This window comes from Myotis myotis, unplaced genomic scaffold (assembly GCF_014108235.1).
Source record: "Myotis myotis isolate mMyoMyo1 unplaced genomic scaffold, mMyoMyo1.p scaffold_m19_p_3, whole genome shotgun sequence".
In the NCBI taxonomy this organism is placed as follows: Eukaryota; Metazoa; Chordata; class Mammalia; order Chiroptera; family Vespertilionidae; genus Myotis; species Myotis myotis.
This window is the reverse complement of record NW_023416335.1, coordinates 210,325,435-210,461,676: the sequence shown is the minus strand read 5'-3', so window position 1 is coordinate 210,461,676 and position 136,242 is coordinate 210,325,435. Positions and strand designations below refer to the sequence as shown.

The following is a 136,242-nucleotide window of genomic DNA, read 5'->3' as shown; positions in this document are numbered from 1 at the left end:
GCTCCCCCGTCCTCGGCTGTGATTGAGAACAAAGCTTCCTTCTTCTTTTTCTTCTTAAAAATATATCTTTATTGGTTTCAGAGAGGAAGGGAGAGGGAGAGGGAGAGAGAAACATGTGCCCTGATGGGAATCGGGCCCTGACCTCCTGGCTCACAGGTCGGTGCTCAACCGCTGAGCCACGCCGGCCAGGCCCCGGCTTCCTTCTTCACGAGGCGCCCGGAGGCGCCGGAGGGCACAGAGGGGCGCAGGGGGCGGCCCGTGGCCTCCTGTCCTGTCCTAACCCCGGCACCCTGGATGCCACCTGTTGGGGGAAGGGGTCTTTGCAGCTGGTGCCTTAAAGATGAGGACTGAGCCGGGTCGCCCAGGTGGGCCATGCACCCAGCGACAGAGACAGGAGGGAGACAGGGACGCGGAGAGGCCGCGTGGGGACAGGCGGAGGCTTGAGGGACCAGGCTATGAGCTCAGGAGCCGAGGGCCCCCAGACACCGCAAGTGGCGGACACCGCTCTCCCCGCCCCCGCGAGGTGAGAGACAGCAGGGCCTGCCCACACCTTGACCTCAGGCGTGGGTCCTGCGATGAGAAAACAGGCGCCTGAGCTGAGCCCCAGACTCCACCCAGGAAGCTGTCCCCGGAGCCGACCAGGTCTGTCCCTGCGCTGGCGCGGTTTTCTGGTTGAGACGTCCGAGCTGTCTGCCTCCTGCCGCCTCTCGGAAGCCCCCGAGGGTGCGGGTCAGCCGAGGAGGGACAGGAGGCGCCGCCTCCGCTGCTGGGGGCCTTGGCTGAGCCCCTTCCCTTCCCTTCCCTGGGCCTCCGTCCCCATCTGAGCATCGGGATCCCTGGCGTTCAGCGCCCAGCCTGGCAGCGCGCGGGTTCGGAGCCCAGGGAGGGCCGGAGGGGGCGCGCCCACTGCGGGGCCGAGCTGGGTGTGGGCCATGCCAGGTGCCAGGTGCCAGGTAGGGAGCCTTTCCCAGCCACTTACACCTGGACGCTGATGCCGATGCCCCCAAGGTGGGAGGCCAGGGGGGTGTGGCCAGGCCCGTGCCCTCTGTCTCCACCAGCCGTCCCTTCTCACTCCCACTTCCTGCCGAGAAAGATGGGGTGGGGGTCACCACGACGACGGGAGCCACGGGATGCCCCACAGCGAACTGCTAACTGCAATACCTCCCGGCGCGGGGCTGAGGGGGAGGCGGGAGGCAGGAGGGGGCGGTGGCAGCGATGTGCCAGGCTGTTTGATGAGGGCCAGGACTTCGGCCTCAGCTGCCAGGCCCATCCAGGGGGCCAGGAGCGTGCCTGGGGCCTGAGGTCACACGGGGATTGGGCTGCGGCCAACTTGGCCCATGAGCAGTTTCTATTCCTGGGCCCCGGGCTCCGGCACCAAATACGGTGCTGCCTGCCTCTGGCACCCTCGGCTATGGCAGGCCTGGCTCCAGGGGCCCAGCCCGCCTCCCCTAAAAGCCCGGTACTTGCCGCACCCTGTGGCAGAACCCCACCCCCCAGGGCCCCGGGCCCCCAAGCAGCCAGGGCCTCGCTCCATCCCTCTGTCTGTGCGCCCACTCCTCAGTATGGTTCCCGCTGGGTTAAGAGGCCTCAGGACCAGAATAGCCTCTCCCTGCGGGGGAAACCGGGGCGGGAGCACGCGGCTCTTGGTTTACATCAGGGCCCTGCCATTCAGGAGCTGGGGGACACGCGGGACCCGGTGGACCGCCCGCGTCTCAGGGCCTGAGCAGAGGAATGACCGGCCACCACGTGCTCTCAGTGTCCCTCTGGCTGCCGAGTGAGTGCGTCAGCGCGTGAGCAAGTGGAGGAGACGGTCCTTTTCCTGTGTGACTGTGCACGGGGCTCAGGGGAGAGGAGGTGTGCAGGCCCGATGGCACTTGGGGCGGTCCATCCGGCCAACTCCCTTCTCGTCCAGCGTCACCTCCCTCTGGCTGCATTTCCGCCATCATCTAGTTTATTATCCTCGTCTCCTTTCCAGTGCTCTCCCTCAGGCTGAGCCGCCCCTCCAGGGCAGGGCCGCGCCAGCCGGCCCCTTCCCCCTGGGGGCCGAGCGAGGGCGAGGTCAGTGAGCATAGCAGCCCAGGCCCCAGAGAGCCCGCGGCCGCCTCCCTCACTCTCTCTCGTCTTTTGCAGATGGATTTGCGGGCACAGAGAGCGGGTGGAAGGGCCGCGTTCGTCTTGGCAGAGGAGGCTGACTGCTGAGCCAGGGCGTGTCTACAGGAGGCTGCCAGCTGCCCGGATCCCCGCCTCGCCGCCATGGGCCGCCCAGGCTGGTCAGTTCCAGCTCTTGATGTTGTCTCGGTTCCCTGCCCCGGGCCCCGGGGGAGGGCCGGCCCACTGCTCGCATCCTAGGCGCCTGGCACCGCTCTCTGGCCACAAGACCCAGCTGTCCTGGGAGGGGTTGTCTCCAGCCCCCTGGGGTCCCCAGACTGTTTGGTCCCTCCACCCCTTTCAGGCCAAGTTTCCAAGCCTCTACAGTAGAAATGATGCAACTGCCCCCTGGGGTTGCTGAGAGCCAGAGGGGAGTGGCTTTGTCTCTGAGCAAATGGTGGCGGGTTCTGCTAACAGTGCGCAGAGTCCAGGCCCATGAGCTTGGTCGCCCCCAGCGCCAGGCACGGCTATGCCTTGGCTGTGCTGACTCGCTCCCAGGCAGGATGGTGCAGTGGTGAGAGCAGCCTCTGGAGCCAAGTGGCCAGGGTTCACACCCACGTCCTGCCACTTGCCGGCTGTGGGATTCTGCGTGAGTTATCAGACTTCTCTGCGCCTCGTTTTCCTCACCGGTAAAGTGGGGGTGATGCTTGCCGGCCGAGAGGGTAGCGTTAGGATTTAACGAGTGAATATCTGCTAAATGCTGAGAAGGTCGCCTGGCATGCGCATGGTAGACAAGCAATATTTATTGAATACTAGTAAGCCCTGCGCACGAATCCATGTGCCAGTAGCTTGCCAGTAGCTTGCTGCCGCCCTCCTGTAGCTCCCCCCTGCCACCCCCATAGCTTGCTGCCCTGCCCGCTCCTGTAGCTCCCCCCCCCCCCCCGCCTGCTTGTAGCTCGCTGCCCCACCCTCCTGCTGACCCGTGATCCAGCCGTCATGCGGTCGGTCGTTACGCTTCATGGCGTGATGACCATTTGCATATCATATCTTTATTATGTAGGATGTGAGTGAATGAATGAATGAATGCATCCACCCCATCAGTGGGTGCTAGTGTTCCTGTCCTGCAGGTGGGAAGGTTGAGGCTCAGACAGCTGAGTGACTTGCCCCAGGTCTCGCCTGCTGCTTCAGACAGACTTGGGGTCACCTGCTTCCCAGGCATTCACAGTCCCACCCTTGGGGATGAAGTCCAAGCCTATCCCGTTCCTCCCAGCCACCTGCAGGGCACCCAGGAATGTGCTGGCTGCCGGCCCAGTGGGCACTACCCAGAGAGTGAGGGCCCAAGGGCAGCGGTGCCAGCAAACTCCCCTGGCCCTTCCTCTCCAGACCTGTGTCCAGGGAAAGCACCGCCCAGGGCCGGGCTGGGGAAGCCAGGGGCCCAGGAGACCCCCGCGTGTCTGAGCCGGGGCCTCGGACCTGGCGAGCATCCCCACGTGCCTACAGTTCACCCGTCCTGCCCGTGAGCGAGCGCGCATGCCAGCGCCGGGCCGGCCGGGCCCAGGCTCCCGCCGCAAGTCCCCGGGGCTACTCGACAGCCTGCCCTCTTGGAGCAGCTCCAGGCCTGCTTTGCGGAGCTGAGGGGCCGGGCAGGGCCGGGCAGAGAGGCCTGTGGCAAAGGCATGACTTCTGACAGCTCCTGCGCCGGCCGGACCCCACCCTGGCCACTGATGGCCACAGGTTGTAGGTGGCACTGGCCCGGTGCTCGGGGAGCTCACTGGTGTGTCACAGAGCGTGAAAGGGACCAGCCCTCAGTCCACGGCCCACTGCGCCCAGGTGAGGAGGGAGAGGGGCAGTGAGCAGCTGGCAGGCCGGTGGGCTCCGGAAGCCGGCGCTGGCCTCGGCGTGGCCGCTGTGTGTAGGAAGCGTATTCTCGGGTCAGGGGTGCCCGCAGCCCGCCCGAACGTGGTGTCATCTCTTGCAGACCAGCCGGTTCCTGCTGGAGGCTCCTGGAGGCACCGGGGAGACCATGCCCAGGCCCCCGGACTGCCTGCTGGGGCTGCTCCGGGGCACCCCGAGCCAGCGGGGCTGCACCCTCTTCCTCATCAGCTTCAACTTCATGTGCTTGGTCTCCGTCATGATCTACTGGCACATCGCGGGGGAGCCCGGGAGCCCAGCACAGCTCTCTAACCTGCCGGTCGACATCCCCTGCCCCCACCGGGAGCCCCCCCGGCGGCCCTCCGGCACCCCACCTCCGGGCAACATCTTCTTCCTGGAGACCTCCGACCGGACCAACCCCAACTTCCTGTTCATGTGCTCGGTGGAGTCGGCCGCCCGGGCGCACCCCGAGCGGCAGGTGACGGTGCTGATGAAGGGGCTGCGCGGCCGCAACGGCTCCCTCCCGCGCCACCTGGGCCTGTCGCTGCTGCGCTGCTTCCCCAACGTGCGGGTGCTGCCGCTGGACCTGCGGGAGCTGTTCCGGGGCACGCCGCTGGCCGCCTGGCACGCGGCCAGGCAGGGGCGCTGGGAGCCCTACCCGCTGCCCGTGCTGTCCGACGCCGCCCGGCTGGCGCTCATGTGGAAGTTCGGGGGCGTCTACCTGGACACGGACTTCATCGTCCTCAAGAACCTGGGGAACCTGACCAACACGCTGGGCACCCAGTCCCGCTACGTCCTCAACGGCGCCTTCCTGGCCTTCGAGCGCCACCATGAGTTCGTGGCGCTGTGCATGCGGGACTTCGTGGCCCACTACAACGGCTGGATCTGGGGCCACCAGGGCCCGCAGCTCCTCACGCGGGTCTTCAAGAAGTGGTGCTCCATCCGCAGCCTGGGCGAGAGCCACGCCTGCCGCGGCGTGCGCGCCCTGCCCTGCGAGGCCTTCTACCCCATCCCCTGGCAGGACTGGAAGAAGTACTTCGAGGAGATCAGCCCGGAGGAGCTGCCCCGGCTGCTCAACGCCACCTACGCCGTCCACGTGTGGAACAAGAAGAGCCAGGGCACGCGCCTCGAGGCCACGTCCCGGGCGCTGCTGGCCCAGCTGCACGCCCGCTACTGCCCCACGACGCACGAGGCCATGAAGATGTACTTGTGAGGGGCCTGCCGGGCTGGAGAAGGGCCCCAGCCTCCCTTCCTGGGGGGAGGGGGCGAGATGAGGGGTGAAGGGTTATTGCAGGACTTGCTGCAAGCCCCGAGGTGTGCTCCCTCCAAGCCAGCGTGGGGCTGGTGGGACACCCCTCGGCCGGAGTGCTGTCTCAGGGTCCAGGCGACAAGTGGTGGGGAAGGGCCCCGGCCAGAATCAGCTGGAGAGAGCAGGGCGGGGGTGAGGGGCACCCCAGGCCTGTTGGATCGCCCATGGGCGCTGTGAACATCACAGCATCTTCCTCCAGGCATCCCAGGGAAGACAGGCCGGTTGGGCCGAGGTGCCGTGAGGGGAGCAGCCTGAGAGGAGTCCAGGGAACGGGGGAGGAAGGCGGCCTGAGGGGAAGGAGAGGCGGCCGTGTGGGAGAGCAGTGTGCAAACCCGGCCTGGCGGGCCAGAACCTGAGCCTGAGCCCGGGCGGCGCTTTGCTCCTTCCTGGTTTTGTGTTTTTGTTTTCAGAGAGGCCGAGGCTGGCAGAGGCCTGGGGAGCATGTGGGGGGAGGCCCTGCCTGCCGCCCATCCTGTATTCTTTCCACAGATGTTGCAAGGGGACAGCTGCCCACTCCAGGGGCACAGCGGGTGGGGTATTTTTGGCTCGGGCACAGCATTTTAAAGGAAACACTCCCACCCTGCTGGTCATAAACACAGGCAAACAATAAATATAACAAAAGTGATCGCCCACAGCTAGTGCTTTGTGGTCGATGAAACACACTCGCTGGAACTGCCCTTCGGCTCCGTTCTGCGGGCGGGCGGGCGGGCGGGAGGAGACTGCCCCGAGGTCATGCAACCTGCCTGGATCGGAGGCCTGCGCCAGAGGGAGATCTGCTCTGGAAGGGCGGAAGGGCGAGGCGGCAGCTGGTGGGTTTTGAGGAAGCTGCTGGGAGCTGGGCGGCCCAGCACAGGCCCCGGCGGGAGGGGGGAGTTGCTGCCGGGAACTGGGGGCTCTGCGCGCTGCTCTTTGCCAGCGGAGGGGGGAGTGTTTCGAGGCCTCTGGGTTCCGCCTGCAGACGCTTGGGCAGGGGGTAAGCTCCCTGGCTGTAGGAGCAGGTGATGTTTTTGATGCAAACAGTGGATTCCATGTCCGTTATTTCCCCAACCACATTTCACCTATCTTAATTTCCTTTAGAATAAGCAGGTTTTACTTTAATAGTACAAATTACACACACACACACACTTAACAAGCGAGATGACCTCGTAGGGCCAAGCATCGTTCAGTTTGCCATTTGGTCGTCATGTAGGGAGTGACTACCTCCTGGGCCCAGCATTCAAGGCTCTCCATGATCTGGCCCCGCCTCCCTCTTGAGCTTTGTCCTCCATCCGGACTAAACTGTGTATTCTGGGGTTTTTTTAACTGGATGTTCTTGACTCCCTTCCCCATCTCATGTCCACATGTTGATACTCTCTGTGCCTTCGCTGCTGCCTGCAGTGCCCTTCTCAACCGTCTTCGTCTTCACCCACAAACGCCTGCTCCTTCCATGAGACTGGGAGGCCTTCCCCGATTGCCCCTCCTCCAGCCCACAGCCCCCGGCACCCTCCATGACCTTTGGGTTCTTGGTCCATTCCTCTAAACTTTTTTTTTTTTTAATGTTTTTATGGATTTCACAGAAAGGAAGGGAGAGGGAGAGAGGAACAGAAACATCAACAATGAGAATCATTAATCCGCTGCCTCCTGCACGTCCCCTACTGGGGATCGAGCCCACAACCTGTGCCCTGACTGGGAATCAAGCCGTGACCTCCTGGTTCATGGGCTGATGCTCAACCACTGAGCCACACCGGCTGGGCCATCCACATCTTGAAGGGCAGAGCCGTGTCAAGGCCCCCTCAGGGCCACTCCTGGGGTGGGACTCGGGCTCCCCGTGGGGGACACCCATGTTGCTTTGCCAGGGCCTCCAGAAGTTCCTATCGGTCCAGGCAGCAGCTCTGGACCCCACTTCCCTGGGGACAGCAGGAAGAGAGCCTTGGGCCCTCAGCTCCCCGGACACTAACCCAGAGGGCGGGCCGGGCCAGGCCAGGCCGGGAGCAGCCTAGCCGGCTCTGCAGGACGCAAGCCCCTGCATGTTTCCAGGCCTTCGCAGGGGACCTGTTCCGGAGACGCGGTCCAGGAGGCAGCCTGGGCCCAGCCTCCTCCCGTCATGCCAGGCGGCCAAGCGGGGAGAACTCAGATGTTCCTGGCGTCTGGTCTCTGTGGGCATGGCCTGCCGCGGAGGTTTGGGGTTGACTTTCCATCCAGCCATCCGTCCATCGGGACAGTGGGGGGCGGGGCGGGGGAGGCGGGGCAGGAGGGGCTGTGCCTAGCTGAGCCAGCCTGTTAATGCAGCAGCTGAACACCTCGCCCAGCTGCCAGGAATAACAGCAGCATCCCGGCCTGGGGCGGGTGTGGGCGGCGTCAGGCCCAGGACCCAAGGCAGGAAGGTGACTTCTGCTGCCCTGGCCAACCAGCCTCTGGAGCCCTTGCCTCCCCCACCCCAGTACTAGGTTCCTACCCTCCTCTGGGCTTGGAGCAACTGTCCTAATGCCCAGGGCAGGGTCTGGGAGCCCAAAGCCCCCTTTCCCTGCCTCCTGGCCTCCTGCCCCAGCCAGAGCTCTGCAGAGATGGATGGTACCTACCTCCTAGCAAGGCTGTGGCCATCACATGAGCCAGCACGGCCCCTGGCGTGGAGCACATTATTACAACACACCTCCACCCTCTGCGTGGGGAACGGGCTCAGCAGGGAGGCCGCAGCGCTGGGGTTAGGACCCGGGGCGTGGCCACCCTGAGGACTAGCTTAGGGCAGGAAGGAGGCCAGCCGGGGGAGCTGGAGAGGGCTCCTCACCTCCCTGTGGGGCGCCCACAGAACAGAGCCCAGAGCCCTCCTCCGGCCCCTCTGCTTGGCTCTGACTCCAGGGAGGCCCTGCGCTTTGTTCCGTCCCATCCCAAACCCAGTGCCCAGTGCCGGGTGCCTGGCAGCCTTAGGCGGCCCCCCGCCCCCCTCCCCCTTGGAGTAGGAGTCAGAGCTCAGTCCTCAGCCTTAGGCGGCCCCCCGCCCCCCTCCCCCTTGGAGTAGGAGTCAGAGTTCAGTCCTCAGCCTTAGGCAGCCCCCCCCCCCCCCCCCAGTAGGAGTCAGAGCTCAGTCCTCAGTTCTCGGAAGGAGCGGGAGGGGCAGGCTGGGGTGGAAGCCTGCCCTGGGGACAGTAATCAGATCCAGGAGCCCCAGGCTGGCTTCCCGCCCAGCGTGCGGCTGCTGTTTTGGTCCGGGGGTTGGGGAAGATGAGGACCCATCCCTTTGTTGGGGGGCTGGAGGGGAGAGGCCCGCTGGGCGAGGCGGGCAAGCTTAGTCAGTCATTTAAGGAACCTTCCCCAGCTGGCGAGCACAGGCAGGTGAGAGGCGGCCTTCCCAGCAGCTCTGGGTAAGGGGCGAAACCCTCGTTGCTGAGTCAATATTCAGCTTCTTGTTAAATATTAAATGCAATGTCCTCCGTCTGAGTGCCCGCGGGAAGCCGGGCTGAGTGAGCAACTCAGGGCTGCGTTCCTGGAAGTGAGGTTTCACAGCTCACTTGTTCCTCAGTCTCTGCTCATCCCAACCAGGGCCAGCTGTGCCAGGCGCTGAGAATCTTGCTGGGCGGCTGGGGGCAGGACTGGACACAGCTTGGGGACCTGACAGCAGGTGGAGGACTCAGGTTTGATCTGGGCTACCGGGTGGGGTGGGGTGGGGTGGGGTGGGGTGGGGGAGCACCCACTCGCCGGGCAGGGACCCAGGTGGGAAGGAACCAGGAATCCAGCAGGAAGGAACCCAGGTGGTGGGTGAGACTGCACCTGGGGGGCGGGGACAGGGCATCTCTAATTGGAAGACATTCCTCACCACCTTCATCCACCATCGCCACCTACATCCACCATCACCACCTTCATCCCCCATCACCTTCATCCACCATCACCACCTTCATCCCCCATCACCTTCATCCACCATCACCACCTTCATCCCCATCACCTTCATCCACCATCACCACCTTCATCCCCCATCACCACCTTCATCCCCCATCACCACCTTCATCCCCCATCACCACCTTCATCCACCATCACCACCTTCATCCCCCATCACCACCTTCATCCCCCATCACCACCTTCATCCACCATCACCACCTTCAACCCCCATCACCTTCATCCACCATCACCACCTTCATCCACCATCACCACCTTCGTCCACCATCACCACCTTCATCCCCCATCACCTTCATCCACCATCACCACCTTCATCCCCATCACCTCATCACCATCACCACCTATCACCTCATCCACCATCACCTTCATCCCACCATCACCACCTTCATCCACCATCACCACCTTCATCCACCATCACCACCTTCATCCCCCCATCACCACCTTCATCCACCATCACCACCTTTCATCCACCATCACCACCTTCGTCCACCATCACCACCTTCATCCACCATCACCACCTTCATCATCACCACCTTCATCCACCATCACCACCTTCATCATCACCACCTTCATTATCACCACCTTCATCCACCATCACCACCTTCATCCACCATCACCACCTTCATCATCACCACCTTCATCCACCATCACCACCTTCATCATCACCACCTTCATTATCACCACCTTCATCCACCATCACCACCTTCATCCACCATCACCACCTTCGTCCACCATCACCACCTTCATCATCACCGCCTTCATTATCACCACCTTCATCCACCATCACCACCTTCGTCCACCATCACCACCTTCATCCACCATCACCTTCATCCACCATCACCACCTTCATCCACCATCACCACCTTCATCCATCATCACCACCTTCATCCACCATCACCACCTTTGTCCACCATCACCTTCATCCACCATCACCACCTTCATCCACCATCACCTTCATCCACCATCACCACCTTCATCCACTATTACCACCTTCATCATCACCACCTTCATCCATCATCACCACCTTTGTCCATCATCACCTTCATCCACCATCACCACTTTCGTCCACCATCACCACCTTTGTCCATCATCACCTTCATCCACCATCACCACCTTGTCCATCATCAACTTCATCCACCATCACCACCTTTGTCCACCATCACCACCTTCATCCACCATCACCACCTTCATCCGCCATCACCACCTTCATCCACCATCACCACCTTCGTCCACCACCGAGAAACACTGGGCCCCAGCCCCAGTCCCCACCAACCTCCAAGGAGAGAAAGGTCAGAGAGGCCGCCAGTGACAGAAACAATTCTGGCGGCTGATGCCGTGGGGACAGTATTATCGGCTAAGGCTCTGGGGAAGCTGCTGTAACAAAAGACTCCAAAATAGAGCCACGTAAACAGGGAGAAGATGTTTCTCTCCCACCACAGCCCCAAGGCCAGTGCTCCAAGACCCATGGGACCGCTCTGCCCTCCCCCACAGGCTTCCCCCGGGCGCCGGCTGCTGCTATTTTCCAGCTCATGACAAGTTTGTTCAAGGTTTTGTTTTATATTTTTATTGATTTTTTATAGAGAGGAAGGGAGAGAGACAGAGAGTCAGAAATATCGATGAGAGAGAAACATCGATCAGCTGCCTCCTGCACATCTCCCACTGGGGATGTGCCCGCAACCCTGGTACATGCCCTTGACCGGAATCGAACCCGGGACCCTTCAGTCCGCAGGCCGACGCTCTATCCACTGAGCCAAACCGGTTTCGGCATGGCAAATGTTTTTAAGGAGATAATCCTAAAGTTGCGAGCCCCACTTCTGCTCACATCCCATTGGTCTGGACTTAGTCACGTGGCCATGCCCCGCTGCCAAGCGTGTTGGGAAGTGTAGTGTGCATCTAGGGACCAATACCCAGCCAGAACTCAGTGTGCTCCGTTACCAAGTGGAGGACTGTTAGCAGTGTCTGCCGCACATAACAGGGACCTGGGGCAGGGGCCTCCAGGGCTGGTTAATTCAGCGCCCGTCAACGTTTCTGTACCCTCAGGGATCCGGTGTGTGGACTGGGCTTATCCTCATGGCCTCAGGGTGGCAGCCACTGCCCCTGCCATCACCCCCACATGCACTAGCGCCCAAAGACAGAAAAGAGAATGTTTCTGCCCTGTGTCTGGGAAAAGTTTATTTCTTTCTTAAAAAAAAAAAAAAAGAAAGAAAGAAACTGGTTTTTACTGAATATCTTCCCTGGTTTCATTACTTTTTTTTTTTTTATTTCAGAGAGGAAGGGAGAGGGAGAGAGAGATGGAAACATCAATGATGAGAGAGAATCATTGAGGTCCTGGGGATCAAGCCCGAAACCTGGGCATGTGCCCTTGACCGGAATTGAACCCAGGACCCTTCAGTCCGCAGGCCGACGCTCTATCCACTGAGCCAGACTGGCTGGGGCTAGGACACGTTTCTGGGAAGCCCCTGGTTCAGCCGACTTCTAACTCACTGGCCCCTTCTTGCTTCAATTACCAGCCACGGGACTGGGATGCGGGACTGGCTTACACCAACTGAGGTTGGTCTGATTCAGGAGCTGCGGAGGCCCCCCTTCCTGGACGGCACACGGCACCGCTCGCCTGAGGGCCGAGGGAAACCAGGCCTCCTTCGCCAGCAGGAAGGAGGGTGGGATGCAGCGGGGAAGGAGCTCCTGTGCGCCCTGGCACTCCCTGCCGCCTGCTCTGCCCCCGCCCAGCGTCCATCTTCCCTGCACACGATTTCATTCCCCCGCCCTGAGACGAGGACGCCGTCTGCCCTTTACACATGAGGACACAGGCTCAGGGCGGCCCGGGCAGGGACCGGCCTAAAGCCACACAGCCAGCACCTGGCAGGTGAGCCGGACTCTCCGACAGGCTCCTTCCCACCGCAGGCGTCCTGTGCGCTTCCTTCCCAGACCGGCAGGAAGAGCCCTGGGAGCTAGCTCACGATGGCGTCGCCGGCTGTCTCTTTGGAGAAACACGAGTGTTCCCCGACATGGAAACTGCTTGCACGGCTCACTGTGCCCTGAGGCTCTTTGCAGAGCCACCCTTTTATATCCGTTTCACTAGACGAGGGTGGTTTCATTGTTTTGGCCTCTGGCTCATCCGGGGCTGGTTGTGCTGCCCCATTTCTGGTGAGGATCACCGGTTGGGATTTATCTCAGCTGCAAAGAGCGATGACGACAACAGCAAACGAAGAGTGGCTTGAGCCAGGCCGGAGTTCATCCCTCGCTTGTGTAGAAGCCGAGAGGTGGGCAGCCGGGGCGGGTGTGGCAGCTCCACAGCGTGGGGACCAGGGTTCCCATTAGCTTGTGGCTGCACCACCCCAGGTCCTGGCGCCCACCTACGGCCCCAGCTGGCTGCCCCAGGGCCAGCGTCACATTTGCATTCCAGCCAGAAGGAAGAAGGCAGGAGGAAGGGGCAGCGCGCCCTGCCGGTTGGCGGGAGCTCCCGAGGGCACCCATAACTGCACTGCACGCCATTTGCAGGAAGTCGGTCAGAGGACCACGTAGCTGCGGAGGCGTCACCCTGACGCGGCCCCTTCCCGGCCCACGGTGGCCTGCAGCCCGCAGGGCCTGTGGAGCTGCTCTGAGTTGCGCAAGGGGCAGGGCCTGTATAGCCCACTGATTAGTCACGGCGCAGGCTGTCCCTGGAAGAAGGCGTGACCTCGGGCAAGGCCGCTCTCGGGCCAGGCGGCCCTGAAGAATGGAGGGCAGCATTCCCAGCGGCCGGGAACACACGCCTCCCCCAGCAGGGAGCCTGGGTTGTGCATCACAGCATCCACCCCACCCACCACCACGTGGTCGGTCTGTGTGCGGTTCGAAGGCAGCACGGGAACGCCCCGTGTTGGAGGTCAGGCCGCGGCTGCCCTGGAAAGGGCCTCCGGCTGTTGTTTCTCCATCTGGTGCTGGACACACAGGGGTGTTGCTTTGTGGATCTCGCTGGTCTTACACTGGGGGTCCGTGTGCTTCAATAACACGTACACAAAACAAGTAAGACAGACCGTGAGGGTGGAGGGACAGGGCTGGGGACGCGGTCAGGGAGCCTGCAGGACTGGACGTCGGGGAGCGGGGGGCACGGGCTTCAGGCCTGGGGTGGGGGGATGAGCAGTTGAGAAGCTCAATTGAGACTGAATGTGAGGGGCCCCTGGAGACACGGCTCGGGGCTCCACGGAGCCTGGACTGAGGCGCTGACGCCAAGGCCGTGGCCAGCGATGCCTCAGGAAGGATGGCCGGCTCTGGGAAGGTGCAGAAGAAGAGAGGGTGCCTGCCCCCAGAGAGTGGGCGCTGGAGAAGCAGCTGGCGGAGGGGGAGAGAGGACCAGGGGCCAGGGGTGTCCGAGAAAGGAGCCAGTGGGGGCAGAGGCCTCACAGGGGCCTTGGGAGGAGAGCCAGAAGCTGGGCCCCCAGAGCCCCCGTCAGCGGCCCAGGCCCTCTCCTTGGGCTCAGGCAGCCAGCAGGCCACACCTGCCTATTTATAGAAGGGGCTGCGGCAATCAGGGGGGCCTGGCAGGGATTCCAGGCGGAAGCAGTGCTGGCGGGGCTGCTAGAGGCTCTGCAGGCTCCTTGCCAGCCCCGTCCTCGCCCTCAGAGGGGAGGACAGGCAGGGGCCACTATGACTGGGCCAGAGGCAGGGCTGGCCTGAAGGCAGTGGCCCAGGCCAAGGGAGCTCTTTTCCTCTCTGGGCCTCCAAGTCCTTACCCCGGGGGTGAAAGAGCCTGCCTGCCCGGCCCCCAGACTCTGAGCTCCTCGGGGGCCTGAGCCCGGACCCGTCTCGGCCCCACCCAGTGCGGGGCCGGGCGGGACATGTGTTTGTCCGGTGCAAGGCTGGGCGGGACATGCGTGTTTGCCCGGTGCGGGGCTGGGCGGGACATGCGTGTTTGCCCGGTGCGGGGCTGGGCGGGACATGCGTGTTTGTCCGGTGCAGGGCTGGAACGGGACATGCGTGTTTGTCTGGTGCAGGGCTGGGCGGGACATGCATGTTTGCCTGGTGCGGGGCTGGGCGGGACATGCGTGTTTGCCCGGTGCGGGGCTGGGCGGGACATGCGTGTTTGCCCGGTGCGGGGCTGGGCGGGACATGCGTGTTTGCCCGGTGCGGGGCTGGGCGGGACATGCGTGTTTGTCCGGTGCAGGGCTGGAACGGGACATGCGTGTTTGTCTGGTGCAGGGCTGGGCGGGACATGCATGTTTGCCTGGTGCGGGGCTGGGCGGGACATGCGTGTTTGCCTGGTGCGGGGCCGGGCGGGACATGCTCACTTGCCGAGAGTTGAGTGACGGAGGAAGCCTTGTCCCCCAAAGGCCCAGGGACCCGGCAGCAGGGGCTGCTCTGCAACCCCCACCAGCCTCAGGTGCCCCCCTGGCTCCTCGGGGCCGGCAGTGTTGCCCGAAAGACCTCAGTGCCCCCACAGAGGGCTGAGGGGTGGGGTGGCCTCCAGCCCAGCCGGGAGGGGAAGGACCACGTCAGGCCCAGGGCCTGGGGCCGTTGGCATAGTCACCTCAATGTTACCTTGGGAAGTCGAGAGTTACTTGGGGGTGTGCAGGTCGTGCTCAGTGGAGACGCTGGAGGGCTGCCCTGCGTGGACTGCAGGAAGGAGTGCTCTAGGGCCCCAGTTCCCCGCGAGACTCCAGCAAATCACATCCGCTCTGAGCCTCAGTTTTTTTCATCTGCAAAATGGGGGCAGTGAACCATGGTGTCTTTAAGCAGCTGCTGGCCCTGACACCCCCAATGAGGGAGGATCTTCGGGGCTGTGGGAGCTAGAGCTGCGAGGTAGCCACGGGTCTGTGTGAGGCCCCCTGAGGCTGCAGGCTCTGCCCCTGCTGCCTCGAGGGGCGGCGGTGGGTGCGTCAGCCCCTGGGCGGCAGCCACAGAGCCATTAGGGTCCCCCCGCTTCCCCCCCCCCGCCCCCCGCCACAAAGGGCCAGGAGACCATACGCCTCCAAGTCACGAGGCAGCGGAGGCCTGAGTGACGTCCCAGCGGCAGGCACAGTGCACGTGTCACCTCACCCAGCCCTCGGGGATGGCTCTCACGAATGTCATTTTGCCAAAGAGGAGATAGGGACCCAGAGAGGGCAGATGTGTTCCCGCGGTCACACAGCCAACTCCTGCCACCAGAACAGCGCAATCTTGAGCACAGAAACGCCCCACCTCTGGCCTGCTCCTTCTGTCCACCGTGGCCCAGGCCCTCCATGCACAGAGCCCTCGGACTCCCCTTGGGCCGGGAGAGCCTCAGGGACCAGGACAGAGGGAGGTCACCTGAGTGAGTGAGTGAGTGAATGAATGAGAGAAAGCAGGACAGAGGGATGGTCACGAGCGTCCATCTGCTCATCTGCACAAGCGCAGGTAGCACCTCCGCTCGCCCAGGAGACATCTGATGCCCGACGTCCGGGCTGGCGGAGGCCGGGCCAGAACGCCTTTCAGATTGTGGGACCTCGAGCCCAGGCCCGGTGCTGCTGCGCCACCCTCCACCTCCTTCCTGGGGGGCTGCAGGGAGGCTCGCAGGACCCCTCCTTCCACCGCCAGGTGCATCCCGGCAGGTAAGCCACAGGGCACTGGGAGCCAGTGGAAAGGGAGGGTCCCGGCAGAGCGAAGCCCCTTCTCAGATGGCAGCCTGGGCCCGCCCCCGGCTCCTCGGAGAGGCCACAGCCGGACTCTGCAGGTGCCAGCACATCTGGATCCCATAAGCCTGCGGGGGGCTGCCTAGCGCTGAGCCGCCCAGACAGCCCCAGAGGACCGCAGGCTGGGCTGACGCGGCTCCCCCAGCTCCAAGGGGTGGAGAGCCCCGAGTCCCCCGACAGGGAGGAGGAAGGAAGCTCACGGCTCCCGTGGCCCTTGGAGGTGTGGCCCCGATTGCCCTCCGCAGCTACCCTGGCTCCTCACTCTGTGTCTGTGAGTACCTCCCCCCTCGGACTGTGAGCTCCTCCAGGGGACAGTCTACCCACGTCTGGTTCATCCTTCTATGAGCCCCCAGCGCCAGCCTGCCTGGGCCCTGTCGCAGCTATTGTCTCGGGTGTCAGGCGACTCTGTGAAATGAGTGAGTGAGTGAGTGAGTGAGTGAATGAATGAGAGAAAGCAGGCAGCGTCTCCATGCACCTCCCAGGCCCAGTCAGGAAAAGAGGAGCCTTACCAGCTGTTTTCTCGTAAAGGATTTTATGCCAGGAGTTGGCTAAAGAGGAACTGGAAAGCCACAAAGGGAGCCCTGAGGTCAGCAGAGACAGCCCTACCCCGCACCCGCCGCCCCGAAGCAGCTACCACAGCTAGCGCTGGGGACCGCGTGGCAAAGGTGGGGCCCCTGGAACCTAGAAGCTTGGAGGAGATGCCCCAGGCCCTGGAAGCCCGCCTCGGCCAGGAGGCTGCCCCGCGGAGGCATGGCCTGCTGCCCCTGGAGCTTGCAGGATGGTCCCTCCGAGCCAGCCAGGCCACTGAGGAGGGGGTGCAGCTTGTTCTGCGTGGGGAGGAGAGTTTGAAGCTGGGACCAAGTGCCACCGCTGCCTGCAGAGCCCAGAAATAAACACTTGCAGTCAATTGATGCTTTTGACAAGGGGGCCAAGACAGTCTGGTGGGGAAAACCATTTTTTCCACATACGGTGGTGGAAAGACAACTGGATATCCAGATGCAAAAGAATGAGATTGGCCCTCCCTCCTCACACCATACACCAGAATCAGTCCAACGAGTATCAGAGAGCTTAATGCAAAATGTATGCAAGAGCGAACACTATAAAACTCTTAGAAGAAAAGATAGGAATTAATTTTTATAATTTTAGGTTAGGTAATGGTTTCTTAAATATGACACCAAAAGCACAAATCAGGCCCTGGCTGGTTTGGCTCAGTGGATAGAGCATCGGCCTGCGGACTGAAAGGTACCGGTTCGATTCCGGTCAAGCCACATGCCCGGGTTGTAGGCTCGATCCCCAGTGGAGGGAATTGAACCGTGACCATCAACCTATAAACCAGGAGGTCACGGTTTGATTCCCGTCAGTGTGAGCTCAATCCCCAGTAGGGGGCGTGCGGGAGGCAGCTGATCAATGATTCTCATCATTGATGTTTCTATCTCTCTCTCCCTCTCCCTTCCTCTCTGAAATCAATAAAAATAAAATAAAACAGTGAGTCACCACTTCATACCCATTAGGATGGCCATCATAAAGAAGACGGGCAATGACAAGTGTCAGGAAAGATGTCAGAAACTCTAAGCCTCACACCTGGCTGGAGGGAATGTAAAACAGTGCAGCCACTGGCCGAAACCGGTTTGGCTCAGTGGATAGAGCGTCGGCCTGCGGACTGAAAGGTCCCAGGTTCGATTCCGGTCAAGGGCGTGTACCTGGGTTGCGGGCACATCCCCAGTAGGAGATGTGCAGAAGGCAGCTGATGGATGTTTCTCTCTCATCGATGTTTCTAACTCTCTATCTCCCTCCCTTCCTCTCTAAAAAATCAACAAAATATATTTTTAAAAAAACACAAAAAACAGTGCAGCCACTTGGGGAGATTGTTTGGCAGTTCCTTAAAAAGCTAAGCATAAAATTACCAAGTGACCCAGAAATTCCCTTCCTAGGTACATACCCAAGAGAACCGAAAACACGTATCCACACAAAAGCATGTACATAAATGTTCATACTATTGTTTAAGAAGCCAATGCCTTATCCATTAGGCCACTGTATACTATCTATAATAATAAAAGCATAATATGCTAATTAGACCAGGCATCCTTCCAGGCGACCTTCCGGAAGAAGCCAGGGCTGTGAGGGAAGACTGGGTCCCGGGTGCCGGAGGGAAGCCGGTGCTGGCAGCTGGCGGAAGGAAGGCCTACTCTTGCACCAATTTTGTGCATCGGGCGTCTAGTTGTTTATAATAGCCAAAAGGTGGAAACGACCCAGGTATCCAACAGCACAACAGCAATGGAATAGTATTCACGAATGAAAAGGAAGGGAGTGCACATACACGTTACCACATGGATGAACCTTGAAAACATGCTCAGTGAGAAAGCCGGACAGAAAAATGCCATGTACTGTATGATTCCGTTGATGTGAAATGTTCTGAATAGACAACTCCATGGGGACAGGAAGTAGGCCTGGTTGCCAAGGCAGTGCTTGCTAGTGGGTACGGAGTTTCCTCTGGGGAAGATGAAGAGGTTCTGAATTTAGTGGCGATGATTGCACAGCTCTGTGAGTACATGGAAAAACCCCTGGGCAGATGTTACGGCATCTCAGTAATGTTATTGTTTTTTAAATATCGTACATGCTGCTCTTTTTTGGCTCAGTGGACGAGGAGCCCAGCGTGGCTAGGAGGCCGGCTCCGGCTCGGCGTTCAGCTCAGTGGAGCCATTGTTCTGGGCACGGTGGACGCCCTTCCCACTTCGAGGTTCGGGAATCGGAAAGAAAAACTCCGTGCGTGGCTGCACAGGGTGTCGTCATGGCTCCTGGCTATGTGCTCTGCTCTGAGGCATGCTGGTCCCTGACTCTGTGCAGACACTGCACCCACCATGGCAGAACCCCATCTTTCCAAGTGTGGCCTCCCACTGAGTCGTCAGGGGGTCCTGCCACTGCTTCTGGGCACCTTTGCGCTCATATAGGCCCACTCTGCCCTGGGAGAGTCCCCGCAGGGCTGTGGGGGAAAGTCCACACTACGTGCCCTCCAGCTGCAGAGCAAAGCCAGGGGCTGGGTATGGGGTGGGGCGTGGGGGCATCAGGTTTGACCCCAGCTTGGTCTAAAGGCCCAAGATGTGACCCTCTCTAAGCTCAATACAGCACGGGGCAAAAGTAGGTGTATAGTGAAACACAGAGCATATTCTTATGTTGTTATTTATTAATTATCCTATTTTCCATACAAGCAACTGTAAGCCTACTTTTGCCCACCCCTGTATTCAGGAAGAGTTCATTCTCCTGGAGTCTGGGAGGAAACAACAGGGGGGAAATGATGATGGTGACGATGATGATGGTGATGACGATGATGAAAATGATGATGATGATGATGGTGATGATGATGGTGGTGATGACGATGATGAAAATGATGATAGTGATGATGGTGATGATGATGGTGGTGATGACGATGATGAAAATGATGATAGTGATGATGATGGTGGTGATGATGATGATGAAAAATGATGATGATGGTGAAGATGATGGTGGTGATAATGATGATGATGGTGATAACGATGATGATGGTGGTGATGACAATGATGAAAAATGATGATGGTGATGGTGATGATGATGGTGGTGATAGTGATGATGGTGGTGACGATGATGATGGTGATGACGATGATGATGATGATGATGGCAGTAGCGACTAATTTTTTGAGCCCTTCCTCTCAGCCCGGCACTACTGTAAGCCCTTTACATATATGTTTAACTCAGTTCCCACACTCACCCTTTGAGGAAGGGGCTTGGTTGACTCTGCAAGATTTTGAAGCAACGTCTCCATCAAGATGATCCCTTTATGGTTAATGTCGTCCTGACATCGGCTTTTTTGTGGTTGTTGTTCATCCTCACCAGAGGAAGCTTTCTCCGCTGATCTTCAGAGAGAGTGGAAAGGAGGGGGAGAGAGAGACAGAGAGAAACATCGATGTGAGAGAGACACATCGATTGTTGCCTCCCACACCTGCCCCGACCGGGGCCAGGGATCGAGTCTGCAACTGAGGTACGTGCCCTTGACCGGAATTGAACCCTGTGCTCTATCCACTGAGCCCAGCTGGCCAGGACTGGCCTTTAACCAATTTCCGCTTTTCCTGTTTGGCCGCTCTGACTCCTGACTCCTCTGCTGAAGCACACTAAGGCGTGTGCCCGGACAACAATGCCCCATCCGAGAGCGGCCCAGGCCTCAAGGCTGTGTCCCTGGAGCCTGCTCCCTGGTCTCGGCCCTCAGACCTCTGTCCTGAGCCGATTCTGACCTGCCACCCGCTCTTCTCCTGCCTCTGCCCGAGCCTCGCCTGGGCCAGGTCAGGCCCATCCCCTGGCAACCCTCCCACATCTCAATTCTGCTTTGTCTCCCCCAGCCTCTGAGGCTCCCCTTCCTGTTCCCTGTCCCTGAGACGTCCCCCCGTGCCCAACGGGTCCCAGAGAAGCCAAATAAACTTGAACATTTTTCCATCAGGAAACGCCACACCCTAGCTATGCCAGGAAAACAAAGCTGCTTAAAAAAAAAAAAAAATCAGAGTCGGGAAAAATACACACAAATGACTCCATGATGCTTTGGTAAAGGCGGAAAAAAAACACCCACACACGCACAAAAAGCATTTCACAAAATGGATTTCTGGCCATTGCAAAATGATCATAAAATGTCCCAATTTCCAGAGCATCCGAAAGGAAAGCTCATCTGCAAACAGCTTCTTACTTTCCATTTGGGTCTGAGCTGCGGCCCCACCCCCAGCTCTGTTACAGAAGGTCAGAGCTGAGGGTGAGGGAAAATAGTCCACGTGAAGAGAGGGAGAAACAGCAGCATTCGGTCCAGAGCCTAGAAACGGCTGGGAGCCCTCCACCCAGCCACCCCTTTCCCGCCACAGAGTCCTGGACTTTCAGGACTGGGAGGGACCCTAGGGACTGGCCCAGCCGCTACGTCCCTGGACAAGCACCCCTCTTCTATTTTAAGATAGCCTGTAAGTTATGGAAAACACTGAAATTAACACTGGCTTAAAGAGGGTAGAAGTTTTGACCAGCAGGTTTGGCTCGGGGGGTAGAGCGTCGGCCTGTGGACTAAAGGGTCCTGGGTTCGATTCCCGTTAAGGGCACATGCCCGGGTTTCAGGTTTGATCCCCAGTAAGGGGTGTGCATGAGGCAGCTGATCAATGATTCTCTCTCATCACTGATGTTTCTATCTTTCTTGCTCTCCCTTTCTCTCTGAAATCAATTTTTTTAAAAAAAAAATTTTTTTAAAGAAGTGCCCTGACTGGTTTGGCTCAGTGGATAGAGCATCAGCTTGCGGACCAAAGGGTCCCGGATTTGATTCCAGTCAAGGGCATGTACCTCAGTTGCAGGCTCCTCCCCAGCCTGGGCCCTGGTTGGGGCTCATGCAGGAGGCAACCAATCAATGTGTTTCTCTCACATCGATATTTCTCTGTCTTTCCCTCTCTCTTTCATTTTCTCTAAAAAACAATAGAAAAAATATCCTCGGGTGAGGAGAAGGAGGAGGAAGAGGAGGAGGGAGAATTTTGCCCAGCCAGCGTGGCTCAGTGGTTGAGCGTGGACCTAGGAACCAGGAGGTCACAGTTCAATTCCTGATCAGGGCACATGCCTGGGTTGTGGGGGCGTGCAGGAGGCAGCTGATCAATGATTCTCTCTCATCATTGATGTTTCAATCTCTCCCTCTCCCTTCCCGCCGAAATAAAAAAATAAATAAATAATAAATATATATATATATATATGTATATATATTTTAAAGGCAGAATTTTATTCCTCCCCTCAGACAAGAGGCAGAGGCAGATAGTCAGGGCTCAGGGATTTAGCTGCTCCCCAAAGTCATCCGAACACCTCAGGCTCCTGCTCCCCTGCTCTGCTCCTCGACACTTTCCATCTCATGGCCCAAAGCAGCCGCTGCAGCTCCTGCCATGGCACCACACGCGGCACCACACGCGGCACCACACGTGGCCAGCAGACCTGGCGCGGAGGCTGCGCTCATCACTTTTGCTATGACCCCACTGGCTAGACCTCACTCCCCTTCGCTGGAAGCGGAGCTGTGAAAAGCAGTCGTTGCTAATATAGGGTGACAGGAAAAGACTTGACTTTTGGTGGTGGGCACACAGCACAATATACAGATCTTATAGAAACCCACCCACACCTGAAATCTATATGTTCATGTTGACCCATGTCACCCCAATCAATTTAATGCATATTAAAAGAAGAGGAAGAGGGAGGAGGAGGAGGAGGAGAAGGAGGAGGAGGAGGAGAAGGAGGAAGAGGAGGAGGAGGGGAGGGAGGAAGATGAGGAGGGGGAAAGTGCTGGCTGGTGTGGAGCATTGACCCATGAACCAGAAGGTTGTGGTCTGATTCCCATCAGAGCACATGCCTGGGTTTGGGGCTGGATCCCCAGTAGGGGGCGTGCAGGAGGCAGATGATCAATGATTCTCACTCCCTCTCCCTTCCTCGCTGAAATCAATAAAAATATATTGAGAAAGAGAAACAATTGTTGGGTGGGGAGTCAGGTACCCAGCTATAAAGTCTGTTGCTGTATGAGCAGAGGTGGATATTGGGGGGAAACCCGCCATGTCCCCACAGAGGGTTCCTGTGGGAAAATGCAGGCCATTCCATGGCAAAATTTCCCAGAACGCACTGTGCCGAATGATGAGGAATGTCGCATTTTGTTTTGTTTGGAACTCGCAAGCATCTTGGGCACGGTGCCACCTCCTTGTTGGTCCAAAACCACGTCCCGAGACAAAAATGTAATGGTTTTTGGATTCCGCCTCTAGTTCCGAGGGTAGACTCTGTAGCCAGAGGGCTCAGGTTTGACTCTGGGCGCCCTTCCTACATACAAGCCACATGGCTTTGGGCGAGTTACCTACCTATTCGTGCCTCCATTTCCTCATCTGTGAAATGGGGATAATAACTCTTCCTGCCTCATATGACTTAGGAGATTGCATGCGAAGGCGCCCAGCACAGTACTGGGCACGTGGGGAAAGCTCCATAGACACTGTTAAGTCTGTTTCCGCTCTGCCCCTGAGCCTGCGGTCCCATCTCTGAGACTCAGTTTCCTCATATGTAAAGTCAGGGGTGTGTGGCTGCGAACGATCCCGCCCCTCTCTGTATACACACGCCACCCTCCTCCCATCAAGGGGTGAAGCTTAGCTCTAACCCCGAGAGCTCGGTCTGCACCGAGGGCAAAGTGGCAGAGAACAGGCAGCTTCCACTTCCTCCCTCTCCGGCCAGCGCCATGTTGTGAGGAAGCCCACGCTGCGGCCTGGACAGGCCCACGTGGAGGACGGGCGAGGCTCCCCGCGCGTGCGTGAGCCATCTGTCTCAGCTGATGCCACGTGGAGCTGAGGGACGATCCTGCCCAGCCCACGAAATTGTGAACTGGGAGCCCCGGCCAGTTTGGCTCAGTGGACAGAGCATCAGCCTGCGGGACTGAAGGGTCCCAGGTTTGGTTCCAGCCAAGGGCACATGCCTAGGGTGCAGGCTCAATCCCCAGCCCTGGTCGGGGCACATGCGGGAGGCACCCATCAATGTGCGTCTCTCACATCGATGTTTCTCTCTGCTCTCCCCTTTCTCCCACTCTCTAAAAAAATCCATGGAAGACTGTCCTCCGGTGAGGATTAACAAACAAAGCAAAAAAAAAAAAGAGAGAGAGAGAGAGACAGAAATTTGGAACCGTGAGCAAGTGCATGGTCTCTGTGTTCAGCTGCCGCATTTGAGGGCGTTTGGCATGCAGAGACGATGCCCACAAGACCATTGGATTTGCAGAAGTGGGGTGCCGGGGACCAAACGCGGCAGACACGTGGCCTGGGCCAGGTCGTCCCGGGCTGGCAGAGCGGTGGGGAGCTTGGTGCGGCTGCGGCGGAAACCGTCACCCAAACCGTCACCCGGTTAGAATGAAGCTGACACTTGTTTTACCCTCACTGGCGAGGAAAGAATCCCACGCTAGGGTCGCGGGAGTGGCCGAAGTATGACACGCAACCCCGGACAGATGTCATGGAAGCAGTTAAGGAGGCCCCTAGACCCAGAGCTCGGGGAGAGAGGACACCGCGGCCACAGGGGCTGCGCTGGGGAGCGGCGTGGGCTGGGGGGCCGGCTGCGGGCCGTGGAGAGGGCGTGGCGCCCCTGGTTCCTTTGGGCGGACGGGATGGGCTTGTCTGGCTGTTCCACGGGCTGGCGGGGAACAGAACCGACACGCGGAGGTAAACAGGGACGGCGCCTTGTCCTGCGATGAGCAGGGCTGGTGAGGGGGGGGGGGGGGCGCCCGGCCACAGGAGCAGAGCTGGCGTCCCTGGGGCGCCCCTGAGGCCGCCTGAGGGCCTCCAGGTTTCACCACAGTCAGGCCGGCCCTCACATGGGGCCGCAACTTTCGTGTCGCCGGGGTGAGCGAGCGAGCGAGGGAGCGAGGGAAGGGTGTGCAGGGCCCGGGAGATCCAGTTACCGCGGTTCCCAAGCACAACGGCAGAAACGCAGGCTGTGCTCAGCTGCCTGCCCCCAAACACAGGGGCGGGAGGCGCTACCGGGACTGCGCAGGCTTGCAGGAGAAGGAAGCGGAAACGTGAAGGAGCGGAGACGCGCTGGCTTCAAACCCAAACTATTATGTGATGTCATGTTTTAAACGATGGGGTCGATTTCTTCTATAATTGATACTGGAATGAAAGCTTTAAACAAATCGTGGTGGCTGGGACAGAGCCTGGCGTGCGACTCTTCTGCATCGATATTTAAACAAGTGCCATCCGACGCCTCTGTCTGCCAGGGCCCTGGGTCAGTTAAGCAGGTTCTTTACCTGCAAATTTTTAAAAATGTATTTTTATTGATTTTAGAGAGAAAGGGAGAGGGAGAGAGAGAAACATCAATGATGAGAGAGAATCATGGATCGCTGCCTCCTGCGCGCCCCCTACTGGAGATCAAGCCCGAAACCCAGGCGTGTGCCCTTGACGGAAATCCAACCTGGGGCCCTTCAGTTCACAGGCTGACGCTCTATCCACTGAGCCAAACTGGCTAGGGCTTTACCTGCAAATTAAGCTCTGTTTCCACAAAGAGCTTAATTAAGCAGAGCGAGTGACCCCAGCAACGACCGGGGCACTGGGGAAGCTGAGGTGACCAAAAGCTACCCCCAGGGTGTTTTCCAGGCACCATTCACTTTTTTCTGGTGCAGCCACAATGCTGTTCCCCAGAGGAAATGGTCTGTGGCATCAAACAGGGGCGCGAGGGCCCGGGGGGTTCTGTGAGCTTCCCCCGGGATGTCACTGGGCACGCGGAAGCGGACGGGTGGATTCCGGCTCCCACGGCCCCGGGCACGTTGTAGGTGTCCTCGCCTACCTTGTTTAATTCGCACAAACACCTTCCTAAGTTGCCATACATATCCCCATTTCAGAGAGGAGGCTACTGAGGCTCAGGGAGGTGGTCACAGTCAAGCTTTGAATTCCTGGCTCTTTGAGGCTAAAATTCACGCTCTTTCAACCACACCAGGGAGTCCCAACCTGTCTCCCTGCAACTACCCAGAGCCCCACCCCCCCAAAAAAAATTCCCTGAGCTCAGATGGGGATGAGCCTGCATGGCAAATGCCATCCTTCGTATATTACGATGCAAAAAACTACAACACTCATCTGTGCCAATGAGCAGGGTGGCATGTGGACACCTCCAGCCCCCACTCTGACCTGCCTCTCTCTCTCCAAAGGGCACCTTTGCAGTGTCATTCGCTGAACTGGAACCATTGCAAGTAGCTGGGCATTAATAATGGAAAAGAAGCAAAGGGAACATCAGCCATCACAGGCATGTCCTTTGGGCAGCGGCACCAGGAAGCTGCAGTCCTGCACTCCCCAGGGAGCCACACAGGGAAGAGAGACACATGCCCAGTCACGCTGGGCTGACATAGGGAAGGCACTTGCTTGTCAGTCACACCTGAGGACAGTAATGGGTGGCCAGAAGGAGCGCGGCCCCTGCAAGCATGCGAACGTTTGGGAATACAGAATCCCCTCAGCAAAGACGTCTGCTCTCTGGGGCTCCTGTTGCGCTTGGCTCATGGCTTTGGGGGTCTCTTGTTTTGCTGCTGCCGGTGTTTCTTCCACAGCCACGAGCCCGGCGGATCCCCCATGCAGTGGACGAATGGATGCAGCGGGACACACAAGCTGAGCTAGCCTGACGCTGGACTGACCTGGCTCCAACATGGAAAGGAAACCCTGCTGTTAGCTCTACCGAAACCCCGGCCACACTGCTTCTATGGCTGGACTAAGGGAAACGGGACTCTGGCAACCACAGAAGTAAGGCTTTCTCCTATATCCTCCACGGGGGGGCACACGGTCTTCACAGACCCCCAATCTGTCTGTGAGTCTCAGAAAACTCCTTTTCTTGGGATACTGCAAGAACTCCATTCCCAGTTCCAAGTCGGGGGAGGTCAGCCCCTCTCCCAACCTGTAACAGAACTCCTGCTTATCGGGGCTACCATGCAACCGTCCCTCACGCAGTGGACTGTGTCCAGAGGGGGGGCCATGGGGCCGGACTGACTCACACTGAGCTGTGTGAAGCTGGTGAGAGAATCATTGGCCTCAGTTTTCTCATCTGTGGAGTGGTGGTAATACAGACATCCACCTTCCAAGTGGACAGAAGGAATGAATGCTTAAAGCATGTACACAGGGCCATAGCAGACACTCTCTGTTCATTATTATTTTTTTTTTAATTTTATTTCTTAAAGTATTACAGAGTATTACACATGTCTCCTTTCCCCACCCCCTTGACATTTCCCCGGCCTCCCCCACCCCCCAGTGTCTGTCCATTGGTTATGCTTATATGCATGCATACAAGTCCTTCGGTTGATCTCCTACCCCACCCCCAACCCTCCCCAGGGTTCCCACTGTAGTTTAACAGTCTGCTCAATGCTGCTCTGCCTCTGTATCCATTTTTGTTCATCAGTTTATAATGGTCCTTATTATCCATAAATGAGTGAGATCATGTGGTATTTTTCTCAGCTTCCCAGGGGCCGTCTCAGTCTCACAGGGGCCATCTCAGCCTCACAGGGGCTGTCCCAGCCTCACAGGGGCCGTCTCAGCCTCACAGGGGCCACCTCAACCTCACAGGGGCCGTTTCAACCTCACCGGGGCCATTGCAACCTCACTAGGGCTGTCTCAGCCTCATTGGGGCCGTGTTCATTATTATTATTATTATTATTATTATTATTTGATGGATGGACTTTTTTTTAATCCTCACCTGAGGAGGATATTTCCCCATTGATTTTTAGAGAAAGTGGAAGAGAGAGGGAAAGACAGAGAGAAATATCGATGTGAGAGAAAGACATCCATTGGTTGCTTCCCGCCTCGGCCGGGGAGGAGCCTGTAATGGAGGCTCGCGCCCTTGACTGGAATCGAACCTGGGACTCTTCAGTCTACAGGCCAACGCTCTATCCACTGAGCTAACCAGCTAGGGCTGGCTGGCTGGATTTAACTGCAAAACTGTGAGGTAGACGGGACAGGCTATACTTAAGCCCATTTTATAGGTACAAGCATGGAAGCTTAGAGGCATTAAAAACGTTGCCAGAGGCAGAGCAGGTTTAACTATTCTCCTTCTACAGACAGGAAACTAAGGCTCCGGGATTTAAGTAACAAGCTCAAGGTCAGAGTCAGTGTCAAAGCCAGGCCCAGGCCCCACCTCGGCCCTCAGGAACATCCCCCTCTTTGGAATTGTGGGAAAGGGTTTCAAGAGGTCACAGGTGGCCTCATCACCACTGCCCAGGAGGACCAGCAGCCTGAGATGGTGTCACTTGCATCCTCCATCCAAACCTGCCTGCCAGGCCTCACCTACTTAGGGCTCACTTGCCAGGCCTCACCTACTTAGGGCTCACCTGCCAGACCTCACCTACGTAGGGCTCACCTGCCCAGGCCTCACCTACTTAGGGCTCACCTGCCAGGCCTCCCTACTTAGGGCTCACCTGCCCAGGCCTCACCTACTTAGGGCTCACCTGCCAGACCTCACCTACTTAGGGCTCACCTGCCCAGGCTCTGCAGGAAGTGCCCTGGGAAATGTTGGTTCAGGAGAGCCCCCCACACTGGGCTCTGCGCCTGAGCCTGACCTGGACGGGTGAGAGGAGACCTGTAGACCCGCAGGCTCACCAGCACCTGGTTGGACAGAGGCCTGGAGCTCTGCCTGAATCCATCCCATCAGGACCGCTGCCTTCGGGCTTAAGGTGCCACTTGGCCTGACCTTCCTCATAACATAAACACGTAACCCTGAGGGGGAATTACTGAGTCCTTAATAGGCAGGTAGAAGACGGCAGGGGAGGGGCTGGGTGTCTCTTGACTTCTAGTGAAAGGAAACCGAGTCTGTCTGGAGGGGGGAGGCGGGAAGGGACGGAGGAATCAGAGTTAAGCTGGAGGGAGTGTCGGGCACCCCCGGAGGGTGGGGGGGGCTGCTAGTTCAGGGTCCAGCACCGTCTCTGTCTCAGGTTCTGTCCTCAGCAGTGACCAGCGCCTCCCCGCACGCCCTGCCGCCCATCCCCGCGCCTCCTCCCACCATCCTATGGAGCCCATGGGGCGCCGGAGAACTGGGGGGCGCGGAGCTAGAAGGGCCGAGTGCGGCGGGGGAGGGAGGAGAAACACCTGGATAAAGGGGTGGCAGGCAGATTGGAGCGAGAGCGCAGAGACTCGGTGCTGCCGCCTGGAGGCTGCGCGGGGCACGGCGATGGCGGGCTGCGCTCTCCCGGGGACGCCCTGCCGCCGGCCCAGGAATCCGAGGGCCCGGGACTGCAGGCCGCCGGGATGGGGGCCCAGGTCTCCGAGGCCTCCCCACCCAGGGCTCCGGTGTCCCCGGCACCCCAGCTCTCCCACCTCCGGGCCTTCGTCCCAGCTGTGCCCTGGGCCAGGCGCGCTCTCACCCAGGACACTGCGCCCGGCCTCCGGGCAGCCTCCGGGCAGCCTCCGGGCAGCCTCCGGGCAGCCTCCGGGCAGCCTCCGGGCAGCCTCCGGGCAGCCTCCGGGCAGCCTCCGGCCGTCCACCCGCCCCTGGACGGGTTTCTGCTCCGCCGCCGGGTTTCCTCGTAGCCGGGGACACAGCTCCGCCCTCGGGGTCCGGCGGCCTCTCCTCCCACCCAGGGGTCTGCGGGGGCGGAGGGGGGCCCCCCCGCGAGCGCAGCGCAGGACTCAGGTGAACCGGCGCCGGGTGAACTGGAACATCTCCTGGAGCCGCGGGGAGCGGGCGGGTGGCTAAGCCCCATCGAGGCGCGCACCCCCGCCCAGGGGTGGGTTCTAGGGATGGAAGGACCAGAGGACCGTGTGCGGCATCAGGGAGCCCTTTCCTGGCTCGAGGGCGCCCCCCTGGAGGCCCAGGCCACCAGCAGGCGCGTACCGGCCCCCACATCTGATCTCAGGGCCAAGGGCGCCTCCTGAGACCCTTAGGCCGGGTCTCTCCTCCCTGCTCCCCCGGCTCCTCCCCAGCTTCGCGGTCTGGGAGGACGGAGTGGGGGTCTGCGAAGACCGTGCGCCTCCTCCATGGGCACCTCCAATTGGGCGGGGTAGGGGGGTGGGCGAGGGGGAGGGAACGAGCATTCCAGGGCCAGCAGCTCTGAATCCGCCACGGACCAGGCCTTTAGGCCCGGACTCCTCCTGTCCGCACGCTGGGTGGCACGCGCACACGGGGGTACACACGCACGTGCCCGCGCACTCAGGCAAACCCTCACTCCCCCTGCACATGCGCCCTCACAAGCCTTCCTGCGGGCGCGCACTGGCCTTTCTGTGAGAGCCACCCTTTTGCCCACGTGCCTCATCTCCAGGATGGCTGGTGCTCCCCCAACATTGGAGAAGGCTGTGTCCCCACCCCAAACCCCTGCTGCTGTTCACTCGGGTTGGCTGCAGGGCACAGGTAATACTCCCCAGCTTCCCAGAACCCAGGCCATGCTCACCCTCTCCACCAGGCCCCTCTGCTCCGCTCCCCCATAGCCCGCTCAGGGCCAGACCTCCCCGCAAGGAGATGGGCGAAGCTGGCGCTGCTCTGAGGGTGCGGTTGGTCCTGGGCCAGGGCGGCCTTCCTTAACCAGGTGCCGGCTGGGGTGGAGTTTGAGGTCACGGGCAGCTGGGGGAGGCTCTCAGCAGGCTCCCTCTCCCAACCCGTTCACCTTCCCCACCCCCTACCCCCAATTTGAAACGCCCCCTTTATACTGAGGCCTATCCCTGGACTCCCAGTCCCCCTGGGGGCGGTTCTGCCTGGGAGAGGAGGATTTTCCTCGGTGGGGTTTGGAGCTCCGCCCTCCCCCCCACCTCCACCCCCCTTCTGTTTCCCTGTGCGGGAGGAAAACTTCCCTAGCCTTTGGTTCCCTGGCTGGCCTGAGGGTTAACGGACAACGCAGATTAACCAGGGAGAGCACACAAAGGTAGTTAACAGTTCGGGAGTCTGCAGAAGAAAAATGAGGACCCAAATAAGCGATGGAGGCCCAAAGCTCATGTACCTTTTGCATAAAGAGCAATGCGTTTGTGGCAGCGGTTCTCAACCTGTGGGTCGAGACCCCTTTGGGGGTTGAACCACCCTTTCACAGGGGTCGCCTAAGACCATCGGAAAACACATATACAATTACATATTGTTTTTGTGATTAATCACTGTGCTTTAATTATGTTCAATGTGTCACAATGAAAATACATCCTGCATATCAGATATTTACATGACGATTCATAACAGTAGCGACATTACAGTTATGAAGTAGCAACGAAAATAATTTTATGGTTGGGGGTCCCCACAACATGAGGAACTGTATGAAAGGGCCGCGGCGTTAGGAAGGTTGAGAACCACTGGTTTATGGGGATGTGACAAGACGAAGGGGCTTGGGCCAGGTAGTGAGCTGTGAGATGATGGACTCGCAAGTATATGGGGGAGCTAATAGGACAGGGTTCTCCCTGCAGTTTGCTGTACAGGCCCATCTTGTCCTGGACACCAGTCCCTGGTGGCGAGAGTGCTCCCCTCCTGGGGCAGGGAGGCCACTTCCTCCAGGGCCTTCAGCTCCGAGTCCTCAGCGTGCCAGAGCAGCGTGTTTGGGGAGACATGTTCTGAACCCCCTCACCAGGAAGGAAGTTCCCTCCACACTTAGGCCTCTGGCCCCAGCCAAGGAGAGAGGCGCACCTGAGTGGTGAGTTGGGATGAGGAACCCGACGTTCAGCCGGTACCCTCCCCGCTGTCCCCAGAGAGCTCTTCCCTTTCCCACATGGGAGGGCGATGGCATTCATGGCTGCGTGTGACTGGATGGAGGAAGTCTGTCTAGCTCTGGGTTCATTATTTTTCTTTTACTATATTTTTACTAGAGGCCCGGTGCACGAATTCATGCATGGCTCGGGTCCCTAGGCCTGGACAGCAATTGGGGCCGGCAGAGGCAGGAGGGACTGCGGGAGGTTGGCTGGCCGCGGGAGGTTGGCCATGGGAGCACACTGACCACCAGGGGGCAGCTCCTGTGTTGAGTGTCTGCCCCCTGGTGGTCAGTGTGTGTCATAGCAACTGGTCAACCAGTCAGAAGGGAGAGGGAGAGAGAGAAACATCAATGATGAGAGAGAATCATGGATCAGCTGCCTCCTGCACACCCCACACTGGGGATCAAGCCCACAACCTGGGCATGTGCCCTGACCGGGAATGAAACGGTGACCTCCTGGTTCACAGGTTAACACTCAACCACTGAGCCACACTGGCCAGGCTGCTTTTAGTTTTGACAATTTTGAACGTGCAGGGGGGGTTTGGGTTTGTTTTTGTAGTGTGTGTTTTTGTTTGTTTGTCTCTATGTGCAGGGTTTTGTGTGGTAAATGTTTGGGTGAGTATATGGGAAACTATATTTCGCTTTGTGAGAAACTGCCAAACTGTCTTCCGTAGCGGCTGCACTGTTCTGCATTCCCACCAGCACCAGAGTGTCTGTTGCTCCACATCCTCACCAGCATTTGGGATTTTTAAATTTTTTTTTAGTTTTTGGATTCCGGCCGTTTGGATTTAATAGGTGTGTTGTTTTAATGTGCAAGTCCCGCGTGTGCGTGACGTTGGCCATCTTTTCATATACCATTCGCCATCTGGGCAGCATCTCTGGCGAGGTGTCTGTTTAGGTCTTTTGCCCATTTTTAAACTGGGTAGTTTGTTTTCTTAATGTGGAGTCATAAGAGTTCTTGGCGTGTTGTGGATACAGTTCTTCGTCAGCTCTGTGCTGCCAGTATGCTCCTCCTGCCTGTGGCTTGCCTTTTCATTCTCCTGGTGAAGTTCTGCTTTTAGAACTCCACCTCATCCTCTAACTCCGCTGCTATTAGTAATAGGAAGGCTGTGTTGATCTCCATGTCTCCGATTCCCTGTCCTCTCAGTGGGTTTGAACTTGACCGGGTGGACAGGATACACGAATTAAGCCTCTAAAACCCTCATACCTGCCACCTCCAGGGCTGTGATGAAGATCAAACGGGTGAGTGTTTCTAAACCCTTGGAACGGGGCCTGGAACATATTAAGTGCTCAATTACCTCAGATGATTATAATAATAAGCATTCCATCTTTTAGCCGCTTAATGGAGTCCATCCTTCTTCCCCGCTCTTCCTTCTCAGAATTTTCCCAGCTGTGTTCACTTTCTAGATGAGTCATTTCGATTAATTTTTTTCAGTATCCTGTTTGGATTTTATTAAATGCATAAGTAATTTAGAAAAAACAAACATTTTAATGAGGTTGGGTTTCTTATCCAAGAATAAAGCCTGTTTTTTTTTTAATTGAAGAATTCCGTATGCCCCTTAACTTCACATAGAACTTACCAATCCTCGCTAAATGTATTTCCTAACATTTTACTTCCTTTTTCTTTTTTAAAGTGCAATTTATTTTCCATCACCATTTATCCCTCCTACACCCTCTCCCACCTCCTCCCACCACCCTCCCCACCACAATCATCACATTGTTGTGTCCATGAGCTCTCTCTCTCTCTCTCTCTCTCTCTCTCTTTCCTTTGTTGCTCACCCCTATCTCATTCCCCCACTTCTTTTTTCCTAAATGCTATTATGAATGAGGTCTTTTCATCCGAGACATATTTCAACTGATTGCTATATATCTATAGTGTATATATAGGCAATTGATTTTTTTTATATATATTTTATTGATTTTTCACAGAGAGGAAGGGAGAGGGATAGAGAGCCAGAAACATCGATGAGAGAGAAACATCGATCCGCTGCCTCCTGCACACCCGCTACTGGGGATGTGCCCGCAACCAAGGTACATGCCCTTGGCCGGAATTGAACCTGGGACCCTTCAGTCCGCAGGCCAACGCTCTATCCACTGAGCCAAACCAGTTAGGGCAACACTCATTTTTTAAAAATATATATTTTATTGATTTTTTACAGAGAGGACGGGAGAGGGATAGAGAGTAAGAAACATCGATCAGCTGCCTCCTGCACACCTTCTACTGGGGATGTACCCACAACCAAGGTACATGCCCTCGACCCGAATCGAACCTGGGACCTTTCAGTCTGCAGGCCGACGCTCTATCCACTGAGCAAACCGGTTAGAGCAGAGACACTCATTTGATGTTTCTCCTACAATCAGTGCATTTGGTGAGAGGTAGGCTTCTCCACAATTCAGTTATGAGGCTCAGAGAGGGAAGCCACTGGCCCAGGGTCACACAGTGGGCAGGTGACAGAGCTGGGCCTCTTTCCTAGAGGCCACGCTCTCTGTCCCGGCCCCCAATCCTGTCTGCTCGGAACGCTTGTGGCCTGCAGCTCCTGGGGCATCGCGCAGCCCTGGGCCCTTGCCCACAGTCTGCATAGCTCTGTGGCCCCCACGCCCCCATTCTCATGCAGGAGAAACTGGCCCAGCTCAGCAGCCACCCACGGCCCACCGTGAACACAGCCTAAAGCCACAGGACACAGGCCTGGGGTGAGTGGGGGGATTGGGCAGGCCCAGGGTCACAGACCTAGGAGGGCAGAAGAAAAGACATTTTTCTTCCCTTCTCCCAGGCTCCATAACACAGGGAGGGGCACGTGGGTGCCTCCAGGCCGAGGCACGGCTTCTGGGGTGGGTTTGAGGTTGGCACAGAGGCGGCCAGCGGGCATCTGGGCTCCGATGAAGAGCCTCAGGCTTTGATTCAAGTTCATCCTGGCCATGCCAGGTCCCTGCCCGGGCTTTGCTGTGGGGCCTAGACAGGGCCCATGCCTCTGTGTGCTGACGAAGGCACAGAGACCATGAGGAAGCCCCTGGGGGGGTGGGGGGTGGGGGGTGGGCTGGCTCACAAGGCAGGCAGCAAGAGGGGAGCTGGTCTGGTGCCACCTCCAGGCCCTGCCTCCTGGGCCCCCACCTGGAGCACCCAGAGGTGCCTGAGAGTCCTAGGAGGGCATTTATTATTAAGACCCTCCCTAGGCCACACGTTTTCCATGCATTGCCTCATTAAATCTAAATTAACTTACGGTAATTAAATCCTCTTCCGAGTAATCCTGCCTGCAAGAAGACAGGGTCTTCTCGATGTTGAGTGCTCTACACGCCATCTCATTACCCCACTTTACAGATGGGGAGCTTGAGGCCGAGGAAGGGAAGTAACTTTCCCAGGGTTGCTGGGGGGCAGGGGCAGGGGCAGGGACGGGGAGGGATCTCGGGCAGAGCCAGGGTCCCCGGCCTTAGACGGCAGGGTTAGTATTTCAGCCTTCGGCAGATTTTCTGAGACCTGCAAGGTCACCCTGTGGCTTTGGCATCCTGTCACCAGCTGGCCAGGCCAGTGAAAACAAACCGTGGGGCGCGGAGGAGACCTCTACTTAGCTGAGAGCCTCTGGGACTGGACCCCATTTTACATGGAACAAAACTGAGGTCCCAGCAGGTCAGTGGTGGAGGTCAGATTCAGGGGCCGCTGCCTGAGGCTGCTCCAGGGGGTGGCTTCATCCCATCTGGGAAGTAAAGGCCATGTTTTTCAGTGTTTTCACCCATTCTCCAACCATCCACCTGGGGGCGCTGGATAACAAGGCTGTGACTGGAGCTTTGCAGGGAGAACTCTGTATGGCTGGCCTGGGGGTCTCCCCTCAGGGCCCATGGCTCCTCCCCCATGATGCTCACCTGCGCACACCCCCACCCCCACCCCCACCTCCCCGCTCACCAGGAGTCCAGCAGACCCCCAGGTGTCACTTGTGGCTCACTCTCCTCCTGCTTCAGTTCGGGAAGCCTCGCCTGTGCTGATGGAGGTTACAATAGGGCCTAGACCGGCACCTGGGTGGCCTGGCAGCCTCTCACCTGGCCAGTTGGGCCCTCGGCCATGCCCCCTCTCCCCTGCCGTCGCCAGACTCCTCCTTTTCCTTCTCCATCTTCACTCCAGCATCAGAAGCTGCCTGTGTGTCATGGGCTGCTCACAGGTTCACGGGGGACCTGCAGCCATCCCTCCTCCTCAGTGCTCCCCCCCTTTCTCTCTGTAACCACCTGTTTCTGGGCCTAAGACACCCGGACCTTCAGCTCCTTGAAGGCAGTCCCACGGAGGCTGCGGTGCAGTGTGCACAAGCAGCAGGTCCCCGGTGGGCAGCGGGTGTGTCTCGATGAGACGGGGGACAGGGCTCGTGGGGGCCTGTGGTTGGCTCCTTTGCCCCTGGCATTCCCAGCAGGAGTGGACTGTGGGACTTGGCTTTCTGCTAACCAGACTCCGAGAAACCGACCAAGAACCCGGGGTGGCCAGGTGCTAATTCACACAGACGGACACACCTGCGGGTGGCTGCCCAGCGGAGGGCAGTGGGGGGCCTTTAGCCACAAGCCCAGCCCCACGGTGGGAGGCACTTCAGGTTCCCCGAGCAAGGGTCCCACTGGGGCTGGGGTCCTTGGGTCCTTTCGTGCTCCCAGGACGTAGCGTTAACTAAAGAGGACGCCCGTGGCGAGAAGGTTCCTCTCTTCACGGCTCCTCTGGCCTCTGTTCGTTGCTAGGACACCTGCGGCCTCCGCAACCCGGCCGAGTGCTCATTCGCCCAGAACCCAGCAGGCCCTGCGGGTCAGCCTCCATCCGCCAGATAATCTCATTATTTCCATTGTGCGTATCTCTATGGTTACTGTCTATTTCTGGCAAGTGCGACTCATTCTCTGTTTGTGATGACAGAAAGCTTATTTTTTAAGGGAAAAAGTGAATGAATTTAAGGACATAACAGAGTGGGCTCAGAGGAAGCAAGCCTCTGGGGTGCCCTGGGTGCCTGCGGTTTGGGAAATGGAGGAAGTGCTCCTCTGAGCCTGGCAGCCTCCCCCAGGGCCCTGCTGGGGGCTCGTCCCTCGCACAGAGGAGGAAACCGAGGCCCTGAGAAGGGAAGTGACCGTGACCGAGAAGCCCCTTGACTGGGGGGAGCCTGCCACCCCCATGCCACACCTGCGCCCCTTCACTCAGGCCCAGCAGCCTCTCGGCTGGCAGCCTGGGCCTGGGGGGCCGGGATGGTGGAGCCCTTGAGTGGCCGCCTGAGCAGCAGCTCTGTCCCCAATGCACCCACCTCTGGCCCCGCGAGAGACCCCTCAAGGAGGGGGAGCCCAGGCCCCGTGCGGCGTGTGCCGCCCCGGTGCCGTCCCCTCCACGTGCAGACAGAGCCGGACGCCAGCCGAGGTCACACCGACGCTGGAGCCTGTGCTCTTCCCTTTGCCGACTCCAGCTGTGGAGGCTGTGGAGGGTCTGGGTCCCGGGGGCCACGTGGCACGGAGGGTGGGGGCCCCTGGGGAGCAGGTTCTGCCTCTGTCAGCCACGCAGGGACAGGTGCCCCGAGGGTCCCCACCCCTAGTGCCCTCCCCTCCTCACACCAGAACCCCACCCACCCAGAGTTAGGCCCCCTCATCCTTATCCCGGCCCATTCCCGTCCCACACCCTGTCACCAAAACCTCCGGGAAACAAGGAAGTCCCCCTGCAAAGGCTCACGGCACCCCGTCCTCTTCTTTCAGATTCAGGTTGGGACAGGGTGACGTGAGAGAGGCAACCCCCTCCCTCAGGCGCCAAATTGAAGGGGACGCCGAAAAGTGCCAGTCAAGACAAACAGCCCAGTTAACAGCGGCATGTGATCGGAACAGACGTTTCTCCAAAGACACGCGGAGAGCCAAGGAGCACATGAAAAGGTGCCAGACGCCAGTGATCATCCCGGAAATGCAAATCAAACCCACAGCGAGACACCCCTCCCAGTGGGCACTGCCTCCCGGGTGGCAGTCGTCAAAAAGACAGGCCGGACGAGTGCTGGCCAGGATGAGCAGAAACCGGAACCTCACGCACTGCTGGGCGTGGACAGTGGTGCAGCCGCTGTGGAAAGTAGTTTGGCAGTCGCTCTGTAAGTAAACATAGAATGACTGTATGACAGGAATCGAACCCAGGACCCTTTAGTCCGAAGGCTGACGCTCTATCCACTGAGCCACACCGGCTAGGGCCAGACAATGGTTTCTAACACCACTCTCCAATGAAGGGAACCAAGCTCCTTGGAGAAACGGCTGCTCTGGGCCTGGGGCAGGAAAGACACAGAAGGAGCCTGGAACACATGTAATGCCAGAAACCAGCAACCAAGGAAATGCTGAACCACACAATTACCATGTCCAGGGACACGGGCCAAGGGACAGAGCTACCGATGGCCAAAGACGGAACAATGGGAGAGAGGAAGAAAGAACTGGATTATAGCACAAAGTAGGAAAATGTCTAAAATATATGCTCATAAAAATAAAAATATGCCACAAAAATAAAAGCATGCCTGATATAAATGAACGACTGAGTCGGTAAATAGAGTGAGGACACAAATCTCCCCAGCAGAATTCCAAACAACTCGTGTGGACACCCCGGCCTCCAGGAGGGGGAGCAGAATTCCCTGCTCGAGTGTGGCTGTGCGTAGAAACTTCTCCGGAAGGAACGCCCCATTATTAGACCCACTTTACAGATGAGGCCACTAAGCCTCAGAGCGGCCAACCTCTACGCCACACTTTTCAGCCTCCCCCCCCCCCCCCCCCGCCCGCTTCCTGCTTGGCCTGGTCCATGCCCTGTGCATGCCCTAGGACCTCCCAAAGGTGTGTGAGGTATTTAGTGACTAAAATTGTCAAATGAGCGAATCGAGGAAAAAACAGAGGAGAGACAGAAATGGCGCGAGAGAGACGGAATTAGAGATGGGTGCCTCCGGTGCCGCTGCGGTGGGCTGTGTGACTCTGGGCAGGCCCCTGACCTCTCTGAACCCGTCTGGCTTTCCTCATCTAGGAGATGGGATGGTCCTTCCTGCCTCATGGGGTCGACATGAGAATAACATGAGGTCACTCCACACACACAGCTGCGCAGGGAACAGTTTTCTGTTTTCTAAAAGGCAGCTTCAGCCTCTAAGCCCCGCCTCTGCCCAGCCGGCAGGAAAGACGTTTCAGCTCCAGAATCCTAGGAATTTCAGGTGACGACTGGCCCGCGGCCTCCCAGCATCACGGGGCAGCGGCTGACATTGACAGCCTCCTGCTTTCTTCTTATCCCGAAGGGGGCCTGGGAGGCTTTTCTGGGGAGACTGTCAGGGTCCCAGTGACCCACATACCCCGGGAAAGCCCACACGGGAAGCAGTGCAGGCAGAACCATCGGGCCTGTTGTGCAAGGACCGGGCAGAGGTGGGCGCGGCCTCACCGAGCCCTGGAGCCCAGCCTGGGGCAGCTCCCAGAGCCGTGAGGCTGAATGGTAAGAAGCCGGGAAACCTCTGGGCAAGTAGAATGGGAAACTGGGACACTGAACAAACTGGCCAAGCAATTTACAGTCAGAGCCGGAAGGTTCATAGGTTGACACTCAGCCACTGAGCCCCTCCGGCTGGGCCGCTGTCCCCAACTTGAATCAACATATTCTCAAGATCACCTGGGCTTATATTGGGAAATCTTTATTATTTTTTATGTTATTTTTAGATTTCTTTTTGTATTGTGAAATCTTTCTTGTAGGAAATCAAAAACCCACACACCACCAGCTGGCCCTAGGCAGGCCCACTCGGGCCCAGTCCCTGTCTGGTAACTTCGGCACCTTTCTCCAACTCACATAAGACGTCCTATGGGCCTGCAGTAGTGCGGGGGTGGGCGGGGGGGCAGGCCCCTTGGCCCAGGAATCAATGGACCTCCCTTAGGCCCTCTCTTGCCCCAGCCCTGGGTCCCCTCCCTGGTCAGGGCTGGGAGCTCTTCCTCCTGTTTGCGTCCCCAGGGAGCTCTGTCCGTGCTGGGAACCCTCTCCCCATTCCAGACAGGCTGCTGGCTTTCAGCTCCGCCCAGATGGTCCCCTGGGGCGGTGAGCACAGGAAAGGAAGGGGGAAATACAGGGGAAGACGAGAGAAGCCCAGATTATGATCTCTGATCCTAACTCTCCACACAGGCAAGCACCTGGCACAGTGCCGTGTTCTAGGGTTGCGTTCTCTCTTCCGCCTTCGTTTGCATATCATTATGCAGCCTTTTGAGGTCCTCAGAGCACCCTCCCGTCCTCTCCTTGCCCAAGGTCACACAGCAAGTCAAGAATGGAGCCTTCTCCAGCTCTAGGATCCAGTGGTGACCCCCACCAGGAGGCAGCTCCCCCTGAGGTCACAGGGTGCAGTCCCCTTCTCATGGGGACCCTCCTGCACCCACTTCGCACCAGCCCTGTCATCCCAATGGGAGAAACCAATCTCCCCCGACTTGACCCTGCCTCCCTCACCAGAGTGATTAGCTAAGGGGTAGGCACCTGACCCAAACTGGGCCAATGGGAGAGTGCCAGCCCCTTGGCGGCACTGATTGGTCCAAAATCGGACACATAACAAAACAGACCAATCAGAGTTCTTCCCCAGGATTTTTCCTCTCTGATCACCGCTGGTGGATCATGGGCGGCCCACCCAAGTGGGAAGACACCCATCACTGGCAGAGAGAGGCAAAGAGGTGGGGAGGGGAGCCCTGGTCATCCTCCAGCTTTCCCAAGCCACCTCCTTTGATTTGGTGAGTTATTCAAGGGATTTCAGTAAGTTCCTGGTTTCTGCCCCCAGGTGGTAGTGCATCTCCCCCCACAACCTCTCACCCTCCCACCCCACCCCCCACCTAAGCACTTGGACTTTGGAGCCAGCCAGCCTTGGCTTTGCATCCCCTCTGGCACTTACTAGCTGTGCCACCTTCGGCATCTCACTAAATAGCTTGGTGCCTCAGTTTCCCCAGCTGTAACGCACATTGGCTTATTGTGGGGATTGAATGGATTATAACAGCGCCTGGCACACAGGAAGCGCTCAATAGCACCAGCTCTTCAACCAGGAGCATTCTGGATCTTACACCTTCGGGGGCCCTTGGTGCCTCCCCCGTGGTGCCCACAGTCAGCCAGTCTGTCCATCCGAGTAGCCTGGCTGCGGTTTGCTTCCTTCTTGCTGAAAGCTGGACGCCTTAGTGACGAGGCCGCCTGGCCGGCCCTGCCCTCCCCCCTGCTCAGGCTCAGTACTTCCCACGGGTTCTATGCAGGAGGGCGGAGCTCAGAGTCTGGCCTTCCAGAGCAGGCAGCCCAGGCCCCAGCCGGTGTGGTTCAGCGGATAGAGCATCAGCCTTTGGATTGAAGGGTACCAGGTTTGATTCCGGTCAAGGGCATGTACCTCAGTTGTAGGCTCCTTCTTGGCCTGGGCCCTGGTCGGGGCTCATGCAGGAGGCAACCCATCGATGTTTCTCTCACATCGATATTTCTGTCTTTCCCTCTCCTACTCTCTCTAAAAATCAATGGAAAAATATCCCCGGGTGAGGATTAAAAACAAACAAACAAAAACCAGCGTAGGCAGCCCAGGCCCCGGGGTGGCTCAGAGACCAAAGCCAGTGACGGACACCGTGAGATGGACTCCGAATACCTCTTCCCTCCACGGCTAACTTTGTTTTGGGCCCAGCTTACCACACATGGCACCTGGAACAGTGCTGGCAAGTGCTCAGAAAGGGCAGAAATTGTGGTGCCCAGCTCCCGTGCATGTACCTTCCCCCTCCCCCCCAGGCTGGCTCCCCTCCCCGGGGGCTGCTCAGCCCCTGACACAAACACCTGTCAGCCAGGCTTTTGTCAGCCAGGACTGGCCTGCCCAGACCCGCCCAGCTCTGCCTGAGCCCCAGGTGCCCACAGCTTAAACCCACGCTGGGAACACCTTGTCTACCAACAAGTTCCCTTCACCTGGAGCCTCAGGCTGCGACCTGATTGGGAAAGAGGTCTTTGCAGAATCTTAAAGGTTTCAAGATTAAATCATCCGGGATTGAGGATGGGCCCTAAATCCCCAGGTTGGCATCCTTACAGGAGGGGAGAGGACAGAGAGAGGGTGGAGGCGGAGGTTGTCCGTATGTGGCTGCGAGCCGAGAAACACCAAGGCTGGGGGCAGCACCAGGAGCAGGAGAGGCAGCGGAAGGTTTCTCCCTCGGGGCCCCCAGGAGGAACCAACCTGCGTTCCAGGCTTCTGGCCTCCGGACCTGGGAGAGAATAAATGTCTGTTTTCTGAAGCCAGCCAGTTTGTCATGATTTGTTATGATGCTCCTAGAAAATGCCTCTCGCACAGGGTGCCCATTGGCCTTCTGGCTGTATTACCAGGAATCTTTAAACTTTGCTCTCTCTTTGCCCAAGAAATTCCATGTCTAAGCATTTATTTTTTGGAAATAGTTGGGGCAATGCAAATATATACCTGCAAGGGTCTTCCCCACAGTTTTGTCCAAAATGGTGAAAAATTAGGAACAAACTAAATATCTCTCAGTGGAACTTGGTCAGATACATGGTAGCACTCCATGTGCTGGGACACCAGGACCTTACGTGTTGAACGTCAGATGAGATACCAGGACCATTGTGAGTTGTGGGTTCAATCCCCAGTAGGGGGAGTGCAGGAGGCAGCTGCTCAATGATTCTCTTCATTGACTTTTCTATCTCCCTCTCCCTTCCTCTCTCTCTCTCAAATCAATAAAAACATGTTTAAAAAACATATTAATCATAAAAACACTGATCATCTGAACTTCATTAAAATTAAGAACATCCGTTCACCAAAATAAAACATTAAGAGTTTGATTTCAAATGCCAGTTCCCACTAACTGGCTGGGAGACCCCGGGTAAAGGATTTCAATCCCCCGTGCCTCAGTTTCTCATCTGTAAAGTGGGGAGAGTTTCTTCATGAGGCTTTCCCCAGTTAACTATTATTGTGTAACCAACCACTAAAACTTAGTGCTATGAAAAATAACAGTCTGTTCATTTGCTCACGAATGTGAGTTCTGAGCAGGGCTTGTGTGGGGGGTGGGGGGTGGGGGGGTGGCACATCTCTGCTCCCCAGGGTGTCAGGTGGGGTGGCTCCACTGGGGGCCGGAGATGGTGTCCTCACGTGGTTGGCAAAGTTGGTGCTGGCCGTTGGCTGGGGGCTCGGCTCCTTTCCACGCGGGCCTCTCTATGGTCGGCTTGGGCTTCCTCACAACATGGTGGCTGGGTTTTAAGTATAACTATATTCAAGTGCCGTATTTGGGGCACATACCACACAATTATTCATTGTTTACCTGAAATTCGAATGTAATCGGGAACCTTGTGTTTCTATTTGCTAAATCTGACCACCTAGGTCTGCACAGGTAACGGGCGGGGACCAGAGGGCCTGCCAGGGGTCAGGCGGCCCCAACCTGGACCCTGAAACTTTGTGCTCCAATTGGCCCCAAAGCCTCCTTCCCGGTCCATGGGAGGAGCCACTCTGTACTGCCCACTTCTCTCCCCTCTGGCCTCAGTTTCCCTCAGTTTCCTCCGCGCTGTAAGACCGTGATGGTTTCTCTGCCCCGCCTCCCAGCCTCTCCCAGGATCAAACACCTGAGAGCAGGGACAGGACACCTCAGGACAGGACAGGCCCAGGAAGTCCCAGGGCCTGGGGCGGCCACGGGGCCTGGGGCGGCTCTGTTCTTTGGCCGAAGGACCTTGAGGAACCGGACAAAGCTCTTTTGTTTCTCCCAAAGCGCCCTGTAAACCTGTTACACCGCCTCCATGGTAATTGGTTCAGGCACGGACCATTAACGGATGCTAAAAGCATTAACCGATGACATTTTCACACGGTATCAAAGTGAAGTTCCCTTTACAGGAGGGAGGCCTGGCCGGCGCCCACAGCTGCCCACTCATCACCTGGCCTCTGATCCAAGCCTCCAGATTAAAGGGGCCCAAAGGAACCTGCCTAGTAAACGCCACGCCTGGCCTGGGCTTAGAGCCGGACCAGAAAAAACAGCAGCGAGCAGGGCACTATGGGGCCCCCGGGCGAGGAATGAGGCCTGGGATCCGGTGATAGCGCCGTGTCAATGGCACATTTCCTCGGTGTGTCATTGCCCGCGGTGGAACCTCGGCCTTGGTCTCAGGAGCCACGCGGTTCGAGAGGTAAAGGGCCACTCACTGCCGCTACGCTCCCCGGTTCAGCAGACAGATCGATAAAGTGGGGGGGGGGGGGGGGTCACATGATAACAGTTGGAGAATCAGAGTTCCTTGTACTATTTTTGCAAATTCTCTGTACATTGGACATTTCTCAAAATAAAAAGCCTGAGGGGTCTGGCCGGCCTGGCTCAGTGGTTGAGTGTTGACCTGTGAACCAGGAGGTCAGGGTTCGATTCCCGGTCAGGGCACATGCCCAGATTGCGGGTTCGATCCCCAGTGTGGGGCGTGCAGGAGGCAGCCGATCAATGATTCTCTCTCATCATTGATGTTTCTATCTTTCTTTCCCTCTCCCTTCCTCTCTGAAATCAATAAAAAAAATTAATTTTTTTTTAAAGTCTGAGGGAACGTACACCCAGAATAAAATATCAGAAGTAGGAGCGTCTTAAAGACCCCACACCCTCTCTTGGAGGAGGAGGCTGAGAACAGAGGCCGCGGCCTGTGGTCACACAGTGAATGGCAACTGAATCCACCCCACTTGGTCTGAGTCCCCAGAGCAGGAGGAAGCACCGCGCCAACGTCACCCCGGTCTCTCCTGCGCCCCACCCCACACCCCCCGAGGTCACCCTCCTTTCCTACAGGTGAGCAGCCCCGTGGGGTCCGGGAAGAACTCTACCTCCCTCTCCAATCGAGAGACACCTGCCTCCCAAGGTGCAGGCAGGTCACCCAGGGAGACCCGAGAAGAGGGGAAGGAATGCTAACCGTGTCCCTGGAAAGAACAAGTCCTGGGTCCTGGTGGGTCTCACCGGCGATGCCAGCAGGCCCAAACCCCAAGCAGAAACTGGGGAGTCGAGGCCCAGATCAGTAATTGAGCGAAACAAACACCCCCCGGCCAGTCCCTCACCAGCGCTGGGGCAGTTGGAAGAGGACGGGGCCTGGGGCCACGCGGGCTAGAGGGTGCGGCTGCAAGGGGTGTCCAGTGACACTGGAGTCGTGACTGTCCAGAGCTCATAAGCAACTGTCCTGACCACGTGGGGCCACAAGCAGACAAAATCCACCCCCCGTTTTGGCTTCATTTTCAGCCTTTGTCCACTTCTGCGCCAGGTGTGTGACCTCCTCAAGTTCATGTGTGACCGTGGACAGGGTCACACAGCCAAGCAGGAGCCAGGGTAAGGCCAGGGTCAGGCCAGGCCTGGCGGGCAGGTCAGGTTCAAGGGAGGCTTCCAGATAAAACCAGAAGTGAAATCCCCTTTTGGGCTTTGCTCAGTGAAATGTGCCCGTGGTGTAAACACAGGCAGGATTTACTGCAGGGAGAGCAAAATTCCTTAATCATTCATGTTGTGAACAACCTTAAATTTTCTGGACAGAAATAATCATGAGGACATTCACACAGATAGACAAGGGAAGAATAGACAGTTAATATGATCTTAAGAGAGGCTCTCTGGCCGCTGTGGCTCAGTTGGTTGAAGCATTATCCCTTACCCTGAAAGGCTGTGGGTTTGATCCTTGGTTGGGGTGTGAACAGGAGGTAACCCATTGATGTTTCTCTCTCCCTCCCTCTCCCTTCCTCTCTGAAATCGATAAGAACACATCTTGGGGTGAGGATTGAAAAAAAAGAAAAGGAGAGGAAGCCATAGCATACATAACTTTAGGAGGAAAGCGACTTCCTTTTTGAGTCCACAAGTACATATTCAAGGCAGGAAAATGGATTCCATCCTACGCCTGTGTTTGTGGGGTTGTTTGCTGGACCGGCACTATGGCCTCAATCTAAATGGTGTTTAGGTTTTGTCTCTTTAATGCCAGTGAGGTGACGGGTCCTTCCAGGAAAAGCTCCATGTGGGTCTTCATGGCTGCGGAGGGTGATCCAACGGGGCAGCCAGCTCAGTGAGCTCCGAGTGTCACCAGGAGAAGAACCGCCATCAATCCAGGTGCAGTAAGGCACTGAGGAAACTGAGAAGCCACGGGGGGGATGAGAAGGGCGGGTGACCTGCTGCCAGGCCTCCCTGGAGAGGGCACCCATGCGGGGCTGGCCTAGAAAGCACTGGCTCCGGGAGGTTCCTGGCCAGGTGCGCTGAAGTCAAGCTTTGCGATGTGATGACTTCCTTTGACATATTAGAATGTGATCATGAAAACGGAAACAACACCTAAGTGATCTGCTCTCTCATTTTATACCCTTGTGTTCTATGGGAGTCGAACCCTCTCCCTGCCCCGCCTCCAGGCTGTTCCAGTTTTTTCAAAGCCAGCAGTCACGCCCCACCTGCCTAAATCTTCCAGGGCCTCCTGCGTTCCCCCACACCCCAGCTCCCTCCATCCGGGGTCCCACATTGCCTCACTGTGACCTCCCATTACACCACTGTGCTCCCAGCTCTGGCCTCGCTGACCCTATCTGTCCACCCCGTTCCCACTTCCAGGCTCTGCCCAGCTCCCTCTGCCCGGCCAGCGTCACATTGCGAGACACATCACCCAGGAAGGCTGGCTGGTCAGAGTAGCAGGGACTCCTATCCGGTCATTCCAGGAGCGTGAGGCCAGAGAGTGCTTGTGGGGCCAGCGTGGGCCCCCACAGAGGAGGGGTCCACGGTCTGTTACATTCACCCTCTCCACAAGTGTTTATTGAGCAACTACTATATGCAGGGGAGGGATTTCAAGGCAGAGTCCTGCCCCTAGGGAGCCCTGGTCCACTGGGGTGGAAGCCCACAGGTGACTTCAGCTCAGTACTAGGCACCGGGAACCGCAGGGCAGCCTCATGGTGGAGGAGGGGACCCTTTTTTTAAAAAATATATTTTATTGATTTTTTACAGAGAGGAAGGAAGAGGGATAGAGAGTTAGAAACATCCATGAGAGAGAAACATCGATCAGCCGCCTCCTTCACACCCCCCACTGGGGATGTGCCAACAACCAAGGTACATGCCCTTGACCGGAATCGAACCTGGGACCCTTCAGTCCGCAGGCCAACGCTCTATCCACTGAGCCACACCGGCTACGGTAGGAGGGGACCTTTGATGTGATGCCCACACAGTAAGCAAGGGCAGCCGGGGACAGGCAGCTGGGGATCGTGTCCCAGAGGGAGGAGGGGGAGGCAAGTGTGGACAAAAGGGGCCACGCGCTAACCTGACAGCTCAGGGAAGGCCTGCATGGTGTTCTTGCAAAACCCGAGACATAGAGGAACCCCCAAGGATGGTCTGAAATTGAACTCTAACTGCAAACAGGTTAGAGTCGGTGCTCATGTCCTAGGCCAGTATCCCCCTCCCCCGCCCCCCAAAGATCAATTAGATCTTTACAGGGCCATTTGTCTTTTTGCATCTAATTCTGAGATAACGGATCTGCGGGATGTCTGCGGAACCTGTAACTTCCCCTTTTGGTTCCGACCCCTCAGGGCACAACTCATGGCACCAGGACATGCCCTCGTTACTATTGTTTTCAAGTTAATGGCCAGCCGTTCACTGTGCCAACTGCCCGTTGCCCATGGATGGAAGAAGCCCGTGCCCATCACTTCACTGTCATCCAATCCCAGAGGCGCCCGCTTTGCGTCCCCCGCCCCCTCTTCTATCGCCAGCGGATGTCCGTCACCCACTCGTTTGCGTTTTGAAGATAATTTATAAGAACGAGGCCTGAAGCCCGTCCTCCGAGCATCATCTCCACTCGGGGAGGCTGCTTCCCGCACCCGCGGCCGGTGCGGCTCAGATAAACGCACAGCAATTCCTGGTCCAATGGTTTGACGTCAACGGGAGTCAACGGAGCCGAAGGCGGGCGGGCCGAGCCGGCGCCGGGGCCGGGGGGCGGGGCAGCGGGTGGGCGGGGCCGGGGGCGGGGCCTGCGGGCGCTTCCGGGTGTAATTTCAGACCCGCCGAGGGGGCCGCCATCTTCCTCCTGGGCCGGCGCCGGGCCAGCGACATCGCACACGCACCCACTCACACGCACACCCTCGGAGCGGGGAGCGTGGGCCCCCTCCGGCCGCGGCCCCGCCACCCCGAGCCCCCCTCCGCGCACCCCCCACCCCGAGGACCCCGCGGCCTCTCCGCGCACCCCCCATCCCGAGGACCCCGCGGCCCCTCCGCGCACCCCCCACCCCGAGAACCCCGCGGCCCCTCCGCGCACCCCCCACCCCGATCCCCCTCCGCGAACCCCCACCCGAGGACCCCGCGGCCCCTCCGCGCACCCCCCACCCCGATCCCCCCTCCGCGAACCCCGCGGCCCCTCCGCGCACCCCCCAGCCGGATCCCCCCTCCGCGCACCCGGCGGTGGAGGCGGCGCAGGCGCGCGGGCCCGACCAGCCCCCGCCGTGCACCCTCGGGCCGGCCCGCCCTCCTGGGTGACGCGGGGCGGGCGGGGCGGGGCGGGGCGGGCCTGGGCGCGGCGCTGGACTGACTGTGCGGCGGCGGCGGAGCGAGCGGCGGCGGCACCATGGGCGCCCAGCTGAGCACGGTAGGCGCGGGGCGCGGGGGGCGGGGGACAGGGACCGGCAGGCGCGCGGCCTCGGGCGGGGGCGGCGCCCACTGCGACCAGCCCGGGGGCCGGGGGGGGCCGGTGCCGGGTGCGGGTCCCACCTCGCCGCACCCACCCGCCCCGCCCGCCCGCCCAGCCTGGGCGTGCCCGCGGGCGCCCTGACCCACACCCAGGCCTCTGCCCGGGACCAGCCCTGCTGCCCCGATGGGCGACCGCGGGCACCGCCCGCCGCCCTCATCCCCGCGGGGCGGAGGCTTTTATGCGCGAGAGCGAAGGTCTGTGACCTGGAAGGTTTGGTGCGACCGAGGGTGACAGCGCGTGACGTGTGTGACGGTGTGAGTGCGTGTGGCCGAGCAAGTGTGCACGTGTGCATGTGAGTGTGCACACGTGTGAGTGATTGCACGTGGGTCTGAGTGCAGATCGGTGACACGTGGTGGCTGAGTGTGAGTGCAGGTGTGTGAGGGTGTGAGGCTGAGAGAAATGAATGTGTGTGGCTGAGTGGAAGCGAGTGTGAGTGTGAGTGGGGGGTGTGAGTGTATGAGTGAGGGTATGCGTGTGTGTGGGGGTGTGAAGTATGCCTGTGAGTGTGTGGGGTGTGTTTGTGTGAGTGTGTGTGCATGTGTGTGTGAGTGTCTGTGGGGTGTGTGTGTGTGTGTGTGTGTGTGCATGTGTGTATGTGAGTGTGTGTGAGTGTGGGGGGGTGTGAGTGTGTGTATGTGAGTGTGTGTGAGTGTGGGGGGTGTGAGTGTGTGTGTGTGAGTGTGGGGGGGTGTGAGTGTGTGTGTGTGAGTGGGTGTGTGAGTGGGTGTGGGGTATGAGTTTGAGTTTGTGTGAGAGTGTGTGTGCATGTGTGTGTGAGTGTGTGGGGTGTGTGAGTGGGGTGTGTGCGTTGAGTGTGTGTGTGTGAGTGTGTGGGGTGAGTGTGTGTGAGTGTGTGGGGTGTGTGAGTGAGTGAGAGTGTGTGTGTGATGTCGCTGGATGGAAGGGGCTTTATGCATCTTTAGCAACCACCCCCCTCCCTGAGCGGCCTCCACCTCCCCGTCCGCCTCCTCCCTGCGGGGCGGTGCTGTTAGCCATGCAGCAGATGAAGAAATCGGACTCAGACGTGGCCAGCGCTTGTGACTGGCCCTGAATTTGTGGGGCTCCAAAGTCCAGGTGGTGCTGTCCCTTTGGGGTTGTCCCAGAGCTACCCTCCCTCCCTCAGGCCCACCTCCTCTCGGATTTCCCAAAAGCCCTGCACAGAGGGCAGCCCCCAGGCACCCTGCTGGCTTGGGATTGGGGTGGGGGGGCGGGGTGCAGGGGGGAAGTGGGGGGGGGAGGATAGGCCCAGCACCTCTGCCTCCATCTCCACCCCGAGCTCTTGGACTTGGAGGCACCTGCCTCCTCCCTCAGGCGGGGAGGCTCCTCCAGGACCGGCCAGGACTCGGGGGTGTTCAGACCAAGAAGCAGCCTTGCCAGGCACAGCTGTGGGCATCCCCCGCCTCAGTTTAACTCCTGACGATGTTCCCAGAAGTTGCCTTCCCGTCCCGCCCCCCACCCCGCGGGGTTCTCACCTTCTCCCAGCGTTGGTTGGTTGGTTGGTTGGTTTGGTTTGTCGCTGTGTCCCCAGCACGTGACTGTTGCACACGTGGTTTGGACTGCCAGGGCCTCCTGGCAGCTCCCATGTGAGTGAGGGGCAGAGTCCTGTCTTGGGGTCAGGAGACCTGATCCACCAGGGGTTGGTGGGAATTGCCCCTTCCTCGCTGGCCCTGCTGGAGACACCCCCCCCCCCCCCCCCGCCCCGGCCCAGAATACCCACAGCAGACCTAGCTGGGCTGCCCGGTGAGGGGCCTCCCGCAGTCTGAGGGAGGCCAGCCCGAGCTGGGGCGCCAGGCAGCTTATCTGGGATGTGCAGGCTCCAGGCTCCGAGGGAGGCCTCCTCCCCTCTGGGGGGCCCAGCTGAGGGGTTGGCACTTGAGTCTACCAGCCACCTGCGGGGAGCTTGGGGACTGGCTCCCCTGCCCTCAGCCGCTGTAAAGGGCTCAGTGGGCCCAGCCCACGTGTCGCTGGCAGCCCCCTGCCTCAGCTGTGACCCTGGGAAACCGGGTGGTCCCCCTGCAGAAGGCAGCTCTGCAGTCCACCTGCCCCTCCTCCTGGGTTCCCTCTCCTGCACTTGCTGGCTAGGAGCCCCCGCCCCCCGAACTTCCTCCGCTCCCTCCCACTTCCTGCAAGGGGACCAGGAGGGAGGTGGCCGCTCAGATCCCAGGGGGACAGCTGGCAGTCGGGCAGCAGGCAGGTAAGCCTCAGCGCAGGGGCTGGCCCGTGGGGAGGGCCGGGCACATCCCTCCGCCCACCCAGACCTGACCTGGGCAGAGTGGATGCCAGGGTCCCGGTGGGGAATGCCAGGGGTGAGCAGCTGGGCATGGTGCCCTGTGGCGGGGAGCAAGGCAACCCAGCCCCTCAGCTACAGTGGGTGAGACATCCTGGGACTCTGGCACCCCGTTTTCTTCACACACACACACACCCCGTGTTATCAGAGGTGAGGAAAGGCAGGTGGGGGGTTCCCTCATGGGGCAGAGCACAGACCACAGAGCAACAGGTCAAGGCCCTGGAGGCAGCTGTTTCTAGAACCGGGGTGGCTGGGGCGCAGTGGTGCGTGCGTGTGTGTGTGTGTGTGTGTGTGTGCGTGTGTGCGCGCGCCTATGTTTATGGGTACAAGCTGCACAGCTGAGGAGCTGGGGCGAGGCCTTGGCTCCGCCATCTGCCTCCTGTTTACTCTGCCTGCTGCGTGCAGGGGTGGGAGGGGGCTCACAGCCTGCTTCACCCCCGAGTGTGGGAACCGCGTCCCACGTTCTGCAGACACAGCCCTGGCCCTCCACTGCGCCTTTTCTCTGCCGTGTCTGTCTCCCCCGCTGACCTGAGCTCCTCAGGGCGGGGTCCCCTGGCCTGTGACCCCCAAGTCCTGCATAGGCCCTGCAGGTGTGCCCATTGGGGTTTGTGGCCTGAAGGACTGGCCGGCAGTGCGGGCCTGCCCACAGCGGCCTCCCCAGATAGGAATTCAGATTCCTCGTCTGAAATGGGGGTTGTACAGCCCCGCCTCCCAGCTCTACGGAGTCCCCTTTGTTGCGAGTCGGGACTGGAAGGTCCCCCCCCCACACACACACTCCGCCGGCACTTATCAGCCGCCCAGTGCGCCTTCTTCCCGCAGCGGCTCCAATGCAGCCTGACAGGTGAGGGCACAGCAGGAAGCGGGATCCCAGACCCCATCGCTGGTGCTCGGGGAGGGCCGTGGGCTGCAGGATACACAGGATGGGCCGTGCACGCCCCACCCTCGCCGGGGAGGGATCTGGCTTCTTGCCCTTGTTCCTGAAACTTCCAGACACAACGAGTCAGAGAGAGATGGGGGTGGGACTTGTCCCTTCACAAGTTTACCCACAAATATTGATCGAGTGTCCCTGGTCCGAGGGCTGGGGATGCACAGGTGAGCCACACCCCCTGCCCTCCTGGGGCTGGGCTCCGGGCTCCACTGTTTGGTGTTGACTGTGACCAGGGTGGGGAGCTGGCCGGCTGTTTGCCCCCAGGGCTGGCGTCCAGGATCTCGAAGGGCTGTGCCAGGGCTGAGGCCGTGTTCTGGACTTGCCTTCAGGGCTATTGACATATGAGTCTCTCTCATGGCCCCACACTAACCACAGGCGAGCGTTTGTGGGCTTGGGGCTGGAGAGATTCAGGGTGAGGGACAGAAAACCGGGAACCAAAGCCCAGACTCCTCCCTGGGCCTCCCGAGCCTCAGTTTCCCCATTTGTCCAATGAAGAACACAGTTGGCTATCTCCCACCGGCGAGGGTGAGTCACCGAGGAAATGCAAGGGAGGGTGCTTCTCAGGCTGAAGCCAGCTGCACCAGGGTCTTGTGTTGTTGAACTTGGCTGTGCGCTTAAACAGCTGTGCTGGGGGGTTAACTCTGGGAGCGCCAACAGAGCTGCAGTGGCCTCTAAGGCCATTTCGGTTCATTTCCAGGCTCCCAACAATGGCGACTTCCTGCGAATGGAACCCCATCAACTTTCCCCTAAACAGCCTTCCCCAAGGATGTGGCTTTTCTGATTGACAAGAGAGGGGCTTACGGCAGAGGAATCATCTGAATAGTCCTCACCCCCAGGGAGTTCAGGAGGGAGGCCAGGGCTGTGGAAGTCTGCTGAAGGCCTGATTAGCTAGGGAGTGCCAGTCAGATTGGACATTTGAGCTGGGCTCTGAAGGGTGGATAGGAGTTTGCTGGTTGGCTGAGGGAAGAGGAGGGGAGTTCTGGGCAGAAGGGAGAATATGCAAAGGCCTAACCCAGCGGCCGGCAAATGCATTAGTCAGCAGAGCCAAACATCAACAGCACAACGAGTGACATTTCTTTTGAGAGCCACATTTTTTAAACAAACTATATAGGTAGGTACATTGTTTTTTTGTTTTTTTAAAATATATTTTATTGATTTTTTTTTACAGAGAGGAAGGGAGAGGGATAGAGAGTTAGAAACATTGATCAGCTGTCTCCTGCACACCCCCCACTGGGGATGTGCCCGCAACCAAGGTACATGCCCCTGACCAGAATCGAACCCGGGACCCCTGAGTCCGCAGGCCGACGCTCTATCCACTGAGCCAAACCGGTCAGGGCAGTACATTGTTATGAACTTAATTAGGGGACTCCTAAGGCTTAGGAAGAGCCACACTCAAGGGGCCAAAGAGCTGCATGTGGCTCGAGAGCCGCAGTTTGCCGACCACTGGCCTAAGGCAAGAAGGGCTTGTGGCTGGTGGTGTGGTCATCAGTGGGGCCTTGAGTGTAGGCAGTGGGGAGCCATGGTGGGTGTTTGAGGAGGGAATGGAGCGGCCTGTTGGTTTGGGCAGCTGGGGCCTCACCGTGGAGAGGGGATATCGGATTGTGGGGGGTCAGTGGGGATCTGGGCTCTGTGACTGGGGCCCAGAGAGGGCACCTGCCCTGGGAGGCGGCTTGGGAAGAGCCATTCTTGGGGCTTGACAGGCCTGGGTTTGGATCCTGGCTCCACCCTGACTTGTCGCGTGACCATGGGCAAGTCACTTAATCTCTCTGAGAAGCAGGGACAACAGTGCCACTTGTCATGAGCGTGGGCCTCCGAGGTTGGCTTTGGTGTGACTTGGGGCAAGTTACTGGTCCTCTCTGGGCCTCAGTTTCCTGCCAGCACCTGAGGCTGAGGGCTGGAGGGAGGATTATCCCAGGGAACTCCGGTCCCGTACCTGAAGCAGTGACAGCCTCTCCTGCCTCATTTCCTCCCCAGCCGTGAAAGGGACCACCCTCATGCACTTGAGAAAGGTGGGGACTCTCTCCTGAAGTCCTGAGCTGGGCCTCGAACCCTGGTCTCTGGACCCGAGTCCAGGGCTGCCAGCCAGGCCTTAAATGAGACCCGGGAGGGGTGAAATGCTCATGTTCCCAGAACACGGTAGGTGCTAGTTAAATGGGCAGGTGGCCCTGGGCAGCGGGGGGTCTGGCCCGGCCCCTGCAGGCCTTCCCTTTAGACCCTTCAGTCACAGGCCAGGGGCCCCGTGGGGCAAGGCCTGCTGCCCCAGCCTGGAGGCCCTGCCTGGGAGACACACAACAAAGGGCTGTAACCCAGCGGCAGCCGGGCAGCTTGAAGCTGCTGCGCCGGTTTGGGAGGCAGGGCCAGGCCTGGTGTGGGATCTGAGAGCCGCTGCCTTTCCTTCGCTTGGGGCTTCCAACTCCCAGGGGTAGTGGCCCCGTGAGGGTGGCAGGAAAAGCTCCTCTGTGTGTACCCACAATTCTCAGGTTATAGACGGCTCCGTGACCTGTGCCACCCTCATCTCATCTCATCTCCCAGATCCCCTAGCAAACTCATTAGTCAGCAGAGCAAATATCAACAGGACAACGATGGAAATTTCTTTTGAGAGCCACATTTTTTAAACTTAAACTATATAGGTAGGTACATTGTTATTAACTTAATTAGGGTACTCCTAAGGCTTAGGAAGAGCCACACTCAAGGGGCCAAAGAGCCGCATGTGGCTCGCGAGCCGCAGTTTGCTGACCACGGCCCTAGGAGGTGGGCAGGGCAATGGCTGTCCTCTTCCTTCTGTAGAAGAGAACGCCGAGGCTCCGAGAGCCTCCCAGGCTGATAGAGAGGCGGGGTGGGGGGAGTTTCCAGGAAGTGGGGGCTTGGCCTTGAGAGGTGAAGGTCATCTCACTGAGCCCTCAGTAGGGCAGGGGCCACTTCTAGGTCTGTGCTCTGCAGAATACAATACCTCGCCCTGGCCGGTGTGCTCAGTGGATAGAGCATCGGCCTGTGGACTGAAGGGTCCCAGGTTCGATTCCAGTCAAGGGCACATGCCCAGATTGTGGGCTCTGTCCGCAGTAGGGGGTGTGCAGGAGGCAGCTGATCCATGATTCTCTCTCATCATTGATATTTCTCTCTCTCCCTGTTCCTTTCTCTCTGAAATCAGTAAAAATATATTTTAAAAAATAATATGACACCTCAGGAGTCCCACAAAGGAGGCAGAGAGGCCCCCATGGAAGCAAGGAACTTGGGTCTAAGCTTCCTGGCAGCCAAGGCAAAAAGGGGAACCAGTAGTATTATAAGAACACACAGTCATTTGCTGAGAGAACTGAAGTCAGGGAGGTTTCCTAGGTAGAGTGCGTGAACCAGCTGTGAAACAACTTTTTTTCTAACTTTTATTTAGAGACTAGAGGCCCAGGGCACGAATCTGTGCACCAGTGGGGTCCCTCGGCCTGGCCTGTGGGATGGGCTGAAACCGGCTCTCGGACATCCCCCGAGGGGTCCTGGATTGTGAGAGGGCGCAGGCCAGGCTAAGGGACCCCACCAGTACAATCGGCCAGGGAGGGATGCGGGAGGTTGGCCAGCCAGGGAGGGACCGCTGGAAGCTCCAGGGTCTGGCCCATCTCGCTCAGTCCCCAGTCGGCTGGACCCCAGCAGCAAGCTGACCTACCAGTCGGAGCACCTGCCCCCTGGTGGTGAGTGTACGCCATAGCTAGCAGTTGAGCGGCCTTAGCATATCATTAGCATATTACGCTTGGTTGGTTGAATGGACGACCGGATACTTAGCATATTAGGCTTTTATTTTTATTTATTTTTTATATATATTTTTATTGATTTCAGAGAGGAAGGGAGAGAGAGTTAGAAACATCGATGAGAGAGAATCATTGACCTGCTGCCTCCTGCATGCCTCCCACTGGGGATTGAGCCCACAGCCCGGGCATGTGCCCTTGACCAGAACCGAACCTGGGACCCTTAAGTCTGCAGGCCGACACTCTATCCACTGGGCCAAACAGACTAGGGCAAGGCTTTTATTATATAACAGCGGTTCTCAACCTTGGGGTTGCGACCCCTTTGGGGGTCAAAAGACCTTTTCACAGGGGTCACCTAAGACTATCCTGCATATCAGATATTTACATTACGATTCATAACAGTAGCAACATTACAGTTATGAAGTAGCAACGAAAATAATGTTATGGTTGGGTCACAACATGAGGACCTGTATTTAAAGGGCCAGAAGGGTGAGAACCGCTGTTATATAGGATTGCTTTGAGAGAAACATCGATTTGTTGTTCCACTTATTTATGCATTCATTGGCTGATTCTCACATGTGCCTGACTGAAATCTTGGTGTATCGGGATGATGCTCTACCCAACTGAACTCGCGGCCAGGGCTGACACAGCTTTCTTAAGAGCCAGTGTTTTGTGTGAACTTTTGGGGCTCAGCCTCCCTGTTTGAGCCACCACCGTGGGCTCCCCTACACCATGCCCTGCTTTTTATTTTGGATTAATTTCAAGCTGACAGTAAAGTTGCAAGACTGTCTAAAGGGCACTTGTATACCCTTCCTGCAGATGTACCAAATGTTAGCACTTGCTTTATTGTGTGTGTATATTTTTTAACTACTTGCGTGTCATAGATACGATGCTCCTTTGCCCTAAATACTTCCTCCTCAGAAGAAGGGCGTTCTGTTGCCTGCCGCACGGTGGTGAGCAAACTACGGAAGTAACATGGATACAACGCCATTGTGTGATCCGTGGGCCCGAGTTCACATACCACCGTTGTCTCAGGATTGCCCTTCACGACTATTTTTCCCCCTGGGCCATGATCTAATCCAAGACTGCACATTGCATTCAGTCGTTCTGTCTCTTGGCCTCAGTAGTAGTGTCTAGGGCTGCGTGAAGATTGCTGCAAACTGGGTGCCATGAAACAGCAGAAATGTATTCTCTCACAGTTCTGGGCCGCGGTCTGAAATCGAGTGTGGGAGGGCCGCACTCTGGAGGTCGAGGGGAGCCCTTCCCGCCTCTTCCTGCTTCTCCTCGTGGCTGTTGGCCATCCTCGGTTTCCTTGGCTTGTGGCCCCATCACTTCACATGGCCGTCTCTGCGGCTCCTCTCTCTCATAAGGAAGGTTGTCGTGGGACTTAGGGCCCCTGGGGTGATCCAAGATGATCTCATCTCAAGATCCTCAGTTTAATTACATGGGCCAAGACCCTTTTCCCAGAGCCACATCCCCAGGTTCCGGGTGGACGTCTCTTCTGGGGCCGCACTCAGCCTACCAGAGCCTCCTCTAAGCTGGACCAGCTTCTCAGACGTTCTTTGTTTGGGGCATTGACATTTTGAAGTTGTGGCCACTTATTCTGGAGAATGGCCCTCAGCGTTTCCTTGTGGTTGGAGACGGGGAGCCCACGGGGCAGTGGTGGGCCCTTAAGTGGCGTCAGGAGGCTCCTGACATCCCGCCCCTTTCCTGTGGCCCAGATCGCGGAGGCTGCTCAGGACCCAGCTTCTGGGTGGCCAAGGGGTCGCTGTGGCACAGCGGATGCTCCGTGGGCTCGGGCCTGCCGGGGACCTGGCCCGGGTTAGACACTTTCCATGGCTTATTTCCATCTTCACAGCCTGGGAGTGTGGCTTATGATCCCCATTTCACAGATAGAGAAACTGAGCTCAGAGAGGCTGAGTGATCAGCCAGGGACGAAAACAGCCAGAACGGGCGGGAGGCCTGTTGTCTGTCTTTGCCAAGGCGTCTGTCCTCTCCGGGTAAACTGAGCAATGAGCTATCCTGCCGTGGGTTTTGGGTTTTCTCTGTTTTAAAAAAATCCAAAGCACCCCTTGGTGTCTTTGTGAGACTGAGATGTGGGGGGCAGGAGGAGGCTTCGGGCCACGCAAGGGAGTGTGGGCCTGAGGTTTAAGTGTGTGATTGGGGAAGCAGGTGGACTCAGGTCACGTGGGCGAGTTGCTTCATCTCTCTGAGCTTTCTCCTCACTTGTGAATGGTGGTGATGACAGTCCCGACCTCAGAGGGCTGTCAGCAGCTTACCGCCTGTGCGGGGCCCAGCGTGGTGCTGGGCAGTGACCTCTCAGCTTCCAGAACCCTGCAGGTGGCTGGCCCAGTTCGGCTCAGAGAGGGGAGGGACTTGCCCGGGTCACACAGCCACAAGCACCAGAGCTTCCTAGAGCCAGCTCAGTGCCTTAGCCGCCCCTCACACCTGAAGGCAGAGCCCCAGGGCTCAGGGGTTTGTCCTTGTCTAGATGGAGCTTAAGGACCAGGGAAGGTGACTGAAGGAAGAAAGGGAGGGAGGGAGCAGGATTACTTGGGAACTTGACTCCGAGCTTCCTGGCAGCCAGAGTGAAAAGGGAGGCATGCTCCGTCATGTAGCTTTCTTCATCCCTGTTCCTCGGGGCAAAGGGAGGTTTCCAGTGACTCAGTACTGCCCTGATGGGTTCCAGGAGTCTGGTTTTTGTAACTGCTCCCAGGCGGCACCAGAATGCACGCTGGGGTTCCCTGGGTGCCGAGGTGAGAGGGGGTTCCTGACAGAGGGAACCAGCTGGTGTTGGCGGGAAGGGCAGGTGACAGACCCGCCCCGTGCCTGCACTGACCTCTGGGTCTGTCCCTGTCCTTTCAGTTGGGCCACGTGGTCCTCTCCCCAGTCTGGTTCCTCTACAACCTGCTCATGAAGCTGTTCCAGCGCTCCACCCCGGCCATCACCCTCGAGAGCCCGGACATCAAGTACCCGCTGCGGCTCATTGACAAGGAGGTGAGTGCGGCCCTGCGGGGCCCCAGGGCGTGGGGTCCCAGGGCGTGGGGTCCCAGGGCGCGGGGCCCAGGGCGCCTCTCCCCTTGTCAGCATCAAGCATTTCCCCGGCGCCTGCTCTGTGCTCAGGACACGGCCCCCTCTGAAGCGCAGGTCCTGTTATCTGCCCATGTAACAGGTGGGGAAAGCAAGGTGAGGTCAGTTTCTATGGTTACCAGTAAGTGGCAGAGGGATTTGAACCCAGGTCTGTGGCCACAGAGCACATTCTCTGACCCACCCTCACTGTCCCACAGAAGGTCCGAGGGGGAGGGACCCCTCAGGATTTTCAAGTCCAGGCACCCATTTAACAGATGGGAAAACAGAGGGCGAGAGAGGAGTAAAGGGCATTTAGGGCATGCTGTCAGCTAGGGATAGAGCCAGAACTCAGGCTGTGGCCTCTGGGTGGTCCCAGGTGCTTCCAATCCCAGTGGCTCTTCCTTGAAGACAAGGGCTCCTCCTCCCCCCGCCCCCCACCCCCAGGTCTCTACCCAGGGCTGTTCCCTCTGCACCTCCACCTGCCCCCCCCCCCCCTCCTCCCCACCCTCCGAGACGTTTGCTCTGGCCCTCCTTTGACGTTTCCCTTTTCAACTTCTGCTCCTGACTTAAAGCCATCCTTCCCTCCTTTGCCCTGTGCCCCTTACTCTTCCCCGATCCAAGTCCCTCCGGGTGCTGTGTCTGGTCACGGGGAACGGAGTCACGGAGCACGGACAGTCTGGGATCTCCCGGCACAGGCCGGGCTGCCTGCGCTGGTGGGAGGTGTGGGTGACTGTGCCCGAGTCCATAGGAGAGATTAACCTGAGAGGGGAGGCCACTCCTCCCAGTGAGGCCACACTGTTCTTCCTGCTGTTCCGTACACACTTTCTTCTGACTCAAATGAAATCATAAGGTTTTGAAATCCTTTCTTTTCTTAAACTTCATTTCTTAAAATTCATTTTCCTTGCTTTTTAATTCCAGTAATGTATGGTTTACATGTGCTCACCATAAAAATTCTGTGTGTGAAATGTGAGTGATCCCCCCGACACCCCATATTCGGGCAGTGGGTCCCACTCACCAGCCCCCCCAACCCCACACTGTGCAGTGGGTCCCACTCACCAGCCCCCCCACCCCACACTGTGCAGTGGGTCCCACTCACCAGCCCCCCCAACCCCACACTGAGCAGTGGGTCCCACTCACCAGCCCCCCCACCCCCACACTGTGCAGTGGGTCCCGCTCACCAGCCCCCCCAACCCCACACTGTGCAGTGGGTCCCACTCACCAGCCCCCCCAACCCCACACTGTGCAGTGGGTCCCACTCACCAGCCCCCCCAACCCCACACTGTGCAGTGGGTCCCACTCACCAGCCCCCCCACCCCCACACTGTGCAGTGGGTCCCACTCACCAGCCCCCCCAACCCCACACTGTGCAGTGGGTCCCACTCACCAGCCCCCCCAACCCCATACTGTGCAGTGGGTCCCACTCACCAGCCCCCCCACCCCCACACTGTGCAGTGGGTCCCACTCACCAGCCCCCCCCAACCCCATACTGTGCAGTGGGTCCCGCTCACCAGCCCCCCCACCCCCACACTGTGCAGTGGGTCCCACTCACCAGCCCCCCCAACCCCAGACTGTGCAGTGGGTCCCATTACTGTCAGCCTGAGCCTTCTCGAGCATCACGTCTGGATACACCTGGTGGTGGAGGTCCAGGTGTGCATACACTGAATTTTAATAGCCTTTTTCACCCAGCCATATAGCATGGACACTTTTCCATGTCTATCCCAAAGCTGATTCCTTCTTTTTTTTTTTTTTTTTTTTTTTAAATAGTTTCTCTTTTTTTTAAGATATATTTTTTATTGATTTCTTACAGAGAGGAAGGGAGAGGGATAGAGAGTTAGAAACATCGATTAGCTGCCTCCTGCACAATCCCTATTGGGGATTGTGCCTGCAACCAAGGTACATGCCCTTGACCGGAATCGAACCTGGGACCCTTGAGTCCCCAGGCCGACGCTCTATCCATTGAGCCAAACCAGTTCAGGCTGATTCCTTCTTTTTAAAAATATATTTTTATTGACTTCATAGAGGAAGGGAGAGGGAGAGAAAGAAAGAAACATCAATGATGAGAATCAGTGATCGGCTGCCTCCTGCACGCCCCACACTGGGGACTGAGCCCGCAACCCGGGCCTGTGCCCTGACTGGGAATTGCACCGTGACCTCCTGGTTCATAGGTTGATGCTCGACAACTGAGCCGCACCGGCCGGACTGATTCCTCATTTTTGACGACTATCTAGTATATGGTCATAGGGATGTCACACCGTAGACCTCCAGTCCCCTTCGAAGAGCAGGTGGCAGATGTCCAAGCAGTAGCCTGATGGCTTTGCACGGTCAGCAGGGGTCCTGCTTTTGACACTTCTGCGGTGCTCCCCATGAGCCCGGGGAAGGGCCTGCTGCTGCCCTTCTCTGAACTGGACCTGACAGGTGACCCGAAGGTCTCCGAGGCGCTGGGTCTGCTCTCAGATCACCGCGGGCAGCAGCCTCCTGGTGCCGGCCCCATGCTGAGCCGTGCCCAGATCTGGCCTGACCGCTGGGCCCTGAGAGAGGGTGCTCAGCGCAGTAATTCTCGATGCCTCTCATTTCTGTTCTTCCTCCAAAATTGTCTGGTGTGTGTGTTTCTGGCCGTGAGCCTCAGGACCAGTCGGTAATTCTGGAATCTGCTCCCAGGAGGCCTTGGGGCTGTGTTGCCCAGAGGGCAAATGCTTCTGGGGAGGCAGCTGCAGGCCTGGGCTGCTGGGGTAGAGAGGCACCAGCCACCAGCAGCCCCATGCCCTGAGCGGGGCTGGGAGCCATCTTTCCTGAGACCCAGGCCACCTGCCTGGCTCACACGCTCCAGTGATGGTCAGAGCTGCTCTGTCCCTCTGAAGAGTCTGTGCCCACCCCACCCGGCGAGAACACTGCCTGTGGGTGGACCTGACCATGTCTCCCAGCCTCCTGTGAACACGTGCTGGACACTCAGCTGTCTCTGAGCTGCCGCGTGCCGCGCCACACCATCCTCCTGGCTGCACCAGGTGCAGGGCAGCCCCCACAGTGGCTGCTGGAGCCCCGCTCAGCGGCCAGGGCCCAGGTTCGGTCCCAGCTCTGACCACAGCCTGCCTGGCCTCGTGTAAGACCACTTAGTGGGGCTTCTGAGGTTTTGATCACAGCTCCTTCCCCCTCACCAGCCTCTGCCCCACCTTGGAGGGGAAACGGCTGCCACCTCCGCCGTGGACTGGGGCAGCGAGGCCGCAGCCATGGCCGCCCCGGGTCACGGGTAGTTTCTGGAGCCCATGTGGGGCCTCGTCTCAGCTCTATCCCTAGCTTCCAGCCAGTCCCTGGGTTCTTCCTGCCACCCAGGACCCCGCTCAGGCTGATGGCACAGGTGGGTCCCTCCCTCCTGCCCCTGGAACTTTCTGGGCCATCACAGCCTCCCTTTAGGACCCTGAGTTCCCCTCCCGCTCTGACAGGCTTGCTGGGCCCTGAGCAGTGACTGCCCTTCCCAGGGCCAGCGAGAACAGAGGCTCACCGCGTGTGCCCGACCCTGCGCCCTCACACACGGTCTGCACGTGACATCGGCGTCACTCCCCTCAGTGACTTGGGGACACTGGCGAGGAGGGGGGCTCTGAGGTCTGGCGGCCGCTCTGCCCTGGGCGCCGCCCCACAGCTCGGCCTCTTTGCAGATCATCAACCATGACACCCGGCGGTTCCGCTTTGCCCTGCCGTCACCCCAGCATGTCCTGGGCCTCCCTGTTGGTGAGTGCGGCCCCACCCAGCTCTGACGGAGGCGGGTGCTAGGTCAGAGGGGGGACTTTGCACTTCAGTGAGGGAGGGCTTCAAGGAGGAGGTGACAGCTGCCACGGGCCTTAGAGTAAGTGTCAGAACGAGAGAGGAGTTACCCGGTGGCCCTGGCGGTGGCTTCAGCACAAGCAGAGGCTGGTGGCGGGAAGCTGGGCAGCCCTGAGGTGGCAGTGGGAGCCGAGCCAGGGCCGGTTTGAATGCTGGGTGGGCACCGGGCGGTTGGTTGACCAGGCCCAGTGGCCCTGCAGGGATCGTCCCACCCAGGTCACCGCTGCCCCTCCTGCAGGCCAGCACATCTACCTCTCGGCCCGGATCGATGGAAACCTGGTCATTCGGCCCTACACGCCCGTCTCCAGTGACGACGACAAGGGCTTCGTGGACCTGGTCATCAAGGTGAGGTCTGGGGGCCACACCACGCGGAGACAGGTGTGGGGGTGACCCCATCATAGCCGAGGCCTCCAGGGACCCTTGTCCCCCGAGCCTGGTCTCTGCGGGCCCGGTGCCACTCACGCCGGTGCCCCCTGCGCCTGGTTCTGAGTGCAGAGCAAATGTGCCCGACCAGCAGCGGCCACGCGTGGTGTCTGGGCAGAGGGCAGGGCCGGGCGCGGGTCCTCACACGGGGACAGCTCATCTGCAGAAGAGGGACCAGGCGGGCCGAGCGCTGCCCCAGCTCGCTTTCCCCTGCACTGCGTTCAGCCACACGAGCTCCGTGCCCAGCGGGTCCCTTTCTGGGCACCCTTCCGTAGGAAACTGCGCACACTCGCGGGGTGAGGGCACACGGGCGTGGCCTGGGGAGCGCAGAGTGGGGCAACACAGGGCAGGGGTGGGTGAGAGCCGCTCCTGAGCGGGCAGCAGCGAGTGCGATCTGGTGGCGAGGAGGCAGCGATAGCTGAAGAGGAGAAGGGCCTTCAGGTGCAAAGGTCCTGAGGCCAGGGGGAAGCACAAGGGCTAAGGCCCCAGAGGGCAGTGGATCAGGTCCGATGGGTCAGCGGGGCAGGCGGGGCCTGGGAGGTGCTGGTAAGGTCTGGGGCTTCGTGCAGAAGCAGAGGGAAGGGGTGAGGGTTCGTGCATCTGTCCTCGTGGAATCCACTCCGGAGGTGTGGGGGTTCAAGTAGAGGATAAAAAACTCATGCTGACCAGGCCCCTCCTGGCTGGGGGGCCCAGGATAGAGGTCACAGTCCTGGCCTGGCACACAGCATGCCCTGACCACCCTTCCCTCTCCCTGCACTCCCTGTCCCCCCACATCCCCCACACACCGCCCCTGTGCTGTAGCCATCGGGCTCCTCGCCCTCCCTGAGTGCCAGCCCTGGCAGGCGCCTGGCTGTTGCACTCCCTCCCTCCCCAGCCGCCTTTCTGTCTGCCCATCACTCTGGCTTGCCCTTCAAGGCCCAGGAACAGGCCCGTGCGGCAGGCAAGTGCGCCTGCCTTCGTCTCTATCTGAGGGTTGTGTTGCTTCCTTTTCCCAAAGCTGGAGCCCCAGAGGGCGCAAGGCAGGAAGTTGTCCTGAGGGTGAGGCTTTTATGGCAGCGGAGGATGGGAGAGCTGCACAGCACGGGCGGGTGTGGCCGGCCACCTCCCGCAGCCGCAGCCGCTGGCCTTTACTGAGCTGACAGCCTTGGCGTCTCGTTGGAAGGTCACGGAGAAGTTCTTGGAGGAACGTCAGTACGGCAGATGCAGCCACGGGGTCGGCTGGCTGTGTCCACCAGGCTGACGCTTTGCCTTCCAAGGACACGTTGGGGAGGGCCGGCTCCTGGGGGTCCAGGCACAGCCGGTGCCTTTTGATGGGTGGGTGGGGCGCTCTGAGGGCCACCCCCAGGCTGCAGAGGAGCCCCTCAGAGTCACTTCGCATGAGGCAACCCTGGGAACGGGAGTGAGGCCTGTGGGTGTGTCTTGCAGGTTTACTTCAAAGACACCCACCCCAAGTTCCCCAGCGGAGGGAAGATGTCCCAGTACCTGGAAGGCATGAAGATCGGGGACACCATCGAGTTCCGGGGCCCGAACGGGCTGCTGGTCTACCAGGGCAAAGGTGCGCGGGCTGGACCCCGAGGACCCACAGGCCCGTGGGTGCTGGTGCAGGGCCTGACTGCTGCTTCTGGGTGACTTGTTGGACAAGCTGTCCCCTCTGCGGGGCCTCAGTTTCCCCAGATGTACAGGGGATAGTGGGCCAGCGCAGGGTTGCAGCTGCTGCCCTTGGAGGCCACATCCAGCCCACAGACCAGCCTCGTGTGGCTGAAAACAAGGGGAGGTTGTGCCGGAAGCCTCTGGGCGCCAGCCGCTGTCGCTCCCCACGCCGTCCACACGAGGGAGCCATGCTGGGCTCCTCTGGCATTCGAGTTGGTCCTTGTCCCACCGCCCCTCCCTCCCCCTACCTGGCTGGTGTTGGATGGTGGGTGCCTGCGCCTCGGACCCCCAAGCGGGCGGGTTCTCCAGCCCATCCGAGCCCCAGACACAGCGTGTTGGAGAGCGGGCCTCACCCCTTCTCCTCTCCCCAGGAAAGTTCGCCATCCGTCCGGACAAGAAATCCAACCCAGTCATCAAGACGGTGAAGTCCGTGGGCATGATCGCGGGCGGGACAGGTGTGTGGTCCCGGAGCCCCTCACGGAGTCCCCAGCGCGTGGATGCTGTGCGTGGGGTCAGGGTGTGGGGCGGGGCACAGATGTGAGCAGCTGTGAGCTGCCCGAGGTCCTGGCACCTCCCCTGGCACCCGCGTGGCACCTGGCCTGTGTACAGCAGGGGCTCACCCAGCCTGGGGGGCTGCCGTTTTGCAGGCATCACCCCGATGCTGCAGGTGATTCGCGCCATCATGAAGGACCCGGATGACCACACCGTGTGCCACCTGCTCTTTGCCAACCAGGTCAGTGGGCGTTCCTGAGGTGCAGACCCGGCCCCTGCTGAGAGGGGCGCAGGGCCTGGGGGGACATGGTCTGTGAGGCGCTCAGGCAGCTAACATGAGGGGTGCTCTGAGCGCGTGTGCCCGGCACCCTTTGCAGCAGCGGGTGGGGGTGGGGCTTTTCAGCCCAGAGCCCCGTGTCTGGCCTGACACTTGGGGGTTGGAGAGGCATCAGGCACCTGGAGCACCCCCACCTGAGACTTGCTCCTCCAAACCTCAGAGCTCCCTCCCTGAGCAGAGCTCAGAACCCCCCAGTGAAGTGGGCAGACGCTGGCCGGGCCTGAAGACGGGCCGTGTCATAGGAGAGGTGCCGAGTCCACCTGCACTAGGGCCCTGAGCTGGGGTGTCGGCAGGGTTTGGACCTGGTTTCTCACTCCTGAGTGCATGTCCTCCCCGCGCCCGCTGCCTGCCCACCCTGGCCGCTGTGTGGCCTTGGACAAGTCACTTTCCCTCTCTGTGCTTTCCCTCAGCTGGAATGAGCAAGGTCATCACAAGTCCTTCCTGGTTCAGCGTTTCATGGCTGATGATAGGGGTTTTGTAGTGACGTCCCCTTATGGGGAGGCTGGATGAGACATTCCTTCCCACAGTGTGGAGGCCGTGCCAGGTGCGGGCTGTGTCTGGCCCAGTCTCTGCACCATCCGTCTGAGGAAACTGAGCCCAGGGGGCTGGAGACTGGCCTAAGGTCCTTGGACCCTGCGCAGTTACAGAAAATTGCCCTGTGGCCAACCAGGGTGGCCTTCACGGGGCCCGGGGTGGGTGGAAAGAGCCAGAAATTCCAAGCTGCTGGTGGGGCAGGAGGGCCGGCAGCAGCTGCGCTTGTCCGTGCTGGGTGAGTCTCTGGAGGCCTCCGCCCTCTGTCCCCCCGCGGGGCACCCCGCCCCCGTTAGCCCGATACCTCGACGCTCTGGACATGGAGACCCAGAGCGGGTGTGGCCCATGTGTTACAGGAAGTGGTGGAGCCAGGGTATTTTATGAAAAATCACTGGGACCCAAGCCTATTTAATGGAAAATAGCCGTATTTTTGAGAACGTCGTTTTGTTTTACATCTGGGAAGCCCTTGTAATGTCTGGCTCCAGGCCTGTTTCTGCTCTCGGTGCGGTGGCTCAGGTCACGATGCCCCCAGCCGGTCCCCGGGCCTTCCTCAGGGAACGAGTGGAAAATGCCCATCAAGTCCTCGTATCAGATGAAAATCGTCTGACCTCACAGCCCCCAGGAGGGTCCCCGGGACCCAGGGGCTCACAGGCCATGCCCAGTGGGAATGGCCACTCTGCCCATCCGGGTCTTGCCGCTCCTCCGCTCTGTCCCGAGAGGGAGGACACGGGGCTCTGCGCCCAGCCCCACCTAAGGGAACACGCCTTTCAGAAGGACATTAGCCTGGCCGGTGGGTCAGTGGTTAGAGCGTCAGCCCACGGCCTGAGGGTAGAGGATTCGATTCCTGGTCAGGGCATGTGCCTCAGGTGCAGGCTCGATCCCCAGCTCCAGTCGGGGCACGTGCCGGAGCCGTCATTGTGGCTCTCGCATGGATCTTTCTCTCCCCCACTCCTCCCTCCCCTCCACTCCCTCTAAAAAAATCAGTGGGAAAAATGTCCTCAGGGGAGGGTAAAAACCAAAAGCGGGACATTAGGGAGCGTTAAGAGCAGTGGGGCTGAGACTCTAAAGGCGCCGGTTCCTGACAAAGTAATACTCGTTTCCGGTGGGGATCCCCCTTTCCCATGACAGAGCAGTGCAGGGTGGTCAGGGAGACGGGTACGTGCGCAGCCAAGGGCGTCTGAGAAGGAGGAGGAACAGGAGGGACTTAGCACACGATGTAACGTCGCACTGTAAAGGCGCCTGGCGGAACCGCGGCTCTAGAGCCACACGGGAGACCTGGGCTCACTGGTCCTCCTGCATTTCTGGGAAACACGACCGTCTAGACCAGCGGTTCTCAACCTGTGGGTCGCGACCCCTTTGGCGGTCGAACGACCCTTTCACAGGGGGCGCCTAAGACCATCCTGCATATCAGATATTTACATTACGATTCATAACAGTAGCAACATTACAGTTATGAAGTAGCAACGAAAATAATGTTATGGTTGGGTCACAACATGAGGAACTGTATTTAAAGGGCCAGAAGATTGAGAACCACTGGTCTAGACTGTGCTGGAACATGCTAGAACATGTGGCCATTCACATTTAAATTAATCAAGATCAAAATCTAAAACTTGCTTTTCCAGTCCCACTAGCCATATTTTTTTTAAAATATATTTTATTGATTTTTTACAGAGAGGAAGGGAGAGGGATAGAGAGTTAGAAACATCGATGAGAGAGAAACATCGATCAGCTGCCTCCTGCACATCTCCTACTGGGGATGTGCCCGCAACCCAGGTACATGCCCTTGACTGGAATCGAACCTGGGACCCTTCAGTCCGCAGGCTGACGCTCTGTCCACTGAGCCAAACCGGTTTCGGCCCACTAGCCATATTGCATGGGTTCCGTAGCCACATGTGGCCAGTGGTTACCACATCGGCTGACACAGGCCTAGAACATTCCCATCACGGCAGAAGGTTCTGTAACGTCTGACCTGGAAACAGGCCCAGGTGTCTATGAGACGTTGTATACGATGCAGGGGCATCGCAGCCTGAGGAGAGATGGACATGGGTGTCGGGCCCTGGCCAGTGGGGCTCGGGCTGAGCGGCATCCTGTGGCCAAAAGGTCGCTGGTTGGGTTCCTGGTCAGGGCACAAGCCCGGGTTGTGGGCTCGATCCTCAGTGGGGGGCGTGCAGGAGGCAGCCGATAGATGTTTCTCACGTTGATTTGTTTTTTCTCAAATCAATAAAAACATTTTTTTAATGGGTATTGGATGGCCTAGCTGGTTTGGCTCAGTGGATAGAGTGTCAACCTGTGGACTGAAGGGTCCCAGGTTCGATCCACAGTGTGGGGTGTGCAGGAGGCAGCTGATCAGTGATTCTCGCTCATCATTGATGATTCCATCTCTCTCTCCCTCTCCCTTCTTCTCTGAAATCAATAAAAATATATTTTAAAAAATTAAGAAAAATGAAAATAAAAATGAAAAGCAAGTTTTAGATTTTGATCTTAATTAATTTAAATGTGAATGGCCACATGTTCTAGCATGTTCGACAGCACAGGTACTAAAATTGAAACAATACAGAGAAGATTAGCACGGCCCCTGCACAAGGAGGACACGCAAAAGGGGAAAGTGTGGTTCCGTGGGAGGCTGAGGCGGGGCGCTTTCTGAGGGCAGGGTGACCTTGGCTGTAAAGAATGTCTTTGGGTTGAAACCACGGAAGCTTTGTCCCTGACCCGTGTTCCTGAACCTGAAGCTGCCTTTGTGAGCTTAGGAGTCGGTTCTTGTTAAGTAAACAGTTAACAAATACAAAAGAAGAAAACGAATGCAGGGTTAGTTGCTATGCGTTTGGGAAAAGCGTAGATCCCTCCTTTACCTCACGTAGAATGAAGCTTAGGTCAGAGATGTGCATGTGAAGCAGCAGAACAGCCGCGGGGAGCGTTTTCCCCAGAAGTACTGCTGAGTGAGTGAGTGGCTGAGGACGGCCGGCTAGGCCAGACGGAGAGAGACTCAGCCACAAGGAAAGGCTGGTGGAGTGAGTTCCCTGCTGAAAATTAGAAACGTATCAGTGTAGAACATACTAGTGTAGAAAGATAAAGAACTAAGAAGAACCGTATCACCAATAGACTATCCTTAATATTAAGAGTTTTATAAAGTAATAAAAGCTACAACTAGACCAGTGACAAACTTATTTATTAATTACATCTATAAAAGGCTAAGCAACAGGCCAACCTGCCGGTAGGTATGATGCACACTGACCACCAGGGGGCAGGTGCTTAACGCAGGAGCTGCTGAGCTGCGGTGACTTGGCAGCGGTGGTTCTCGGGTGACGCACTCCTGAACCAGAGAGGAGGGAGCCCAATTTCTAGCCGGGCTGCGAGATTCCCCCAGGCTGCAAGACCCACCTACCGGAGGGACCCTGCTCACTCCGGAGGGACCCTGCTCACTCCGCAGACGCCCTTTGAGCCGTGGCCCCGGCGCCACCCCAGGTGGGGCCGGCTGGGGAGGGGCTGTGGGAGGTTGGCTCTAGCGCGTCTGGCCTGTCTCGCCCAGTCCCGCCCTGCTGGCCATCTTCTAAATCATTTCCTTTCAATGTGCACTAATCCGTGTGCCGGGTCACTAGTAAAATACAAAGCATGAGATTTACCTTCTACCGGTCTGATTGGCAAAGATTGAACAGTTATTACCCAGTGTGGGCAATGGTGTGGGAGCATGGACACTCCCTGTCGTGCCCCTGCGGAGTCTGGGAAGGCTTCCCGGAGGAGAGGGCCATGAGCTGAACTCGGGCTGTGTGGGCTGCAGGCGTCCGATTGCCTGATGGATGGACGTGCACCTGCGATGCCGGACCCTGAGGGCTTGTCCCAGGGCTGCGCGTGGTGACGTCATGCTTTCTCTGAGCCACGCATTGTTCGAAGCCTCACAGTCCCCCCTAGGGGCCGTCACGACCAGGGGGTTGGCCGTTTCCTCCCAGTCTCCCCTCCGTCTGGGCGATGAGCGCTCCACCTGCAGTGCTGGTCCCCACCCTCCGCTCCCACTGTGCCCCGCATCTCCCCACCGCGTTCAAACCCGCCTGCGGCGGGACCCGCCCTGTGCCAGAGGAGGGGCGTGTGTCTAGGAGTCTGGCAGGCTGTGCCAGCGTGTGCCCATGGGTGGGCGACAACGAGCCATTGGGCGATGAGTGTCTCCAGGGCAGTCCCTGCCGCCGCCCTCCTGACCCGGACTTGTCCCCCCCAGACCGAGAAGGACATCTTGCTGCGGCCGGAGCTGGAGGAGCTGAGGAACGAACACTCGGCGCGCTTCAAGCTCTGGTTCACGGTGGACAAAGCCCCTGAGGGTGAGTGGTGGGCGCCCGGGCAGGGCGGGCTGGTGGGGGCGCTGGGCTCCTTGGCGCCTGCTCTCCTCTGCATGCTCTCGCCGTGGCCTGAGAGAGGGACGCCGTGATCCGCGCCTGTCACACAGCTGGAAAACATCAGGGACGGGCTTGAACTCACGGGCTCCTCCCCAGCCCTGGCTGCACTGCCCCCTGCTGGACGAAGGAGGCTGGCCTTCCCCTGGGGCTGGGACTCACTGTGGGCAGGTCTCCAGGGGCCGAGCTGGGGGCTGATGGCTCCCACCCTGTGGTTTGTACCCTGTTAGGCCCATTTTTCTCTCCAGTCGTCAGCCTGGGAGTGGGCTAGACTGACGGACGGTCACCCCTGCCTGTCCAGGTGTTTAAGCTGTTTGCAGGGTCACACAGCTGATTGTGGAGGAGCCAAAACCATGTAGGAGACAGTGAGTGAGGGCTGCCCCCCACCTTGAACAAGGTTGCCCTCTGGGAGCTAAACGACTTCATCTCCTGCCTTCGGTAGATGCGGATGCAAACAGTTATCTTCGTTGCTGTGGGAAAAGCAGCAGGTCAGGCTTCTTGGTAGATAATAGCGGTGATGTTTGCTTGGGGTTAGAGGCAATAGGGAGTGGTGGGGAGTGGGGCGAATTGGAGAGCATCTGCCCCTCAGCTGCATGTCAGTCAGCCACACAGGAATTCCGCCTGCAGACCAGGCCTCTCCACTCCTTAAGGGAGCTGGACCTGCATTTTCATGGGAAATTTCAAATGTTAGAAATAACATTTTCTAAGTAGCCATGTAGGCGCCAGCTTGTAATCTCCTTCGGTTCTGCCAGCCCCCCTTGCTTGGCCTCCAGCTTCTCACCCAGCCCCACAGTTCACTGGGACTCAACCATGTGGGGGGAACACACCGCTCTCTGAGAGAGGGACGCCGTGATCTGCGCCCGTCACACAGCTGGAAAACATGAGGGATGGGCTTGAGCTCACAGGCTCCACCCGAGCCCTGGCTTGGACACTCACGGCACCACTCTACGGGGTCCCGTGCCAGGGGCCAGCAGGAGTCGCCCAAGACCATCCTGCATATCAGATATTTACATTAGATATTTACAGATGGACACCCATGTCCATCTCTCCTCAGGCTGTGATGCCCCTGCATCGTATACAACGTCTCATAGACACGTGGGCCTGTTTCCAAGTCACCCGTCCTGACCAAATCGGGTCCTGGGCCTCCTGGCCGAGAGCCAGACCCGGGCTAGATGGACTGCGGACCTGACGGCTGTGTCCTGAGGCCTCTGGCTGGACTGGCCATCCTGGGCCAGCTCACCTGGGTTACAGGTCCCCTCCCGGTCGGGTCCCCCGCTGTGGGTGCTCATGAAGCCAGCCTGGCCCCGGGGCTGATGTTCCAGTGGGAAGGAAGCAGGTTTATTAGTAAATCACAGCATGGTAGCAGGTGGCCAGTGAGACCCGGGAAGACAGTACCGTTGGTCGGGCAAGGCCTTGAGTGAAGGCCGGGGGGTGGGGGTGGGGTGAGGGCACTGGTTCTGCGAGTCAGAGCTGCTCTTCTAGCAAAGAAAGGAACCTTTCTCTTGCACCCAGGTCTCAACAAAAAAGGGGAGAGTGAGGGGTAGGTAGCTGTGTTCTGGTGCAGGTTCTGGAGTGGTAGGGGAGGCTCACCAGCCACCATGGAACCGCCTTGCCTGTTGCCAATGGACGGCCCGTCCCCTGGAGGAGGGGCCAACACTGACCCCTGCTGGCGGCACACGGCAACGCCAAGACCAAATGCCGCCTCCCAGGGACTGTCGAGCAGGACCAGTTCGGGGCCCAGGGAGGGGCCGTGGGCTTTCTCCTCTCGTTTACATTTATGCTTAGCGTCCCCTGACCCCCGTTTCGAGAGCATTAAGGTGTGGCTGTAACGTTAGCAGAAGCTGGGCTTGTAGATGCTGAGAAAGAAATGGCAGCTGAGCAGCACAGCCATCCTGAGCTCAGCGGGGGCACAGGAGAGGGGCCCGCCCATGTGGCAGATGCAGCGGACACGCTCCCCCATAAGCCACCTCCGTGCACGCGTGGAGAAAAGCACAGTCTGTAGAAATGGGGGTGTGCCATAGGCCTGCACATTCCACCCGTGAGCAAATACAGTTCCGTTCCCTGCGGTTTTTTACGAGGTCCTTTCAGATACGTTCCCAGCTATAAAAATGTCACGTGTCTGTGCCCTGACTCATTCCAGAAGGCTGTTAGGCAGCTTAAGAAGACTCCCAGCGTGAGTCAGAGGGGTACAAACAGAGAGCGGGTGAGGAAGACAAGGGCAGGGCGTGCCATAGAATCAGGAACGAGGTTTGTACGAAACCATGGACTGGGATGCACACTTGCTGCAGCTCCTGAGCTTCCCAGCAGCCGAAGGGAAAAGGGGATGTGGTCAGTGCCCATACGATAGAGAATGCTCCATTGCTCAGCACCCCATCACCAAGGCAAGCTGGGACTGTGGCCCCTGGCACGGGACCCCGTAGAGCGGTGCCGTGAGTGTCCATCCAGCCAGGCCCTTGGTCTCCTGCGCTTGCCCTTGGCTTCCAGAGCTGTTTCCGTTGGTGTCCAGGGCTTTAGCGAGGCTTTTCCAGCCTGAAAACAGACCAGCCAGGTAATCGGGGTTCAGGGTGGAGGGACTCGGAGCAGAGCCGTCCCCAGCCTCTGCCAGCCCTGGTGGAGCACTGGGCCCTCTAAGCCAGCGTCCCTCCGTCTCCTCCCCCTCCCATCTGCTGCCCTCCTCCCTCCACCTGCTGCCTGTCCCACCATCCCCGCTGCCCCTGTGCCCCTCCCCCCAGAGCCCAGCTAGAGGATCTGCCTGGGTGACCACCCCACCCATTGGCCAGAGCGCACGGGCCGGCCTGGGCTTGGGCCCTCACGGTGGGATCAGGAGGTGGCCAGTGGGCTCCTTGGAGGGGAGGCAGCCATTCGTTTGTCTCTCGGGCTGAGCTGCTCGGCACAGGGTCATGTGAGAGCCCTCAGTCCCCAAGGAGTGTGTGTCCCGCCCGAACCTGGGAGCCGTGAAGGAAGGTGAGCTTCACACGGGCCCCTCCTCACTCGTCTGAAAGAGGCGGCAATGGTTAGGCAGCACGTTTGAAAGATGGGAGACCCCCTCCCCCCTGGACCGCGTGGCCCCGTGCGGTAGGCAGGATGGCACTGTGAGGACACGTGGACACTGGGGCACAGCGGGGTCGATGCCCAGCAGATGGGAAGCCAGAGCCAGAGAGGGGGCGGCTCCCCTTCCTCTCTTCTGCCCCTGGCGGTGCCCAGCGGTCAGAGCCCCACTCTCCCATCGGACTTCTGCCAGCCTTCGGTCCCCATCGGTCCACTGCACCCCTCTGAGCAGCCCCTACAGCGGGCCGGCCCCTGAGGGTCCAGTTAGACTAGAGCCCTTGCCAGCCTAGGTGCCAGGTTCTCACCAAGGGCACCGTCAGTCACCCGGAGGAATGAAGGGAGGTTCCAGACCTCAGGCGAACCTGGAGACACACTGTGTGCGAGATGGGGTGCGGGCAGGGCCAAGACCGCTGTGTGTGGGTCTTGCTATTTCCAGGCTCATTCACTGCTGGTTTGGGACACATTCCTTCCTTCATTATTAATTGAGCAAGTACTATGTGCGGGCTGTCTGGGCACTGGGAACACAGCGCATGGGCCGGCACCCTGATGGAGGCGGTGTTGGTAGAGACTGTCACCTTGACCAGCCTGGAGCTGGACACTGGCTGGGGGACAGACCCCTGGGACCTGGAGTCCACATCCTAGCTGAGCGGATGCCTCCGTGTGTGACCTTGGGCAGCTCAATTCTGGGTCCTCTGGGCCTCAGTTTCCCCGTCTGTAAAATGGGATCCTTAGTCCTCTCGCTGTCCACACACTGGTGGTTCTGAGGGCCAAATGGAAATGAAAGGTTTTGTGAACCGGAGACCCAGAAGGGCTTGCGTTGTGCCGTGGGCAGGCCAGGCTGGGCGGGCATCAGCGCGAGGGTGGCTTGGATCAACCTCTTCACTCTTCAGTGTTTGTTGGGAGAAGGGAAGCATTCTCGGGCCAGGACCTCATCCGCGTGGGAGGGGTGCTGGGCAGGGGCCATGCTTGGGCTCACCTAGTCCCTACCCCCCCCCCCCCCCCCCCGCAGTTTGGGACTACAGCGAGGGCTTCGTGAACGAGGAGATGATCCGGGACCACCTCCCGCCGCCGGAGGAGGAGCCGCTGGTACTGATGTGCGGGCCGCCGCCCATGATCCAGTACGCCTGCCTGCCCAACCTGGACCGTGTGGGCCACCCCAAGGAGCGCCTCTTCACCTTCTGAGGCCGGGCACTGCTGCGCGCATGCCCGCCCCGCCCCCGCCCCCCGCCACCTTTACCCTCACCCCCACATCCCTCACTGTGGCCCGGGGCTCGGCCTGGCCTGCCCGCGCCCGCCCGGCGGTCACCCTGCTGGGCTGGCCCCCAAGGCGCCCTTTCGGGATCAGGGTTCGGTTACTGTAGACGCCACGGCCGCCTTCAGGACAGGCTCCTGTCTGACCCTCACTGGTTCTTACAGTGATGGCCGCCCGGGCTCAGCCCTCCCTCAGCCCCACCCCGCACACTACTGGGCCCCGGCCGCCAGCACCCAGCTCCACCGCCCTCCCAGAGCCGACCACAGGCGGAAATGACCGGAAATACACGGCAGTCAGAGCTGCGGGTGCCGGGGACTCCCCTGCCACCACCTGGGGACCCCCGCCAGCACCCCTCACTACCTGCCTCGGGGCCAGGCCAGGCGTCAGCACCTGACACTACAGGGCAGGTACCACCCAAAGGTCCCCTTGGCAGGGACTGCTGGGGTGAGAGGCTGCCCCCCAGGGCTGGGAGGAGGGGCCGGCTGAGGGCCCGCCCCCCGGCACATGGTCCTCCCCAATGCACCCAGACTCTGGGCAGCTTTGGGAGTTCCAAGCTGTCGGCTCGGTGGTTAGAGCGACCACTTCAGGGTCCTGGGCCCCAGCCCTGACGGCAGAGGGAGGACAGAGCTACTGGTTATTTCTTCCTCTGCCCCGAACCCGCCTCCTGCTGCCTGCGCCCCGCCCCGCGTGGGGGAGACTTAGCAGAGCCTCTTGTCCGCGCCACATTCTCAGTGGCCGCGTGGTTGCCTTTAGACAGCAGTGGGTTAGCCTCTTGCATATCAGCTTTTTCAGAGTCATTTATGAGCAGAAAGAAGGTTGAAATAAAACTTCGCTAATGGTAACCCTCGTGTGGCTCCCTGAGCTGTGGACCTGTGTCCCTGTGGGGGGGCGGGGGGGACAGGCTGCGCGGGCCTGGCACTTGGAGCAGGAAAGTACACGGGAAAACCCGCCCGAGGCCAGCGCTGGTGACCAGTGACCCCACATGCGCCGCCGAGGGCCCTGCTTTTCCCCGATGCCGGGGGATGGGGGCTCTCCCTGTCCTCACTCACAGGACCCCCGCGGTCGGACAGTCGGCTGTTTCCAGTTGGTGGGTTCTGAGTGACTGGCTGCTTCACCCCTTCCAGGCTGTCTTCTAGGACAGATTCCTGGGGGCAGGAGCCGAGCTGGGGCTGGACCCCGGGAGGCCAGCACTTAAACTCCCCACGTGCCCATCCTGTTCATGTCAAATCCCCGAGGTGAGGCCTGGCGGGACCTCAGGTCTGTCCTGGGCTCTCCGCATGTCCCAGGGGCTTCCTTTTAGTTCTCTCCGCCTGACAGCCCCGAGGGGAGCAGGGCAAAGTCATCAGCCCCACTTCTGCTGCAGAGACAGGCTCAGCAAGCAATGGCTTTGGGGTTGGAGGTGGGGCCTGGTGAGGCCGGTGTCCCGCCCTGTGGAAGGCTCCACGGGGAAAGGCGCTCACTGGTTTCCGCACCCATCTCACCAGCCGTTCCACGTGCTGGGGGCTCTGGCTGCCCCACGCGCCCCTCCCCGCTCCTGGGCAGCTAGCGAGCAAGGCACCAGGCAAGGAAGCGGTGGTGGTAAATGCCAGGGAGGGAAGCCCTGCCAGGAGAGGACCTGCGAGGCTGTGGCGGGAAGGATCCGCCCTGCTGGGGTAGGTGTTGAGGTGGTGGGAACAGCAAGGGAAAGAGCCCTTGTGGTCAGAACAAGCTCATGGAATAGACTTCCAGACAGATCAGAGGAGGCAGGTGGCTGAGGTGATACTGCAGATGAGGTTGGATCGGAGTGACCAGCAAGTGCAAAGGCCCTGGGGCAGGGACCTGCTGGGAGGCACAGGGAACATGGTAAAGGCCAGTGTGGCTGGAGTGGAGGGGGGAAGAGGAGGAGATGGGGTAGTTAACAGGAAAAGGATCGTCCCTTTTTCCTCTCCTCTTACCTTCTATTCTGTCTCCAGTGGTCAGGAGAGGGACTGACCTGGGAACCCCAGGCCCCCATGGCCCTTCACACCCACTGTATGCTGGGCTCTGCTGAGCACTGGATACACAGTCGGTCGTCTCATTCCTGCCTCCATCTGGAGGGTGAGAAAACGGGCCTGAGGGTCAGGGTCTGAACGCACATCTGCCTGAGCCCGCTGGAAGCTGTCTCCTGGAGCAGGGAAGAAGGGCATGAATTGCGTCTGGTCTCCCCTCTCCTGGTCTCAGTTTCCCCACCTGTAAAATGGGTACATGAACTAGGTCAGTGATTCTTCACCCTCTCAGACCTGAGAAGTGAATTCACAGGTAATATCACTAGTCTGTACAGAATTTAAACACACACACACAGCTCTAACTACATTATAAAAGAGCAAGAAAGAAAAGGAATTTATAAAATGGGGTTCGGTCAGGGTTTGCCCAAATGCCAGGCCCCTGAACTGTCTCAGCCCAATTGCAGCCGGGCTCCTGGGCTCCCAGGCGGGCACAATTCTTGCTCAATTTCCAAACAAAGCAGGACCCAGTTCCTCGGCTCCTGCGCAGCTACCTTCCTGGCAAGTCCATGTTTTTGACTCCGGACAAAAGTCCCGCGTGTTCATACAAGAATTGGAGCGAAGCCGGGCTCAGTCGCAACCGGCCTCTCGGCTCCAGGAATGTCGCTGGGGATGGGAGACTGTCCCACCTCCACGTGACCGGATCTCTGTCCTCTGGACAACCAAAAAGGACCCCGCAAAGCTCGGAAATGCCCCTGGGGAGGCACCCCGCTGAGAGTCCCAGAATAAACTGATTTCAGTTGTGCTGGCTTTTAAAAATTATTGAAGTGACTTTTATACCTTTCACTTAAGGCACCACAGGGCTTTAACTCCTGCACCCTCTGGCTGCTTCCTGGTTCTGCACCTGCCCGCCACGGTCCAGCTGGCCCCAGCTGGGGCGGAACCTGGGCCTCCCTTCTGCACCCCTGGGAGGGAGGGGATAATGGCCGCTGTTGGCAGCTGAGAAAAGGAAGGCCAGCCAGCACCCAATCACAGCCGCCCAGGTGGGACCTGGATTCCCCTCTGTCTGGTGCCCACGCCCAGAGCTCTTGCCCAGTTTTTCCATGGAGCTTCTGGTGCCAGATTTGTAATGATTATTTCAGAGAAGAAGGGAGAGAATCATTGATCAGCTGCCTCCTGCATACCCCACACTGGGGATGGAGCTCACAACATCGCATGTGCCCTGACCGAAAATTGAACCGTGACCTCCAGGTTCATAGGTCAGTTGACAATCACTGAGCCACCTCAGTTGGGCCTGATGCCAGATTTTTAATTGTAGTGTGATGTTCTGTCAAGTGCACATAACTCATTAACCAAAGTCACAACTTATTTTTATTTTTTTTAAAGTGGACTTTTTCATACTTTTAAAATACATTTTTTAGTTCAGAGAGGAAGGGAGAGGGAAAGAGATAGAAACATCAATGATGAGTGAGAATCATTGGCTGCCTCCTGCACGCCCCACACTGGGGATAGAGCCTGCCCCCGGGCATATGTCCTTGACTGGAATCAAACCGGGACCTTTCAGTCCGCAGACCTACCCTCTATCCACTGGGCCAAACCGGCCGCTAGGGCCAATGTCACAATTAAAAAAAAAAAAGGGGGGTACATAACTCCACTCGCAGTGTTGGACTAAGAAAATAATTAACAGCTCATAAAGCATTAAGCTATTTACATCTGCAGGGCCAAGTGTGGCTCTGGGACTGAGCCAGGCGGCCCCCCACTCGTCACCCCGGTAACCACTGCCTCTTAACACGCCACAAAGGGAGCGCCCAGTGGGAGCGCCTACTGTGTACCGCCGTTCTCAGGGTGCCCAGTAGACAGACTCCAGCTCCCCAGCTCCCCAGTTCCCCCTCTGGCTTCGCACCAGCCTGTCCTTTAAGCGTGAGGGGGTCGGGCAGATCGCAGCACCCAGGCATCCCGCAAAGTAGGCGGGTCACCTCAGGGGCAACCTTTACCCGCTCAAAAATTCGTCTCACATTAGCAGTGAGGATTCGGGCGTCACCCCGAATCGTTATTTTCCTTACTCATAAGTTTAAGGCATAAAGGAGCCCGTCCGTTCCTCGCTACATGGTGGTTCCGAATCTCATTAGTGCTACGGTGAGTGTAAAAGTTGACCGTTGAACTGAGATCCCCGTCCCTTTAAAGTTGATCTTAATACTAGTTAATATTTTATGTCGTTTTTCGTTTTATTTGTCCGGCGCGGGGAGAGAATAGAGATGATAATGACCTCACACTTCGTATGCAGATAAGCGGCTAGCGCCGCTAAGGCTCACGGGGAGCGCTCCGGCCCTTCCGGTTCTGCCTACTTTGAACTGTCGCGAGAATTCGTCAAGGAAACGCCGGAAACAGCTCCTCAGTAGCGGCTGAAGGGGCGGTCTCGAGGAGTGAGGGAATCCGAGCTGCTCCGTGGTGCAAGATGGCGGACATCTCCCTGGACGAGCTTATCCGGAAACGGGGAGCTGCGGCAAAGGGGCGGTAAGCGGCCTTTCCTCCCTTCGGGGTTTAGGGCCCGTGGCTTAGCGCGGCTCGGGGTGGAGGGGGAGCGGCCCGTGGTGGAGGGGGGAGCGGCCCGGGGCGACGGAGGGCCTCCTGCGCCCGCCCCCTGCCGGAGCCGCGCCGCTATTGGCCCGGCCGCCGCCGCCGCCGCCACAGGCCCGGCCGTCCGGCCGCCCACTGGCTGCAGGCACCGTCGCTTCGCGGGCCAGGGGAGGCTGGCGTGGCCGCTGGCGGCGCGGGGCCGGGGTACGCGGCCTGTGGGAGCGGCCGAGGGGCGCCCTCAGGGGGCGGAGCTGCCCTCCGGGTCCCGAGCGCTTCCCCGGCGCAGCCCCCTCCCGAGAAGACGGGCGCTCGGGCCCCGCTCCCCGCGCCCTCCCCTCGGCCTTCGGGTTAGACGAGTGGACTGCGACGGGGCCGCGACTTGCCCGGACTCTGCGGGGACCGTCCTCCGCCTCCGGCGCTGTTCGCCCCCGTCCCCCCGAGCGCCCGAGGACACTGTCTCGTTGGCATTTTCCCGGCCCGGCCGGCGGGTTGTCCCCATTTTACAGATGCGGACTCGAGGCTGGCAGGGGCAGAGCGCCGGGTCCGAGGCCGCGGCGAGCAGGGCTGCGCTTGAAGTTGCTGCCGGAGGGGCCTCGGCGGGGGCGGAAACCCGGGGGGGGGGGCTTGGCCGTTTCCGGCGGCCGCAGCTCCGGTCCTCGGAGGGGCTGGGGCTGGGCGGGGAGCTGCAGAGGCGACGTGCCGTCCGCGCCCCGGACTTAGGGCCCGCGGGCCGCCCTGTGTCGGGAGCGGGGGCCCGGCCCGGGGTTTCCTGCCCACGTTGCCGTGGCTGGACTGTTTGTAAACAGCCAGGCCGCGAAGGTGTTCCGCACCGTTGTTTTTTAATGCCTCCCGGTGCCTGAAGCTAGAAAATAGCCTCTTTCCCCTGCTGTCTAAAATGAGTCCCACCAAAAAATAAAAATAAATAAAGTCAGTCCCCCCGCCCCCGCCCCGGCTCGGCGGCCCGCACCTCACCGGCTTCTGGCCCACGACCCGCCCTCGGTATTAATTCCCTCGGCTCCTCTCCTGGGTCTCGTCCTCGAGGAACGGGCGTGGCGTTGGCGCTGGGTCCCCTGCCGCTTGTAGACGCGTCCTGGTTTCGCAGGTTTGCCGGGTGGTTGCTGAGCGCCCTCGGTGCCGGCGGCAGGGCTGTGTGTGCGGGGCTGTGCTGTTCGCCTGTGGCTGTGCAGAGCCTCGCGTGGGGCGGTGGGCGGGGCGGCAGGGAAGCCGGCGGTGAATCCGTGGGAAGCCCCGGGGCGGGGTCCGGGGCCTCCCTGGCCAGGTGACTGAGCTGGGCCGCGTCCTCAGTGGTGACGGAGGTTCTGGTAGATCCTGAGGGTGTGAATGTAAGAATATGAGAGGTATGCTTTCAAGTTTGCACCGGGTAGCACGTGCTAGCAAGTGGGGCAATTACCGAGGGCCCTAAAGGCTGGAAGCCAGGCCCCTCCCCTGGCGACATGCTGGGCTGCAGTGGGGCCCAGAGTCAGACAGCAGAGGTCAGCCCCCTGCCTCTCCCACTTGCCATGGGTCTGTGCAGGTTACTTACCATTTCCTTATCGATAAAGTGTGGCAGTCCTGGCTTCATTGGCTATTGCCAGCACCGGTGGATTAATATCTAAAGTGCTTCAGACGTGTCCGATGAGGGCTGAGCGCCCCGTGGACGTTAGCAGTTTCCAGTAGGAGAGGGTTGCTTGGGGGAAATGCAGGCAGAGAGACAGGTGTGGAAGAAACGACTGCCTGCTGTGTTTGAGTTAAATCTGCTGGAAAGTCCGTTTTTATTTATTGAATTAAAACCCACCATTTAATGCAATGCTCAGTAATAAGACACTTACAAAAACATGGATAAATCTTAAACACATCGTGCCGAGTGATAGAGGCCAAACAGCTACGTATTGTCTGAGTCTCCTCCATGATGTTCTGGAGAACCTAAAACAACAGGGACAGGAAATCGGCAGTTGCCAGGGACTTGAAGGGGAGAGGGGAGGAGATTGACTACACCTGGGCATCAGGGAACTGTTGGGGTTAATAAAAGTTTTATATTTTGATTGTGGCAAAGTATATATCTAAAAAGGGTGAATTTTACCACATGTAGATTATATCTCAAAATCTCATTTATCAACAACAAAGCAGAGCACCCTCCCACACCAAGAATAGTTCATGCACAGCCCTCAGACCTCTCCTCCCCTTTAATGGAGAGACGTTGCAGAGGTTGTGAGCATATTGGGCATAACTGCCAGCGCCATGTCATAGGCAGTCATGTGAATGTTCATGACCCCATGTTCACAATCTGCCCCAAATTAATGGCTCTCAGTTTCACTGTCCCGCCGTCTTCTTGGGCTCTTGTGCTTGAATTGGGTGCTTGTATCTTCAGTGCCATGGGTGGGCCTGGGCTTGTGGAACCGGCTGACACGCAGCAGAATGCCCCCTGCAGAACAGATGGGGTTCTGAAGTTTCGAATCTTAAGAGGGGAAAGGCTTTCTTAAAAAAGATACGTTCTTCAAACACAGCACCTTCCCCAGAGCTCCGTCATCCTTTGCTGCGGCCTGTTGTTGTGAAAGACGAAGATCAACCCAAGCAGCTGCAGTCCTGGGCGGCTGACAGCACTGACGGACTGGTCTCGATTCTTATTTAATATATTTTTATTGATTTCAGAAAAGAAGGGAGAGAGAGAGAGAAACATCAATGATGAGAGAGAATCATAGATCAGCTGCTTCCTGCACATCCCCCACTGGAGATTGAGCCCACAACTTGGGCATGTGTCCTTGGTCGGAACTGAACCTGGGACCCTTTAGACCGCAGGCCGATGCTCTATCGACTGAGCCAAACCAGCTAGGTGTCCATTTTTATTTTACTTGCCCAGCCAACAAAGAGAAAAGCTAGATCTGGGAGTCGTGTCAAGAAATGTAAAAGTTCTGAACAGTTAATATAGTCTACATGTTTACTAGGAGATTCCTTCCTGGGAACTTTGGTTTAACATTGCATGGATGTCCCAGGAACTTTTATCTTAATACGTTAGGAAGAACCTGTGGTTATCTCAGAAAATGTCTTTCCTCTTGATGGACATGGACATAGCCTGTGGAGGTGTAAATAGCCTCTTTCCCCACAGGGCATGGAATGTACTAGTACTTAAGAACAGCCTTTCTGTTTTCATGTTCATTGCACCTTGTAAGTCAAGAAAGGGGCCACTATTATTATTATTACCTGGACCCCAATTCACTATCCTTGTTATTACCTGGACTCCAATTAATTTTCGGAGGTTTTCTTGATTAATTTGAAATTATAGAAAGGGAGGGGGTAGTTTTGAGTGCTCCTTCATCCAGGCCATGGTGAGGCACTGTTTTCCCCCACACATAGCACATCTCTAGTGACTTCAGTTGCTCAAGACCCATGGATGAGTCTCCTCAGGACAGCACTGGCACCAGCTGGTCATTTCTTCCTTTAGATGTGAGAGCATCACGATTGAGTGAGTCAAGACAACATCTGGTTTGATTAGTTTAACCCTTGGGATAGCTGTCTGTCCACTGCGTCCATGTGTTAGATGAAGCTGGCAGGCACCTTAGTGGGAAAGTTGGGCCCTGAGTGTGTGGGAGCTGAGCAGCCCTGGGCCACATGCCCTGACTGAGGGTCCTTGGAACCAGGGAGGGTGGGAGTTGGAGAGCTTTTCAGTTGAGGCCAGGGCCCTGGTCTGGGTCCTCAGTGCTTGTTTGTCTGTTGAAATAGGAGAGGGAAATGTATGCCTAAAACAGGAAAATTAGTTACTACATAACTTAGAGGGAAAGAATTAGTATTTAAAATGAAACCTCTGCACAAGACTCTATTGGAAGGTAAGAGGGTAGTGTGTTATTTTTCTTTATGTCTCTACCTAAATTCAGTGCTCGCTTCGGCAACTCACATACTAAAATTGGAATGATACAGAGAAGATTAGCATGGCCCCTGCACAAGGATGACACGCAAATTTGTGAAGTGTTCCATATTCTTAAGAAATAATCAAGTAGCTAATTCAGAATTGACCCAGGGTAATGGAATGAAACTGTGTTTTCTCCCTATAAAGATGACCTCAACACACATGTTCTCTAACCCAGAGATCCCCATGGGTTAAAATCCACTTTATAATAATCCATGCCCCATCATTGGCCTGAATCCTTGGGGCTGGACTTATGTCCAGAGCCAGCTGCCACTCTGCCCTCCACAGATAGAGCCAAGAGAGTGAGGCCTTCCTAGCCCCATACAAACCCTCTTTGGGCATCACACGTATCCTGGCTCCGGTCAGGGTCTGGGAAAAAGAGCTCAGACTCCAGTGGGGCATTTGCCCTCTTAATCCACAGTACTCTTCCCAAGACCAGGGGATGCCTGGCGAGTGGCTGACGCAGTGCGGAGGTGCACTGTGTTGTGGGGGTGACAGGGTGGGGCTGTTAAGAGACTTGCTCAAAATGTCCCTCTCCCCTCTGCAAACATTTACTGAGGCCCGAAGTGCAGGATGTGTTTCCAGAACCTCTGATAGCCTGCATTTGGAGGTGAGGCTGCAGGCCGAAGTTGGGGCAGACCAGGGGCTCCACTGAGGGAAGTTGGGCTTTGTTAGGGAACCTCAACAGTTCTTGGGGCAGGAGGTAACATAACTGACTCTGTTTTAGAGACCTGCTTCTAGCAGGGATGTTCATTTGGAAAATTCCTGATGACTAATGCCTGCTTTATAACCACTACTGCTACCTGCTGGGATGAATAGCTGTCTTTTCATGCAGGAAGAGGAACAGTGATTATAAAAAGCCTGAACACTGAACCCCCTAAAGCCGTTCATGACAGGAGTTGGAAAGAACTGGTGTAGCCCAGGAACTGAAGGCATGGAATTGCAGGAAAGTGGCTTACTCACCACAACTACATCACCTCCCTCCCCCAAATGTACCTTCTGCGCTGTTCAGTGGGTAAAACACTAGCACCAGGCTGGTGTTTCTGGTGGTCTTTCTGGCCTGACAGGCAGCATGGTGTGTGGGTCTCCAGCATGTGGACATCCTCGGTGCACGCTCACCCTCCAGTCGCTAGCGAGAGTGCTTTCTCCCTCGACATGACTGAAGTCCTGAGATTTTCCTTAGCCGGTGACAGTACTACTCACCCTTCCTTAGCTCTTCAAAGTCTGGCCTTTATTTTTGACCCATGCTTAATTTATTAGGACTTCACCTAGATACAGTGAAGTTCAAATCCAGCCTTCACCATTATAGCTCTGTGATTTGGGATTCTCAGTTTTCTCCCCCATAAAATGTGGATAATAGCCTAATTCTCAGAGTTGTGAGGGTTAAAGGAGGTGTGTCAAAGTCTATGGACCTTTAGTAAGTGCTCAGGACTGTTAGTTGAGATCATCTTCTTTATAAAATCTTTCGTACACCCTGATAGCAGTTGCCCCTATGTGGCCATGGCAGACATTGCTTATCAACCATAGCCTCCTGTGAATTCTCAGTAGAGCACTTAAGAGCCATTACTGATCATCAGAGGAAAATTGTTGAGAAATATGAATAAATTAAGGTTATAGAGGCTACTCTCCATAGCCCCTCCTAAGCCAGTTTACTAATCTGCCCCTTCTCCATTCTCTGATCAGGTATATGAAATTTGTTTTCAAGAATCTTGTTCTCTCTGTAGCCACTGATCTGATTACTATTACTGTAGATCAAGCATGTCAAACTCGCAGCCCTCGGGCCGCATGCCTCATTTATTTGGCCCCTGTTAGCCTTTGAGTTTTAGATGTTTGCCTTTTCTAGAACTTCATAGAGACGGAGTCTTTCAGTATGAACTCTTAATGTCTGGCTTCTTTTACTCAGCACATTGTTTTTGAGCTTCATCTGTGTTACTTGGTGTATCAATAGTTCATTCCTTTTTACCACTGAGTAATATTTCATTGTATGAATATATCACAGTGTACATCCATTCACCTGGTGATTGGCATTTGGTGTGTTTTCAGATTTTAGTGATAGTGAATAGAAGCTACTCTGAAAAAAATAAAGAAGCTCATTGTTCCTTTAGTTATTCAAAATAATCATTTTCAGTTGGTTATCTTTTTGCCCCCTGTTTATGGGCATTGTTTTCTTTATTGAAAGTGTGATTGATGGCATGGCGGCTAGATTTGCCCAATTTCATGGTATTGTAAAATCAAGGAGCATCACATGATAAGAGCATCTTCCCTCCCTTAGTTATAAATATCAGGAACCTTTGCTAATGAGGGTGCCCTGGTGATGGGAGGAGGTGGGATGTGGAGAAGGCAGACGAAGATAGGAAATCTTCAGGACAGGCTCGAGTTGGGATTAGGGTGTGTCTGACCCCCACTGGTGGACGTGCTCATCAGTGACATCTCCCACTGTCAGTGTTTTTGCAGCCTGGTTCCATTTGTAATGCCCCTACCTGGCAGGCAAGATCGTTGTGGGTCCCACTTTTAGGGTCAAGCCCTGGGTTACTCTCTGTGCCCTGGCTACATGGGTAGGAGCTGGGAGGAGCAATTAGTAGCCAGGATCACAACAGGGTGTTGGACTGGTCGGTGGAGGCAGTCTTCTCTAGGAGAAGCGCTTTCAGGGACAGCCATCACTTCTCTCTCACCTCCCCTGGGGCTTGAGTAGGAAGTAGGGAAGCTTGGGCCTGTTATAATGGAAAGATTGTGGGCTCTGGAGTCAGGTGGACCTGGTGTCCAGTCCCAACCATGCTACTAGCGCTATGATTTAGTTCTTACAGAGGAGATGAGGTGATGGCAACTAACAGCCATTGTGAGCCTGGAAGGTTAATGATTGATAGGAGCCGCGTAGGGGCCTTGACACTTCCCTGGATCAGGATCTAAAAGCTGTTGGAGCCTTTGTCATTCCCCTGGTGCCAGGATGACACCGGTCAGGAACTGCAGAGTGTGCCCCTGCGAAGCTCTTAGTCCCTCCCAGGAGATGCAGGCTTGTGAACAAATCACTGTGATGCAGCATGGTAGGTGCCTTCATGGAAGCTTTGTCCAGCTGTGGAAGTGATAGGGGGAAGTGAAGGAATGGGAGGTGGGGAGCTTACTGTCTCCTGCTGCCAGCACTGCAAGAGCAAGAAGCCCCTAGCTGGGCCGTAGTGGACATTTCCATAGTCTGCCTAGAATGCCCTTGACTCACTTCTCTTTCCAGACACCCTGGCCTCTAAGCCTGCCCACCACCTGCAGGCATCCACTTGCTTGTGGTGTCCCCGCAGACTTTGGACTTTCCTAGAACAGGAGTCTGGTGGTTATGTGGGTGTCTGTATGCCTCCACCCCCAAGTCAGAGCCCCAGGAGACCTGCTCCTTGCCGTGCCCTTTTGGCGACTTGATTGCTGGGCCCAGGGCCTCTGGCTTCAGAAGGGTTCAGTGCCTGATGAGTGAAGGATTCATCTGGAATGCTTTCTGATAACTTCGGTTTTATCTGTCTGGACCTTACGTATTTATCAAAATATTTTTTCCTTATTTTATGAGTAGACCTTCAGTAATAACTCCTGGTGTGAACTGATAGTCTGTTACTTTTCTGTGATGGGCATCATCAACAGATGTAGGGAGTTGAAATCATTAAATAAAACCAGTGGGGGCTAAAACTCTATCTTCTATAATAATAAAGCGTAATATGCTAATTAGACCAGACAGCTGAACGACCTTCCAGACGAAGCTGGGGCTTCGAGGGCCGAGGCAGCTGCCACGGCTGCGAGGGCTGAGCCCCTTGCACAAATTTCGTGCATCAGGCCTCTAGTATATGTATGATACTTTCCTCCACCTTTGACGTTCTAACTGGGCTAATCAGAGTAACAGAGACAGATTAACAGAAAAAATAAAATTTTAATACATGCACATGAGGAATTCACATAAGCATGAAGATTTTTATTTAAAAAACTTTATTTTATTGATTTCACAGAGGAAGGTAGAGGGAGAGAGAGATAGAAACATTAACGATGAGAGAGAATCACTGATCAGCTGCTCCCCCCCCCGCCAAGGATCAAGCCTGCAACCTGGGCATGTGCCCTGACCGGGGATGGAGCCGAAACCTCCTGGTTCATAGGTTGATGCTCAACTACTGAGCCACGCCGGCTGGGCTTAATATGACAATTTTTCTTTGCAGGCTCAGTGTCAGACCAGGAGTTGGAGGTATCCGATCTTATTTTGGGATCCAGCAGAGCTTCCTCAGCCAGCCAGCACGCACAGCCACCTTCCAGCAGAAGTTTGATGCCCGGCAGAAGATCGGCCTCTCGGATGCCCGGCTCAAGCTGGGAGTCAAGGATGCCCGAGAAAAGCTTCTGCAGAAAGATGCTCGTTTCCGGATCAAAGGGAAAGTGCAGGATGCCAGAGAGATGTTGAACTCCCGCAAGCAGCAGAGCATGGCTCCCCAGAGGCCCCACCAGGTAGCTGATGCCCGGGAGAAGCTCAGCTTGAAGCGGAGTTCCCCTGCTTCCTTCATGAGCCCCCCCATCGGGACGGTGACTCCAGCGCTGAAGCTCACTAAAACCATCCAGGTAGGTATGGCTCTTGTCATAAATCCCAGGAAGCCAGCAACAACTATAGATTCTGGCAGAGAGCAGGGCTCAGGAATGTTTGGGGAACATAACATTCCTGGGTTTGTGTAGTAACCATATGAGGAAGGCAAGGTATTGCCCAGTTTTATATAAAAGCAGGGGAGGTCCAGTGAAATGAGGTGACTTTCCCAGGTGAGCTAGCGGTGGAGGGAAGAGGGGAAGGGACAAAACATGTATGGAGCATGTGCTACCTGGCAGGCACCTGCCATATATGACCTCCCTACTCACTATATTGCTCACTGCAGCCCCGGGGTTATTACCCCAGCTTTATCTAAGAACCTCGGTCCCGGAGATGTGAACTATGCCCAGAGTTACACAGCTCCTCATACAGTGCCCTGGCCACCTGCACAGCCAGCACCCCAAAGGGAACGGGGAGATCATTTCATCTCCACACGCTGTGGTAACAGGAACAGAGGCAGCAGGGAGCAGGCATTGAGCCGGTTCATTGAGCCCCACGCATGCCTTGCCAGGGGATCTCTGGGACGGCGAGACTTCCTGTCACTCTCCTGTTTTGGACTGAGGCACTCTGTAGGGCCTTTTACCAAAGACCAGACTGAGTGCCCCTCATAGTTCAAGTTCAGTGACCGTAGAGAATATGTGGGCCCTGTGTGATGGATTGTGACCAGCGGTGTCTCTAGGTTCCACAGCAGAAGGCAATGACACCGCCTCATGCCCATCCTGCTGGAATGAGGATTAACGTCGTCAACAATCACCAGGGGAGACAGGTAGAGTGTGTGCGCGTGTTCTGGACGTGTGTGTACAAATGTGTTTTGATTGGACCTGCTGGGTGGATTAACTGATGCTACTTTCAGGTTCACAATTTGAAGGATTGGGAGAGATTACATTTGACTGTACTTTATGAGTTTTAAGAAGAAATTTTGAGGAGAGAGGCATAAGAGGCAGGAAGCAAATTGAAAAAAAAAATTTTTTAATTAATATGTGCTTAATACAGAAAATTTACAAACCAGAGAAAGATTAGGAAGAAGTTTCTACACTCCTATTCTCCTAAGCCAACCATTGTAGAAATTCTGCCCTGGTTCCTTCCTGTTTTTTAAATGTCATTATTATTTAGTTATTGCATAGTTGTAGTTGTGGTTATATTTTTAATCCATTTTTGTATCATTCTTTTTTCACTTTATAACAAGCATTTTTCTGTTTTCACATTTATCGTAAACAACATTTTGAACCCTTGGTTTGCCATAAGCATCTATAGAGGCAAGCAGGATGGTTTCCATTTTGGACACGTGTCAGTTAACTGGATAACTGCATAATCCAGGGGTCCTCAAACTACGGCCTGCGGGCCACATGCAAATACAAATATTATATTTGTTCCCGTTTTTTTTTACTTCAAAATAAGATATGTGCAGTGTGCATAGGAAGTTGTTCATAGTTTTTTTTTTTTAACTATAGTCCGGCCCTCCAACGGTCTGAGGGACAGTGAACTGGCCCCCTGTTTAAAAAGTTGAGGACCCCTGGAATAATCCATTGAGTTGACGTTCCAGTTGATTTAAACCATTTTACTGTACTTTTCACTGTTAGAAATTCTCTGAACATCTTTGTGGGTAATGTCCTTTCTAGGGTTTGGGCCAGAGTGCCAGGGCAGGGCTTTCCTAGCCACAGGATATACGCAGACATTTGGGGGCTCTTCCTAGGCATCGTCCACTGGTAGAAAGGATGTACCTGGAAGCTGCAGCACTTCCTCTGCCCTTGTGGGCGGGGAGCCACCTGTGAGGACTTGAGCCTCACTCAGCTCCTCAGGCACCCACACGCCCGCTTCTCCCTCCACCTCCATTGCTCCAGCAGCCCTCGCCCTGCTGTCCTCGCTCCAAATGCTGTTGGCAGCATTTACGCCACATTAGTTTATATTGATTTATTTTCAGAATTTATATGACCTGGATGAAGATGATGACATTGCAGCTCCCATTCCTAGTAAACAGATGAAATTGGCAACCTCCAGCAGCTTTCTCCACCACATGGTAGGGTGTTTCATGTTTTGCCGACACTCGCTGTGTGTGTCTGACTAGTTGGATGGTAGAGGTGGTGGAGAATTGGCCTTTCGACTCCGATATATTTCTTCATTTGGGTCTTAAGATTTTCAGAACTGGAACTAGCCCAGCCCCTCATTTTATCAATACTGAGACCAGAGTGTCTAGTGACTTGTTCAAGGTCCCATAGGTCGTGAGGTGCAGAGCTACAGCTCCCCATTGATTCAGGTTTGAGACGCTTCATGAGAAACGTGATGACCCACAGGAGGAATCCATGTTCTTTCATTTGCCGTAGGACATTCTACATGCTTCCCTTTCCTCCGTTCTTAAATCTGATTCCCTTCGTTAGTGTGTTAGCAAAACAATCTGAACCTTACCCACCAGTGCAGTCTCACAAGAAAAGCTTGATAACTAGGATACTGGGCAGATACAGGCAGAACAGGAAAGAAAGCAGCATCGGGAACATCAAGGACGTCTGCATGTTCCCTGACATTCTGGGAGCTGCTAGGGCGAGGCCTGTTTCTGGTGCCCCTGTAGAGCCAGAACAGGGGCCAGACAACTGGGAGTCTGGGCCTTCTTGAGAGGGGGTTCTTAAGCCCAGCCAGCCTGGAGCCGGTCAATCATTGTGATAGAAGCATATGTGGGAATCCCAAGCTTTTGACCTTCCGACCAGCCCCAAATTGTTGGATTTTTATAAAGTCTAAAGCATGTCAAACTCGCGGCCGGCGGGCCGCATGCCTCATTTAGGTAATCGAGGTCTAAACGGTTTGAGTGAGCCTGTGGATCCTGGTCAGGGCTGCGTGTAAGCTTCTCACCAAGGGCTGCTAACCCTGGAAAGTGGCTTCTGTGAGCACGTGTGCAGGCTGTGTGTTTCTCTCCCCTTCTGCACCCTCCCTGTGGATGTCATTGGCAGCCTTTTGGCTTCAGGCCACTAATGGAATTGGGGGAATGGTGGGGGGCTCAAGGGTGGGGGTTGTCGGTCCCTAACTGGGCATCCAAGTCGCTAGCCTCTCAGGTTCCTGTCTGCCTCTTTGTTTAGGCCGGGCTGAGCAGTTCCAAGCTTTCCATGTCCAAGGCCCCCCCTCTCACCAAAGTGGTTCAGAATGATGCGTACACAGCTCCTGCTCTCCCCTCCTCGGTTCGAACGAAAGCCTTGACCAACATGTCCCGGACACTAGTGAACAAGGAGGATTCCCCCAAAGAGCTGCCGCCTGCTGAGGTGAGGTGAAGGTGAAGGAGAGGAAGTGGAAGTGACCACCCAGTGGAGAGTGGCCTGTGCTGGGTGGGCAGTGTGCTGTAGGTACCCTGCTGCGTCCTCACAGCGCCTCTCTGAGGTACGCGTTGCCACCCCCATTTTACAAATGAGCAAACCAAGACCCAGCGGCCCCTGAGCGCAAAGAGCTCGCAGACGAGTGGGGGGAAACAGAGCCTGTGTCTGGTGATACAGCAGCTGTGCTCAGAGAGCTGCTGGAGCACTGAGGAGAGCGCCCTGAGTCCACTGGGCACAGCTGGGAAGGCTGAGCGGGTGGGTGTTGAAGTAGGAGTGGCATTCCAGGCAGGGGCACAGACGCCTGAGAGGCTCTGCTTATTGGAAGCAAGAGGCTCCATCCCTTAGCATGGGGTGGGGGGCATGATGGGCGCTGAGGTCTCTAATAGGAGGTGGGCCTCCAGGTCACTTGCCCAGAGTGAGTTCTGCTGTTGAGCACAGCTTTTCTCTGCCTTCTGGTAACACTCTTGTCTGTGGCAGCCTGTCCTCAGCCCTTTGGAAGGGACCAAGATGACTGTGAATAACCTACACCCTAGGGTCACCGAGGAGGACATTGTTGTGAGTATTGTGCCCTGCGAGAATTTCCCGTCTCCAGCCACTTCTGTGTCAGTGGAATTGGTCACTCTACATAGAGCTCCAGAGTTTATTCCTAACAGATTCCTGTGCGACATATTAGCCACTGTTGTTATCGGATAAGCCTGCACATTCATCCTCATGGCAGAGTTCTCAGAGAAATTCCATAACTATTATCCTTATTGAGGAAGGAGGTGGGCACCGAGGCGGGGGGACTTTGGGCGTGACTTGTTGAATGTAAGCTCAGGCCCATTTCTCATTGCCTGCGCACAGCTTGTCCCCTCTCCTGGTCCGTGCTGAGGCCTGTGGGTGTCCCCAGAACACCCCCTAGAATGGAGCTTCCCTGAAATCTTGGGCATATTCAGCCGTAGTGCGGCCACCAGTCAACCCAGAGCCCTTGCAATGTGTTGAATGGCAGGCAGGATGATGGCCTGAACTCCTCCCCTAACCCCAGCCCCTCTGCTTGGCAGGAGCTTTTCTGTGTGTGTGGAGCCCTGAAGCGGGCTCGGCTGGTCCATCCGGGGGTAGCAGAGGTGGTTTTTGTGAAGAAGGACGATGCCATCACCGCATACAAGAAATACAACAACCGGTGTCTGGATGGTGAGTCGGAGAAAGCAGCTACTTCCCTCCCACTCCTCACTGCTACTGCCGGGCAGCAGGCCTTCAGCGCATCCTTCCCCTGCAGTGGGGGAGGGCATCCTGTGCAGTCCCCACTGGGGCCTTCTGTGCACCAGGAGCAGGCAGGGAGGGGAGTCTCTGGGTGGTGCTGAGCTGCCAGCTCCTGTCCCACAGCCCTGGGTGTCACCTGGCCTAGCACCTAAGCTAGCTAGCAGGGAACACCTGTTCCACGGGTGGTCCTCCTAGGGAGTCTCGGCAGTGCTCGTGAGCCATAGCCTCCCCAGCCAGCTGTGGGTCTGCTCGGTGCTAGGACACAGGCTCCTGAATGGCCTGGAGCCTCGTCTGACTGTTGACACCCGGTGAGCTCTGCCTCTAGTGAGTAAACCACTGATTTCACTGAATGCAGATTCCCCATTCATCTCAGGGCAGCCTAGGGCGAGGAACGCTGTCTGCACGGTCCTCCTGTCCACCCATTTGCTCTCCGGTGTGTGTGTTGCGTCCCTACTGTGGAGCAAGGCCCTGTGCTTGCAGCGGAGGGGCAGAAACTAAGAAAACACAGTCGCTGGGAGTTCGGTTTGCATTTCCCTAAAAACTAATGATGTTGAGCATCTTTTCATGTGCTTTTTGGCCATTTGTGTATCTTCCTTAGAGAAATGTCTATTCAGAATCTTTGCTCACTGTTTGAATTGTCTTTTATCATTGAGTTGTAAGAGTTCTTTATATATTCTTTTTTTTTACTACTTATCTGTTTTCTCAATATATATATATTTTTTATCCTCACCCAAAGGTATTTTCCATTGATTTTTAGAGAAAGTGGAAGAGAGAGGGAAAGACAGAGAGAAACATCGATGTGACAGAAACATTGATTGGTTGCCTCCTGCACTCGCCCTGGAGCCTGCAACCAAGGCACATGCCCTTGACCGGAATTGAACCCAGAACCCTTCAGTCCACAGGCTGACGCTCTGCTCTGTCCACGAGCCAAACCAGCCAGGGCTCTTTTTTTTTTTTTTTTTTTAAATATATTTTATTGATTTTTCACAGAGAGGAAAGGAGAGAGATAGAGAGCCAGAAACATCGATGAGAGAGAAACATCGATCAGCCGCCTCCTGCACATCTCCCACTGGGGATGCGCCCGCAACCAAGGTACACGCCCCTGACCGGAATCGAACCTGGGACCTTTGAGTCCACACAGCCAGGGCTCTTTATATATAATCTTGATAAAGGTCTCTTAGATAAATGGTTTGTTAATCTTTCCTCCCAATATGTAGTTTGTCTTTTCATTCCTTTTTTAACATATGCATTTAGAGTGATATATTTCTCTCTCAGCACTGCATTAGCCACATTTCATAAGTATTGGTATGTTGTGTCTTTTCATTCATCTCAAAGTATTTTCTAAGTTACCTATGTTTTTCTTCTTGGACCCATTGGTTATATAGGGTTGTTTTGTTTAATTTCCATGTATTTGTGAGTTTTCCAAACTTTCTCCTGGGTACGTGGGGCAATATGTGTTTAGCTGCTATTGGGCAGATGTCTGTTTCTCTGTTCATCTGCCTGGTTCTGTCCATTACTGAACGTGCAGAACCGAAACCTTCAGCTGCTGTTTGTTTACTTCTCCTTTCACTTCTGTCAGCTTTTGCTCCATGTGTTTGAGCCTTTCGTTAGTTCCATAAATGTTTATAATTGTTCTAATTGTTTTCTTTCTAGTGGAGTGACCCTTTTATCAGTTATAAAACATCCCTCTTTATCTCTAGTAACATTTTTCGTTTTAACGTCTATTTTAGCTGATACTCATATAGCCACTCCAGCTTTCTTTTTTTTTTTCTTTTTTTTATTGATTTTTTACAGAGAGGAAGGAAGAGAGATAGAGAGTTAGAAACATCGATGAGAGAGAAGCATTGATCAGCTGCCTCCTGCACACCCCCCACTGGGGATGTGCCCGCAACCAAGGTACATGCCCTTGACCGGGATCGAACCCGGGACCCTTCAGTCCGCAGGCCAACGCTCTATCCACTGAGCCAAACAGGTTTGGCGCCACTCCAGGTTTCTTAGGGTTGCTGTTTGGGTGACATATATCTCTTTTTACTTTCAACCTTTTTGTATCTTTGAATCTAATCTCCAATAGATAGAATATATCAAATCTATTTCAGATTAATACTAACTTCATTCCACTGAGAGATAGAAACGTCACTTCTGTATGGCTTCATTTCCTCATTTTGTGCTGTTTTTTTAATGTTTACATTAAGAAATTTTTTTTTCACGGAAACCAGTTTGGCTCAGTGGATAGAGCATCGGCCTGCGGACTGAAAGGTCCCAAGTTAAATTCCGGTCAAGGGCATGTACCTGGGTTGCGGGCACATCCCCAGTAGGAGATGTGCAGGAGGCAACTGATCGGTGTATCTCTCACATCGATGTTTCTAACTCTCTATCTCTCTCCCTTCCTCTCTGTAAAAAATCAATAAAATATACTTAAAAAAAAAAAAAAAAGAAAGAAAAATTTTTTTTCTTTATCTTACTCTTTTTTGTTATTTTCCCTGTCACATTTTATGTACACTGGGAGTGTAGTACTCGGTACAGTTAATCTTTCATAGACAAAGTGGAAGTCTGTACCTATACTTTTGAATCCTCTGTGCACTTAATTTCATAGCCTAACATTTTCCCTTACTAATTGCTCCACAAGCCAGGTTGGGTGGCCCCACACCGAGCCCTGGCTCTCCCTGACTTCCACGCTCTTCTCCGCTGTGAGGCAGGGCCTGTTGCCACTTTGCTTCTTGGTGCTGTCATTGCCGAGGTTTCATGGACCTCAACACTGGGATTTTCTTAGTCCCTGGGTTTTGCTTCAGAATCCAGCAGCTCCACCCCCAGTGTGAAGCTAGAGCTGCCAGCGGTGGGTGTTTGACCCCCGTGATGCAGGTGTCGGCCTTGTCCTTTTGTGTGGAGAGCTGTGGTCTCGTAGCAGAGCTTTTCTCTTGGTTTTTCAGGGCAACCAATGAAGTGCAACCTTCACATGAATGGGAATGTCATCACCTCCGACCAGCCCATCCTGCTGTAAGTCCCAAAGGCAGCCGTGCTGGGGCGGGTGGGGCTCTCTCCTCGCTGACTCTGCCTGGTCACCTCTATCCTGACGGTACCTGGCCTGCACACAGCTCCACCCCACCTCCTGTGCTCTCTGGCAGGCCGGCAGTCGGGGTGCTCAACTTTGTGCAAAGGGGCTTGTCTCGTCTTTTCCACCGGGGATTGGCCTCACGGGCTAGCATTACAACCTGCTCCCAGCCTATAATCTAGACCAGCCGTGGTCTAGATTAAAACTAAAAAAAAAAAAGACCGTACCCTTTTATGTAATGATGTTTACTTTGAATTTATATTAGTTCACACAAACACTCCGTCCATGCTTTTGTTCTGGCCCTCCGGTCCAGTTTAAGAACCCATTGTGGCCCTCGAGTCAAAAAGTTTGCCCACCCCTGCTCTAGACACACTTGAGGAGAAAGTGGAGAGCAGGCCAGATGTGTCCCTCTTTGCAAAACTGGGTGCATTGTCCAAGGGGACAGGGAACTCCACCTCCTGTGATTGCCTCTGATGGAGACGGTGCTGGCTGCTGCCCTTGTTCTGTGTCACACGTCTGGGTGTACGTGCCGGGTGTGGGACTGCAGTGCCTAATGTGTAGGCTGTCCTCTTATAGACAAGGAGGCAGAGACCTGGGGAGGATGTTAGCCTTGCCAAGGCGGGTGGGGTAGTGCGAGGCAGGCCTGAAGTAGACTTCAAAATTCAAAAAGACCAGAATGTGAACCCTGGATATTGAATTGTGTGATTTGGACTAGTTTCTTAAACTGTATTCCAGGACTAAGTTGTATTCTGAAAAGTGTGGGTCCTATGTCCTAATAAGTTTGAGAACCATTGGGCTAAGCAGAGTTAAATTTATTTCTTCAAGACTTCTCAGAATATATAACATGCTGATGTGTGTGACCATCCCTGAGGGATGTGCATTGTTCTCTAAACTTAACACCCCAGCTGACAGCAGGCTGCACCTCATCCGCAAGCAAGCAGGGGGCAGGTTTGCTGCAGAGGAAGTGAGATGCAGGCTACAGAGAGCACTACATTGGGGGCCTAGCTTGTAACGGATCAATAAACGGTGGCCCCTCTGCGTCTAAGGGAAACTGACAAGGATCTTGACTCTTCTCTGCTCACAGACGGCTGAGTGACAGCCCCTCGGTGAGAAAGGAGAGTGAGCTGCCTCGCAGGGCGAACTCTGCCGCCTCGTCCAACCCTCCAGCTGAGGTGGACCCCGACACCATCCTGAAGGCGCTCTTCAAGTCCTCGGGGGTCTCTGTGGCCACACAGCCCACAGAATTCAAAATCAAACTTTGAGCGGGGGAGCAAGGCAGCCAGAAGGGGGCAGAGGAGGGTGGCTCTGTTTCCCGAAGCAAAGCTTGTGACCAATGGGCCGTTGGACTGGAGGCCCCAGGTGGGGGTAAGAGCTCCTCACTGGACAGACCCGCCTTCCTGTGATGTGTTCTACCCTGTGCTCTGTACGTTAACATTTCCTCTAGTGTTTCTTCTCCCTCCACCTTCTCTCCAAGGTAGGTTTGTGTTGTTCAGATTGTCTCTCCCCTTAAACTCAGCTCCAAACCAAGTTCTTTCCTGGAAATGGTGTCCTGAATTCTCTGTGTGTTTTCTTGTGGCTCCATGGGATACAGAGTGGGGCTGTTTGGAGGATACTGTTTTTTTCCAGGGGTGAGGGGCTTCCTCCCGTTTTATTTTTTGAAGTTTTTGAACAAAGTGGAGAAGAGAAGTTTCGCCATCCTAATGGGAGCCGGGTCAGCTCCAGAGCTGTGCCACTCTCCGGCCTGGTCAGTGGAGGGGCCTGGGTGGGCATCAGGCCACAGGCTCTTGTCCTCTCCCCACAATTGTCTCCATACCAGTGTGGTCTGGAGGGCCCTGTTGGCAAGGGCAGGGTGAGGCTGCTGCTCTGCCAGGAAGTGTGCACTCCAGCTCTTGCCTGTAGGGCCTGTGCTGTTTCGGGCAGCTCAGAGTTAATCCTGAGGTCACAGGTCCCTTTCCCATGGGTTAGGCCCAGTGCTCCACCCCAGTTCCCTTGGCCTCCGGTTATTACTGCTGGGAGGGCTTGCTGGTTCCTCAAGTTTTCACTAGCCCAGAGCTCATCACACCCTGGTTCTGGTGTTAATGCCAGCTCTCCCCTAGTTTTGTGACACTGTGGGTTTGGAGGATTATTAAAAGGGGAGATATTGGCTTGCTCCTGGCTCTTTTTTTTCTGGCCTCAGATGTCTACAGGACAATAGTCAGGATTCTTGGGAGCACATATGCAGCTACCACCTTGGTAAGTGGCCCATCGGTCCATGAGCAGAGGGATCTTTTCCTGCCTTGGCAATGGGGGAGGGGAGTGGTGGTAAGAAGGGAGTAGAGAGAGCAAAGCAGCCCGTCCAGGCAAACACTAGGTTCCTCTCTTAGAATGGTTCCAGGGAGTTGGGGCAAAACTTTAGCACTCAGGGCAGCCCCTGAATGCCCAGTCAGCATGGCTCCAGAATCACCATCCGTGCCCCGCCAGCTGGCTGGGGCTGTAAAGGGAGTCCAGGTGGCAGAGCTGGAGAGAGTTGGGGAGCAGGATTCTGGGAGCCCCACAGGATCAGTAGCAAGTGCTGTGAAAGGCACAGGCCAAGAAAGGAAAGGGGCTGAGACACTAAGCCTCTCATGACCTGCTTGGGGCCAGCACAGCGAAGACAAACCTTTAAACACGTTTCCTCAGAGTTAAATCTGTCAAGCAGGAAGGCCTGGGGTTTGAACCCAGCTCCATCCTCCAGCTCCGAGGTTGCGCAGGCCCAGCAAGTCCAAGGGATGTGCTTGGTGGTGCTCCCTTTATGGTTCCGTAAAGAATGCAGTTCTTGTTCCCTTTTCCCCCTTTAAATGGGTGCAAATGTAGTTCTCAGCAGCTGAAAGACATTCCTCCTACACTTTCCCAAAACTCCTGGCCCAAGGGAGCATCCAAGGCGTAGGGCCTCGTTCTGGGGCCCGGAGCACAGGCAGCCACGCTCAGACTCTGCCCCGAGCAGAGGTGGTAAACATCCTGCCTGCATGGTGTTGCCCTCCCCCCTTCCAGTCCCAGGCCAGGCCACTCTGGTAGCAGAGTGTTGTTGAGGTAGTTGCAGCCACCTGGTCACCTGGACCCGGTCCTGGACAGCCATGTGGTACATTGTGGGGTGAAGCCCGTTTGTCTCCCCTAGTCTACAGGATGGCATCGAAGAGAAGGTGGTGGGCCAATCCTCGTGTCCCTCTTAACTTCCCGCTTCCCTACGTTCCCCATCTGTGTCTCTTTTGTTCAAAAGAAGAGGAAGAGGCATTAAGGGATGGAAGAGACTCTGTTACTTATACATTTCTGAATAAATGTTTGTTATTCCTACCTCTGAGCTGTCATTTCTTAAAAGCTTTACTAAGTGGCCTTAATAACCAGAGGCAGGCATTTGCCTTGGCTTTCCTACTCCCAACTCCGGCCTTGGGTCAGAGTTCCTCACAGCACTCACCGAACCTGATTCTCCACGGCTGAGAGGATGTGAGCAGGGTGTCTGTGGGAGCACCTGGCACAGTGACTACCTCCTGGACCTGAAGTGCCGCACTGGGTATGAAGCATGGTCAGCCTGACTGATGGAATGAATACACTACATTTTACTGACTTTACCATTCCTTTGTGGTGGTTAATCCTCACCCGAGGACACCCTTTATTTTTATTGATTTGATAGAGGAAGAGAGAGAGAGAGACATCAGTAAGAGAATCAGCTGCTTCCTGCACACCCCACGGGATCGAGCCTGCAACACCGAGCATCCGTGACCTCCTGGTTCATAGGTCAACACTCAACCGCTGAGCCACACCAGCTGGACTTCCATTGATTTTTAGAGAGTGAAAAGGAGAAGAGACAAGAGAGAACAACTCTCACATTGATTGGTTGCCTCCCGCACACACCCCGACCAGGGCCAGGGATCAGTCCTGCAATTCAGGTATGTGCCCTTGACCAGAACTGAACCCAGGACCCTTCAGTCCACGGGCCAATGCTCTATCTGCTGAGCCAAATCAGCTAGGGCTGACTTAACCATTCTTAAGTGTACATTTCATTGGTATTAAATACATGCACATTGTGCAACCAATAACTCCCCATTCTTCCTCCCCCAGCCCCTGGCAACCCACCACTATACTCCCCAGAAATGGCAAGAGCTGTAAAGCTGCAGATTCGAGAATCTCACAGGACCTCAAGAGAAACACAAAGAGAGTCACACCAGGACCCTGCATAGTCGAGGATGCTTAGGAAACTAAAAATAATCCTGAAAGCAGCAAGAGAAATGATGCCTGTAGGGGAAAAAAAATTGAGTGACACTTCTCATCAGAAACCATGAGGTCAGAGGAATGGTAATTTACCAAGGAGCAAAAGAAAATTACTGTCAACAAAGAATCTATACCCAGCAAAAAATATCCTTCAGGAATTGGGGAGAATTTAGGCATTCTCAGATGAAGAAAAAGTAGGAGAATTTGTTGCCAGTAGACCTATCCTGAAAAGATGGTTGAAGTTCTCTAAACATAAAGAAAAAATTTTTAAAAAGGAAACTTAGAATATCACAAAAGAAGAAGGAACAACAGAAATAGCAAAACAAAACCTTGGTAAATAAAATACTTGCCTTCTCCAGTTTTCTAAATTATGGTTGATTGTTAAAGCAAATGTTATAACATCGATGTGGTTTTCAACATAGGAAATATTTAAAGCAATTGCTTTATAAATGGGAGAGAGCAAAGGGATCTAAATGGGAGATTTCAACAATTCTCTCAAATTGGTAAAATTTGGACAAAGTATATTGTAATGTATAACGTAATTATTGGACTGACAACTAAAATGATAAGCAGTGCACCCAAAAACACTAGAGAAGTCAAAATGGAATTCTAAAAATAATTTTCAAGCAATCTACTGGAAGTCAGGAAAAACAAAACAAAAAACAAAACAAAAAAAAAGTGAGACGTAAGCCCTAGAATACCACAAAGTACATTAAGTATAAATGGTCTAAATACATCTGTCAGTTGAAAGAAATTGGCAAAGTGGATGAAAAAAACGTGACCTAACTATGCTATCCACAAGAAACTCACTTCAAATATAACAGTATAAGTAGGTTGAAAGTAAAAGGATGGGAAAATGGTAAATATGCAAACAGTACTCAAAAAAGAAGAGGCAAAATAAAGTAACTACAGTAGGTCCTCGGGTTATGTCAGAGATCTGTTACCACGGCGCTTTTCGCTGTAAGTCAGCCCACCTACATAAGTACCTACGTCACTCACATGGAGCACGTACACAGCAGTAATGAAGTGAAACAGTAAAAAAGTTTAAAAGGTAATTCCTGACCTTTACTCATGGTAAATAAATAATAAAAACATAAAGCACATATGTACATACATTGAAATGATAGAATTTAATATAAATAAGTGGGAGATGGCCACGAAACGACATTCGTCGAGTCTGACGTAACCTGAGGACTGTCTGTATATTTGATATCAGGTACATTAGACTTAAGAGCAAAGAAAGTTACCAAGCACTTTGCTGTCCAACTGAATATAATTTTTAAAAAAAATTACCAGGTACAGCCCTAGCCGGTTTGGCTCAGTGGATAGAGCATCCACCTGTGGACTGAAGGGTCCCAGGTTTGATTCTGGTCAAGGGCACATGCCCAGGTTGTGGACTCAATCCCCAATAGGTGGCGTGCAGGAGGCAGCCGATAAATGAATCTCTTTCATTACTGATGTTTCCATCTCTCCCTTTCCCTTCCTCTCTGAAATCAATAGAAATATATTTTTTAAAAAATCAGGTACAGAGGACATTACATAATGAAAAAAGGTTCATTGCAACAAGAAGACATAATCCTAAACATGTACTCACCAAACAACAGAGCTACAAAACGATGCAAAACGTAGTAGAATGGAAGGAACAGAAAATCCACATTTTTACTTGGAGACTCCAACACCTCTTAACAACTGGTAGAACAATTAGAAGAAAATCAGCAAGGATGTAGAACTTAACACCATCAACCAACAGGATCCAATCAGAATACTCCCCAACAACAGGATACACACTCTTCAAATGCCCATGGAACATACGTAAAGACAGATCATACCCGGGGCCATACAACAAATCTCAACAAATGTAAAAGAACTGAAATTATAGTATGTTCTTTGGTAACCGTGGAATGAATCCCTGTGTTAAAGATGTAAAAGTCTCCTTCTTAAGATCAGAGACAAAGATGTCTGTTTTTATCACTTCTATTTAACATTGTACAAGAGGTTCTAGCCAGGACAATTAGGGTGAAAGGAAAAGCATCCAGATTGGAAAGAAAGAAGTAAAAGTATTTGTAGATGATATGGTCTGGTATACAGAAAATGCTAAGTAATCCTCTAAGAGATTACTAGAGCCAAATAAACAGCAAGGTTACTGGGTACAAAATCCGTTGGTGATAATTGAAATGAACAATCTAAAAATCAAGTTAAAACGATTAAACCCCCTGAACCTGTCCCCAAGGCCCCCTTTTCTCTGACTTCTTAGTGAGCCAAAGCAGCCCAGCCTAGGCTCATTTCCTTGTTTCACTGTCCCCAGCTTTAATAAACATCCTCTAAAATTAAAAAAAAAATTCCACTTAGCATAGTGTCAAAAAGAGTAAAATACTTATACATAAATTTAGCAAGATAGCCCTAGCCGGTTTGGCTCGGTGTATAGAGCGTTGGCCTGAGGACTGAAGGGTCCTGGGTTCCATTCAGTCGAGGGCACATGTCTGGGGTTGCGGGCTTGATCCCCAGTAGGGGACATGCCGGAGGCAACCCATCAATGATTCTCTCTCATCATTGATGTTTCTATCTCCCTCTCCCTTCCTCTCTGAAATCAATAAAAAAATATTTTTAGAAAGGTTTTAGCAAAATAAATGCAAAACTTATATTTTGAAAACTGCAAGACATTGTTGAAAGAAACCAAGTAACCAAAACAGTCTTGAAGAGAGTTGAAGGACTCACACTGCTGAGTTCGAACCTTAACCACAAAGGTACAGTAATCAAGACAGTGTGGTATTAGGGTAAGGATAGAAATATAGGTCAGCCCTGGCCAGGTGGCTCAGTTGGTCCAAGTGTCATCCCGATCTGCCCAGGTTTCGGGTTTAATCCCGGTCAGGGCACATACAGGAATCAGCCAGTGAGTGCACGGATAGGTGGAACAACGAATCGTTTTTTCTCTCCCTCTAAAAGGTCAATTTTAAAATTTCAAAAAAATATATAGATAGATCAATGGGATAGAATGGAAAGTCCAGAAATAATGCCTCATCTATCTGGTCATTTAATTGTCAACAAGAGTGCCAAGACATTTCAGTGCAGGAAAGAATCATCTTTTCAATAAATGGTTCAGCCCTGGCTGGTGTGATTTAGTTGGATGAATGTCACATTGAAAAGTTGCTGGTTTGATTCCCAGTCAGGGCACATACCCAGGTTGTGGGTTCAATCCCTGGTTGGGGTGCATGCGGAAGGCAACAGATTGATGTTTCTCTTTCATATTGATATTTCTCTCCCTTCTCCAAAATCAATTTTAAATTTTTTTTAAAAAAGTTCATATTCCTTAAAATATTTCAAAGACAACTGGGTATCCACAAAAAATTCATCAAAATTAAAAACGGTACTTTTTAAAAAATATTTTTTTATTGATTTCAGAGAGGAAGGGAGAGGGAGAGAGAAATACATCAATGATTGCCGGGAGCCGGTCCATGCTTGCTGTTTCAAGGGACCTGGCATATATGGCATACTGTTCTTAATATGTTTGCTCACCTTCTTGGCACTATGTGTTTTAACCAAGGTCTCTGAGAAAGGTTGTTTCCCCAGGTAGGGATTTTCCCCTGAAGTTAGGGAGGGAATAAAACCTCTTAACTAGTGCCAGGTGGGTAATTAATCACTTTAACTATTAACAATCATGCTTAAGCTACATAATCTTTACCCCCTGGAATGGAGATAAGAAACGCCCTAACCTTTGTAATAGAGATTGGTAGGATTGAATCAACTGGTATAAATACAGATGTAGTAAGACAGAAAGAGACAGAACTTAGAATACGGAACCAAGAGAGACGGAACCTAGGCACAGAACCTACACAGAACGTTCTCTAGAGACAGAAGAACTTCGCTGGAGAGAACATGGCAAAAGTTCCTGGACAGAAACTGGCCTCAGAACCTAGAGACAGAACCTAGCGAGAGAACATGGCAAAAGATCCTGCACTGAACCTGACTACAGAAATGGGCAAGAGAACCTGACTAGAACCTGGTGACTGAATCTGGCTGGAGAACCTGGACTGAACCTGGCTGGAAACCTAGCAAGAGAACATGGACACAGAACCTGGCTGGAGATCTGAAGCAGAACTTGGCTGGAGATCCAGACCAGAACTTGGCTGGAGATCCTGGCTAGAGATCCTGGCGAGGCTGCTGATCAACTGAACGCTGTCTCCATGTCATCTCTTCTTCGCCGACTCCGTCCACACCTTTGGGGACCCCTGGACCTGCTGGGGCTGGACCCCGGCAAATGATGAGAGAGATCACGCCCCGGTTGAACGACCCGGCCACGCCCTCATTTACTCCCACATTTACGTCCTGACTTTATTCTGCGCAAGGAAGGAAGTGGCCCAAGAAAGGGTGGGAACCCGACGCGGCGCCGTTGTCATGGAAACACGTAGCTCCCAGCTCGCAACTACAACTCCCAGCGGCCCGCGCGGTTTCCGGCCGGCAAGATGGTGGCGCGCAGGAGGAAGCGTGCGGCGCGGGACGCCGAAGAGGGGATTCCGAGCCCCCCTGGCTACTCAGGTGAGGGGCCGCGCGACTGGCGGGAGGCCGCGGGACAGGTGCGGGGCCGGGTACAGCCAGGCTTCGCCCAGAGGCGGCTCGGGGGCGGCGTGGCCCGGCAGGGCGTGAGGCCCACGCGGCTCCCTGCATCGCCTCTCCCGGGACGAGCCCACTTTGGCCAGCACCTCCCTTGGCGAACCCGCCGCTGTCCACACTCTCCCCGGGCCGGGCCCCACACCTGCCCCTCTCGGGGAGCACGTCCACTCCCCGCTGCCTCTGCGATTCCGAGTCCGGCCCCGGCAGCTCTCACCTGGGCGGGTCCGTGCCCAAACCCCTCCCTTTGGGCGGCCACCAGTCTGTTCTCTGCATCTAGAAGTCTGTTTTTCTCTTTGTTTTTAAAATATCTTTATTGATTTTTAGAGCGAGGGGGAGGGAGAGAGAGAAACGTCGATGTGCTGTTTCTCGCACGCTCCCTACGCGGGATCGGCCTGCAGCCCGCCGCCCCCGCACGCGCCCTTGACCGGGAGTCGGACCGCAACCTCCCGGTGCCGGGGAGGAAGCCCCACCAGCTGAGCCCCCCCGGCCGGGGCTAAAGTCAGATGTAAATCAGATTTTGCCTCACACTCCTACCGCACCCCCAAATCTCTCCGGTGGCTACAGTTAGCGCCTAAAGTAAAACCCCGACTTGCTACCATGGGCCCCGTGGCCCCACGTGTTCTGGCGGGTGCAGACCTTCATTAGGTCCAGCTCTCTGTTCCGCTGAGGCAGCAAGCTCTTTACTCTTCAGGGATTTTGCACTTGGTGTGGCCCCTTCTCAGAGTTCCGCCACCCGCGGTGCCCTTCCGCCAGGAGGCCTTCGGGATGGTTACCTAAGGCCTCGCCACCGCCACCCTGTGCTGCCTCCCCGTTTCTTTCGTACCTGGTTCAGCCTCGTTTTATGCTCGCTCCCTGTCTCCCTCCGCCACGCAGCTGCTGAGTGCGGGGCTGCAGCTGCGTCCCCTGTGCTCTGAAGAAGGTGGTGGGAGGAACAGAAGACAGCCCCTACTTTTATGAGGATTAAAATGTATGGGAATATGAGCGATTTCCCAAATAATCCTCCAAATACAGACGTAGGACCATAAGAGAACTTGCGAAGGCACAGAGCAGGCGGGTCTCACCTGGCAGCTAGGACTCCCCGAGGAAGTGACGTGAGAACTTGAAGGACAGGTGGAGAGGAGAGGGCTGCTCTTTCCGCGAAGGGTGCAGGTGTGTGAGGCCCGCGAGTTGGAGGAACAGAGAAGGCAGAGTGGCCTGCCAGCTGGTGGCGGGAGGAGGGGTGAGAAAAGGCCATGGGGCGGGGGTGGGGGTGCTGTCAGCACCAGCTGGGCTCCGGCCAAGGCCACGGGGAGGGTTTCGGTGTTCACCTTAAACTTTCCTCGTTTCACTCCCTCCTGTAATCATTGCCGCCTCTGTTAGCTCGGGGCCCCTCGTGGGCAGATTCTTGGCTCAAATACTGTCATAGACTGAAGAGCACCCTGCACAGGTCTTGCCCAGAGGAAGGGCCCAGGGAGGGGTGGGTGGGTGGACAGACAGATAGGACTAGAAGGGGCAGCCTGACCTGACGTTCACCCCATCCTTTCCTGCCCCGTTTTCCTTCCAGCCGTTCCCATTAAGTTCTCTGAGGAGCAGAAGGCTTCCCATTACCTGTACATGAGAGAGCACAGAGTTCGAGACGGCGCCAAGTCTTCCTGGCCTCAGAAGAGGACGCTCTTTGTCCTCAATGTGCCCCCTTACTGCACAGAGGTGAGCTGGTGCCCGGGAGGCAGCCGCGGGCGCGGGTGGGGCTCTGGGCAGAGCCGTGCTTCCACTGCCCCCACCAGGGCCTGAGCCCTGAGTGAGATGGAGGCGGCTACCTGAGCCCCAAGGGCGGGCATCCAGAGGGCAGCCTCTCTCCTGAGATGTGTTTTTGAATAGTTTTTTACAGATTTCAGAGCAGAAGGGAGAGGGAGAGCGGGAGAGAAACATCAGTGATGAGAGAGAATCATTGGTCGGCTGCCTCCTGCACACCCCACACGGGGAGTCTGCAACCCGGGCATGTGCCCTCACCGGGATGAGCTATGACCTCCTGGTTTATGGGTCGATGCTCAACCACTGAGCCACACCGGCCGGGCTAAAGGTGTGTTTTTAAAAATATTAATGTTGAGGAGCCCAAAGTTTTTTATTACCTAGAATTATTTCAACTGCATGCTGTTTTCCCCTGTCCATAGTAAAAGATAGGAAAACTGTAAGAAAATAAAATTATTTCTAAATCTATCTAGACATGCCTATTTTTTTCTCTAAAAAGTTGGTAAATTTAGTATTATGTAACTTTACAGAAGAGAAACTACTTTTGTTTTTTCAAAAAAGGAATAAATTTCTAAACTATTACAGTTTTAAAAATATATTTTTTAAATTGATTTTAGAGATGAGGGAAGAGGGAGAAATAGAAACATCAATGATGGGAGAGAATCATCTACCGGTTGCCTCATGCACACTCCATGCTGGGAATCGATCCTACAACCCCAGCATGTGCCCTGGGAATGAAACCATGACCTCCTGGTTCATAGGTCAATGCTCAACCACTGAGCCATGCTGGCCGGGCTGAATGCTTACAATTACAGAGAAAAAACCATTAAGAGGAGAGGGTGCCATTTTTAGCCTTTACTGAAGGCCTGGCCAGATGTGTGCAGCCCACAGGAGTTCACAAACAGAAGCATCACCACCTGCACCCAGAGATCCCTCGTCTCTCGCCCCCCCTCCGTTTCCAGCAGCACAGGTTTCACTGTTTTTAATTTTTTTTATATATATATTTTATTCATTTTCCACAGAGAGGAGGGGAGAGGGACAGAGAGTTAGAAACATCGATGAGAGAAAAACATCGATCAGCTGCCTCCTGCACACCCCCCACTGGGGATGTGCCCACAACCAAGGCACATGCCCCTGACCGGAATCGAACCCGGGACCCTTGAGTCCGCAGGCCGATGCTCTATCCGCTGAGCCAAACCGGTCAGGGCAGGTTTCACTGTTTTTAAAAGGCAGAGTCAGGTGGTAAAACTTTCTTGGTTGGCTCATAAAATCAGAATACTTCGAATAACACCAAAAATGTCCCCACCTATTCTTGCAATAATTTTCTTTTTACATTTAAAACGTTTGTTTATAGGTTTATTTAGAACCTAATCCCTCTTTCGGTATCATTACCCAGAGAAATTGATAGGAAAGACTGATCTTTCAGCAAGATGTACTTTCCAATGAGAAATCCCTTCACTTCGGTGAGAAAGCCAGTGCGTTCTGGGCATGTGCTCCCGCAGGATCCTGTCACAAAGCCAGAACTTAGGCCTGAATTCCGTCTCCCCCACTTCCTGAGGCCCTGCCAGTGGAGGGGTGGCCTCTTACCCCCGTTTTTAACGTGTAAATTGACAAGGTTCTGTCCCGGGCCCTGGGAGGAGAGGATTTTAACCCCTGCTGAGGCCGTGGCTTGCCCAGCCCTCCCTGCGTGTCCCCGGTTGGGGCACAGACGTGGGATCCCGGATCTCCAGGGGCGGAGGGAGGCTCCTGGAAGGGCCTGCAGCCCTCACACTGCTCCCTCCGCCTCGGCAGGAGTGCCTGGCCCGCCTCCTCTCCCCCTGTGGCCCCGTCCAGTCAGTGGAATTGCAGGGGAAGCCCGAGCTCACCGAGAGCCCCAAGGAGCCAAAGTCGAAGTTTTTTCACCCCAAGCCTGTTGCGGTAAGCCTCCATTCCTGGGGTCTGCCAGCATGGGGCACAGGGGCTAGGGCAGGGACCCCGTGAGGGGACGGTGATGCTGGGTGGCAGTGGGACTTTCAGGGCCTGCCAGACATGTGGTCCAGGAGGGCTGGCAGGTAAACCCCTCCATTCCTTACCCCAGACTTGCCACTACCTTTAGCTTCCTGTCGCCTCTCTCCAGTGTCCTGAAAGCTCTGGGTCCATCTCTTCCCCACCCCCACCCCGAGGGCCTCCTTGAGCCCCACTGTCATTCCCTGTAGCCTGGAGCTCACGCCTCCTGCTGCAGTGGAATTGGAACTAGTCTGCGCCCTGTGTGTCCATCCATTCCTGGCCAGGGCTCAGCACGCTGTTCCCCGAGTCCCTCCCATAACGGAAGAAAGGCCTGGTGGGAACGGGCACAGTGGGTAACTAGGGGCACAGTGGGTAACTAGGGGCACAGTGGGCAACCAGGGGCACAGTGGGTAACTAGGGGCACAGGTGGGTAACCAGGGGCATAGGTGGGTAACCAGGGGCACAGTGGGTAACCAGGGGCACAGTGGGTAATCAGGGGCTCAAGTGGGTAACCAGGGGCACAGTGGGTAACTAGGGGCTCAGGTGGGTAACCAGGGGCACAGGTGGGTAACCACGGGCTCAGGTGGGTAACCAGGAGCACAGTGGGTAACCAGGGACACGGTAACTAGGGGCACAGTGGGTAACTAGGGGCACAGGTTGGTAACTAGGCAGGGGCACAGTGGGTAACTAGGGGCACAGGTTGGTAACTAGGGGTTCAGATGGGTAACTGGGGACACAGTGAGTAACTAGGTGCTCAGGCGGGTAACTAGGGGCTCAGGCGGGTAACTAGGGGCTCAGGCGGGTAACCAGGGGCTCAGGCGGGTAACCAGGGGCTCAGGCGGGTAACTAGGGGCTCAGGCGGGTCACCAGGGGCTCAGGCGGGTAACCAGGGGCACAGGTTGGTAACCAGGGGCTCAGGCGGGTAACCAAGGGCACAGGCGGGTAACCAGGGGCACAGGCGGGTAACTAGGGGCTCAGGCGGGTAACTAGGGGCTCAGGCGGGTAACCAGGGGCACAGGTTGATAAGTAGGGGCTCAGGCGGGTAACCAGGGGCTCAGGCGGGTAACCAGGGGCACAGTGGGTAACCAGGGGCACAGTGGGTAATCAGGGGCTCAAGTGGGTAACCAGGGGCACAGTGGGTAACTAGGGGCTCAGGTGGGTAACCACGGGCTCAGGTGGGTAACCAGGAGCACAGTGGGTAACCAGGGACACAGTGGGTAACTAGGGGCACAGTGGGTAACTAGGGGCACAGGTTGGTAACTAGGCAGGGGCACAGTGGGTAACTAGGGGCACAGGTTGGTAACTAGGGGTTCAGATGGGTAACTGGGGACACAGTGAGTAACTAGGTGCTCAGGCGGGTAACTAGGGGCTCAGGCGGGTAACCAGGGGCACAGGTTGGTAACCAGGGGCACAGGTTGGTAACCAGGGGCTCAGGCGGGTAACCAGGGGCTCAGGCGGGTAACCAGGGGCTCAGGCAGGTAACCAGGGGCTCAGGCGGGTAACTAGGGGCTCAGGCGGGTAACCAAGGGCACAGGCGGGTAACCAGGGGCTCAGGCGGGTAACTAGGGGCTCAGGCGGGTAACCAGGGGCACAGGCGGGTAACTAGGGGCTCAGGCGGGTAACCAGGGGCACAGGTTGATAACTAGGGGCTCAGGCGGGTAACTAGGGGCTCAGGCGGGTAACCAGGGCACAGGTTGATAACTAGGGGCTCAGGCGGGTAACTAGGGGCTCAGGCGGGTAACTAGGGGCACAGGCAGGTAACTAGGGGCTCAGGCGGGTAACTAGGGCTAGGCGGGTAACTAGGGGCTCAGGCGGGTAACTAGGGGCTCAGGCGGGTAACTAGGGGCACAGGCAGGTAACTAGGGGCTCAGGCGGGTAACTAGGGGCTCAGGCGGGTAACTAGGGGCTCAGGTGTGTAACCAGGGGCACAGGTGGGTAACTAGGGGCTCAGGCGGGTAACTAGGGGCTCAGGCGGGTAACCAGGGGCTCAGGCGGGTAACCAGGGGCTCAGGTGGGTAACTGGCACACACCCATCCTGCCTGTGGATTAGGGACAACCTCCTGGTTATCTTCATGTTCAAGGACAGCCCTGCACATCTCGCTGGTCCAGTGACAGTCAGGCTGCAGGCAGGGGCAGCCCTCGTGCCGGCGTGAGTGGCTGGGGGACGGGAGGCCCGGCGCTGTGACCTCTCTCTCCCCAGGGCTTCCAGGTGGCCTATGTGGTGTTCCAGAAGCCGAAAGGGGTGCCGGCTGCCTTAGCCCTGAAGGGCCCTTTGCTGGTCTCGACAGAGAGTCACCCCGTGAAGAGCGGCGTTCACAGTCAGTGCTGCCGGGTGGGGGGGGTGGGGGGGGGTACCTCCTTCCCGGGCCCTGGGTGAGTGGGCGGGGTCCTTGTGGGGCAGCATCGCCATGTTCACTTGCTCTGAGAGCAGCGTGTGGGAGGCCTGAGCCTGGCACTGGGTGGCATAGGTGGGGCCCAGCTTGCCACCACTAGAACCTCCCTTACCGAACCCTGGCCAGTCTCCATGCTGTGGCCTGTGTGCGATAAAGCCAGCTGGCCCGGCGGGTCCTGGGGTGGCCCGCACGTCACCTGAGGAGGCCTGTGTCCGTCGCTCCCTCCCTCAGAGTGGATCAGTGACTACACAGACTCCGTGCTGGACCCGGAGGCCCTGCGAGTGGAAGTGGACACATTCATGGAGGCGTACGACAGGAAGATGGCCGAGGTAGGGCTTCGCGGGGGGCTGCACATCATTGTCGCTGTGGGGAAGGCGGTGCCACGGGTGTGGGGTGGCTCCTGAGGGGGCGGGGGAGGCAGCTGACCTGGTCACCATGCAGTCTAGACACCCCTTTCCCTGCTGAGTCCCGGTCACCTGAGCTGGTGGCGTCTACTCACTAGGTCTGTAGAGGAGGAGCGGCCCGAGGCTGGAGGAGGCACCTTCACTGCTGGGGGTGGAGCGGGCAGCAGGTGCCCCTGGGTGCCCAGGTTCTTCCCAGCAGGCTCCCGAGGCTGCAGGCGGGTCCCGGGCCATCACAGGGTCATGTACTTGCAGGAGGAAGCGAAGGCCAAGGAGGAGGAAGGGGTCCCGGACGAGGAGGGCTGGGTGAAGGTGACACGCCGTGGCCGGCGGCCCGTGCTGCCCCGGACAGAGGCAGCCAGCCTGCGGGTGCTGGAGAGGGAGAAGCGGAAGCGCGCCCGCAAGGAGCTGCTCAACTTCTACGCCTGGCAGCACCGGGAGACCAAGATGGAGCGTAAGGACGCGCCCCCAGCCCGTCGGCCAGCCCCACTAGTCTTGAGCCCCAGCTGCCTGGGCAAGGCCTGTGGCCAAAGCACAGAGCCCCAGAGGCAGGCGCTGGACCTGGGTTCTGGGCCAGGCAGGGTGTCCTTAGGCCCAGATTTCCCAACAGGCTTTGGGTTTGGGATCCCAGCCCGGCAGCACCTGTGTGCTGGTCCCACTGTTGCTCCCTAGAGGTCGCTGTGGGGTCCTCTGGGATACTTAGGGCTGTAGAGGCACCTGGAATGTAGTTGTGCTGGGGCCAGACTGCAGGAGGCGTGTGTGTGTGTGGCCTCAGGTGCTGGCTGTGGTGCAGAGGCTGCTATGGAGAGGGTGTGTGGCCCGGCAGACTCATGGGGGCAATGGGGCGCAGCTCCCACAGGCACGTTGTCTGATCCTGGCCGTTCCCCTTTCCCCTCACGCCCCAGATCTAGCGCAGCTGCGCAAGAAGTTCGAGGAGGACAAGCAGAGGATTGAGCTGATGCGGGCCCAACGCAAATTCCGTCCCTACTGAGCCGCACGGACAGGGTGGTGGGGATGGCCAGCAAGGACACGAAGGCCTAGATGCTCTCAGACTGCCCCGGCCCGGAAGCTGCCACGTCAAACAGCACCAAGAATCAGCCCACAGGCGGCGGGTAAAGGACAGTGCCACCCTCAGACCTTGTCTTCAGCAGCCCGAGCCCGGAGCTGGTGAGCCTGCCCAGCATGAGGACTTGGTTCTCAGGAGCCACCGGCCCAGGAAGGGGTTCCTGCTGCTCCTGTCTCCTCCCAGTCTGTCTGGATCTCCCGCTAAAAGCTAAGTGTCCGCCATGTTCTCCCCTTAACCCTCAGTGGCCAAGCCCCGCAGCTGTGAAAGCCCCAAAGGCAGTGAGAGAGAAAAGAACAATTTATTCATCCAGGCGGACACAGGAAAGGCGCAAGAGCTGCTGGCTGCAAGCCGGGCGGCCTGTCCAGTCCTCCTGCACTCCCAGCTCACTGCCGGTTTCCAGCCACAACACAGACCCCGAATCCAGACACAATCTCCCCTGCGAACTCACAAATGTTGGAGACAGAAGTCACACCCCACACGTCTGCTCTGCCAGCTCCTGCTGCTCAAGACCAGTGAGGCCTGGCCCCGTCGTGCCTGGCCTGGCTGGGGCCCCGGGAGCTGGGCGTCCGGTGGTGTGTGGTGAGCACAGGTCTCAGTGGCCCCAGGCCCAGGGCTACAGCTGGCCTGGGATCCTGTTCCTGCTCTGTAAGAAGGAGCCAATGATACTGGCCACGTGATCGGGTTGGTTCATGTGGACGTAGTGGTTGCCTGGAATTTCCACAAACTGGAACCGCTGGGGAAGGAGGGGACAGGTGGTGAGTGGTGGCTCCAGGGGCCCCTCTGGTGGGGCTTTCCTGGGGTCTGCTGCCTCCCTGTGGTTGTTCATGGCGTCCCTGGGTGATTCAGGCCTGGCTCTGAGTTCATGAGAAAGGCCTCTGGGAGGGAAGTGTGCCCGCCCTGGGGGCCTGGGCATGCTGAGCGGTGAGCTTGGGGAAGTAGGCTGGGCGGAGCAAGTGGCGGTGCTGCTGCTCTATCCGACCCGCCCGGGAGGGAGCCAACGGACAGGACGGGAGGGCACCGCCGATGGCCACGCAGCCACACGGGCTTCCCGTTTCCGGGGCCAGGTGCTCCCCAGGGACAGTCAAGCACAAGTCCCAGCCCTCCTGCTTGGGGCCCACCCCCACCTGCAGCCAGCACCCAGTGAGGGGACTGGCCATCTGTTCCCATTTGGGACCCTAGGAAACTGGGATGGCCGCTGGCTGAGTCGGGGCTGGCCCCCTGGGTGTGAGGACAATAAAGTCGGGAGAGTCTGCCAATGAACAGTCTACTCTGTGCCAGTTTACGTTGCCCACAGCTGGGAGTGAGGCCTGGTAGCTCCGGGGGCACCTGGTAGACCTGGGGCTGAGCCAGACCAGGAGTCTTTGTGGTTAGAGCACCGGCCTGTGGACTAAAGAGACCCAGGTTCGATTCTGGTCAAGGGCACATGCCCGGGTTACGGGCTTGATCCCCAGTAGGGGGGTGTGCAGGAGGCAGCCAATCAATGATTCTCATCATTGATGCTTCTATCCCTCTCCCTTCCTCTCTGAAATCAATGAAAATATATTTTAAAAAAGAAGAGGTAGCATAGTGGAGCCCCGAAGGGCATGATGCCCCTCCATACCCAGCCACCCTGAGCCCCACACCCACCTCTCCTAGGGCAGATTTCAGCTGGTCAGTCATGAACAGTATGAGCCCCTTGTCAGCATCATATTCTCTCCTCACGTCAAAAAATCCTTCAGTTGCTCTGGAAAGCAAGAAACCAGGGTTCATCTCAGGTCCGCCTCCAGCAGTGCCCTGCATCCTGGCCTGAGCTACCCCCCCTCGTCCACAGCTGGGTTCAGCCACTCGGTACCCACCCACACCTGAAGTCCCAGTTTGCCCTGGTCACAGCCAGTGAATGTAGAGCCAGAGAATGGTTTGAGTCTGTACTTTTTCTTTCCTTTTTAAAAAGTATTTTTATTGGTTTTTATAGAGAGAGAAGCATCAATTGGCTGCCTCTTGCATGCTTGCTACTGCGGACCTAGCCCTAGGCATGTGCTCTGACTGGGAATTGAACTGGCAAACATTGGTACATGGGTTGATGCTCAACCACTGAACTACACTGGCTGGAATTTCTTTTTTTTTTTTTTAAATAGCTTTACTGAGATACTTTCACCCATTTCAAGTGTATAATTCCTTGGTTTTAAATATATTCAGTTGTGCAACCACCAGTAGTCAATTTTAGAGCATTTTCATCTCAAAAAAAAAATCCCAAACCTATGTCCTCTCCCACACACAACTGCAGGCCTAGCTGACGTTCTGTGCAGTCCCTCCCTGGGCTTGCATGGGAGGGGAGCCCCATGGTGGACTCCGCGCTGGCTTCCTCCACGGAGCCGAATGCTTCAGGGTCCGTCCATGCTCTGGCAAGGGTCAGTGCTTCCTTTTTAGGACGGAAACAGTCCGTGGTGGACGGATGTTGGGGTTGCCCCACCTGGTGGTGGTTGTGAGGAATGCTCTGGACCATCCTGCACTGCCCAGCCAGAGGGCCATGTGGTAACTGCTTGAGAGACACAGATTGTTTGCCACTGTGGTCGCACCGCTGGACAGTCCCATCGCTCTGAGGACTGGGGCTCCGGCCATCTGCCAGCCACACTGCGCTCAGGTGAGAGTAGCCACGCTGCGGGTGTGCAGCAGTTTGGATGTGCGTGTCTCGAGTGCATACTCTGTAGACCCTGTGCTCGGCACCAGAGACAGAAGTGTCCCTGGAGGTCACAGATATTGCCTTGGGCATGGACGGCGCAGGGCTGCAGTGCAGGGGGGTGGCATCTCGGCCACAGTAAAGGGTGTTCACTGCTGTGAGACCCTGAGGTGTTGGCCTGGGGGAGAAAGGCAGGCAGGAGCAGCAGCATAGGGTGGGGTGCCCTCCACAGTCGCCTGTTGAAAGGTGTGCTGCCCAACCAGCCGCCAAGGGCTTCCCAAGCGAGTGGCACTGGGAGGGCTGGGGCCTCACGCCTGGGTGGCCTGCAGATCCCTGGTGCTCACGGTGGCTGCTGGGCTTAGACTTACTTGATGAGCAGCGTGTGGGCCTGCAGCTTCTTGATGGCGTGTGCACACAGCTCCTTGCTGATGAAATCGAAGGTGTGCTCTGGCTGCAGAGGCAAGAACCACAGTGAATCATTTCTCATCCTCACCTGAGGATCTGTTTTCTTTTTTAAAATATATTTTTATTGATTTCCGAGAGGAAGGGAGAGAGAGAAACATCAATGATGAAAGGATCATTGATCAGCTGCCTCCCTCACGCCCCCAACTGGGGACTGTGAGCCAGCAACCCAGGCATGCGCCCTGATGGGGAATCAAACTGACCTATTTCAATTGCTGGCCGGGCTCAACCATTGATCCACACTGGCGGGCATTTTTAAAAAAATATTTATTGCCCTAGCTAGCCGGTTTGGCTCAGTGGGCAGAGCGTCGGCCTGGGGACAAGGGTCCCTGGTTTGATTCTGGTCAAGGGCACAAGCCCGGGTTGCTGGCTTGATCTCCAGTGTAGGGTATGCAGGAGGCAGCCAATAAATGATTCTCATCATTGATGTTTCTGTCTCTCTCTCCCTCTCCCTTCTCTGAAATCAATAAAAAAAAATTTAAAAAAATATATTTTATTTATTTGAGAGAGAAACATCAGTGTGTGAGAGAAACATCAATGGGTTGCCTCCCATACACACCCCAACCAGGGATCAATTCTGTGACCTGGGTATGTGCCCTGACCAGGAATCTAACTAGTGACCCCTCAGTGCATGGGACAACGCTCCAACCAACTGACCCACACTGGCCAGGAACCGGGCACTGCTGTGGGTGAGACCTGTCTCTTGGCCCTGGGGAGCCTGGTGGGGCACCTCACCCACCTACCCCAGGATGGAGCCCGGGCCCAACCACACCCCCTTCCCAATGGGCCTCTCACTGCCACGGGCCGGAGGCCCTTTCCCCCTAAATCTTTCTGGGCTTGCAGCTGCCCATCCAGACGGTGTTTCCCAGACTCTTACAGCCAGGCGAGGCCGTGTGACTGAAAGCAGAGGGGTCCGGGCGACTTCTGGGCCTAGATTTCAGGTCTCAGGTGTGGCCCCTTCCCACTCCCTTTCCTGGTCCACAGGCTGCCCTGCCAGCCTGGCCCTGGGCTCTGCCAGTGCAGCCACCTGCCTGCTCGGACAGGTGCCATGAGACAGTGCAGGGTGATGCCCACAGCCCTGCTGGCCTCCGACAGCCCTGACCACCGTCTGACCATTCTGATGGCTAGGCCTGTGCCGCCGGGGACTGTGGTGCTGGAAGGGGAGCTGGGCCACACTGGCATGGGCTGCCGTGTAAACCGCACACTGGACTTTGAAGACTTGATAAGAAAAAAGTCAACGATCTTAATGTTCTATATTGATTACATGCTCAAGAGACAACATCTTGGATGCCCTGAGTTAAAAGTATTGAACATGACTTCACCTGTTTCTCTTTACTCTTTTTTTAAAATATATTTTATTGATTTTTTACAGAGAGGAAGGGAGAAAGATAGTCAGAAACATCGATCAGCTGCCTCCTGCACATCTCCTACTGGGGATGTGCCCGCAACCCAGGTACATGCGCTTGACCGGAATCGAACCTGGGACCTTTTCAGTCCGCAGGCCGATGCTCTATTCACTGAGCCAAACCGGTTTCGGCTCTCTCTACTCTTTTAATATGGCTACTGGGGAGGTGAACTTAAGGAGGCTCACATACTTGTCGCGCTGGGTGCTCTAGTCTGAGCCCTCTGAGGGCACCGGGTCTCCTGTGTCCGAGCTCAGCGGGCAGCTGACGGGATCAGGGTGTACTCGGTGGGTTAATTCACAAAGGCTCCCGGAAGGACCGACTAAGCTACTGTGTGCATGGGGGTGAAGACACGATTCCTATGAACACATGCTGGCCACAGCCCACAGGCTCTGCCTGCTCTGCCTGGACCCCTCCCAGCCATTTCCTACTCTTCAGACTAAGATAACCTTGGGTGCTTTCCCGCAGGCAGGTTCCTGTGCCCCCCACGGATGAACGGAGTAGCCGTGCAGTGGCTGTTCTCCGGCCATAAAGGAATGCATTCTGACACAAGATACAGCACGGGTGAACCTGGAGGACGTTCTCTAAGCGAAATAAGCCGGACACACAAGGCCACACCCGGCATGATTCCACTTACATGAGGTCCCTGGAGCTGTCAGATTCAGAGAACAGAACGTGGTCGCCAGGGGCCGGGGGGTGGGGGTGATGGGGCGGGGAGTCCATGGTTATGGGTAAGGAGTTTATACTGGGGAGGTGTGACATGTTGGGGTGGTGATGGTTGCATGGCATCATGAATATGTTTTATGCCACTGAACTGTGTACTTACAAATGGATGAAAAGGATAAATACTCTGCTATGTACATTTCTCCACAAGAGAGGCCGACAGGCACGTGAAGGGAGGAGGGCGGTGGCACTCACCCAGGCGATCCTCCGGTCTCTGTTCAGCACCAGGCCTGGGAGGGAAGCACAGACGGTGTGGGTGAGGGCGAGGCCTCGCCTCAGCTGCCCTGGGAGCCTGGCCCTTCAGCCTGGACCTGCAGGCACCATCCCTGACATGCCCTGGGGGTTCAGCTGGGGCAGAGCTTGTCCGCCACCACCTGGCCATAAGCCATGTGGCCACCCCGGTGCCTCCCCGGCCACCCCAGAGGGCAGCGCAGAAGGATGGACGTAGGAACGGCCCCTCCTGGCCTCAGAGTCTCTGAGAACCTTAAATGACCCTGCGGGTCTTCAAACACCATAAGGTACCCAACACTGAGGCATCACATCGCCACTCGTCAGAGAAATCGAGCAAAAAGAAAGGTTGGAGGGTCGAAAGGTTGGTGAGTGCTCCCGGCTCCAGGCCGAGCCTGGGTTCGCGGCCGCAATAGCGATGGTGGACAGCTCGGCCTCACCAGGGAGGGCAGTTGCCATGCTAAACCCACACCTGGCAATGTCCCCTCAAGAAGTGGCTGCCGCCGAAACCGGTTTGGATCAGTGGATAGAGCGTCGGTCTGCGGACTGAAGGGTCCCAGGTTCGATTCCGGTCAAGGGCGTGTACCTGGGTTGCGGGCATATCCCCAGTAGGAGATGTGCAGGAGGCAGCTGATCGATGTTTCTCGCTCATCGATGTTTCTAGCTCTCTGTCTCTCTCCTTTCCTCTCTGTAAAAAATCAATAAAATATATTAAAAAAAAAAAAGAAGTGGCTGCCGGGAGGGCCGGGTAGCTCAGCTGGGTAGAGGGTGTCAGGTTTCGCCAAGGCTGCGGGTTCGATCCCGGTCAGGGCACAAACAAGGATCAACCAATGAATGCATAAATGGAACAACAAATCAATGTTTGTTTCTCTTCCCCTCTCTCTAAAATTAATCTAAAAAAAAACGAAAAAATCAATCAATTCATCAATGCATCTGTCCATTAATACCCACTGCGTTGTAGAACTTCCTTTGGTTTGGAAAAGCCACAAAACTGTTAACTCTCAGTGACAAAGTGCTAGGAGCATCTTTTGTCGTGATATTTGGTCTCTGAGCCCAGGTCCTGACACAGCCAGGACCCCTTGCCATTTCCTGACAGGATGGGAGGGGTCCCCTGGAAGATGGAGCCGGGCCCCGGGGAGTGGGGGGGCTGGGATCAAGTCCATCAGCCAGGCCTGTGTGATGAGGCCTCCAAGCAGTCCTTGGAGCACAGGAGCTGACCTGAGAGGCAGGCCGGGAGCAGCGGTGCGGGGAGGAGGCAGCCTGCGAGCCCACCCTGCCCTGCGCCTGCTCCGTGCAGCTGCCGCCTGGCTGGGCCTGAGCGGTGTCCTGTACAATGACCCGGGGGTGAGCAGATGTTTTCCTGAGCTCTGTGAGCCACTCGAGGAAATGACTGAACCCGAGGGTGTGGGGACGCCAGTACAGCCAGTGGGTCAGAGCACAGGTGACAGCCTAGTGTGGGCATCTGCAAGCGAAGGGGCCCTGAGCCCTGCGGGTCCTGCTGCAGCCCTGGGCGGGGACAGGAGGCAGCGTGGCCGCTGGGAGCGGGGAGGACCAGGGGCCGAGGAGGTTGCCACCCCAGCCAGCAGGCCCCAGCGGAGGCTTTCGGACTCAGGAGGCCCAAGTTCAAAGGTAAGAGAATAAACCTCAGGAAGCCTTTCCACGCTCCCTCCCTCTTCCATGCGGGGCCAAGGTCACAGACTCCAGCCAGCAGTGCCAGTCCTGGCCGTGGGCCGTGCCAGCAGCTGCTGCTCATGGGAAACAGAATGTTGCCAGGCCTTCCCATTTTTCAACAGAAACTGGGAATTCTGTTTTATATATGAACAACCTGTTCAAAATCCCCTCCAGGCCAAATGTTGGGGTTTAAACTACACAAGTGAAACCAATCCTGCCCGCTACCCCAGGGCCACGCAGCCTGTGGGGAGGGCTCGGTCCCCGCGGTGGCAGGTGGCAGGGGCTGGGCACTGCAGTCATTAGGGAACCAGAGCTGGGTTCTCCCCTCAGGCCAATCCCTCCAGCTGTTCCCAGAAGCCTAGGCCCATCAGAGGCAGCACGCAAATAAGAAGGCAGCCAGGGACCCGCCCCTCTCCACTCTGCTCACAGCCCCCTGATTCTCCCACAGGCCTTGGCCGGCACCGTTCTTCCCCCAGGCCACCTCCCTCCTGGATTCCCTGTGACCACGCCCTCACCTGCACCACTTTGCTCTGCTCAAAAGTCACCTCCTCCAGGAGGCCAACCCAGCCCCTTCTACCTGAATGTCACACTGCAAGCTCCGCCCACCTCCTGCGCCCTGTTCTGCATCCTGCTAGCTCCGGCCTCCCCCAAGGGAGCGTGCACACAGCCAAGGGCCACCAGGAGCTCGGACAGAGGCATCGCAGAGTCTGTCACAGCCCTGCCTGCACCTGACCTTGGGTTTCTGGCCTCCAGAACGGAGAGGTAAGCCCCGGGTTGTGGGATTTATAACGGCAGCCCTAGGAAGCGAACACAGAGTTCAGAGGGGTCAGGTCCAGTGATGGAGGTGTCCCAGTCCCCTGCCCTGCACCAGGACGGATGGGGGCTGTCAGGGTCTCTGGGGGGAGGGGGTGCGGGAGGGCAGCTCCCCCAATGTCACCGCCCTGTTCCCATGGCGTCTGGGAACCCGCCTGGTCTTCCTTTAGGTTAACCCAGGGCCCAAAGGGCCATGACCACTGCAGAGGGGCTGGTCCCCACACACTGATCCAGGCAACTGCCACTCCGCCGCCTCCTCTCCCACCCCCTAGTCATCGGGTTCAGTGTCTGTGCTCATCTCTGCACGTGACCCTGGCCTGGCCTAATCAGCTTCCGTGCCTCCCGATTAGCCCACTTCTGCTCCAGGGGCCGCCTGGGTGCGCATCTGTGTGGGCACGTGGGGAGCCTGGCCCAGGCGCTCTGCCCTCTGTCCATGAGGATCTGCAGGGAGGGGCAGGCAGAGGCTCAAATGATAACTGACAATCCCCCACAACAGGTCAGACTGGCGGCCGAGGTAAAACAGTGCCGGGTCCTGTCCAGTCCCTTTGACCTCTGGCTTCTGCAATTTCTGGAAAACAATACAAGAGAGCAGGCCTCTGGTTTCTCTTGAGCAACTGGAAATTCTGACCAGACTAGGCCCGAGTTCCTACCATAAGAAGGACAGGCTGGGCCAGTTCCACAGTCCCCACCACTCCCTACCGCTCACTCCCAGCAGCCGGTTAACTCTGCAACTTGCCCAGCGCCCACAGGCTTTGGGTTCTGATCCCGCCTCCTGGGTACTTTATAAACTGGAGTCACAGTCAGCCGGGCTGGGGGCGGGCACAGAGCTCTCTCCATAAAGGTGTCCTGCCGGGCTGACCAGCAACCCCTGAAGGACGGATGAACAGGTGACAGCTTCGCTGTCGAGAGAGGGCTAAGGGACCACCTGGCTGATAGCAGCCAGGCAGCCTCGATTGCCTGCCTCACTAGCCTTTTATTGTAGCAGCAGCTGGAGATAAAGTTTATCTTTTAGACACAATCAGTGGGGTAAGTAATCTTGGGAGGACACAGGTGTTTACACTATCCTCTAGGCAAGGGCATCCGGGGATTAAGCGTAAGGATTCCAGTAAACACCCGGGGTCTGCACGAGCACAGACTTGTTTGGAAAGGTCAAGGGATAATTAGGGGCGCTCCCCTAAGTCTCCCCTAAGTCAGAATACCCATAAACAGGGCAGGCGGCCTTCCGCACACTCCCCCTCTCAGACTGTCCTTACAACTTTCCAGCCGAGTCTCCTGTGGTCCCCAACAGTTTCCTGAGTGAATGTAACGGGAAGCGAAGCAGACAACACGGGCCGGCACTCCATCAGTTCCACTTCTCCCGTTCAAAGCCACTCGGCCTCTCAGGACACCCTCAAAGCCCAGCCTCGGACACGGCCCCCACCGCAAGGACCCGCACAGCGAGCGGCCTCCGGGGTGTGCAGCACCGTCTGACGGCACAAGTCACTTGGCCTTGCCGAGCCTCAGCTCCAAACGGGCTGAGCAGAGGGCAGTGGAGGATTAAATGAGATGCGACTTGCAAAGCACATAGGATCACGCCTGGCCCAAGACAAGCTTGGTTATTATGGCTCCTCACCAAGAACCCTGCCGGGAGGTGAGCGCCTTACCTGCGGGCACCTGGGTGGCTCCCCGCTGCAGCAGCAGCTCCCCGCACTCCTCGCCGACGTGGCTGTTATTCTTCAGGAGCCTGGGGAGACGGAGGGCGCTGGGTGCCGTGGGTCAGGAGGGGCCAGTGGGCAGGGAAAGGGAGGCCACCCCGCCAGGGCGCAGGCGGGGGGAGGGGCTGTCACATCCGTGGGGGCGGGGTGTTTCCACGGAGCCCTGCCCACCAGGCACGGACAGGTGCTGGAGGCCCAGGTGTGACAGCCAGCGTGCTCACCCCGACCTGCGGTTCCCCACAGCCAGGGGGTCGGGACAGGCCTCAGAGGAAGTGCCACCTGGCTGAGGCCCAGAGGAGGGCGGTGAGCCAGGGCCCGGGACAGGCCTGGGGAGGGGCCCAGAGGGAGCAAAGGTGCTGACGGAGAGAGTGTGCCAGGGGAGAGCAGGGGGCGTCGCTGCACAGGGGAGAGTGAGGCAGATGCAGCTGCAATGGTGCCAGGGAGCCAGAGGCCAAGGCGGGCACAGAGAGAAGCAGGCTTGGTGTGGACTTGCCACCGAAGCTCCTTCCTCCGGCCCGTGACTGGCTCCTCCCACGTCCTCCCACCGCCTCCCCCAGCCCGCCTCGCCCACGGCACCCACCTCTGCAGCATCTCCTGGGGGCGGAGCGCGCGGGGCTCCCCGGCGGCCTGCTCCACCAGCAGCGTGTGCTCTATCGCCTTCCGCTTGTAGGTCAGCAGGTTCTCCAGCTCCTAAACACCCGCGGTTCTCTGGGCAGCGCCCCCGCAGACAGGGCCCGCCCCTCCCCCGCCCAGGCTCTGCCCTCAGCAGCCCCGGCCATGCCTTGTGACCCGGGCGGGTTAACTGGGACGGGCCTGCTAGTTAACCCTTGACCCAGAGCAGGCCGCCTGCTGGCCCGGCCCAGCCGGTGGTGGGGACGGCGGAGGCTCAGCTTGGATGACAGCTGGAGGGGCAGCTTGGACGATGGAGGGGAACATGGCCGGCAAAGTCAGGGACCACCTGGTGGTTGGAACGATGCTTCAACCAGAATTCACCTGGCTAACTCTCGCTGTCACTCCGAATGGTGGCGTGCAGACTGGCGGGGTGCCGCTCAGGGGTTTCCAGCTTGCCCCGGGTGTACCCCTTTCCATCCTACTCACCCTGGGAAGAGGCTGGGGGGGGCGGGGGGGCGGTGCTCGCAACACTCTGCTGAGAGCACAGGGAGGACCAAGCAGTCACCAGCCCCGGGCACTGCGTTTGTCGGCTCAGCGGGCGACGCAGATGAAAAGGCAGAGGGGCAGCCACCATCTCATCGGACCCACGGGCGATGCACCGAGCTCACTGCGCACTTGCCAGGCCGGGATGGGCACGTGGCGGCAAAAAGGACACCGTGGCCCTCGCCCTTACGGAGCTTATGGTCACTCAGCAGACAAGAAAGCAGCTGCCGAAGGAGCTGTGCCACAGCCGGGAGCCGAGGCCGCGGAGCAGAGCGACAGCGTCAGAGCTGCAGGCCGCCTCCCGGCTCCGCGTCCCGACCATGCGTGCCCCCGCCCGCGGTGCACGACCAACCTCCTCATTTTTTGTTTGTTTTTGTTAATCCTCACCTGAGGATATTTATCCATTGATTTTTATTTATTTGTTAATACTTTTTAAAAATCCTCACCTGAGGAGATTTTATATATATATCTATTTCTTTTGTGAGGATATTTTTCCATCTATTTTTTAGAGAGAATGGAAGGGAGGGAAGGGAGGGAGGGAAGGAGAGAGAGAGAGAGAGAGAGAGAGAGAGAGAGAGAGAGAGAAACATCGATGTGAGAGAGACACATCGATTGGTTGCCTTCGCACATGCCCCGACCAAGGCCGGGGAGGAGCCTGCAACTGAGGTGCATGCCCTTGACCGGAATCGAACGGGGCCCTTCAGTCTGCAGGCCAACACTCTATCCACTGAGCCACACCAGCCAGGGCTGACCTCCTCATTTTGAATCGGTGAGAAAACTGAGGCCCAGAGAGGTGAAGTGACCGCCAAGGGTCACACAGCAGGCATACGGCAGAGCCAGGGCCCAGATGCAGGGACAGCACCGGCGGCTGTCACTGGTGGCGGTGGGGGAGGGTCAGCACCTCCCCCCCAGCCCTCACCCAGGGCTGCTGCTGGCATTTGCAGATCCCTCCCCACCCCAAGCAGTATATCAGCATAGCTCTGTCCTGTGTGTGTGTGTGTGTGTGTAAGAGAGAGAGAGAGAGAGAGGGGGAGGGAGGGAGGGAGGGAGGGAGGGAGGGAGGGAGGGAGGGAGGCGGACTCCTCTTGTCTACCCTCTGCCACTCCCCCCACCTCCCTGCTACCCACCAGAGGAGACAGTGCCCAGGGCCCCACGTGGGACCTGGGTCTCCTCAGGGACAGCCCCATTCTTACATTAGAGTCCAGCGCAAAAGGGGATGAGTCCAGCAAGATAAGCTTATCCACCATCTCGGGGAACATACAGGAAAACTGGGTGCGACACAAAAAGGGGAGAATGAAGAGGAGAGGCGCTTGAAGGGAAAGGGACTCAAACTTTTCCCTGGTGTTTCCTGAAACACCTCTCAGGCTGGGGCAAGGGTGCTGACCGAGAGGCCGGAACAAGACCCTCTATCCCTTAGGGCATCTTCCTCTCCCCTGCCCACCCCGTCCGCACCCAGCACCCAGCTCCGAAGCCCGGGGGTGCCTGCGTTCGGGGCTCTGTCTGCCACAGCGATTACTGCTGGGAGCTACCAAGCCGCTGGCACAGCTAATGAAACGCTGACCCGAAACTCCTGGCCCCAAGAGACGCTTCCTGTGCCAGGTAACTTCCTCCTGCTCTCCCACGCCACCCCCACCTGGAGGAGCACCCACGGCGGCCAGAGGTGATCACTGCAAAGCCTTCTACTCACCATTCCACCCACAGTGCCACCTACGAGACAAAACAGCAGTGGCTGAAGCTCCCCAGCCATCAAAACCTACCAGACTTCCTCCCAGCTCCCCTCTCACCAGTGATGGGGCTCCTGCCAAACTTGGGGCTCCCTCCCTGGGGCCAGATGGCCCCTTCATCAGACCTGACCACTCAGGGGGCCATATTTCCCTCATCAAATTGGGAGACAACTGCCTGGCCGGTGTGGCTCAGTGGTTGGGTGTTGACCTATGAACCAAGAGGTCAATTCCTGGTCAGGGCACATGCCTGGTTTGTGGGCTCGATCCCCAGTGTGGGGTGTCCAGGAGGCAGCCGATCAATGATTCTCTCTCATTATTGACATTTCTATCTCTCCCTCTTCCTTTCTGAAATCAATAAAAATATATTTTTTTAAAAATTGGGAGACAGCCCTAACCCGTTTGGCTCAGTGGATAGAGCGTCGGCCTGTGGACTGAAGGGTACCGGGTTCGATTCCGGTCAAGGGCATGTACCTTGGTTGCGGGCACATCCCTAGTAGGGGGTGTGCAGGAGGCAGCTGATTGATGTTTCTCTCTCATCGATGTTTCAACTCTCTATCCCTCTCCCTTCCTCTCTGTAAAAAATCAATGAACTATATAAAAAAAAAAATTGGGAGACAACTACCTACTGGGCCATAGGTGCCTCAAGGGAGTTACCTGAGCCCAGAAGCCTCAGTGTCTAAAGGTCAATGTCGAATGAACCCCTTCATTTCCCTTGAAGTTCCCAGAAGTGCAGGGGAAAGGGACCTAAGTACCAACGCCCCCCTTACAGCCCCCCCCCCCTCCCGCCGGAGCCCCGCCGGCCCAGGCCGAGCGCGTGTACTCACCAAAACTGTGGCCCATGATGGAGAAGCGATCCCACTTCAAGGCTGAAAGCACAGAGCCAGGGCTGGGGTCCAGCCTTCCCCACCTCTGTCCCAGCATCTGGGGCCCCCCCCTCAGGGGCGGACCCCGCAGGAGGGAGTTGGCCCTCCTCCCGGCCTCCTCCAGCTTCCCAGTCACCCAGGGATTCGGGGCAGAGCTGGGGCCTGATGCAGGTCACCCCCAGGCCAGCCTTGCTTCCTGGCTACCACACTCACTCCCACCGTGAGAGGGGGTGCCCCGCTCCCCAACGCTCTGCCTCTTACCTGCCGAGACTCTCCGGATCTCACCCACGAAGTTCTGATAGTAATAGGGAAGGCCTGGGCTGTAGTGGGACGAGAGCCCGTGGCCCCCGAAATCCATGGCCACGTAGTAAAAGTCTGAGGCGGAGGGAAAGAGGGAGGAGAGGTGTCGGACTGGCCTCTCCCCTCTCACTCCCCAGCAGCCCTGCCCCTCGCCCTGGCCTTCCTCCCGCCCAGCCCACCTCTTGGGAGGAGAGGGATGAGTCTGTCGAAGGAGTTGGCATTGTCCAGCCAGCCGTGCAGGCAGAGAATGGGGGAGCCCTTCTGGGAGCCCCAGGCTTTGGCGGCGATGTGGCCCCAGGGCACAGCCAACTTCAGCTCCGAGAACAGACCTGAAAGCCATCAGCTCAGTCCTGGAGCCGCACTCCGGAGCCTTGGTCCGGGCCCAGCCCCTCACCCCGCTGTGCAGGGCATCAGCGACACCCAGGATTCCCGTGCTGCCCCCACGGTGCCAGGGAGAGACCCGGGGGAGGGGGAGAGAAACTGGGTCCACTGCGTGAGGAAAACCTTGGAAGGGCTTCACCACAGAACTTTCCAGAATAGTCTGGGGCTTGGCTAGCTCTGGGCTCTGCCACTTGCTGGCCGCGCAACCGTGGGCAAAGTTATGAAAACCCAGCCTCGGTTCCTTTTCTGTAAACTGGAGTAAACAGTAATAATAATAATAATAATAATAGCCAACATTTTCCGAGTCTTTGCTGAGGGTGAGATGCAGTGGCCCATCTCCCACATCTTCACAGTAAGTTATGCATCCATCCGTTCAGCCACACAAGTATTAAGGCTGGTTCTTAATGTTAAGAACCCCGCTCCGCAGACCGGGAAACTGAGGCATGGGGTGCAGTACAGGCCCGAGGTCACAGGGAGGGCGAGCCGGAGCCGGACTCAGCCCCGGACCCGCTCTGACCCCGCCCCACGCTGCCGCCGGCGGTCGGGGCTGCCTGCTCCGCCGCCCGGAGCGGCCGCTCTACCCTGCTGCCCTCCCCACGGGGTTGGGCACCTGCACCCCTAAACTCCCGGGAGCTTAACTTCCTACCTGGGACTCCCGTGTCCCACCCACCACCCTGCCGGCCCGGCTCGGAGACGCGACGTGAGGGAGGGCGGCGTGGCCGGCGAACCCTCCCGTCCTGCCCCCCGCGGGCCCTGGGAGTGGGCGGGCGGGTGGCAGCGCGCGGGTGGCCTCCCCCTCCCGCTCGGGTCCAAGGGTCCCTGGACAGGGGTCTTCACCCATAGCGCCCGTGATCGCGCGGCGGCCGTCGCTGTCCGCCTGGAGGTCGCTCCCAAGAGCACGGACGCCTTTTCAGGCCCTACTGGCTCCTCCCCGCCCCGCCCCGCCTCCGGGTCCCGCCCCGCCTCCGGGTCCCGCCCCGCCTCCAGGTCCCGCCCCGCCTCCAGGTCCCGCCCCGCCTCCAGGTCCCGCCCCGCCTCCAGGTCCCGCCCCGCCTCCAGGTCCCGCCCCGCACCGACCCCACCCCCAGCCAGCCCCGCCCCCGCCCCGGCCCCGCCTCCAGTCCTGGCCCCGCATAGGCCCCGCCTCCCCGCCCCGCCCCGGACAAGCCCCGCCTCCTGGCCCCGCCCCACTCCGCGGCCGGAGGACCCTCCTGGGGCGCAGCCGCAGCTCGCTGGCCTGTCGGGTGCAGCGCCTGCCCTCGGGCGCCGCGTGCGGTAGGAAAGTGCGCTCGTCGCGGGGAGGCTGTGAGCCGGGCGGCTGGAGAGCTCGGGATTGTGGCCCAACGGCCTCCAGAACTCCGGGCTCCGTCCAGGCCGTGTCGCGGGAGCGGAGAAGGCTGTGCTTGGCACGTGGGTGATGGGACCCGTTCCCTGGGCTGTGCCCATGGCCGCCGGCCCCGCGGGGACCTGGAGCTGCAGCTGGGGAAGCAGCCGCAGGGATCTGGGCAACCCCTGGGCCCTCATCGGCCTGCACTGAGGGCTGAGTGTGGGGTGACTTTTGTTTAACGTCCACCGGGCCTGCACCGCGTTCCCGCCGCGGCCTGGGCCCAGCAGTCAGCGCCTGGCAAGAACCAGCCTTAGTGTTGGTGTACGGCTGAACGGCTGAGGCATCCCAGTAAAATGAGGGCATGGAGGACTCCCCCACCCGCCACGGGGAAGGATGATAGACAATGAGGTTGGGCCTGAGAAGGATCTAGAGCAGTGGTCCCCAACCTCTTTTGGCCACGCCCCACCTAAGCATCTCTAAGTCCTGATGCACCCCCCTTCCTGTGACATGGAATTCTTATTATTCAGAAAATGACTCCTATGCACGTGGTCGGAGCCTGAAAGGCCATTCACTTGATCTAAATAAGCTTCCATAGAACATGGCATCCATGAAAGAGAAAAATAAAAGAACGAAAGGACAGTTGACATACTGAGGAAGAAATCACTAAGAAATTGTTAAAAATAATAATATGGAGTGATATGAAAAAATAGCAAATAAAATTTCAAAACATAATAGAGTAGCGGCCGCCAACCTTTCGGACCTCACGGACCACCAGTGGTCTGCGGACCACCTGTTGGCGACCGCTGTAATAGAGAACTGAAATGCATAAATACGTCACAATATATTTATACACTGTTTATGAGGCTCCTAAGAACCATAGGAAATGCACAAAATTCGCTGTCAGTAACTTATTCTCGAATTACCCCCCTTAAAAATCAAATTGCCCCCCTGTGGGGCTTGTGCCCCACATTGGGAACCACTGACCTAGAACCCCAAGTCATGAAGGAGATGTTTGGGGTACTAAATGCTGTAATGAAGGCCCTAAAGTGCACCCTTTGTGTCTCTGACAGTGGCAAGTCTAGGACAAATAAGGAAAAGTACTCCCTGTTCAGTCACCAGTTTGCTAATTGGAAGGCCTGGGAGTGAATCCATGTGGCCCCTCAGGGGGTCCCAGTCCAGCAGAGCCCCTAACTGGTGAACCAGAATCCAGCAGGCTGAGGGCTGGGGAGAGAGCTATGAATTCTCCCTGCGGCTGGGGCAGGGCCAGATCCTGAACACAGGACAAGGGGCTGGGAGGTTGTGCCAGGGGAGCCAGAATGTGGGGAAGGGGCTGCGTGTGGGGCTAAGGAGTTTGGACTTTATTTTGAGGGGGTGGTCTAGGGAGGCTTGGCAAGTCCATTTCTATGAGGGGTTCATGCACAATGGTGTCCATTAGTTCCAGTATTGTTTTGGGTATCACAGGCCCTGGGGTGACAGAGCAATGGGGTGACTACAGTGAAAAGGCTCTCTCTTCTGCTGCCCTGGGGACTCACTGCCACACCTTCATGGATCACATGTATACCTGGCAGCAGGCTCCAGCCTGACCTCTGGGTGGGGGCCTCTGGGCCCGGCCAGGAGGCAGGCCAAGGGGGGCCAGGTAGCACTTTTTTTTTTTTTTTTTTTTTAGCAGAGCACAGTAAATTTATTAAAGCGATAGTATGCACTTAAGAAGTGAGAGCAGCCCTAGCTGGTTTAACTCAGTGGATAGAGTGTCAGCCTGCGGACTGAAAGGCCCTGGGTTCAATTTTGGTCAGGGGCATATGCCCTGGTTGCAGCTCGATTCCCAGTAGGGGGCGTGCAGGAGGCAGCCGATCAATGATTCTCTCTCATCATTGATGTTTCTACTTCTCTCTCTCTCTCCCTCTCTGAAATCAATAAAAAAATATATTTTAAAAAAAAGAAGTGAGACCTTGGAGAATGAGATGTGCCTATGCAGTGTACATGGAAGATTTTTAAAAAAATGTTTTTATTGATTTCAGAGAGGGAGGGAGAGAAATAGAAACATCAATGATGAGAGAGAATCATTGATTGGTCACCTCCTGCACGCCCCCTACTGGGGATCAAGCCTGCAACCCCGGCACGTGCCCTTAATTGGAATCGAACTCGGGACCCTTCAGTCCACAGGCCATCGCTCCTATCCACTGAGCCAAACCGGCTAGGGCTTCTTTGTCTGGTTTTAATTGGGTTGTTAGTGTTTTGCGGTCGGGCTTGCGTTTAGGAGAGGAACTTGGAAAGAAGGCGCTGTGGTACGACCATCATCGCCCCTGCAGCCCAAGTGGTAGGAAAACATCGGATGTGCAGAGGGCAGGATGGACGAAACAGGCTGCCCTCACCGAGCATAGTGGGTGCCCCGTGCGCCCCCCAGAATCCTGCCAGGACTGAGGCGCCATTCCTGCAGCTGCCGGCGAGTGTCGCTGTGGCGGCTCTCAGCTGGGCTCTTGCCTGAGACTTGCCCATTCACTGAGGGCAGCCCACGCCATTAGCTGTCCTCCTCGCAGGGGTGCCAAGGGCTGCCCCCTTACATTGGTTCAACCCTGCAGGACCACCCCAGCTCCCAGCTCCCTGCGGAACTGGCCAAGGTTCCCAGTTCACCTCCTGCCCCTCCGGCTTCTCTTCCTCCCTCCCGGGTTGGCCCCTCATCGCTGCCCAGTGAGCGGTGAGCAGGCGCATCTCAGGGACTCCTTTCCGGTTTCCCGGGGAACCCAACGCGAAACGGGAGGCTACGGCTCCAGGGGGCTGGTGGCCTAACCACTGTGGTTGCTCCGGCGGTGCCGGTGACTGCACCAGTGCGCACCCCTCCTTCCCTGGGGCCGGCACCAGGCCCGCTAAACTACTATTTGCTAAATGGAACGCAGTAGTGGCCACCGCGGCCTCAGGTGTGCAGGGCAGGTGTGAGCGACCGCGGGAGGGAGGCTAAGTTTGGCCTTGGCACCACGTCTTTACCGGGGTTCTCCCCCACGCAGCCCCCCACGGCCCTGGGGACCGGATGTGAGGTGCTCCGTCCAGCTCGGCTGCACCCCTCCATCGGACGGAGCGTCCACCAGCGCTGGGCTCCGTCCCCTCATCCTTCCTGCCATCACCTTGTCCGGGCCTGGGTCCCCTCCGCCGGCTGCGCGGTAACCAAGCTCCTCCGCTGGGCTCCTGTTCTCCATTCTCTTCCTACTGTACTGAATGTATTGGGGTGACACTGGTTAGCACAATTATATAGGTTCCAGGCGCGCAGTTCCAGAACACACCGTCTGTGTGTTGTGCCGTGTGTTCACCACCCCAGAGGCGCCTGTTTCTTGTCTCAAGGAATTCCCGCAGCTGGAACGGCGGCTCCGGCCCCTCTAGAGCCTGGGAAAGGCTCCCGCCGAAGGCGCAGGCGCTCAGAGGCCCTCGGACGGGCTCCAGGGAAGACCTCATCCAACCCCCCAGCGCTGCCGCTGCGGACACCGGTGGGCGCTCTATCCCATCCCGGGGCGGGGGCGGGGGCGGAAACGCTGCCCACGGGCTGCGGGTGGATTCAATCCCACGCGATCCTCCCGCCCTTCACCCTTCGGGTGGATTCATGGCGTTGGTTTGCGGCCAGGTGCGCAAGGGGGCGCGGGCAAGGCGGGGTGCGCGCGGGCACTGGGGCGGGGAGGAGGCGGGTCCGCGGGAGATCCCGCACGCGCTTGGGGGCCGCGGTGGGGGTGGGGGCGCGGGGTGGGAGTGGAGGCCAGGCGAGAGAGTGCAGGCGGCACGCGCCCGGGGAGGCAACAGAAGCTGGTGTGCGCCTCCTCCGTGTGTGTTGTAGGCGGCCGTGTGTGTGTGTGTGTGTGTGTGTGTGTGTGTGTGTGTGTGTGTAGGCGTCCTCACCGCGCCCCAATCCCGGTCCCCCTCCTTCTGAACCCCTGCGGCGGGGGGTGGGGAGGTGCGTCTCCATCCCGGTCGAGGCATGTGCGACTTGTTTTAGCGAAAGAGCTTCCAGACGTGAGCCCGGCGGGCGGCGTCTGTGGGAGGCTTTGGGGGGGGGGGGGGAGTTGGAGGAGGGCCCGCCCTCCCGCAGACCCCGAATTCGGCCTCTTGTGAGCGGCTCGGGCGGCCAGGCGGTGGGCCGGGTGCGAGGATGGAGGCGGCGCTGCGGAGTTTAAAGTGAATGCGAGCAAAAAGGGGACCGACGCGGCGAGGGGCGCACGGGATCCCAAGGTGGCAGCACCGCCCATACACGGCGGCAGGACCGGGAAGGCGGCAGCGCCCCCTGTCGGCGCCTCTCCTGGCTGCAGCCCTGGCCGCGGTCCTCCCGGAGGCTGCCATTGGGGGCCCTGGCCCCCGCCACCAGAGCATCTTCCGAGGCGCGCTGTCCTTTGCACTTCGGCTGCTCCTGGTTTGAATGAAAGAGAAAGGGACAGGAAGCCCCCCCGCCCCCCCCTTGTGTGAGAAAATGGAGAGACATGAATAGACACTTGGGTGGCGGTTTCCAAACGTTTTTGGTTCAAGGACCATTTCATGGTCAAAAATTCTAAAGAACGTCTCTCCTCTCTCCACCTTGCAAAGTCTCAAGGCGCTTCCTTGTCCGCAGGATCGGATTACAAAGCGTTAAATAGAAAACTGCAAGAAGCTGCTTCCTGAACATCTAGACGTGCAACCCTAGTCCCGGACCCCGCACCCTGCTTGCTCCCTCCACTCGCCCCAGTTTGCTGTTGTTCTGTTTGCCTGTGGCTGTCTTTCCACTGGTCTGTCAGCGCCACTGACTTGCCACCTTTCACTGATTCCCGACCACTGATCCTCTCTCCGCCTCCGTGTCCACATCTCTGGGCCTGTGCAGAGCTGGCTCTCAGCAAGGGGGTGTTGGAGGCAGGAGCCCCCCAGCAGCTATGGCAGCGCCCGCATTTGGTTTTCTGGCATCTCTGCACCCCAGGGCCCACAGGAGTGGGTCAGTATTCTCCAGTCCGCAGGGAGTCTACACGGTGCTGCGTGTCTCACCTGGACTGACATTTGGTGCATATATTTTTTGACCAGCCACCAAATCCTTCCCAGGAATGTTCTGGAATCAGGTGTGCAATGAGAAGTGGCAGCGTCAGACCCGACCCTGGCTGGGCTCTGCTGGGCCTCGCTGGGCCGCTCTGGACCCAGCACCGTGTCCTCATTGATGGTGGGGCACAGCATTCCTTCCTTCATGAGGAATTGTTCGGTATATGGAGGTTGAGTGAGATAAACATGGTTACTGAGCACTTGCTGTGTCCAGCACGCTTCTGGGACCTTGTATTGAATCATTGAATCAATGAGGTAATGCCAGAAGGGGGCCTGGCTCAGTGTCTGGCATAAAACAAATGTTAAGCCGAAACCGGTTTGGCTCAGTGGATAGAGCATCGGTCTGAGGACTGAAAGGTCCCAGGTTCGGTTCCGGTCAAGGGCATGTACCTGGGTTGCGGGCACATCCCCAGTAGGGAGTGTGCAGGAGGCAGCTGATCGATGTTTCTCTCCCATCGATGTTTCTAACTCTCTATCCCTCTCTCTTCCTCTCTGTAAAAAATCAATAAAATATATTTTAAAAAAAATGTTAGATGAAAATAGCTTTTTAAATTGTTTTCAATATATTTTTATTGATTTCAGAGAGGAAGGGAGAGGAAGAGAGAGTTAGAAACATCAATGATGAGAGAGAATCATTGATCGGCTGCCTCCTGCACGCGCCACACTGAGGATCGGGCCTGCAACCTGGGCATATGTCCTGTCTGGGGATTGAACGGTGACCTCCTGGTTCATAGGTCAACGCTCAACCACTGAGCCAACCAGCCAGGCTGTTGTATACTTTTAAAATACAAATCAGTGTAGGATGAAGGGAAAGAGGCCCAACTGAGAGCTGAAAGTACCATCCGCTCAGTTCCAGCTTATACCAAATTCATAAATGATGGCTTGATTTTCTGTGAAGCCCTAATGAATATATTCATGATTTTCTCTCTCTGAATGCCATTAACATTTCCGTGTGAACCAGACATTAATTTTTTAATTTTACCTTTTCTCTCCTTTGGCAGCAGTTTCTCATGGCTTTGATCATGCCTGACAGCTGCCCTTGGTATCTCTGGCCGGACCCTCTCCTCTGAGCACCCCCGTGCGCCCGGCTTGCACATCCATTTCGGCTGTTCCCTCCACACATCCCGTCATGCCCGCAGGCCTGCTGCCTCTCAGGGATTGCACCCCTCCCCGGCACCCCCCCCCCCCCACTCAGGCCCAAATCCTTACACTCATCCATCTCCTCTCTCCCCCCAGCCACAGTCTGTCCTGAGATGCCATTGGCTCCGCATTAAAATAGATGCAGACGCCGTCCACTTCTGCCACTTCTATTTTTTTAAAAATATATTTTATTGATTTTTTACAGAGAGGAAGGGAGAGGGATAGAGAGTTAGAAACATCGATGAGAGAGAAACATCGATCAGCTGCCTCCTGCACAACTCCCACTGGGGATGTGCCTGCAACCAAGGAACATGCCCTCGACCAAAATTGAACCTGGGACCCTTTAGTCCACAGGCCGACACTCTGTCCACTGAGCCAAACCGGTTAGGGCCTGCCAATTCTATTGCTGCTAGCCAGCTGGAGCCACCCGTGTCTCTCATCTGGAATACTGCCACCACACCTCCACCTGCTTCTCCTTTTCTATTGATTGATTGATTGATTTGACAGAGAGAAAGATTGATTTGTTTTTCCACTTACGGTATTTATACATTCATTGGTGGCTTCTGATTCTCGCCACCAGTCCCAGTGCCTCTATGAGCTCACCTGCTGACCTTGACCTTACTCTTCGCCCTCCAGCCACATTGGCCTTTTAATTATTATTATTTTTGTAATCCTCACCCGAGGATATTTTTCCCATTGCTTTTTAGAGGGAGTAGGAAGGAGGGGGGAGGGAGAGAGAGAAACCTTGATATGAGAGAGACACATCAATTGATTGCCTTACACACCAACCCAGACTGGGGGCTGGGTACGTGCCCTTGACTGGGAATCGAACCTGCGACCCTTCTGTACCACACAACCATTGAGTGACACTGGCCTTTTATTTTTTAAATATTTTCTTATTGATTTCAGAGAGGAAGGGAGAGAAAAAGAGAGAGAGAAACATCAATGATGAGAGAGAATCATTGATCAGCTGCCTCCTGCACACCCCACACTGGGGATCGAGCCCGGAACCCGGGCATGTGCCCTGACCGGGAATCGAACCGTGACCTCCTGGTTCATAGGGCGACGCTCAATCACTGAGCCACCCTGGCCGGGGCCACACCCCTCTTAATGCACCTTAAATGCACCCAGCATGTTCTGTCCTGTGCCCTTACACAGCAGCCCCTGGACCCCGTGGGCGCTTGTCCCTCCTCGCTGCCCACGTGACCAGCTCTGCCACCTCCTCACCAGGTCTGCCGGCCACCTGCCTTGGAGCCGTCCCTGCCCCAGGCATGCGGATCCCCCTTCCTCTGTGTTCTCAGGGTAACAGACTGCTCTCCGGCCTGTTCTGGGCCCTTTGTCTCCCTCTGCTGGCATGGAAGCTCAGACGGGCAGGGGTCTTCTCGGGTTGGGGTTTTGTGCCCACTGCATCCCAAGCACCGGCCCCTAGCAGGCCCTTCGTAAACTGAGTGAGCCAATGGATGAACGCTCGCAGCCCATCACCCCGGGCGGGCTCTGCCAGCCTCCCCCAGCGCTAGCTTCCTCCTGGGATCAGGCCTTGGTTCTTCTCAGAGTTCTCCTCAGAATGCTTCTGTGTGGGGAGGAGGCAGGGACTTCGGTCTTGAAGAAGAAGGTGCTTTATTATTCTAAACGTTTCGGTTATTGGGATGAATGAATCCAGAGTTCTGAAAGGCTGCACGAGGCGACAGTCCTCCAGGATCGGGGAGGGGAGCAGGCGCGTTTCTGACCCGGGTCCCACGCCCTTCAGACCGCCCACGGCCGACGTGGAGTGCGTGTGCTGTGCCCACGTGCGTGTTTGTGGAGACCGTTCCAGAGCCCTCACTGGAGTCTCGCAGGACCGGTGACCCACAAGAGGTTAGGAGCCCCTGGCTCGGGGCAGCCCCAAGTGCTTCTGCGGCCTCCTGCCGCCTCGCGCCCCGTGGCAGTCACCGTTGGCCCTTTCTGCCTCCGGGTCCCCACTGTGAGATGGTGCCGGATGGGGTGCAGGGGTGTGTGTTCAGGCTCAGGAGCTGGATGGCCCAGGTTTGAACCCTGGTCCATCGCGTGTCTGCTGTGTGACTCTGGGCGAATTACTTCACCTCTCTGAGCCTTGGTTCCTTCATCATAGAGTGGGGATGAGTTGTGCTGAACAAGTTTTCTTTTTTTCTTTATCTTCACAGTTTTTGTGATGAACAAGTTAACTCACCTAAAGGCTGAGGCTGTCGCATGGCACGTGGTAAGTGCGAATATGCCACTAGGATATGATATTGGGGCAAAATATCCTGCAGGAAAGATTTGTCTTTCAACTTGAAAGGTAATTGACTGTTGCTTTACAGCATGAGTGTGAAGGGCCTATTCAGAACGGGCAGGCCTCAGTTCTGGAACTTTAACCTTGATCTCCCTTTACCGCGGTTGTAACCCTTGGAGTTTAGACTTCAGTGCCTTTCTGACTCGTGAGATTTGGTTCCTGGAAGGCTTTTAGAAATCGGGCAGACGGGCCCAGCGGGAGTGGCCTGGTTGGTTGAGCGTTGTCCTGTGCACCGAAAGGTTGCCGGTTCGGTCCCCAGTCAGAGCATGTATGGGAGGCAACCAGTTGATGTTTCTCTCTCACATCAATGTTTCTCTCCCCCTCCCTTTCTCTCCCTCTCCCTGTCCTTGGGTGAGGATTTAAAAAAATTAGGTAGAAGTATGTGTAAAATATGTACAGGCAGCCCTCGGGTTACGTCAGACTCGAGGTACGTCGTTTCGTGGTTACGTCGCCATCTCCCATTTATTTATAAAAAAAAAGTTCCGTCATTTCGACGCGTGTACACATGTGCTTTATGTTTCTTATTATTTATTTACCACAAGTAAAGGTCAGGAATTGTTATCTTTCTTTTAAATTCTTGTACTGTTTCCCTTCATTACCGCTGTGTCTGTGCTCCATGTGGGTGACGTAGGTGCTTATGGAGGTGGGTTCCGACTCACGGCGAAAATCGCGTCACGTCGCGCCGTGGGAACGGATCTCCGACGTCACCCAAGGACGTACTGTACAACAACAAAATATGTCCTCAGTGGAGTGGACAACGTACTTTATACCCTCGTCAGTGATCTTTAGACCTCTAGAATATTTACTTGGGCATGTCATTCAACAAAAAAAACTTTTGGAACTTCTCTTAAAAAGAACTCAGAGGTAGTCAGAGCCACACACAAAGCCATTCATTTGTAGCCACATTTGAGATTTGTTTTGTTCTGGGTCCTAAATGGTAGGACTTATTTTCATCAACATCCTTACTAATCAGGCTGGTCGCAATCACGTTCGCGTATTCCCAGAAATTCACCTCACCTCTGAAAGCCGAAAGCTCGCCAGTGCTGAGGGCAGTAAAAAGTGCAGCCTAAGTGCATGCATTTACCAAGCCCCTCCCATGGCCCACTTTAAAATGAGCACCCATTTCCGGGGTCTAAATGGTGCTCCAATAATTATTTAAAGAAAAGGTAAAGACCTGAAAAGAGGCCCCCTGTGCTCCGAACAACCCCCCAGATCCGGCTGCTGAGTCGGCGGGCGCGGGGGAGGAGAGGGTCGGCCGTGTGCGGGGTGGCGTGGCCCCCTCGCCGTCACTGTGGGTGTGCGGCGGTGGCGGAGCCCCTGTGTGTCCACTCCACTGTGAGCCTGGCCATGCCACCCCCAACCCCCTGACTCCCCCCCAAACCCCAGGTCCCCAGATCCGAGATACCAAGGCCTCGTGCTAAGGCCGCTTCCTCCCGGACCTGCCGTTAGCGCCCTGTGCGGCCATCGGCCCCATCAGCCTCCAGAGTTCCTTCCAAAGGCGCTACTTCTGGCTTAAGAACTGACCTCCAACTGACTGGGTGACGACGTTTCTGGAAAAGGCTGTGGAAGCCACTCAGAAAGCTCTCTCCGCGGCCTGGGGGCCTGGGTGAGCACCGTGCCAGGCGGCAGTACCTGCAGGAGATCGAGGCTCGGACGTGGGGGCTGATGCTCAGAGTCACTTGAAAGCTGGGAAGACCTAAAGCGCAGGGACCCACCCCTGAGCCAGGCGAAGCTGGCTGTGCTTGAAGGGGCGCAACATGATTTAAACACCAGTCAGCTCTTCCCCTCACCGTCCCGTCCACCCCAGGGACAATAATGCCCACATCCCACCCGCTGGCCTGGTTGAGCGTCGACCTATGAACCAGGAGGTTGATTCCCAGTCAGGGCACAGGCCAGGGTTGTGGGCTCAATCCCCAGT

At 56.8% G+C, this 136,242-nt stretch overlaps 6 protein-coding genes, 2 long non-coding RNA genes and 3 other non-coding genes across 40 annotated transcripts in view; 7 read left to right on the top strand and 4 right to left on the bottom strand.

The window, feature by feature from the left end:
- Window positions 1-5,903, top strand: part of A4GALT (alpha 1,4-galactosyltransferase (P blood group)) — a 22,482-nt gene extending 16,579 nt beyond the window's left edge. Inside the window, exons 3-5 of one of the 3 annotated variants that reach the window (XR_004966236.1) lie at window positions 2,131-2,270; window positions 2,566-2,737; window positions 3,304-3,423. Coding sequence is in view for 1 of the 3 variants with exons in the window: in XM_036300595.1 (XP_036156488.1) it covers window positions 2,254-2,270; window positions 2,647-2,737; window positions 4,067-5,173 (1,215 nt within the window). In the remaining 2 variants the exon portion in view is untranslated. Of the gene's footprint in view, window positions 1-2,130; window positions 2,271-2,565; window positions 2,738-3,215; window positions 3,424-4,066 lie in introns of those variants that run through there. The other 2 variants (XR_004966235.1, XM_036300595.1) reach the window with 2 other exon arrangements.
- A 30,797-nt stretch (window positions 5,904-36,700) lies between these two features.
- Window positions 36,701-49,211, bottom strand: LOC118651492. The gene is made up of 2 exons (XR_004966265.1): window positions 48,977-49,211; window positions 36,701-36,979 (listed from the first exon to the last, which is right to left on the bottom strand). It is a non-coding gene; the product is annotated as an uncharacterized LOC118651492 (long non-coding RNA).
- On the top strand, window positions 47,247-74,288 carry LOC118651490 (NADH-cytochrome b5 reductase 3). Of its 3 annotated transcripts, none has more exons than XM_036300707.1 (9): window positions 47,247-47,402; window positions 57,316-57,447; window positions 61,169-61,241; window positions 61,573-61,679; window positions 63,183-63,312; window positions 63,779-63,862; window positions 64,055-64,140; window positions 68,975-69,074; window positions 73,204-74,288. In XM_036300707.1, the coding sequence occupies exons 1-9, from the start codon at window positions 47,382-47,384 to the stop codon at window positions 73,374-73,376; spliced, it is 906 nt and encodes a 301-aa protein (XP_036156600.1). In that variant the 5' UTR covers window positions 47,247-47,381; the 3' UTR covers window positions 73,377-74,288. The 3 variants fall into 3 exon arrangements, with proteins under 3 accessions (XP_036156600.1, XP_036156601.1, XP_036156599.1); XM_036300708.1 differs by lacking the exon at window positions 47,247-47,402 and adding an exon at window positions 49,676-49,698; XM_036300706.1 differs by lacking the exon at window positions 47,247-47,402 and adding an exon at window positions 57,103-57,206.
- On the top strand, window positions 67,278-67,380 carry LOC118652268. The gene has a single exon (XR_004966532.1). It is a non-coding gene; the product is annotated as a U6 spliceosomal RNA (small nuclear RNA).
- Window positions 69,059-79,306, bottom strand: LOC118651491. 6 transcript variants are annotated; one of them, XR_004966261.1, is made up of 5 exons: window positions 78,957-79,306; window positions 77,674-77,905; window positions 75,381-75,654; window positions 69,309-71,675; window positions 69,059-69,199 (listed from the first exon to the last, which is right to left on the bottom strand). It is a non-coding gene; the product is annotated as an uncharacterized LOC118651491 (long non-coding RNA). The 6 variants fall into 6 exon arrangements; XR_004966263.1 differs by having other exon boundaries at window positions 69,071-71,675; window positions 78,952-79,306; XR_004966259.1 differs by having other exon boundaries at window positions 69,071-71,675.
- On the bottom strand, window positions 77,338-77,487 carry LOC118652173. Its single transcript, XR_004966450.1, has one exon. It is a non-coding gene; the product is annotated as a U12 minor spliceosomal RNA (small nuclear RNA).
- Window positions 77,790-97,366, top strand: POLDIP3 (DNA polymerase delta interacting protein 3). 3 transcript variants are annotated; one of them, XM_036300703.1, is made up of 9 exons: window positions 77,790-77,921; window positions 86,064-86,454; window positions 87,153-87,239; window positions 88,395-88,490; window positions 89,539-89,718; window positions 90,247-90,324; window positions 90,810-90,939; window positions 93,936-94,002; window positions 95,142-97,366. In XM_036300703.1, the coding sequence occupies exons 1-9, from the start codon at window positions 77,863-77,865 to the stop codon at window positions 95,317-95,319; spliced, it is 1,266 nt and encodes a 421-aa protein (XP_036156596.1). In that variant the 5' UTR covers window positions 77,790-77,862; the 3' UTR covers window positions 95,320-97,366. The 3 variants fall into 3 exon arrangements, with proteins under 3 accessions (XP_036156596.1, XP_036156597.1, XP_036156598.1); XM_036300704.1 differs by lacking the exon at window positions 95,142-97,366 and adding an exon at window positions 91,382-91,530; XM_036300705.1 differs by lacking the exons at window positions 93,936-94,002; window positions 95,142-97,366 and adding an exon at window positions 91,387-91,513.
- On the top strand, window positions 81,853-81,959 carry LOC118652201. Its single transcript, XR_004966470.1, has one exon. It is a non-coding gene; the product is annotated as a U6 spliceosomal RNA (small nuclear RNA).
- Window positions 97,367-102,594: 5,228 nt separating the features above from the next.
- On the top strand, window positions 102,595-111,723 carry RRP7A (ribosomal RNA processing 7 homolog A). Of its 3 annotated transcripts, XM_036298760.1 has the most exons (8): window positions 102,710-102,814; window positions 103,901-104,038; window positions 104,433-104,575; window positions 106,409-106,534; window positions 108,804-108,921; window positions 109,228-109,325; window positions 109,653-109,851; window positions 110,303-111,723. In XM_036298760.1, the coding sequence occupies exons 3-8, from the start codon at window positions 104,483-104,485 to the stop codon at window positions 110,386-110,388; spliced, it is 720 nt and encodes a 239-aa protein (XP_036154653.1). In that variant the 5' UTR covers window positions 102,710-102,814; window positions 103,901-104,038; window positions 104,433-104,482; the 3' UTR covers window positions 110,389-111,723. The 3 variants fall into 3 exon arrangements, with proteins under 3 accessions (XP_036154651.1, XP_036154650.1, XP_036154653.1); XM_036298758.1 differs by lacking the exon at window positions 103,901-104,038 and having other exon boundaries at window positions 102,595-102,814; window positions 108,813-108,921; XM_036298757.1 differs by lacking the exon at window positions 103,901-104,038 and having other exon boundaries at window positions 102,602-102,814.
- On the bottom strand, window positions 110,745-125,480 carry SERHL2 (serine hydrolase like 2). Of its 16 annotated transcripts, none has more exons than XR_004966014.1 (14): window positions 125,374-125,480; window positions 124,335-124,484; window positions 124,117-124,230; window positions 123,817-123,858; window positions 122,956-122,975; window positions 122,462-122,536; window positions 121,107-121,223; window positions 120,694-120,803; window positions 120,063-120,142; window positions 115,811-115,937; window positions 113,488-113,570; window positions 112,913-112,978; window positions 112,090-112,186; window positions 110,745-111,196 (listed from the first exon to the last, which is right to left on the bottom strand). XR_004966014.1 is itself a non-coding variant. In XM_036298746.1 (14 exons), the coding sequence occupies exons 1-14, from the start codon at window positions 125,375-125,377 to the stop codon at window positions 111,077-111,079; spliced, it is 1,113 nt and encodes a 370-aa protein (XP_036154639.1). In that variant the 5' UTR covers window positions 125,378-125,480; the 3' UTR covers window positions 110,745-111,076. The 16 variants fall into 16 exon arrangements, 12 of the variants coding, with proteins under 12 accessions (XP_036154639.1, XP_036154644.1, XP_036154648.1 ...); XM_036298746.1 differs by having other exon boundaries at window positions 115,903-115,937; XR_004966015.1 differs by lacking the exon at window positions 112,913-112,978.
- LOC118650355 (nascent polypeptide-associated complex subunit alpha, muscle-specific form-like) lies at window positions 116,574-123,283 on the top strand. 2 transcript variants are annotated; one of them, XR_004966017.1, is made up of 4 exons: window positions 116,574-117,564; window positions 118,055-118,368; window positions 119,683-120,049; window positions 122,686-123,283. XR_004966017.1 is itself a non-coding variant. In XM_036298761.1 (3 exons), exons 1-3 carry the CDS (start codon window positions 117,115-117,117, stop codon window positions 119,717-119,719), a joined length of 801 nt encoding a protein of 266 aa, XP_036154654.1. In that variant the 5' UTR covers window positions 116,618-117,114; the 3' UTR covers window positions 119,720-121,112. The 2 variants fall into 2 exon arrangements, 1 of the variants encoding a protein (XP_036154654.1); XM_036298761.1 differs by lacking the exon at window positions 122,686-123,283 and having other exon boundaries at window positions 116,618-117,564; window positions 119,683-121,112.
- Window positions 125,481-136,242: the final 10,762 nt, after the last annotated feature.

Bases quoted from the DNA above. Each gene is read 5' to 3' on its own strand.
- LOC118651490 (XM_036300706.1), top strand. From the start codon at position 57,129: ATGGGTTCCAGGAGTCTGGTTTTTGTAACTGCTCCCAGGCGGCACCAG. The intron at 61,680-63,182 runs GTGAGGTCTGGG...TGTGTCTTGCAG, and splicing joins TCGTGGACCTGGTCATCAAG to GTTTACTTCAAAGACACCCA. The intron at 63,313-63,778 runs GTGCGCGGGCTG...TCCTCTCCCCAG, and splicing joins GCTGGTCTACCAGGGCAAAG to GAAAGTTCGCCATCCGTCCG.
- POLDIP3 (XM_036300703.1), top strand. From the start codon at position 77,863: ATGGCGGACATCTCCCTGGACGAGCTTATCCGGAAACGGGGAGCTGCG. The intron at 88,491-89,538 runs GTAGGGTGTTTC...CTCTTTGTTTAG, and splicing joins GCAGCTTTCTCCACCACATG to GCCGGGCTGAGCAGTTCCAA. The intron at 90,325-90,809 runs GTGAGTATTGTG...TCTGCTTGGCAG, and splicing joins TCACCGAGGAGGACATTGTT to GAGCTTTTCTGTGTGTGTGG.
- RRP7A (XM_036298757.1), top strand. From the start codon at position 102,742: ATGGTGGCGCGCAGGAGGAAGCGTGCGGCGCGGGACGCCGAAGAGGGG. The intron at 108,922-109,227 runs GTCAGTGCTGCC...TCCCTCCCTCAG, and splicing joins CGTGAAGAGCGGCGTTCACA to AGTGGATCAGTGACTACACA. The intron at 109,326-109,652 runs GTAGGGCTTCGC...ATGTACTTGCAG, and splicing joins ACGACAGGAAGATGGCCGAG to GAGGAAGCGAAGGCCAAGGA.
- LOC118650355 (XM_036298761.1), top strand. From the start codon at position 117,115: ATGAGGCCTCCAAGCAGTCCTTGGAGCACAGGAGCTGACCTGAGAGGC. The intron at 117,565-118,054 runs GTAAGAGAATAA...ATTCTCCCACAG, and splicing joins CAGGAGGCCCAAGTTCAAAG to GCCTTGGCCGGCACCGTTCT. The intron at 118,369-119,682 runs GTAAGCCCCGGG...ACAACTTTCCAG, and splicing joins CTGGCCTCCAGAACGGAGAG to CCGAGTCTCCTGTGGTCCCC.
- SERHL2 (XM_036298744.1), bottom strand. The intron at 123,859-124,116 runs GTAAGAGGCAGA...CTGTGCTTTCAG, and splicing joins GATCCGGAGAGTCTCGGCAG to CCTTGAAGTGGGATCGCTTC. The intron at 113,571-115,902 runs GTGAGTGCCACC...TTGCCTCTGCAG, and splicing joins GAGACCGGAGGATCGCCTGG to CCAGAGCACACCTTCGATTT.